This window comes from Hemitrygon akajei, chromosome 3 (assembly GCF_048418815.1).
Source record: "Hemitrygon akajei chromosome 3, sHemAka1.3, whole genome shotgun sequence".
Taxonomy (NCBI): domain Eukaryota; kingdom Metazoa; phylum Chordata; class Chondrichthyes; order Myliobatiformes; family Dasyatidae; genus Hemitrygon; species Hemitrygon akajei.
In genome coordinates, this window is record NC_133126.1 from 54,124,964 (window position 1) to 54,262,480 (window position 137,517).

General features: G+C 40.9%; 1 protein-coding gene across 2 annotated transcripts; it reads right to left on the reverse strand.

Moving 5' to 3' along the window:
• Positions 1–5,295: 5,295 nt before the first annotated feature.
• Positions 5,296–117,207, reverse strand: LOC140725005 (uncharacterized). 2 transcript variants are annotated; one of them, XM_073039923.1, is made up of 8 exons: positions 116,748–117,207; positions 106,244–107,498; positions 93,793–94,059; positions 92,999–93,271; positions 86,735–86,959; positions 28,851–28,882; positions 19,180–19,314; positions 5,296–10,296 (listed from the first exon to the last, which is right to left on the reverse strand). In XM_073039923.1, exons 2-8 carry the CDS (start codon positions 107,442–107,444, stop codon positions 10,228–10,230), a joined length of 2,202 nt encoding a protein of 733 aa, XP_072896024.1. In that variant the 5' UTR covers positions 107,445–107,498; positions 116,748–117,207; the 3' UTR covers positions 5,296–10,227. The 2 variants fall into 2 exon arrangements, with proteins under 2 accessions (XP_072896024.1, XP_072896026.1); XM_073039925.1 differs by having other exon boundaries at positions 86,750–86,959; positions 116,748–117,205.
• Between the last annotated feature and the right edge of the window lie 20,310 nt (positions 117,208–137,517).

Consider the following 137,517-nt stretch of genomic DNA (forward strand, 5'->3'; position numbering starts at 1 on the left):
CAGGTAGTAACTACAAGACTTTACAATGCAGATGACAATTTCTAATTTACCAACAGTAGACATTACAGGTAACAAATGCATTGCACTATCTGGTATATTAAAACAATGTTTATCTAGGGTTCTGAGCTGCCTCATTTTCAAAGCTCATGAGTGACATTGTCATCTGGCTGATCATATCCTTCAGAAAATGATGTTTTTGTTACTTTCTGTACAAGAGTACAAGAATCTTCTAATAATTGCTTCAAAGCATTCAAAATTGATTGAAGCTGACTTTTTACGATTTCAGTAATGCTGCTCCCACAGTCAAACAGGAACTTCACATATAGGCCCCATTTCCTTGTATTTTATTAAAGTCAACCATGTCCACTAAAGCATCAATGTTGGTGGCTGCTGCATCACAGATGTTATGTTCATGGTAACACCATCCTTGCACATGAATTAAGATCCTTTGCACTTCAGCACATCTGCCAACACTGCTGTTGAACCTTGACCTGAGCTCAATGACACTGCACTTCAGGAAGTTTTTGATAAATTGTTTTCCCTGCACATCAAAATTGTCTGAATTCTGAAGGAAGTCTCTGCAGGTTTCATACAAGTTGTCTTCTAGATAACAGGTTGTGTTTACCAGGCATCGAAATACATCACATCCCACATCTGGTGCACTGTGCAGACATGCACTTATTTCACCTGCAGTTAGCTCGTCCAGCCGGTCTTCCCCCGGAGCGGCTGTGGCGAAGCGTCGGCTCTGCCCAAAAAAAATCGCTCATGTTGTCAGCCCGCACAGCAACGAGCAGACAGGACAGGGTGAAAAGTAACAGCAAGACACGGGCATCCATCTTCACAGCAAGGTAACACTTTAGAGAGAGGCAAATATTAAGTACAACTGTGATTTCCCCCTCCCCCAACTTCCAGAGTGCTGTATCAGAGAGAGCTTTGTCACAACCCAGGCACTCACCCACAACCATGAGAGATGGAGGTAACTGGCACAGCGCTCATCTGTACAGCGCTCCTATGACACAGGTGGGTGGCGGGATTCATATCCGTAACCATAACTGTAGCCATATTTTCAGGAGTATTTGTGATAGCAAAATGTCTCACCAATGCTGCAATAGCCGTGATACTTTCTGTTATACTTGTGGCGAGTATACACTGAAATCTCAAAGACTGAGCACGACTCCTCTTAACCCTATGGGTTTAAAATTGGCAACCAAGACAAAGCCTAGGCTCCTCACATTTGTTGTGCAACATGGGCTTAGAACTCAGAAGTCAATTTCTCGATGATATGGCGAGAGCAAAAGGATTGTGTGAGGGACAGCTACTTCTGTCTGACCAGTGTGTCTGGTTTCTCTGCTAAAAATGAGAAATTTATTGAATACACCAATTTCCTTTCAGCCATGAGACGTGTGCCGCATGACGATAGGCTTCCGGTATCAAAGCCACCAGCGACACGATGCACGAGCCAGGAATGGAAAACAACACTGGTACTGATACAGATTTTGAACCCTTTATGTCGAGTGAGTCTCATCTGATAACTCAGTGTGAGTAAATGAGCTGGTCAGAGATGTTGGTTTGTCAAAGACAAAAGCAAAATTACTGAGTTCAAGACTGCAAGAATGGAATCCGCTGTCACCAAGCACGAACATTTCGTGAAGTATTTCAATATTTGAGACGGATGTTTCCCAGAATAACTGATGACAAGATTAAGGAATGCATTTGGTCCACAAATCAAAGATGGTCATCAATGACAGGCAATTCAAAGAACTTCTTGTGTGACTGGAGAAAATCTCATGGAAGGCATTCAAGGATGTTGTTGAAAATTTTCTTGGCAATTACAGAGCACCAAACTATGTGCATCTGGTTGACAATACGCTTCAAGCCTACAAAACCATGAAGTGTAACATGTCACTAAACACTCATTTTCTGCATTCCCATTTAGACTTCTTCCCTGCAAATCTTGGCACTATCAATGATGAGCGTGTTGAAAAGTTTCACCGGGACATTGCTGTCATGGAGAAATGGAATCAGGGCAACTGGAATCCATCAACACTGACTGATTATTGTTGGACACTTAAGTGAGAAGCCTTAGACACTGAGTACAAATGAAAATCATCAACAAAACATTTATAGGTTAGTTGAACTATTGCAAAGTGTGAACACCAATATGCAATTAAATGTCTAATATTCAATAAAAGGTTATTTCTTGTTTCTCCAAATTCCTACATGGAACAAGTGGTCTGAAATTATATTTGGTGTTCAGCTTGAAGCAGTCTATCCTCAACACAAAAATATTCTGAGGAAGCAACCTGTTTGAAAAAATTTGTTGTCCAGTGTTATTAGTAGATAGGACAATGAGTTAGTGTGGTTAGAAACTTCATAATCCAAAATAAATTATAAGTGAATGTTAAAAACAAAATAGAATGCCGTTAAGATTAAGGCTAATAATGTCATAATCTGATGCTGACAAAAATTATATCGAATATCCAATAGCCTTTTCTCTTGATCGACTTGAAAAATAGGGTTAACTCAGTGGGTTGCTGGGTGGTGGCGCTCATTAGGCCAGAAGAGCCTGTTCCACACTGTATCTCTAAATAAAATAAAAATACAATAAGCTTTACAACAATCAAAATTGATTTTGTTTGAATTATATCACCAAATGATCTTCAAAATGGGACAAAATGATTATACTTACTACAAACCAAAAATAACATCTATGAAGAATTCAAGATTTTTGTATTTGAACAAATGCTACTGACACTGGAAATCTGAATAAAAACAGGAAGGTACTCTTCAATTACCTTACTTACCTAACAAAGAAACTTAAAAATTAGCTGAACACAGGTCGTGCTTGATGCACTATCAATAACTCCAAAAGACTGGAAGTAGAGTAAATACTGAAAGGCTTTTATTAGCAGTAAAACGGAGCACGTCCATGCTGGATGACTGAGGGAGGAGCAGAGACACAATCACCTTTATCCAGGGGTCTGTGGGAGGAGCCACAGGAGCAGTCAGCAGAGGGGCGTGTCCAGACAGATATACATGATTTACCACAATGCTCGAACTTGATTAAGCTTGATGAGGGTAAAGCAGTGGACATTATCTACGTGGACTTTAGTAAAGCATTTGATCAATCCCTCATAAGGTCATAAGACCAAAAGATATAAGAGCAGAATCAGGCCTTTCAGCCCATTGAGTCTGCTCCATTATTCCATCATGGCTGATTTATTATCCCTCTCAACCCCATTCTCCTGCCTTCTTCCTGTAACTTTTGATGCCCTGATTAACCAAGAACTTATCATCCTCTGCCTTAAATATACTCAATGACTTGACCTCCATAGCTATCTTTGGCAATGAATTCCACAGATTCACCACCTTCTGGCAAAAGAAATTCTTCCTCATCTCTGTTCTAAAGTAATGTCCTTCTATTCTGAAGCCGTGGTCTCTGGTTCTAGACTCCCTCACAATAGAAAACATCCTCTCCACATCAGCTTTATTTAGACCTTTAAACATGTGCTAAGTTTCAACAGTATTCCCCCTTCATGTTTCTAAACACTAGCAAATACAGGCCCAGAGCCATCAAACTCTCCTCATCTGTTAACCTAGTGGGGAGTCTTGCACATCAAAACAACAATTTTACAACATACACATACTCATGGTAGGTTGATTCAGAAGATAAAGATGCATACAATCCGGGGTGATTTGCAAGTTTGGATTTAAAATTAGCTTGCCAATAGAATACACAGAGTAGGGGTGGAAAGGTTATTATTCCAGTTGGAGGTAAACACCATAACAAATTGAAAGGATTTTTTGTTGTATTAATTATTCATTTCCAAATCTGAAGATGCTGTTATAGTTCGTGTAAGAGGTATGTTTATTTTTGAAGATAATTCAAAAGGTTTTGCTGATCATTACAAAATGCTAGCACTTTGGTAAGTCGATTTTAGACAATTCCTTTCCTGAAACAAATGTAAATTGATAGCTGAATAAAACTTGCCCTGAAACCAAAATCTATCAATATTCAGCACACCAAAAGGGAAAGGGAGTAATCAGAGAAGATGAATATCATTTACTTCTCTAAATTTCTGCCAAATCAAGAAAACATCTGTTTCGCTGTAACAGCCCAAAGATTTCATTCATGTTTTCCAGGGAAAGGAATTTGCCACCTTACTTTCCTACCACATCCTTAAAATTGGTTTTGTAGGTTGGTCAGTCAAAGGTCAGTAAATATTAGTCATGATGCTTTGGTGAATGGCAGAATCTGGGAAGAATTGATGGGAATGAGACCAGTGCAAAATGAGTGCTTGATGGCTTTTTAAAAAAAAAATTGGATAGGTATATGGACAGGATAGGAATGGAGGGTTATGGGCTGAGTGCAGATCGGTGGGACTAGGTGAGAGTAAGCATTCAGCACGGACTAGAAGGGCTGAGATGGCCTGTTTCCGCGTTGTAATTGTTATATGGTTATATGGCTGGTATGGGCTTGGCAGGCTGAAGGTCTCATTCCGTACGATCTGTGATTCCTACCTGATTTCTCATGTGTGTGATCAGCTTTGACAGACATATTAGCAACAATATCTCCACCACAATCACCATCAGCACAGGTACACTACAAGGCTGTGTGCTTAACCCCCTGCTCTACTCACTTTATATAACGTTGAGGCTAATACAACTCCAATGCCTTATTTAAGTTTCCTGACGATACCACTGTTGTCGGCCAAATCAAAGTTGACAATGAATTGGCATATAGGAGAGAGATTGAAAATCTGCCTGAATGGGCCACAACAACAACCTCTTGCTCAATGTCAGCAAGACCAAAGAGCTGATTATTGACTGCAGGAGAAAGAAACGGAGTTCCATGATCTAGTCCTCATTAGAAGATCAGAGGTGGAGAGCGTCTGTAACTTCAAATTCCTTGGCATTATTACATCAGAGGATCTGGCCTGGGCCAGCATGTATAATTAATAATTAATTGTTTTTTTTTGTATTTGCACAGTTCGTCTTTTTTTGCACATTGGTTGTTTGTCAGTCTTTTTTGGTGTGTAGTTTTTAATTGATTCTGTTGTATTTCTTTGTTCTATTGTGAATGCCCAGAAGAAAATGAATCTCAGGGTAATATATAGTGACATATACATAGTTTGATAATAAAGTTACTGAGAACTTTGACATTGGGGACAGCAGCTTTGGTCAATAAGTCATATTTTACCACCATTGCCCACAAGTCAAGAATAAAACAAAATTAGATTTGTTAGAAGTTTACTGGGGCACCAAAATATGATGGACATTGAATAATAGAGAAAATTAGAGAGCATCGTTATTTTATTACATTTTAATAAAATAAGCTGTCACATTCCACAATTACATTAATAACTGTTCTGGCTATAACTCAAACAGTTTAAATACACAGGGAATTTCATTCCACAATCATTGTTCATAAGAAGTGATATGGTTTGCAAAGGCAGGGCATGGGCATTTATTACATCAGCTGCATAATGTGCCCCAACTTTATGCTGGAATTCACTGCAACTACTAATTCATTCACTCATTGAAGGAAGGCAATAGCTTTTCCCAACCAGGGCACATGATACTGAACCAAATTACATACTACTCAAAATTTGTTGTTTGTAAACTATGAATGAATAGTGACCCCTTTTCTTCAAAACAGACCTTATCTAGTGGCTATCTAGCAGGCATGTAAAAAAAATGGCCCTACAATCAAATTCCCAATTAAGAGGAAAAATGAAACTCCATTCAACATCTTCACATCTTTGTCCTATCCTGTCACACTTGAGGTTACAATAAAACTATGACCAGAATTTTCCTTGTATCTGTTCTTAATAGGACCTCAATTTATAAGATATGCCAGGTAAACTCCATTTGCATGCATTAACTATTTTTTCTGTGGAAGTATATACAAAGGTGAAAACAATTTGCTTTTGTGTCTGGAGGAGAAAGTGTCCTCTCTGACAACTCTGCAGACACTATTATCAAATCCTGCAGTTTCATGATATCTCTGTGATATCCAAATGTTGCCCTCAATCCCTATGATCCCAATCTGTTCATCTATCTGTCTGTAGTATCTGGCTTTCTAATCCTTCTGAAAATCCATCTGCCTTCACCAATGACCCTTCCAACCTCTCAGTCTGCTTTATCAGACAGACTGGCAGCCTGGAGGAATTGCTCTTGGAAGAAAAATCTTAGATCAAGTCCTGCATATCCCTGAGGGTTCCTTATAACTGCAGAGAGTAGTGAAGTTCTGCAACTCACTAACTGAAAGAGTGGCAGTGATCAAGAAGAGCTGTAAACTACAAAGTTATAAGCTAAGAATGAAATGTCTGTATCATTATGACTGAAATATAATTCCATATTTGATTTCCTCCACACTGATTAGGTTGAAGCCTTAAGCCAGTGCTATGATCAGTAATGCTACTGAACTGTGTTCAAGCACAGTGGACATCTGTTAAATTTCACTTTCATCTCTAATTTAATTAAATTTCAAAAGAAAAGGTGAATGTGAGCTGCCGTGTCCGATGCACCAGATTATGCATTTAGCAACACAGCACTGTTTTCACAACTATCATCAACCATTATCCCACCCTCTTCTTGCATATAGTGAGAAAAAATACCCAGCTGGAATGGTACCTCCTGGTGGAACTTGGGGAAGAAGAGAGATAGGAATCTTTGTGAAGGAGGCCCAGCAAGTGACTAAGGATGGGGAAAAACACAACACTGAACCCAGATATCTTACTGAAAAGGAGAAAATCTCACAGCAAAAGGCCATGCTCTCCCTCTTAAGTATACATTATTACCAACTTACTATTAATCAAAACATTTGAATTGAAACCGTTGAACAATCAAGCTTCTGAAAAATTGTATTTCCTTCAAATTCTTGATTGGAGATCAGTGAATCACTTGAAATTGAAATTACAATCACAAATGTGCTCTCTCTGTCTGAAGTTCAACTGCCAATCATGAATGACTTTATTAAAATATAACATTGTCTCTGAAGCCTTAAATACTCCAGGAAAGTGAATAGTAGATATTTTATAAACATAACTACCCCCTCCCACGTCTTCCTCCAATCTGCACTCTGACCTTTTTCCTCTTCTCATCTGCCTATCACTTTCCCCGGGTCCTCTCCTCCTTCCCTTTCTCCTATGGTCCACTCTCCTCTCTTATCAGATTCCTTCTTATCCAGTCCTTGACCTTTCCCACTCACCTGGCTTCACCTATCACCTCCGGCTGGCTTTTTTCTCGTGCCCCCACCTTTTATTCTGGTTGTCCCCCTTCCTTTACAGTTCTGAAGAAGGGTCGCAGCCCGAAATGTCAACTGTTCATTCATTTCCGTAGATGTTACCTGACCCACTGAGTTCCTCCAGCATTTTGTGTGTGTTGCTATGGATTTCCAGCATCCGCACACTTTCTCATATTTATAAATATAACATTGCCTCGCACACGCCTCAAATACTACTGGAAAGTGAGTAGTAAATATTGTGAAGGTTTTCTAAATTTAGGGTTCACATAAGTGCTGTGTAATTCAGGAGAGCATTCGCAACGCCTGCTTTGTAAGATAAATGAGCTGAGATGACATTTGACAACTAAGCATTTTCAGCAAGAAAAATATCTCTTGCTTTGTTTTTTTTCAAAGAACCAAACTGCGAACTTCAGCAAGCAGTACTTCAACAGCTGAGAGGTATGTTCAAATGAGATTTAATATTTTATTTTAAACGTATGTGCTGGTGTTCAATTGCACTTTTGATTTTACTAGTGGCTGTGAAACAAAAAAAAATCAAAGTAAAAAAGCTGAAATGATAGTTGGGAATTCTCAGTAGGTTAGGCAACGTCTGTGGAAACAGGGCTAAACTTTCAGGTCAAAGACTCTTCATTAGAATTGGGAAAAGGTGAAAGTGGGTTCATTTTAAATATCAGAGAGGGTGGAAGATGGATCAATGGAAAAGGAGAATATTTTTGTTATGGTGTGAAATGAATGAAGAATCAATGTTTCGAGCCAAGACCCATCTTCAGGACCAGTCTCGGCCCGAAACACTGACTGTTTATTCATTTCCACAGATGCCTGACCTCCTGAGTTCCTCCAGTATTTTGTGTGTGTCACTCTGGACTTTAAGCATTTGCAGATTTTCTCATGTTTGTAATTAAGGTCATCCAGTTAATGGGATATTTAGAGAAAAAGAGAGAACTTCAACAAAGGAGCATGTCATGTATGAAATGAAAAGAGGTAGAAAGAAAGAACAGAAACAAAGCATTGTAGAAGTTGTGAAATGCAGAGCCGAGGAACATGCTCAGCAGGTCAGTTCTGCAATTGGAGAATGAGTGACCGAGTGAATGTCACGGATTGACTGGCAAGTTCTGAAAGCAAATTATATGAAGTAGAATCTGGACCACAGTTTGCATATGGTTCTCCAGTATTGAAGAGACCACATTGTGAACATGGAATGTAGTACCTCAGATTGGACAAGGTGCAGGAGAATTACTGCTTCACCAGAAAAGACTGGGTCTCTGTATGGTGGAAAGGAAGAGATGAAGGGACAGGTGTGGAAGCTGTGTGGGAACATGAGTGAGGAGTGGCTGTTGGGACCAGAATAACAGAGCAGGAATAGCTAACTGTCTCATCAAAATGTTGCCAGGGGAGGGGATGGGGAGATATGTTTGGTGATGGAAACTTGACGCTAGCAGAAATTGTGAAGGATGATTTGTTGAATGTTGAGACTGTAGGCTGGAAATTGAAGACCAGGGGAGCGATTCTAACTCTGTCCAGAAGAGATGGTCGGGTCAGAGGTATGGGAGATGGATGAGATGTAGCTAGGATCTCTATCAGCTCTGGTAGGGGGAAAGCAGTGGTTTATCAAAAAGGAAAAGATCTCAAAGCAAATATAGCAGTGAGGAGAGAACAGGGAGAATGGAATGAAGCCCTACAATAGGAGGGGTGAGAAGAAGAATAGTCTAGTTAGCTGTGCGTATGTAGGCTGGTGTTTATCATTGGCCTGTCCCTGATATGATGATAGAGAAATCAGAAAGGGAAGGAAAGAATCATATGTATCATGTTAAGATGAAATCACGGTGAAAAATGGCAGTAAAGTAATGAAATGTTTGAGTTCTACCCGAATACAGGAAATCACACAAGTGCCTTTGATATTCCAGTTGTGTGTAAGAGAACACAAAAGAAATAAAACAAAAATCTGTTCCACATAAAGTCTAGCCAAGCTTGAGTCCATCGCAGTGTCCAAAACTACACCTTACATTTGGAAGAATCGAGCAGAATTGATAGAATAGCTGTTCAACAAGTATGAAACAAAATATTAACACAATGCCAGATGGAAAATGACAATCTAGGCCTATGGTATAAATATAATACTCATTTTTTCTAATAAGCCAAGCTATATGTGTTAAGTATTATATAACTTATATTTAATAATTAAGTAACCTGTTATTTCTGATATTTCCACTAAATAGGGCTGTTAGTTATGCAATGAATCACACTGAAACTTAGTTCTCCTAAATTTGAGAATATTGTAGTCTGAGAAAGATGAACAGTGAGACATGGCCTTATTTACAACAACTCCAGGAATCTGTGGCCTTGTTCATGGATTTAACAGTGCAGTGAAACTAAAGGAGAAGAATAAACAATAATTAAATGTGTTACTAATTCATGAACTACTTGACAAAGGCTGTTTAAAGTCATCATTTTACTAGAAATCTGTCCTTGTTCAGTTACTTCAATACACCAATGCTCCGGCATGTTGTTGTTCTGCTTTCAAATTCGTTCCACTGACTTCAGTGGAACCAGTTCTGGATGCAAAGTACAGTGTATTTGCCTGACTTCATAGTTCCCTACTAACCAAGGTTGAAATACCCAGCATGTGCCTCTCATCTCCAAAAGCATGTACGGAATTTAAATAACAAAATATAAAAACTGCAGTTTTGAAATTACAGCAACCAAGCAATTATTAGATATAACAACATCAACACGGAACATTTGGTTATGTCAGTTCTTCAGAATAAATCTATAGTGAACTCCAAGGGGGGCTGTTGCTGTGAAACAAGTATCTAATAAACAAGGCTTTACAGTATATCACAAATAATTTCGGCAATCTTAATTATTTTTCAACATTTAAAAGAAAACAGAAAGCTAGTAGCACGTAGTAGTGACATCCTGCACCTCCAATTCCAGTGCAGCTTCATGTAGTTGTGTAATATCGAAGATTCATTTCATACTTAAAATTCATCTTCCGAACTGTCGGCTAGTAGCATCACATGGTCTTGCATGCTGGTGAAATCTCTCGGCTGCAATTTCAAACAAAGACAGTAATAGTTCTTTGAGTTACTATATCTGTATGATATTTGCATCTTACAAGAATTTATAGTTAAAACAGCAGCATTTATGTCGACAGTATTGGGAGAGGCACAATGATACAGCTATTAGACCCGCTGCCTCTCAGTTCCAGTAACCCAGGTTCAATACTGACCTCTGCTGCTGTCTGTGTGGAGATTGCATGCTCTCCATGTGACTGCATGTGTTCCAGTTTCTTCTCACATGCTAAACACACCTCATAATACCGATAATCCGGAGCAGGAGATCGCAGAGCGAGTTGGAGATGGTCTCTCGTGGATTTTACGGGCCAGGTTTTAAAAGCAACCAGTACTTTTGGGACTTGTCTGTGGAGTGGGAGATCGCAGAATGGGTTTGCAGGGTACCTAATGGTATCCCTGATGAGTCAATCAGCAGAAAGTGCACCCAAATTCAATTTCAATTCCTTACTGACAAGATCAAGGAACAAGATCAGGAGCTGGAGGTACTCAGGGCCGTGCAGAAGGGTGAAAACCTCAGAGGTGAGATTTTTACCAAGGTGGTCACACCCAGAGTGCAGGCTTCAGAGAGTAGGTGGGTGACCACCAGGAGAAGTAAGGGTTGTAGGCACTCAGTGTAGAGTTACCCTGTGACCATATCCCTCATCAACAAATATACCCCTTCGAATACCACTGGGGGGGGGATGACCTATCGGGTACAGCAGCTGCCAGGCCAGGGACACTTTGGCTGGTTGTAAGGCTCAGTAGAGAAGGTTAAAATCAGGTAGAGGATTAGGAGTCTTAATAGTTGGGGGGGGGGGGGGCGCGAACAAGAGATTCGGTGACCGAGAAAGAGAAGCCAGGATGTTGTGTTGCCTCCTGGGTGTTAAGATCAAGGATGTCTCAGAGTGATTGTAAAATATTCCCAATTAGGGAGGGTGAGCAAACAGAGGTCATGGTGCACATTGGCACCAATGATATGGGTAGAAAGATGGAAGAGATCCCGCTCAGTGAGTATGGGGAGTTAGGGAAGAGGGTGAAGAGCAGGATCTTCAAGGTGGTAATCACTGGTTTACACCAAGAGTCACGTGTTAGTCAGGGCAGGAATAGGATGACAATACAGATGAACGAGTGGCTGAGGAACAGATGCGTGAAGCAGGGTTTCAAGTTCTTGGATAATTTAAACTTTTTCTGGGGCAGGGGTAACTTGTACAAGAGGGACGAGTTGCGGTAATCTGGAGGGAAAACAATATCCTGGCTGAGAGGATCACTAATGCTACTCGGGAGGGTTTAAATTAGTTTAGCAGCGGGATGGGAACCAGAATACAAGGTCAGAAAGTGGAGGGGTGAAGAGAAAGGTAGTTATCAGAGCTATTAAAAAAACATACAGGAGCAAAGCAGTAGTGCTCAGAGTATTATGGGTAAAGGTGATGAACTTAGAACATGGAACTATGATGTTGTGGCCATTATGGAGACTTGGTTGAAAGAGGGATAAAAATGGATGCTTACTGTCCCAGCATTTCAATGTTTTAGAAAATATAGAGGAGGAGGTAAAAGTGGTGGGGATGTTGTACCACTAATCAGAGACAATATCCCAGCTGCACTCAGAAAGGATGGAATGGAAGGCTCATCCACATGGGTAGAATTTAAAAATAGGAAGAGTGCAATCACTCCAATGGGATTGTACTACAGTCCGTCCCCCGTCCCCCCCCCCAATAGCCACCGGGACATTGTAGAATGAATATGCAGGCAGATTAAGAAAAGATGTGTAAACAAAAGGTTGCTGATGTGTGGGACTTCAACTTCCCCAATATAAACTGGTACCTTCTTAGTGCAAGAGGTCTAGGTAGGGCATCCAGGAAGGTTTTTTAAATCAATATGTAGATAGTCCAACAAGAGGACGAGCTGTACTGGAGTTGGTGTTGTGTAAGGAGCTTGGTCAGGTGACCGACATTTCAGTGGATGAACAGTTAGGGGACAGTGACCACAGCTCCTTCAGTTTTAAGATAGCTATAGATAAGGATAAATATGGACCTTGCAGGAGAGTATTAAATTGGAGCAGTGCAAATGATGAGAGCATTAGGCAGGAACTAGGGAAAGATCACTGGGAACAGCTGTTTTTGGGCAAGTCCACATCCAAGATGTGGAAGGTGTTTAAAGACATAGAGTACAAAATGGGTACGTCCTAGTAAGAAGGAAGGACAATGATAGCAAGGTAAGAGAATCTTGGATGTCAAAGGAGATAATGAGATTAGTCAAGAAGAAAAAGAAGTATGCAAATCTTAGGAAGCTAGGATCAAATAGAACCCCAGAGGATTATGAGGAAGCCAGAAAAGAACTCAAAAAGGGAATTAGGAAAGCAAGGAGGGGGCTGAGCAAAGTCTTTGGCAAGTAGGATGAAAGACATCCCCAAGGCATTCCATCTATACATCAAGAGCAAGAGAATAACCAGGGAGAGGGTAGGACCACTCATAAATAAATGGGTGAACATTTGCTTGGATGTGGAGGACATGGGTGAGGTCCTCAATAAGAAACTTACATCATTATTTAACAAGGAGAGGGACGTGGAGGATAGGGAGATCAGTGTTGAGCATATTGATATGCTAGGGCATGTTGAGGTAAGGGAGGAAATTGTGTTGGATCACTCAAGTTTTTTGACGAGGTGCAAGGGTGATTGATGAAGGCACAGCTGTGGATGTTGTCTACATGGATCTTAGTAAAGCATTTGACAAGGTCCCTCATGAGAGGCTCAACCAGAAGATTAAGATGCATGGGATCCATAGTGAACTGGCTGTTTGGATTCAGAACTGGCTTGCCCATGGAAGACAGAGAGTGGTGGTCAAAGGGACTTATTTTAGATGGAGGTCTGTGATTAGTGGTCTTTCACAGGGACTGTGACTTCTGCTGATTATGATGTATATAAATTACCTGAATGAAAATGTAGATGGATGGTTTAGTAAGTGTATGGATGATACTAAGATAGCATAGAAGACTGGCAAAGAATACAATGGGATATAGGTAATTGCAGATATGGGCGGAGAAATGTCAGGTGGAGTTTAACCCGGCCAAATGTGAAGTATGGCCAAATGCAAAGAGACAGTACATAGTTAAGGACAGTTAAGATCATAGTTAAGATCCTTAACAGTGTTGATGAGGACTGTGATCTTAGGGTCCAAGTTCATAGCTCCCTAAAAGTCACTACAGAGGTCAATAGGGTAGTTGGCTTTATTAGTCAAAGTATTGAGTCAGGAAGTTAGGTTGCAGCTTTATAAAACTCTAGTTAGGCCACATCTGGAGTATTGCATACAGTTCTGGTCAAAGGATCCCAAAGCTTTGGAGAGGGTGCAGTTAAAATGGCGCCAAGTGGCTGCCTCTTCGAGTTCATCAGTGAAAAACAGTTTAATTCATCTCTTTAATATCTCAGTTTTTTCCCTTATCAAGGTGATTGGGGTTCCATCTAAGTCCTGATCTGTAAGTGGCATTCAAACTGCGTTTTTTTAATGGTGGATGAGTTCCCATTCCTGGAGCACGCTGGGTGACCATTTTTCGACATTCTCCAGGCGCAGCTTGGCAGATGGCGCATCTGGTGTGCAGTCCTGTGGACGACTGATTCCTGGCCGGTGTTGCCAACTGAGGTGTTGTGGGAGAACGAACATCAGGATTTTGCTGCGGTGGAGGCATGGAAAAGTGACACGGCAGACTGTAATATCATAACAGTGACTGTCAGTCTCCCCTTTCACTGTGAAAATGGGTGATACATCTCTGTGTGCCTTGTTAGTGAGAGGGAGAGAGAGAGCACAAGCGAGCCTGTGACATGTCAAACTGTCAGGGAGACAATAGTTTTTTTGCAATGTTTGTCAGCTAATTACCATAAAGCAAGGTCGGACAAAAAACAATGCCGTGAATGATCAGTTAATCTGGTTTGTTATTTCAATCATTTTTGGCAAAATATTAAAACTCTTCATAACTTCTTTGATTATCATCATGACCCCACACAGTTAGGGGCCAGATTAAATATGCATCCCTCAATAAAAATAATTAGGAAGACACATGATTACCCTTCCAAAAGCTCACCGTCATCATCATGCACTGTGTCATGATTGGCCGATCATGGTCTTGACCATGATTGTTCTTGGAAATTTTTTCTACAGTAGTTTGCCTTCTTCTGGGCAGTGCCTTTACAAGACAGGTAACCCGGGCCATTACCAATACTCTTCAGAGATTATTTGCATGGAGTCAGTGGTCGCATACTTGTGATCCATATCCATATCTATGGATTGTGCAGTAATTTAAGATCAACACCTTTTGGAAGTGTGGCGGGGTGGTCTCTACCAAAGGTGGTGCAAGACACTCCTTCCCTCCACTAGCCTGCAAATCACCCTTGGGAAAGGGGTAGCACCTGTTTATCTTGATCAGGGTCAAACAAAGCCATGGGAGCAAGTGATGGATGGTCATATGAGCAGCTGGTGCATATCACAAGTCCTCGGTATGCGACCACTGACTCTAGGCAAACAATCTCTGAAGAACATTGAATTGTTACATTTCTCCAATTATGCTGACTTAATTACAGTTTTAAAAAATAAGCTTTCATTACATAATAAAACACTTAATTGTCCTTAAGTTTAACTCGGCAAACCTAAGTTTTAACTACAACAATAGTGGCGTGCTATAACATAATCATCAAGCCTCTGTACCTTGGGACAGACACAATCACTTCCCCTCTCTCTATTGTTTAACTTTGGCAATGGTTCCCGGTTACCACATCAGCACAAGCAACATCCTGTTTGACTAGTTAATAACCCTTTCTAATCCTACCCCCACGACAGCAAGACAAAGCAAAAGAACATCTTCCCAGTGAGATGAAGTACTACTGAAGGATAATAATTACTGGAATGAATGAAAGACAATCAAGAAGAGAACACAAAGGTACAATGTGATGAACTCTATCTTCTTGCAGCAGTAATGCTCTGAGTAGCTTTTTTTTATCCATTTGAAATGAACAAGTTCCTTAGTTTAACACTTCAGCTGAAAGGTGGCTCCTCTGACTCTGCAGCACTGCTTTGGTAAAACACCAAATTATCAGCCTAGATTGGAGCCAGATCTTTCTGACAACTGCCAGGGTTTCCACCTGCTCTTAGATGTGGTAACCGGGAACCAAAGTTCAACAATAGAGAGATGGGAAACGACCGTGTCTGTCCCAAAGTACAGAGGCTTGATGATTATGTTATAGCACGCCACCATTGATGTGGTTAAAACTGTGTGTAACCCTGTAGCATCTGGCAACCCTGTGATATCTGTCTTAGAGGCTGACATCAGAACATCTTTCAAGAGGGTGAACCCTTGCAAGGCCTTTAGCGGTTGAATACAACTGAATGGCTTGTTAGGCCACTTCACAGGGCGCTTAAGAGTCAACTGCGTTGCTGTGAGTCTGGAGTCACATATAGGCCAGACCAGGTAAGGACGACAGGATTCCTCCCCTAAAGGACGTGAGTGACCCAGATGGGTTTTTACAACAATCGACATGGTGGGATTTGAACTCATGTCCCCAGCATATAGCTGGGTCTCTGCATTACTGATCCAGTGCTAATTACCACTACACCAAATCTCCCCCAAGGCATTAGTAGGGGACTGAAAATCTGTGCAAACCAGCTTCCGGGAGTGTTCAAGGACATCTTCAATCTCTCCCTGCTGCAGTTGGAGGTTCCCACCTGCTTGAAAAGGGCAATACTCATACCAAGAAGAGCAGGGTGAGCTGCCTCAACAACAATTGCCCAGTTGCACTCACATCTACTGTGATGAAGTGCTTTGAGGGGTTAATTATGGCCAGGATCAACTACAATCTGCCTATCAGCACAATGCAATCTCACTGGCTCTTCACTCGGCCTTGGATCACCTGGACAATAGCAATACCTATGTCTGGCTGCTGTTTACTGATTACAACACAGTGTTCAACACCATTGTACCCTCAGTACTAATCAACAAGCTCCAAAACTTGGGCCTCTATACCTCTCTCTGCAACTGGATCCTTGACTTCCTCATTGGGCATATCAGAAATAACATCTCCTCACCGTCGCAACTCAAGAATGTGTGCTTAGCCTACTTCTCTGCTCTCTCCACGCCCATGACAGTGTGGATAGGCACTTCTCAAACGCTATCTATAGATTTGCCTATGACACAACTATTCTGGACAGAATTTCAGATGGTGATGAGGAAGTGTACAGAAATGAAATAGGTCAACTAAATGAGTGGTGTCCCAAGAACAACCTTGTGAGTCCAAAGAATTTGTTTGTAGACTTCAGGAAGGGGAAGTCGAGGGAACACACACCAGTCCTCAGGGATCAGCAGTGGAAAGAGTGTGCAGTTTCAAGTTCCTGGGTGTCAACATGTCTGAAGATCTATCATGTGCGCAAAATAATGATGAAATTACTAAGAAGGAATAGCAGTGGCTATATTTCGTTAGGAGTTTGAGGAGATTTGGTTTGTCACCAAAGACTTGCAAATTTCTACTGATGTACCGTGGAGAGTATTCTAACCTGCTGCATCACCATTTGGTATGGGGGTAAGAGGCACTGCAAAGGATCAGAAAAATCTGCAGTAAGTTGAAAACTCAGCCAGCTCCATCATAGGCACAAGCCTCCCCAACATAAAGGGCATCTTCAAAATGCAATGCCTCAAAAAGGCAGCATCTATCATTAAGGATCCCCATCACACAGGACTGCCCTCTTCTCATTGCTGCCATCAAGGAGCAGATACAGGGGCCTGAAGACACACAAGCAAAATTTTAGAAACAGCTTCTTCCCCTTTGCCATCAGATTTCTGAATGGACAATGAACACATGAAGGCTACCTCAATATTTTTTTTCTTTTTTGCTCTCTCATTGCACTACTTATTTAATTTAATTATATATAAAATACATACATACACAAACACACACACATATATAATTAAGCTAAATTTTATATATATGTGTGTATGTGTTTATTTATTTACTTATTTATTGTAATTTAATTTTTTTAAATTATATGCAGTATTGTTGCCACAAAATAACAAATTACATGACATATGCCTGTGATATTAAACCTGATTCGGATTCTGAATAAATGACACAACCCTCAAGAATGTTGAAATTCATGCCAATTGTTTCCTAAAATTGTCAACACAAATAGATAGGGTGGTAGGCTTTGGAGTGAGTAAAAAAAAGGTTCACCAGTTTGTTGCCCAGATTAGGGAGTATTAACTACAAGGAGAGGCTAGACAAACCTGGGGTGTTCTCTCTGGAGCACCAGATGCTGAGGGGTGACCTGCGAGAAGTATATGAAATGATGACAGTTACAACTAGGTGCCTGGAATACACTGCCAGGGGAAATCATGGAAACAGATATGATAGCAACATCAAAGAGGCATTTAGACAGACACATGAACATGAAGAGAATGGGGGTGTGGGGAGGAGGGGGGAATATAGTCATGTGCAGGTAGATGGCATTAGTTTCTCTTGGTATCAAGGTTGGCACAGATGGACCAAAGGGCCTGTTCTAGTGCTGTGCTGTCCTATGTTTTATGTTCTATGTTTAATGTAGCAATGAAGAAGTCAGCTTTTCTGAAGTTAATGGCATTCATTGAGATCTGCCTTTTATATCTTGAAACAGGTTAGACCCTATTGATTTAAATGGGTTTTAGAGAACTACAGACTAAGAGACAGGAAGGCAAGTATTTGTTTTTAGACAATGTTTTTGAGCTTTTAATATTATTCTTAATTAACTTTAAATTTAGGAACTTTTAAAAATGCTTCACAGCTTTTACAGTCAGCAAGGATGGAGTTAGGAATTACTTTAGGTCAAAGATTATGGGACAGAGTGTCTCAGTGCACCACTAGCTAAGATGGTGCCCCTAGAGTCCTGCAAAACTGCCTTTCCCATCTGTCTCAACAATCTAGAACAGAGCTGACTGACAAGTCAGTTGTTGGTGTTTACAAGTTCAGCAGAGAACTGGAAAAGGAGATGGCAAAGTGATAGAGAAATTGTTACAGGTAGTGTATGATACTTACAGCAGATGAGCTTCAGAGGTTTTATTCCACTTGTGTAATTTGTGGGTGGGAGGGTAGAGATACATCACTACCAAAGGAGCTGTAAGATGCTTCTGCCCTCCAGTAGCCTGCAGGTCACCCCTGGACAAGGTGTAGCACCTGCTTAGACCCCCCCCCCCATCCCCCGATCAAGGTCCCATGAAGTATTGGGAGCAAGTGGTTGATGGTGACGTCTGACACTAGGCAGACAATCACTGTAGAACATTGAACATGACTGGGGTCACCCTTCTTGTAACGACACCACCCAGAAGGAGACAATGGCAAACCACTTCTATAGAAAAATTTGTCAAGAACAATCATGGTCACCTTGATCACTTACATCATACGACACAGCACATCATGATGATGTGTAAATTGCTGTATCAATATGTACTGAGATGAGAATAAGAGGATATCAGCCACCGAGGCAGTGCCTTAGAAATAAGCACAAACTACAGATAGTGTTGGAAGAATCTTAAAACAGAACACAAAAGATGACCCATGAGGGAGAATAAATTGCTCTCAGTATTGAATTGGAGAAAAATTAAAAATTTTATGTGGCTCAAAACAAAAGAGATAAAATGGGAATTTTGCTAAGATCCACGCCAGACCCATTTGTAGTTGGTCTGATTTTCTGCAGAACAACTCAATATTTCTACCATTTGTGATAGAATTTTCGAAATGGAAATGAATGATCCAAATAATAATCAGTGCTCAAATCCAAGTAAGATTGTTGGGGGGGGGGTGGAATCTGAATTATTGCACCATGTAGGTGAATATGCATTATGGATTTACTCCCACCACACCCTAGGATTTACCTTTGTTTCACGCCTTTTAAAAACATTTTTCCTCTTTCGATTCATCACCTTAAGACTATAGAGAGCCCCAAGGATGAAGAGAGCTCCAGCCACACCAACAGCTACAGGCACCAACATCCCTGACATATATCCTGCCTGCAAAACATGTATGATAAAAATTAGTGACAACTTCATCTTAGAAAGAGATACTTCTTCTGATTTACATTCAAATTTTATGAGAAGTATAATATGTCAATTCTCAAAAGCAGATTGGCACATATTTTGTGGGAGAAATAATGATGAACATGTGAAATAAGAGAGAAAGCAGGCAAATGGTCTCCAAGGACACAACACCATTTAATAAGATCAAAGCTGATCTCATCTTTGATCTTTTCTCAGTTGCATTGTCAAATCTGCAAAATGCTTGATTCACTGTTGTCCAAAAGTCTCTGTCACAGGTGTGATTACATTATCACAACTCTCAAAAGTAGACCTCCTTCTTGGCTTTAAAGACCTCCTTCTTGGCTTCTCCTCCTCCTTGGCTTTAAAGAGTTGAAGCCTATTCCTGAGACCATGCCGCATTTGTAGGCTTGCAGTTCAGGGAAACAACTTTACAAACATCTATCCTATCTAGCTCCCTTAGAGTTTTATGTTTCATTCTTCTTCTATGCTCCGGACCGTAAAGGCACATTCTGCTCATATTCAATCCATCTTCATATTTAATAGTAACATACAGTATAACTTAAATAATTTTTTACTATTCCTCATATCAAGGGATAATATCAAATTTTCCCACATTATTTTCCAAATGCTATCTTTCTGTCTTCTCCTCTTACCCTGTGCCGACCCTCTCTCCTAGACTTTGAACATCATCCTCCAACTAACATGACCCTTAATCACAGCCACCGATGGATCACTTTTCCAAAGGATACTTTGTTCCTAAAAAGAATGTATATGTTTTGTGAATTATGAGGTTTGTTGCTCAGTCGTTAATTCGTATCTGACTCCTCGTGACCTCATGGACCATAGGGTCCATAGGATTTTCATGGCAAAGTACAGAAGTAGACTGCCAGGCCTTTCTTCCACACAGATACTGCTGCCCAGGTTGGGTCCTGGCTGGGTTTGAACTCAGAATCACCTGCCTTGAAGTCCAGTACTGATGCCACTACACCACCATTATGAGGTAGCTGGTCCAATATATACCATTACCTAGAGCGGCAGATTTAAAAAATGAATGGGGCTGTTGAGACTTTCTGCAGAGTTTCAGGTTGTTTGGGTTATTAGGCACTTGGCAAGGGCCAATCAAAAGAGATTAGGTTTAAGATAAGTGGCCATAGTGCAAGTGGGAGAGAGTTAGAGTGGGGAATTGAGGCTTTGGCTCAAGAGGTTTTGGCAAGAAGAGACAGAGGCTAGAGTGAGGTTTTTGTCAAGTTTATCCTTTTTCATTATTAGTGCCTAACTAGAATATTGAGAATGAATCCGAGGTCAGTGATGTGCTCCTCATGCAAGATGTGGAAGATCTAGGAGACCTCCTGTCTCTCTGATTACTATATCTGTAAGAAGTACATCTGGTGCAGCTCCTTACAGACCATCTTAGCAAACGGGAGCTGGATCTGGATGACCTGTGGTTCATTCGGGATTGAGCGATGTGGATTCAGAATTGGTTTGCCCACAGAAGGCAGAGGGTAATAGTATATGGAGCATATTCTGCTGGGAGTTCCGAAACTAGTTTTGTTCCACAGGGATCTGTTCTGGTATCCCTGCTCTTTGTGATCTTTATAAATGACAGATGAAGAAGCGGAAGGGTGGCTTAGTAAGTTTTCAGATGACACAGAGATTGGTGGTGTTGTGGATAGTGCAGACGGTTGTTGTAGGTTACAACAGGATGCAGAGATGAGCTGAGAAGTGGCAGGTGAAATTCAATCCGGAATAGTGTGAAGTGACATGCACACTTTGGAAAGTCAATCTTGAAAGTAGAATACAAGGTTAATGCCAGGATTCATAGCAGTGTGGAGAAACAGAGGGATCTTGGGGTGCACGTCCTTAGACCCTCAAAGTTACCACACAGGTTGGTAGGATGGTTGAGAAGGCATATGGTGTGTTGGCCTTCATTAGTCAAGGGAATGAGTTCCAGAGCCACAAGGTAATGTTGCAGCTCTATAGAACTCTGCTTAGACCACTCTTGGAACATTGCATTCAGTTCTGGTTCCTCCTTTATAGGAAGGATGTGGAAGCTTTAGAGAGGATGCAGAGGAGACTTACCAGGATTTTGCCTTGATTAAAGAGCACTATGAGAACAGGTTGATCAAGCTAGGGCTTTTCTCTTTGGAGAAAAGGAAGATAAAAGGTAACTTGATCAATGTGTATCAGAGGATAAAAGGCATAGATAAGAGTAGATAGCCAGAGAATTTTTCCCAGGGCAGAAAAGGCTAATATGAGAGGACATCATTGTAAAGTACTTGAAGGAAAGTATAGGAGGAATGTCAAAGATAGGTCTTTCACACCGAGAGTGATAAGTGCAAGCAGCATTCTATGCACCACATCGACGAGATGTTGAATTGCATAGTGGAAGAGAGAATTCAAAAGAAGTGAGCAGGGCAGTTCAGATATTCTGCATGCCATAATTCCTGAGGAAACATTGGATTGTGTATACTTAGCTGCTTGGCAAGGGCCAACAAAAATTTGAGTCCTGGAGAAGGCTCTTGGCCCAAAACATTGACTGTTTATTCATTTCCATAGATGTTGCTTGACCTGCTGAGTTCCTCCAGCACTTTGTGTGCATTGCATCTGCAGGATTTCTCATGTCTACGATCTCCCAACAAGAACTGTTTGATTTAAATGGAGCAGTCATTGTGTGAGTGGGCCGGTGTAACAGCGGGGAGTTCGGATTTTGCCTTATAGAAGCTTCGGTGAGGAGAGGTGAAGGGTGTAGGTAGATTTTTTTCATTTAATTTTTCTTTCTTCATTCTTATTGCAGTTAGAGCAGTGGGGATGCCAGGCGGAATAGTAAAATGCTCTTCTTGCAGGATGTGGAAAGGCAGGGAGACCACCAGTGTCCCTGGCAACTACACCTGCAAGAGGTACAAGAGGGAGCATCTTTCAGACTCTGTGAAGGATCTGGAGCTGGAATTCCAGATCATTTGGGAGGCTGAGGGGTTCATCAACAAGACATAAAGGGAAGTAATTACACACAAAGTTCAGGACAAGGGCTCAGGAGGGGGAAAGGGTATAGGTAGCCAGTACAGAGTACCCCTCTGGCCATTCCCCTCAACAACAGGTATACCACTTCCTAACAAAGGAAAGCCACAACGGTCGTGTCTCTGGCACTGAGTCTGGCTCTGTGGCTCAGAAGGGGAGAGGGGAGAAGAGCAGTGCAGTAGTGATGGGAGATTCCATAGTTAGAGGACCAGACAGGAGATTCTGTGGACATGAAAGAGACACCCAGGTGCTATGTTGCCTCCCAGGTGCCAGGGTCAGAATGGGTATACAGCATTCTTAAGGGGGACAGTGAGCAACCGTAAGTCGTAGTACATATTGGTACCAATGACATAGGTAAGAAAAGAGAGGAGGCTCCAAAGAGAGAATATAGGGAGTTAGGTAGAAAGCTGAAAAGAAGGGCCTCAGAGTAGTAAACTCCAGATTGCTGCCCATGCAATGCACCAGAGAGGGTAAGAATAGGATGATCTAGCAGATGAATGCATGGCTGAGGAATTAGTGCAGGGGATAGGGTTTTAGATTTATGGATCATTAGGATCCATTCAAAAAGAGTGGGTTACACCTTAACCCAAGAAGGAGAGATAGCATTGCCGGCAGGTCTGCTAGGGCTGTTGGAGAGGGTTTAAACTAATTTGGCAGGGGGATGGGAACCGGAGTGATAGGCCTGACGATGGGGCAGTTAGTGCACAGTAGATACAGTGTGTAGTGAGACTGTCAGGAAGGACAGGCTGATGATAGGACAAAAATTCAGTCAGTGGAACGAGTTAACATGTAACACGAGAGCACAATCTAAAAGGACAATGAATACAGGACTGAAGGTGTTATATTTGAATGCACATAGTATACAGATTAAGGTAGATAATCCTATAGCACAATTAGACATTGCCAGATATGACATAGTGGGCGTTCACTGAGTTGTGGCGGGAAGATCATAGTTGGGAGCTTAACATCCAACTTTGTATCAAAAGGACAAGCAGGTAGGAAGAGGGGTGGGTGACTCTGTTGGTTAAAAAAAAGGAATCAAATCCTTAAACAGAGGTGACATAGAATCAGAAGATGTAGAATCCTTGTAGATAGAATACTGCGAGATACTAAATACTAAAGATACTGCGAGAGTAAAAAGACTCTCATAGGAGGTGTATACTGGTATTCGAATTGTAGCTGGAATGTGGGATTCCAATTACGATGGTATATACAGTAGAAAAGGCACGTAAAAAGGTCAATGTTACAATAGTGATGATGGATTTCAATATGCGGGTAGATATGGAAAATCAGATTGGAGCTAGATCCCAAGAAATGGAATTTGTCGAATATCTATAAGATGGTTTTTTAGAGCAGCTTGTGATTGAGCCTACTAAAGGAAAGGCATGGGTGTTGTGTAATGAATCAGATTTGATTAGAGAGCTTAAGATAAAGGAACCCCTCGGAGACAGTGATCATAATGTGATGTAATTTACCCTGCAGTTTGAAAGGAAGAAACTAAAGAAAGATGTATCAGTATTATTGTGGAGAAAAATAAATTACAGAGGCATGAGAGAGGAGCTGGCCAAAGTTGATTACAAGAGGACACTAGCAGGGATGAATGCAGAACAGCAATGGCTGAGTTTCAAAGGGCAAGTCAGAAGGCACAGGGTAAATACATTGCAAGGAAGGAGTATTCTAAAGGGAGAATGACGTAACCGTGCTGACAAAGGAAATCAAAGACTGCATATAATATAGCAAAAATTTGTTGGAAGTTAGAGAATTGGAAATTTTTTAAAAAGCAACAGAAGACAACTGAAAAAGCTATACAGAGAGAAAATATGAAATATGAAGGAAAGCTAGCCAATAATATAAAAGTGGATAACAAAAGTTTCTTCTGCCATACAAAGAGTAAAGCGAGGAGAGAATGGATTTTGGACCACTGGAAAATGATGGTGGACAGGTAGAAATGAGGGGACAAAAATTGGAGGAGGAACTCAATAAGTATATTGCATCAGCCTTCACTGTGGAAGGCACCATCAGTATACCAGAAATTCGAGAGGGTGTTAGGGGGTAGAAATAAGTGCAGTTTTGTAATACTAAGGAGAAGGCACTTGGAAGCTGAAAGATCTGAAGGTTCATAAGTCATCTGGACTGGATGCACTACACCTGAGGGTACTGAAAGAGGTAGCTGAAGAGTTTGTGAAGGGATTAGTAATGATCTTTCAAGAATCACTAAATTCTGGAATGGTTCTGGAGAACTGGAAAATTGCAGTTTAAGAAGGGAGAGAGGCAGAAGAAAGGAAATTATAGGCCAGTTAGCCTGACTTCAGTGATTGGGAAGATGTCAGAGTTCATTATTAAGGATGAGGTATTGGGGTAATTGGAGGCACATAATAAAATATGCCGAAGTCAGCAAGGTTTCCCTAGGGGAAATCTTGCCTGACAAATCTGTTGGAATTCTTTGAGGAAATAACAGACAAAGGTAGATAAAGAAGAGTCTGTGGATGTTGTGTACTTGGACTTTCAGAAGGCCTTTGACATGAGGCTGCTTAAGAAGATAAGAGCACATGGTATTACAGGAAAGATACCATCGTGGGTAGAAGATTGACTGGGTGGCAGGAGAATAAAGGGGGCCTTTACTTGTTGGCCACCGGTGACTAGTGGTGTTCCATGGGCATTAGTGTCCACTTCTTTTCACATTATCATCAATGATTTGGATGATGGAACTGATGGCCTTGTGGCCAAGTTTGCGGATGATGTGAAGAAAAGTGGAGTGGCAGGTAGTGTTGAGGAAGCAGGGAGCCTGCAGAAAGTCTTGAACAGTTTGAGAGAATGGGCGAAGAAGTGGCAGAAGAATATAGTGTAGGGAATTATACGGTCGTGTACTTTGGCAGAACAAAAAGGCGTAGACCAGTGATTCCCAAAGTAGACGATATCACGCCCCAAGGACAGTGTGAGTTTCTAAGGGTGCGATAAAGATAAAGGGGGCAGGGGAGGGGGCGTTCAGTAGGAAGAGGGGCATAGCTGAGAGATTACTGGCTTATTGTAGGAAATTAATTACTTATTATAAGCATTTGATCCTCAGTACATCATAATGGATTACAATGATCATGTGGTCACATCATCTCTTGCAAACCCACTGTTCTCTTAGATTTTGCTCAAAGCATGTTATAGTTGTTGAAAAGCAATGTGACAATTTTGTATTTAGCATATCATGAGTAATCTGGATTGAAGAGGTTGTGCTATTTCCAGGCATCTTAAGTGACAACACTCTGATAAAGCAAGCAAGAACTTGGCTTATTTTCAATCACTTTGTGAAAACTTTCAGAAATGAAAAGCACTTCACGTGAAATGTCTGAGACTGTGGAAGACATATTATGCAACATACATTTGACAGCAGAATTTGTTCTGCAGGTGTATGAGTCAGCTTTGCCAGACAATGAATTTTTGCTCATGGTTATGTTTGATTCATGAAAGATGAAAGCATGGGGCAAGAGTTTTCATTTGCATGGACTAGAAACAGATACGAAGGGGTAGTCCATATTTTGGGTTGTTGAGCAATTTTGCAAAGAGGAGGACAGTCCGCTCACTAACATTCGTGCTGGTGTAACAGATGAGGCACCATGGACAGCACTGTGGGGTTATTATTTTCTTGCAAAAAGCTGTATCTTATCATCCACCGTATAATTCACAGACAATATCTTGTCACAAAAAAAACTAAGTGGTCAGCTGTGCACATCATTAAATACTGTTATCACAGCGGTAAATAAAATCAAGTCCCATACTCTGAGTTCCTGATTATTTCGAGAGCTTTGTACTGAGAATGACTTGCTTTGGAACACCTGCTGTTGCCCACAGAGATCAGATGGTTCTCAAAAGGAAACTGCCTGAGACACTTTTATGCAATTTTTGAAATTGTAATAAAATTCTTTGAACACTCAAATGCTTTATTCAGTAATCAACTCAAGAATATTAAGCACAATGTTGCTTATTTATCAGAATTATTCGCAAAGTTTAATGAAATCAATATTCAATTGCAAGGAAATAATGTGAACCTTATTAAAGTCAAATTTGTCATCTCCACTTTCTTTCCAAGTTAACCCTATTTGACTTTTGTGATCTTCTCCAGTTTCCGAGCCTCTCTGAGTTGGAAAAGAAAGAAAGAATACCAGATGATAATCTTCAAGTATACTGTGTCCATCTGGGTGATCTAAATAAGGACATGTCAAAGAGATTTCAGGATCTCCTCTCGATCCAGATTCCGGAATGGGTAACAAATCCGTTACTGAACACTTGTAATGGGGAATTAACAGGAAGACAGGAGGAAGAGCTAATCTTACAAAACAGCTTTGAGCTGAAACCAAAGTTCAGTAAGTCATTATCAAGACTTATTGTTGCAAAAAGAAATCTCTGAATGCTGTTCTGCACTGTGGAAAAAGATCAAGATGTTCTTTATTGCCTTTCCAACATCATATTTACTGGCATGTGGTTTCAGTGTAGTTGCCCAACCTCTTTCAAAGCAAAAAAAAAAATTGCGAATTACTGAAGGTAGAGATCTGAAACACCTTCTGACATTCATCCTGATGTTGAGAAGCAGCACTCACTGCACTAAAACCATCCATTCCATTGGATTGTGAAAAAGCAATGAAGTAGTATATGGTTAGACCACTAATGTACAGTCTAAAATTGTTCTACCCTAATTAAATAAAGAAATAATTTTATTTATAGCTTTAAATAGATTTGAATAAATTTTGCAATCATTTGTCATTGCTTTGAATTTGCAGTTTCTATTCTCTTTCACTGTGCATCTATATCAGAATTCTTTATGGTTTTTAGCTAATATCCTGAAAGGGTGAGGGAGATGCTGGGGTGTGGTCTCAGAGCCAAGGGGGGTGGTAACCCAGTAAAGCTTGGGTTATGTTGACAATTAGGTCACTTATGTTGACAATTTTCTAAATGGGGAGAAAATTCAAAAATCAGCTGTGCAAAGAGACTTGGAAGTCCTCCTGCAGGATTTCCTAAGGGTTAACTTGCAGGTTGAGTCGATGGTAAGGAAGGCAAATGCAGTGCAGTGTTTGTTTGGAGAGGGCTAGAATATGGAAGCAAGGATGTAAGGCTGAGGCTTCAGAAGGCACTGGTCAGAATGTACTTGGAGTATTGTGAGCAGTCTTGAGCGCCTTATCTGAGAAAAGATGTGCTGGCATTGGAGACAGTCCAGAGGAGGTTCACAACAATTATTCCAGAAATGAAGGGGTTAACGTATGGAGAGGAGCATTTGATGGTTCTGACTCTGTACTCACTGGAGTTTAGAAGAATGCGGGGGGGGGGGGGGGGATCTCATTGAAACCTATCAAATATTGAAAGGCCAAGACAGACTGGATATAAAGAGGATGTTTCCTATTGTGAGGGAGTCTAGAATCAGGGGGCATAGCCTCAGAACAGAGGAATGTCCATTTAAAACAGAGATGAGAAGGAATTTCTTCAGTCAGAGGATGGTCATTCTGTGGAATTCATTGCCACAGACAGTTATGGCACCAAGTTCTTGATTAGTCAACTGTTTATGGGATGGCAAGTTAATGGAGTTGAGAGGGATTATTAATCAGCCATGATGAAATAGTGGACAAACACGAGGAAATCTGCAGATGCTGGAAATTCAAGCAACACACACAAAATGCTGGTGAAACACAGCAGGCCAGGCAGCATCTATAGGGAGAAGCAATGTCAATGTTTCGGGCCGAGACCCTTCGTCAGGACCTGCTGGAATAGTGGATCAGACTCAATGGGCTGAATGGCCTAATTCTTCCCCTATGTCTTATGGTCTAATGGATTGTGCTGTCAAGGATGGTGGTAGAAGCAGATATAGTAGGGACATTTTAAAGACTCTTATAAAGGGATATGGGTGAAAGAAAAATGGAGGGCTTGTGGGAGGGACGGGTGTGATTAATCTCAGAGTAGGTTAAAAGTTTGGCACAACATTGTGGGACGAAGGGCCTGTCCTGTGCTGTAATGTTCTATGTTTCCTGTTCTATGTACCTACCAAACATTGTTGCCTCTCATGCCTATTGGTCACCTCTACTTTCACAATACCAATGGAATGTGAAATTCTTGTATTGTATAATCACTCTTCCCCAGCAAATTCTTCACTATGTAATAACTGATTAATCTATTCTCTTAACACGTTAAAATTGGCTGCTCCATGACTAAATCCATGGGAAGGCGACGCAATTGAATGTGGTAATCAGAAAGCTTTAGGATATCAACACTTTGGCATGAGATTCCATACAGAAGAGTATGAATTTTCAGCACATGCCCAACAGGTGCACAGCAAAATGATACTGCACTTTGGAGCACATGTATCTGATCGGAAGTGAATTAAGGACTGCTATACGGCAAATTGCAATGCTGAAAAAAAGATTGATTTGAACAAAGCAGCCTCAAATAGAGCATAATAAAGTAGGAAACACTTTGGTATTGAATCAAAACGCAGAACATGTCTGTCCAATACTACTTACTTTATTTTTGATTTTCTCTAGCCAGCTTCTAACTGCAAAAAGATAGAAGAAAATACTTGTGTTAGAAAGAAGAAGTAATCTTTTGATACAAACATGAAATAATTTAATTGAGCCAAACCTTACTAAATAATTAATTAAATACACCACTATGTCATAGAAGTGAAGCAGATGTAGCAAGACCAATGGCAAAATATTAATCCTGGCAAATAGATACTGTTGTTTGCATTCAATTATGAGTTCTATGAAGTCAAATCTGTCAGTTGTCCTGTGTAGACTACCACTTTCTAGTAAAAAGTGTCTTGCAATCTGCATTTCTAATCCAATAGAATTACAGGTAGATTCCAGTCTCATCTAATAAATCAAATCATGGAATTTAATGCAATATATAAGTAGTCAAATTTATTCTTTTTCAATTTCTTACCCCACTGAAGCAACAATTAGATTTCCAACAAAGCCAATTCACGCTATTCTAAACAGGTTTCAGATTCGAAGTTGCTCATTTATTTGTCCATATGTAAAGTCTGGAAATATCAGGGACATAATGCTTCCCTTAATCATTGGCAGGAGATTGATATGGGAATAATTAGAATCTAATGCATGTGTAGGAAATCTGATGGACAATTTAGGTCTAATGGTGATGGTATTCAAGTGCTAAATTCAACAGCAGTAAAGTGTTAGGAAATATTCTATTACCTTATTGCAATACTCTCCACAATGAAAATGGTTATTACAATGGGAATAATTACAAAGCAAAATGATACATTTCAATAGCATTGCCTGCTGTGCTGAACTTTCAGCTCCTGAACAGAGATACGATAACTGTGATTTCATTTATAATAATGGTTCTAGGTACGGTTTTCAATTGGTCTTGTGCACACTAAGCACGAATAATAAGGCATCAGAAACAACTATCTTTAATGAGCCCATAAAAAGCTCTGCTGCCAGATTTACAACATGAATATTTTTCACCATCTGTACCAGTGAACATTGGCACTGAGTTCATAATCACCAAAGGGTTCCATAAGGATGGAGTTATAACATGTGCCGTTTCAAGGATACAGAATAGATTAAATATTAATTTTATTAGCACCATCATTTCTTTGTTTCATCAGAAAATAATTTACCCTGTAGGCACACGGTTATAATGTTAATGTGCATAAGATTCTAGAACAAAATTAGTATGTCATTATAGTGACATCATTTCAGATCAGGAGAGACAACTGATTTTGAGGATTTCCAGAATCTTATGTGTTTATGATTTCAAGGGTGATCTATCATGAGGAGAGAGAACCCTCTGTTTCAAAGAACAGGAGATCAAGCAGAAACCCACAAAAAACAGGCTGGATGCAGGGAAAGATGTTTCCCCTTGTTGTGCAATCACATTCTCTGGATATGGCCTAAGACAGTTGGTTTGAGATGAGGAAAAACTTCTTTACTTCAGGCTAGTGAACTTGTGGAATTTTTCACTGCAGAGGTTGTGGGGGCCAAGTTGTGAAATATATTTGACATTGTGGTAGATCCTTTTCTAGATACAAAATTTCAAAGGTTATATAATGTATCAGGTGTATTGTATTGAGATAGAGCATTAGCAATAGTTATATGAAATGATGGAGATGACCTGAAGGATGATTGGCCTTTGCCTGCTCTTGATTTTAGGTGTTGGTTCTGGACACAAAACATTAGATGTTCTACCATTGATGCTGCCCTCATCCACATCTCCTCCATTTCCCAGACAACCATGCTCACCCCATCTTCCAGCACCTTGACAGGGATAGAGTTCCTCTACTTCTTTACATTATCACCCATGAGCCTCTGCACCCAACCCATCAATCTCCACAACTTCTGCCACCTTCAATGAGATCCTACTACCAAACACATCTTTAACCTCTCCGCCCCCCCCCCCCACTCTGCGGCTTTTGCAGAGATCGCTCCTGCCGTGATTTCTGTGATCATTCATCCCTCCCCATTAACCTCCCTCTTGACACTTATCCTGCAAGTGAGAGAAATGTTACATCTGTTTATTCACCTCCTCCATCACCTCCATTCTAGGCCCAATCAGTGTTTCCAGGTGAGGTAACACCTGAAAATCTGTTTGGGTCCTCTATTGTATCCAGTGCTCCCAATACAGCTCTCTCTACATTGATGAGACCTGACGTAATTTGGGGACCATTTTGTTGAGCACCTCTGCTCCACCAAAAGCAGAATTTCCCGGTAACCAAACATTTTAATTCTTATCTGTCATGGGTGGAGGAGTAACACCTCATATTCCACCTGCGTAGCCTCTAACCTGATAGCATGAGCAACAATTTCTCCTTCCAGTATTTTTTTTCTGTTTTTGTCCTCTTCTCCTCCCCCTTCCTTCTTCTATTCATCACTCTGGCTTCTTACCTCTTCTCCTCACCTGCCCATCACCTCCCCTCGATGCCCCTCCTCCTACCCTTTATCCCATGGTCCACTCTCCTCTCCTATCAGATTCCTTCTTCTCCAGTCCTTACCTATCCCACCCACATGACTTCACCTATCACCTTCTAGCTTGTCCTCCTTCCCCTCCCTGCACCTTTTAATTCTGGCATCTTTCCCCCCTTCCTTTCCAATCCCGATGAAGGGTCTCAGCTTGAAGTGTCGACTCTATTCCTCTCCATAGATGCTACCCAACTGCTGAATTCCTCCAGCATTTTGTGTGTGTCGCATCAGATGTTGCTTGTCATTTGTCAGTCAAGATTCAGCTTAAAAAAAACAGAAAATGCTCTCTTTCCTAATCTTAACTGAATCGGTATTACTGTTTACCCAACAAAAGTGTTGTCTAATTGTAATCATTCTGGGAACTACCATGGCATAAACGGCACATGAATAGATCATTTGACCCAACTAATCTGCACTGATATTTATACCCCAACTAAAGTCAACAAATCAGACAGCATCTATAAGAGATAAACAGTTAACATTTCAGATCTGAGATCTTTTATCACAAAATCAAATGCATTTAGACTCAGCTTCTCACTTTACAACATACTGTACACCTCAGACTGACGATCTGAAATGCACTGGTGGCAAAACACCCAATAACAACCTTCAGAAAGGAAGGAGATAAACAGCTGAAAGGATTATATCCAGGACTAAAGAGTAAAAAGGTAATGAAACTAACTGGACAGCCGTTTCAAAAAACACAACATATTGACTTGCTGTCTTCTACACTGCTTCATTTATGTTGAATGTTGCCACCATGTGCAGCTTTCTGGTATGAATGGTAGTAGGGGTGTCAGGAACAAAGATTCAGATACCCAACTAAAATATTTTATAGGATTTTTAATATTCTGTTGTAATTGACCAAATATACATCTGGATTCCCTGAAATTATTCATTCCAGTGGGAAAGATTTTACAGGCAACTTCTACTCTTATTTCTTAGTTTTTATAAACTATAGTTGAAAATATTCCAAATCATTGAGTGAGTATGATGTCTTTAAGGAATATAAAACCATATAGATACCTACCCAATAAACAGAAATAATGGCTGCTAAATATTGTATTTAATAACCATTTACTTATATGACTAGCTCTTCCATATAATATTTCCCAGTGCTCGTCCCTTGACCTCACAAAAAAATTTAAGATTGAAGACTCAAGATTGTATATTGTCACCCATCAGTACACGAGAGTAAAGGAAAATGAAATGATTGTTACTCCGGATCTAGTACAGCCTCAAAAAATACAAGCATAAAGAACATGATTTAAAAAAAGAAAAGTACAATAAATATAAATATTTTAAAAATCATATGAAACAAAACGTACAAGTAACTGTTAGACTGTAGCCTTATATACATAAGATTAGCTCATATATATAGACTGTATGTACATAAAGTGACACTAAGTGCAGGAGTATCTGTACACAAGATGACTGAGAGGAAATGATACAGCAACTCTGAGCAAGAGCAACTCTTGTAGGTAGCAGCCAGACATATGATAACACAGTAGAACAGTGACTATGGCCAAGTGGTTAAGGCGTTCGTCTAGTTATCTGAAGTTTGCTAGTTCAAGTCTTGGCTGAGGCTGTATGTGTGTGTCCTTGAGCAAGGCCCTTAACCACACATTGCTCTGCGATGGCACCAGTGCTAAGCTGTATGGGTCCTAATGTCCTTCCCTTGGACAACATTGGTGGTGTGGAGAGGGGAGACTTGTAGCTTTGGCAACTGCCGGTCTTCCATTAAAAGAACCTTGCCCAGGCTTGTGCCCTGAAAACTTTCCAAGGTGCAAATCCATGGTCTATCAAGACTAACGGAGGCCTACATCATCGTCAGTTTCAAAAAATAAATTCAAATTCAAATTTTAAAAAATATTCCTAACTTTCTAATACTAACTCTTTGGCCATGAGGGGTGTGCATTTTAAAAATATGAGAATCTCCTTTGGTCGTGGCCCATCAGGAGCAAACTTTGTGCCTTCACTTGCATTCCCTGTCTAATTATTTTTAGTTAGGTTTATCTGCACATTTGTTACAAGCTTCCAGGGAGGACTTGCACTCTTGGGAGATACCCAGCAGCAGAAGGGAAAGTGAGTAAATATTACCAGCACAGGTACCTACTACGGAAGAATATTGTTAATGCCTTCTGAAACAGCAAAAGAGAAAAGGGGGGACTATATTTTTAAACACAATACTTATTCAATTTCACCACAACAAATAATAGTCCTGTTTCGCCTTTAAAATGTAAAGCATCCCTCCCACAAATCAAGTAAAACAAATTATGAATTACCTTGCAATAAACTAATGCATTGATTTAAATTGCAGCATTAATTAATGAGGCTGTATTGGCATCTCTGTTACACTACAAGAAATGGGCAATTATATGCATGTAATAGTGACTGAGAAAGAGGGAGCTGTCAAAAATGAATGGCATAAAGATCTTCAGCAAAAATAACCAGAACATCAGATAAATGAGCCAGTATAACAAGATGTACCAAAAAAGAGTAGTGTCTTGTGGACATCATTCTTATTTCCGCCTCCATCTCCATCCTTTAAGAATCATGGCTCTACAAGCACCAAACAGAACTGTAGGATCAATGCCTCAAAGTGTTGCTAGCACTGTACTCTGCTGAGAAAAAAATATCACCTCCCTGAAAGGGTTCAAATCCAATCCACTTAATGCAAAGTTTTCTTATATGGACAGTCATCATGGATTCACCCATTGACAAAGGTAATGCAGAGGCAATTACAACAAATGGGATTTTGTGGCTTCTGTTCAAATAAAACACATTCTGAGCATTGTGCAAGGCGCTAGCCAAGGCAATAGTTAATGCTTTCCCACCTGTAACCACCAATATTTATTTGACATTTAGTTAATGTGCTGCTCATGATTAACTTAAGGCTTTAACTTAACTTAACTTTACTATAGTCTTTCTTCCACCTCTCCTTCCCCTCTATAGTCCAATTTATATAAATCTGCTGAATCGTGGTTTTCAGATCCATATTAAGTGAAATTGATTTTCACTTGGCTTAATTTCCAAAGCGCTTATCCATCATTAAATGCTCCTGACTGGTTAAATACTGTGCTAAATCCCATAATAAACTGAGTCTTTCCCTCAGATGCTCTGACAAACCCAGCATTATTGACATATTTACTGTGTGTCTATTTGAGGTAACTAAGACAAGTAGGTGCCTTTAAACCACCAGTATGATCAGGTCAACTAAGATATAATTTGTGGTATCAGAAAAATATAATACATGTCTTGCACAGTAACGTACTGAGGTGCATAAGGTCATTGGAAATGTTTGGGAAATGCAGGATCAAATTTTAGAACATATTGGAATTAGCTCACAGGAAAGCCAGAAGTAATAGCAGCACGGCTCTGCCTGGCTTTTCAACACGGCCTCATCTGAATTGGTGCTGGCTTCCCCACTAGTAAGCATGAGGGGGTATTGAATTGAATTAACTTTATTTCATACATCCTTCACATATATGAAGAGTAAAAATCTTTACGTTACGACTCTATCTAAAAGTGCAATGTGCAATTTATAGTAATTTGTAATAAATAGTATGTACAACAAGATAGTCAATATAACATAGAAATACAATTGTATCAGTGTGAATTAAGCAGTCTGATGGCCTGGTGGAAGAAGCTGTCCCAGAACCTGTTGGTCCTGGCTTTTATGCTGTGGTACCGTTTCCCAGGTGGTGGCAGCTGGAAGAGTTTGTGGTTGGGATGACTGGCATCCTTTGGGCCCTTTTTACACACCTGTCTTTGTAAATGTCCTGAATAGTGAGAAGTTCACATCTACAGATGCACCCGGCTGTCCGCACCACTCTCTGCAGAGCCTCGCGATTGAGGGAAGTACAGTCCCCATACCAGGCAGTGACGCAGCCAGTCAGGATGCTCTCAATTGAGCCCCTGTAGAAAGTTATTAGGATTTGGGGGCCCACACCAAACTTCTTCAACCTTCTGAGGTGAAAGAGGTTCTGTTGTGTTCAGACCACGTGGGATCCTCAGTGATGTTTACACTGAGGAACTTAAAAGTTGTTCACCCTCTCAACCCCAGATCCATTGGTGTCAATAGGGGTTAGCCTGTCTCCATTCCTTCTGTAGTCCACAACTAGTTCCTTTGTTTTTGTGCCATTGAGGGAGAGGTTGTTTTCTTGACACCATTGTTTTTAATGGGACACTCTAAACACACAATTTGATTAGAGTTCAGAACACAATAGAAACAATTGCAGAATGTCTCCTCGCATGTGATGCCAGGTTTGTAAGGGGATATAGGGAGATATTCCTCAATATACACATGTCAGACAGACAGACAGACATACTTTATTGATCCCGAGGGAAATTGGGTTTTGTTACAGCCGCACCAACCAAGAATAGTGAAGAAATATAGCAATATAAAACCATAAATAATTAAAGAATAAGTTAATCATGTCAAGTGGAAATAAGTCCAGGACCAGCCTATTGGCACAGGGTGTCTGACACTCCGAGGGAGGAGTTGTAAAGTTTGATGGCCACAGGTAGGAATGACTTCCTATGACGCTCAGTGTTACATCTCAGTGGAATGAGTCTCTGGCTGAATGTACTCCTGTGCCTAACCAGTACATTATGGAGCGGATGGGAGTCATTGTCAAAAATGGCATGCAACTTGGACAGCATTCTCTTTTCAGACACCACTGTCAGAGAGTCCAGTTCCACCCCCACAACATCACTGGCCTTACGAATAAGTTTGTTGATTCTGTTGGTGTCTGCTACCCTCAGCCTGCTGCCCCAGCACACAACAGCAAACATGATAGCACTGGCCACCACAGCCTCTTAGAACATCCTCAGCATTGTCCGGCAGATGTTAAAAGACCTCAGTCTCCTCAGGAAATAGCGACGGGTCTGACCCTTCTTGTAGACAGCCTCAGTGTTCTTTGACCAGTACAGTTTATTGTCCATTCGTATCCCCAGGTATTTGTAATCCTCCACTCTGTCCACACTGACCCCTTGGATGGAAACAGGGGTCACCGGTGCCTTAGCCCTCCTCAGGTCCACCACCAGCTCCTTAGTCTTTTTCACATTAAGCTGCAGATGATTCTGCTCGCACCATGTGACAAAGTTTCCCACCATAGCCCTGTACTCCGCCTCATCTCCCTTGCTGATGCATCCAACTATGCCATCACAGCACACTCTGAAGAAGACCTTCAAAATATCCTGAATGTCTTTGCCAAGACATATAGAGCCCTAGATCTTGTTTTGAATATAAAAAAGACGCAAGTCCTATATCAGCCATTTATCCAAAAGTTGACGATATCGCCTTTGAAAATGTAGACCACTTATCCTACTTTGGCAGCATTCTCTTCTTAAAAGCAGACATTGACTCAGAGATTAACTGCTACCTGAGTAGTATGAAAGGATTCTGTGCAAGATTAAGGAAAAGAGTTTCTTTGGGATAATAAAAGACCAAGAAATAGTAAATGTCATTTACAAAAGTTGAAAAAGGATGGAGGTCTCGCTTTGCCTAATCTAAGAATGTATTATTGGGCTGTTAATTTGCGATATATGTCCTTTTGGTTATATTCGGGTGATAGGAATGATCAGCCAATTTGGGTAGACCTGGAACTGAGAGCTGTGAAACAGTTTTATTTAATTTTGTTATTAGGAGTTGCTCTACCAATACAATTAGCTAAAGTTGCTAATTTAAACCTATATCCTGTGGTTAAGCACTCTTTACAAATTTGGCTCCAGTTCCGCAATTTTTTTAATCTTAAAAAATTTAAACTTTGTAGTATAATTTATCGTAATTACTTTTTTAAACTTTCCTGGAGTGATCTAATTTTTTTTACTTTGGAAAAATAAAGGTATTAATTCTTTTTTGTTTTTATTTAAAGAAGGCAGATTGATGTCTTTTGAACAATTATTCGATAAATATTCTCTCTCATATTCACACTTTTTACAATACCTTCAAGTTAGACATTTTTTACAAAAATATTTAAGTAATTTTCCTCACATATTGGAGGCTAACTTGTTAGATACTATTATGAATATGAACCTTTGCTGAAAGGTTCTATCAGAAGAATTTATAATTTATTATTACAATGGGATAAGCGTCCTTTACTTAAGATTAAACAGGATTGGGAGAAGGAACTCAATTTGACTTTTATATGGGAGGATTGGACGCGGATTCTGAAACTGGTTAACTTCTTCAATCTGTGCTAGTCATTCACTGATTCAATTTAAAATTGTACATCATTACCATTTGATGAAGGAGAGACTTTCTAAAATATTTCCCAATGTTGACAAGTATTGTGATAGATGTAAAACTAAGATAGCTACACTGACACATATGTTCTGGTCATGTTCTATATTAAAACAGTTTTGGAAGTCAGTCTTTTCGACAATTTCTAAAGCACTCAGAATCAACTTAAAACCTAATAAATTGACTGTGCTTTTTGGAATAATTCCTCAAAATATTCATGGTATTTCTGTGTCTGACCAACATGTTCTTGTGTTTGTTACATTGATAGCTAGGAGGGCCATCTTGTTGAAATGGAAGGATATATCAGCTCCTACTTTGTCACAATGGTTCTCTCAGGTGATGCTGTGTCTTAGCTTGGAGAAAATTAGAAGTCGAACCTGTGAACCTTTATTTGATTTTGAGAAAAGATGGGGTTCATTTGCTCGTTATTATCATTTCAGTTAACTGATAGATTTCCTCCACGATCTAAGTGTAAATTTTTTTCTGATATATCTTTCTTTCTTGTTGGCGGTTTGATGTTTATTTTTAGAAGCTTTCTAAAAATGACGCATGGCTGCGGGGTTGTACCCCCAATGGGGTTCTTTTTTTCTCTCACCTTTCTTGCTTAGTAGGGTTTTGTTTTATTCACAAAAATTTTCAATCTTTAAGATAATTTCTTTTTTTTTGAGGCATTGTAAGTGTTGTTACTTCAATGTACCTGTGTTATTTTTGAATAACAACAATAAAAAGATTTGAAAAGAAAGGAAAAGAGTTTCTGAAGACAGCGATCTACTGGTCCAAACAAAACTTTTGTTCTATAGAGCAGTCATCCTTTCCACATTACTGAAGAGAGCTGAATCGGACCACCTGCAATAGACACATGAAAGCCCTGGAACAATACCACCAAAGATTTTGAGGATCTTCTGGAAGGACAGACAGCATATTGGAGGAGGCTAAAGTGAACAGCATTTCCACCATGATAAAGCAACACCATCTCTAATGCATAGGTCATGTCATTCAGATGTCTAACTCGCATCTCCCCAAACAGATCCGTTAATCCCAGTTGAAAGAAGGTCAGTGAGCCCCTGGTGGGCAAAGGAAGTGCTTCAAAGATAACATCAAAATCAATCTGAAGAGATTCAACATCACATCTAAAAACTGGGTAGACGTTGCACTCAATAGATGCACTTGGAGGAAATCTGTATAAGAGGGATCTGCACTACATGAGAGTGACCTCTGCTGTGCCACAGAGGACAAGCAGCAGCTGGGAAAGGACCGATTGAACAAGTACTAACCACAGCTACCACTTGCTCATGTGCACAATGCACCGGAATATGAGGATCCCAGATCGGCCTCTACAGCCACCTGCGAACAACCCCTTAGGAGAACATCTCACTCAACTGGAGCGATCGCACTACTACTAATACTGATACTCTCCTACACATAGAAAGACGAAACCTGTTGGCACAGAAAGGCAGAAATGACTGAAGGTTGTACAACAACCCAACTTTAGATTCAATGCAGAAAGTAGTTTTGTGGGATCCACAGGACAGGGAATGCTAGCACGGCAGGATTCATTCTAATGTGTGCAATATCCCAACTCTAACACTCAACTTTACTCCAACCTATCACTCCTCATAAAAAACTACCTTGAAGGTACACCCAACCATGCAGGTCAGAAGACCTCCTCACATCCCCAGAAGCTCTATTCACTCTCATATAATGCTTCTCCCATATAACTATATCAACAAATGTTCATCATTTGTCAGAGCCTGAGGATGATGGAATCCAAAACAACTCTCAAATCAGCTGGTCAGGCAGCATCTGCAGAGGGAGATGGACAGTCTATATTTTGGGCCAAAGTCCTTCATCTGGACTGCCAGATGAAGGGTCTCAACCTGAAACATCAACTGTCCATTGCCTCCATAGATGCTGCCTAACCTGCCACATTCCTCTGGTGTTTTGTGTGTGTTACTCATCACACATCATCCAACACAAACCATTACTCTCACCTATCCATCTTTTCTTGCTCACACTGCCAATACACCTGAATTGCTTAGGATTTCTTGCATCTCTAAGGAGACTTGGTTGCCATGAGACAACAAATTTCACATCATATGCCAGTGATAATAAATCTGATTCTGATCCATATTATTTTGATGTTGGATGTCAATTTTCCTGAAGAGGCAACAGCTAGAAATACCCCAGCCATCAGTAGCTCCATAAAAAGAGATTCATCTTATGTAACTATGCAAGCTGCAACAGATTGGAAGCCCTTAACCATGAGGTGGCCAGATTTATCGATATGGAACAAGGCTGTGTAGGTACGGGGACATGTGTTTCCCAATTCAGGATTCGTTTATTTATCATGCGTACATCAAAGACACAGTGAAGTACCTCGTGCCTTAACAACCAACGCACTCAAAGGAGTTTTGGAGGCAGCCCACAAATGTCACCACACATTCCAGTGCCCACAATGACACAGCATGCCCACTCTTAACTGCAACTCTTCATAAACCACCAGGAGAGAAACACCAGAAAAGAATATGGATATTTTGCAGACAATATTAATATGAGGAACACAACTGATGTGGTTAACTTTGTAAGCCATTACCAGTTTCAGAGAGAAAGCAATTTCCATGCTGGTTATTCCTGTTGCAGAATACAGGTGCCATGTCAAAAAGGGTGAAAGTATTAGTCAATTAATTTGCTGTTGTTACTGCTGTAACAAACTAGAGTGTTCCCTTCACTACAAACCTGCAACCCCTAACTTTCCACCCCCACACTCCCAATGGTGTGGCCCAGCCCCATCAAGGCTTCATGATAGTGTGTAGAAACCAGCAGGAGCAGTGGATTACAATACACGTTAGGAACAGGACATGGGGATCACTGAGGCACCAAAGGACAGTTCTCCATTAATCTGAATTTCCAGGAATACTTCAAAGTGTTACAGATGTTTGAGAGGTATCAGATTGTGACAGCATGTTTCACTTGTTTTTGATATCTCCACTTTATTGTGTCAGAGCTGACATTTTTATTTTACAAGCCCCACCTGCAACTTCATTCTTATTCTCAGGATACAAGGCTGGCTATTTCATGCTTTTTGCAAAAACAAACACAGAAGTCAGGGGAGGGACAGAAAGCGTGGGGCTGAGCCCACCAGTTATTCACAACATTCAGCGTCAGATGGGAGGTGCTAGCAATCAATGTAATGTTAGTGTCTGTGGCCACTGGAGATGGGGAGGCAAATTCTTATGGCTACCTGGTGACTCTGTCCAAGACGCTGCTACAACTCCAGGATTCTCTCACCTCGGCATGCAATGGACCTCGCCGATACTTCATCCTCCACCGGATCCACGCTGTCAATCTCCAGTTCTTCACCTTCCTCACATCCGGCAAGGATTGGAAGATCGCTCGTCTGCAGAGTGCAGAATCCACCCGTGGCCCTGGATGCCCCTGCACAACCATCCCTTCAGCTGCCTGCTCAGACCTCGATACCATCACAGACCCACAGATTATGAATCTCTCCGAACCAACCCCTGGCCCTGGCACCTCCGTATTGGTGACACTAACACCGGTTCCAACAATCCCAAGCAGATTTAGAACCCGTATTCCACTGCTATCAATGCCAGTTCCAACAACCCCAGACACCTTCAAACTGCTAATTACACAGCCTCTACCTCTGACTCAAGCCTGGACCTTGATCGGCTGCTCGTCCAGGCCAAGACTTTATGCACTGCCGCTGGAACCACAGCCTCCCTTTTCCCCCACCACCGTTCTGCAATCCCGTGTCTCTCAGGCCCCACCGTCAGCTCTCGGGTGTACAGAGCCTCCATCTTCCTCTCACCCCACCTCCTCTGAACACTCTAGCCCTCCCCTCTCCTCCGACACCACCAATTCTCTTCCACCTCTGATCCTAGCTCTCATCTGTGCTGGGTCTTCACAATTCCCTCTGACCTTGCCCTCCCTGAAGCAGAACATTTTGTCCTCATTTAGGGCCTCACCTTTGTCTCCCTGCACCCGCACATCAGTGAGTTCCGCGTCCGCCATGACGCTGAGCTCTTCTTCCGCCACCTCTGTCTGCATGCCTACTTCTTTGGTAAGGAGTTTCCAGCCCGCAATGATGCCCCTTTCTCCCGTCTTCAACCCTCCTCCTCTTCCTGGACACCCCGCTCTGAACTTCTGCCTGATCACTAATTCCCAATGAGACATCAACCATCTCGACTTTAACACTCCTCTCTCCAATTCTAACCTCACTCCTGAACGCGCAGCTCTCCACTCTCTCTACACTAATCCTAACCTCACCCTCAAGCCCGCAGATAAGTGGGGTGCTGTAGTAGTCTAGTAGACTGACCTCTACCTTGCTGAGACCAGAGGGCAAATCTCAGACATCTCCTCTTACTTACCCCTTGAACAAGACCCCACTAAGGAAGAGCAGGCTATTGTCTCCCACACCATCATCGACTTTATTGACCCTGGGGATCTCCCTCATGGTTCCCTTACCCTGCACGTCCCATTCCTACCTCCTACCCAAGATCCATAAAACTGACTGTCCAGGTAGACTCATTGTTTCTGCTTGCTCCTGCCCCACTGAACTAATATCTGCATACATCAACTCTGTTTTATCCTCTCTGGTTCAGTTGCTTCCTGCCTACATCAGTAACACTTCACACGCTCTTGTTCTTTCCAATGACTTTAAGTTCCCTGGCCCCGATTGTCTCATTTTCATTATGGATGTCCAGTCCCCACACACCTCCACCGCCCCATCAGGAGGGCCTTAAAGATCTTTGCTTCTTTCTGGACAACACACCCAACCAGTTCCCCTACACCACCACTCTCCTTCATCTGCCAGAACTGGTTGCCCTCAATAATTTCTCCTTTGGCTCTTACCACTTCCTTCAAACCAAAGTCCATGGGTCCCAGCTGTGCCTGACTTTTCATCAGCTACATGGAACAGTCCATGTTCCAAGCCTACACCAGCATTACTCCCCAACTCTTCCTACACGACATTGATGACCACATTGGTGCTGCTTCTTGCACCCATGCTGAGCTTGACGATTTCTTCAACTTTGCCTCCAACTTCCATCTTGCCCTCAAGTTTGCTTGGTCCATTTCTCTCTCTCCCCTTTCTCGCTCTCTCTGCCTCCATCCCTGGAGACAGTCTATCTACCGATATCTTTTATTAACCCCACTGACTCTCACCTTTATCTGGACTATACCTCTTCCCATCCTGTCCTTGTAAAAATGCCATCTCTTTCTCTCAGTTCCTCCAGCTCTGCAGCAGCTGTTCCCAGGATGAGGCTTTTCATTCCAAAGCAACTGAGAAGACCTCCTTCTTCAAAGGGCTTCCCTTCCTCCATCATCTATGCTGCCCTCACCCACATCTCTTCCACTTCGCACACATCTGCCCTCACCCCATCTTCCCAGCAGGGATAGGGTGCCTCTGCTCCTCACCTACCATCCCACTAGCCTCTGCATCCAGCACATAATTCTCCATGATTTCTGCCATCTCCAGCGGGATCCCAGCACATCTTTTCCTCACCCCACCCCCACATGTTCTGCTTTCCGCAGGGATCACTCCCTATGCAACTCCCTTGTCCACTCATCCCTCCCCACTGATCTCCCTCTTGGCCCTAACGTAACACTCCACAGCCCCATCAACTGAGGTTCAATTCCCGCTGCTGTCTACAAGGAGTCTGTACATTATCCCTGTGACTGAGTAGGTTTCCTCCAGGTGCTCTGGTTTCCTCCCACGACCCAAAGAGTAGTGAAGATTAGTAACTTGTAGGCAAGCTATGTTGCTGCTGGAAGCATTGCGGCACTTGCTGGCTGCCCAGATCACGTATTCAGACTGTGTTGGTTGTTGACGCAAAGGATGCATTTCACTGTACATTTAGATATTTTGATGTAGATGTGACAAAAAAAGGCTAATCATGCTGTTAGTTTGATAGTGCTAATTCAGTTGATTCCCCCAAGCACGAGAGCGGTGCTGACTGTTCAGAGTATTCTTGTCTGAAGATGCGTCACTGTAAGATTCAAGAAGAGCATGTAGCTTGAAAATTACATTGAAACCAAGGACAGAAAATCTGTTATTGAACAAACTTGATCAAGGCAAATGATCCAGGGTCATGTGCTCAAATACCATCATTAGAGAATCCTGAAATAAAAAGGGTAGCATCATTTATCATGGCCAGAAACCTACTGGATTAATGCAAAAACCCATCTTGCTTATTAATGTAACACACACAAAATGCAGGAGGAACTCAGCAAGTCAGATAGGTTCTACAGAGTGGAATACGGTCGACATATCAAGCCGAGACCCTTCATCAGGACTAGAAGGGATTCTCCCTTCCTTTCCAGACCTGATGAAAGGTCTTGACCTAAACATCAGCTCTTTATTGATACTGCCTGACCTGCTGAGTTCCTCCAGCATGTTGTGCCTGTTGCTCTGGATTTCCAGCATATGCAGAATCTCTTGCATTATTATTGCTTATTAGTGTTCTTTAGAGAAGAAAATATAACATTTTGACTTGGTCTGGACTATCCAAGATATAAACGTCAATTTTTACTCCCCCTTAAAATGGCCTTAGGAAACTATGGAATGGGCAATAAATGCCAGTCTTAGTAGCATTAAAAAAAAGTTTAGGCAGGTTTTTGAGTTTTCTTCCAAGTGCTAAACACATCCCAAACAAAGAAGAGAAGATGGTGAAGACAGAAGCTGTTGGATGTTCTTGGCTCTGTACTTATGGAGAGGAATAAACAGTTGACATTTTAGGCCAAAATGTCATCAACCCGGAAAGGAAGGGGGAAGATGCCAGAATAAGAAGGTGGGGGAGGAGAAGGAGTACAAACTTGGTAAAGCCAGGTGAGGGGGAAGGTGGGTGGGAGGGGGGAATTAAGTGAGAAACTGGAGATGATTAGAAGAAACGGTAACCAGCTGAAGAAGAAGGAATCTGATAGGAGGAGGGAATGGGCCATGGGAAAAAAGGAAGGAGATTTACTGTAAGATTTGAGCCACCTGCCTTTATATCTGCTAAAGCCACAAAAGTTCTAGCAAAGGTAGAGATTTATAATTATGCAGCAAGTTGCAAAGGAATATTATAAATTTAAATTTATTTGTCTAATGAACATGCATCGTGCTCCCATGTTTACTCTGTGACCTTCACACAAGCAAGGGATTTCACTGCACCCTGGTGTAGTAAATTGATCTGAAATCCGAATGCTGATCTAATGGATCGGAAGTTTAAAGTGTATATCAGATTCACAAATCTCCAAACTATGGTGTCCGTGCCAAAGTTGTCAAAGAAAACTCCAAAGTTTACAAAGCAACTTTTGAGCATAAAGACTAAACTTGAATCAATGAATGATACTTGGCAGTTGTGGCAGATCTTGGATACTATCACCTCTTAGAAAGTGAAATCTTTTGTCACGTAGGTGACAAAAGGGCTTTGCTTCCAGGTGAGCTCAATGCCTTTTACCTTGACCATCAGAATATGGAGGAATCTTCACAAACTCCCACAGCCCCTGATGACCCTACGATTTCAGTTTCTGAGGCCAACGTGAGAGCCTCCTTCAGGAGGGTGAACCTACAGAAAGCATCTGGCCCAGAGGGGGTACCTGGCCAAGTACTAAAGACCTGTGTTGATCAGCTGGCTGAAGTGTTCACCAATATCTTTAACCTCTCACTTCAGCTCACTAAGGTACCCACCTGCTTCGAGCAGCCTCCAATCAAAATGGTGCCTAAAGAGAACATGCTAACCTGTCTCAATGACTATCATCCAGTAGCACATAACCACTGTGATAAAGTGTTTTGAGAGATTGATGATGAAACACATCAACTCCTGCCTGAGATGTGACTTGGATCCATTCCAGTTTGCCTACCAGCACAATAGGTCCACAGCAGATGCCGTTTCATTGGCTCTTCACTCAGCCCTGGAACATCTGGACAGCAAAGGTGTATACATCAGGATGGTCTTTATCAACTACAGCTCAGCATTCAGTGTTGTCATCCCTTCAAAACTAATCAATAAACTTCAAGACCTTGGCCTCAATGTTTCCTTGTCCTCACTTGCAGATCCCAGTCAGTTCAAATCGGTGCAACATCTCCTCCACAATCCCCATCAGCACAGGTGCGCCACGTGGCTCTGTGCTTAGCCCTCTGCTCTGCACTTATGACTGGGTGGGTAAGCACAACTCCAATGCCATATTTAAGTTTGCTGACGAGTCCACTGTCGTTGGCCAAATCAAAGGCGGTGACAGATTAGTATATAGGAGGGAGACTGAAAATCTGGCTGAGTGGAATCACAATAACAACCTCTCTCTCAATGTCAGCAAGACCAAGGAGCTGATCATTGACTTTGGAAGGAAAAAACTGGAGGTCTGTGAGCCAGTCCTCATCAGGGGATCAGAGGTGGAGAGGGTCAGCAACTTTAAATTCCTCAGTGTTATCATTTCAGAGGACCTATCCTGGGCCCAGCTTTTAAGTGCTATTACAAAGAAAGCACAGCAGCACCTCTACTTCCTTAGAAGTTTGGAAAGATTCTGCATGACATCTAAAACTTTGACAAACTTCTATAGGTAGAGAGTATATTGAATGGTTGCATCACAGCCTGGTATAGAAACACCAATGCCCTTGAATGGCCCAGTCCATCACAGGTAAAGTCCTCCCACCACTGAGCGAGCACATCTACATGGAGCACTGTTGCAGAAAAGCAGCATCCACTATCAAGGGCCTCTGCCACCCAGGTCATACTCTCTTCTTGCTGCTGCCATTCGGAAGAGGGGTACAGGAGCCTCAGGACTCACACCACCAGGTTCAGGAACAGTTAATTACCCTCAACCATCAGATTCTTGATAACTTATCTCAACTTCATTTGCCCCATCACTGAACTGTTCCCATACCTATGGATTCACTTTCAAGGGCTCTTCATCTCATGTTCTTGATATGTATTGTTTATTTATTATTAGTATTTAGTTAATCTTTTGTATTTGCACAATATGTTGATTTCTGCACTTTGATAGTTGGTCCACCTTTCAGTGCAGTCTTTCAGTGATTCTATTATGGTTGCTGGATATACTGAATACAAGATAGGGTTGTATAGACATCTATGTACTTTGTACTCTGAGTGAAGCTTTTCACACAATCATTTAGAAGGTAGATGAATGGTGTTCACATTTACTGGCATGCTTCCTGTCATGTCCCTATTGCTGCCGTTGTAAACGGGTTTTCACCTTGCATATTCAGGTAATAGGAACCCTGGGTAAATTGTGAACCAACAGCTTTATTGCAAATGCCATGTTAATATTGCTGTAAATTACCATTTTATCACTGAAATCAACAACCCATCTCTCTCACAGGGATTTCTCTCATGCGAGCTTATTCACGTCTGCTGCTTGCCTGGTTTTAATTCCCCTCCTGCTGGTACCCCATGCACAGCTAATAGAATTCAGCTTAAAATAAACTCTCTCACACAGCAGATCAGCTACCTGGGACTAACTCAGACAGATTTTTTTGAAACATTGACCTTATTTAATCAGTGGTCGTGTTATACCATTTCGCTTCCAATCTTACCTCCGAGGGCTGACTACCTCTAATAGTCTGTCCTGGTCCCACCACGTAGACACCACAGCTCTAATTGCTCAGGAGACTGAAGAAATTTGGCATGTCCCCATCAACCCTTGCCAATTTTTATCGATGCACCATAGAAAACATTCTATCTGGTACATAACAGCTTGGTTTAGCAACTGCACTGCACGTGACTGCAGGAAACTTCGGGAAGTTGCGGACACAAGTCAGCACATCATGGAAATCAGCTCCCCTCCATGGACTCTGTCTATACTTCTTGATGCCTCAGTAAAGCAGCCAACATTATCAAAGATCTCATCCACCCCAGGCATTCTCTCTTCCAACATCCACCTCCGATCAGGCAGAGGATCCAAAAGTTTGAAAGCACATACCACCAGGTTCAAGGGCAGCTTCTACCCACTGTTTTAAGGCTATTAAATGGCTCCCCAGTACAAGATGGCCTCCTGACACCACAATCCACCTTGTTACGATCTTACGATATTGTTTAACTGCACTGCACTTTCTCTGTGGCTGTTACACTTCATTTTACATTGTGATTGTTTTACCCTGAACTACCCCAAAGCGGTGTAATGATTTGATCTGTACAAACAGTATGCAAGACAAGCTTTACACTGTAGCTTGGTACATGTTACAATAATGAACCAATTCCAATTCTAATCTTACTCTAGCTAAAAGACTGAAAAACTCAACCGGCTGACAGCTCACAGAACCACATATTGGCCTCATCATTTATACAAAGCGTACACTGGTGGGGTTGTGGAAGTGTCAGCCTCCCAAAAATAATAGATTTTTGTTCTATAAATATAACCTGAGCTTACCAGAATCTCAGTTGACTGCAAGTAGCCTTCCCACCTTTATCCGTGTATAAATTAACATGAGCAGGCATGTAATTATTGCTTCACTTAATGTACTTGGGGGAGGTGGAACTGTCACTTAAACTGAATTCTCCTTAGATTTGAGATTTGCTTTCTCCAGCATGAGTTTTCTGATGTGGGAACCTGATATTATATCAAAGGGATAATGGAGTTACAGTTCAGGTCAGTATTTAAACTTGTGATTACTGCAGCCCAATTAAATCTATTTTATTTCAGTTTCCTTCCGGAAAATTTTTGGCATAGAGTTCTTGCTTCAGTGTAGTATTTTACAAACTCAAAGCTTACAAGCTGAGATGAATTCAATGTGTTTGACAGCACTTCAAAAGCAAAAGGCTTCCACATACACATCAGTGATAACATGCTGTGGCGAGGCTGGCAAATGAACTCGAGGGAGGTACAAAACGCCCCTGTGCCTGCCCTCGAGTTCCTCTGACTCTTACAGTTTTCCATTTCAATGATTTATCCAATTCCCTCTGAAGGTTATTACTGACTCATCTTCCACCCCATTCTTAAGCAATGTATTCCAGACAGTATCAGGTACCCGCATTTAAAAAGAACCTTCTGCTGTATCCTTCTTTCAACAGACTCCTCACCGTCTCCTTATTGACTCTGTCACCACACTCACAATTTAACCTTACTTATTCTATCAAACCCTTAATGCTTTAGAAATGTCAAATCACCATGTCTATGCCAAAGACAATAACTGTTTCTCGAGTCCCTCCATGTAAATGCAGTTATTTAAATTGGGTAACATTTTAGTAACTCTCCATGCATTCTTCAAGTTCCCAAACCTGACACCCAGAGTCTGCTAGAATCATTCAGTTCTCAGCACTTTACAAAGGGTTAGCACAACTTTCGTGCTTTTATACTTAATGGCTCCAGTAAACATTCAAGAGTTGAGAATCTACATTGCATTATAATTTACATGAAAACTAAAAATTATTCTATTGAAAAAGGCTTCCTAGAAACTGAACTGGAGAAGCAACATGCCAGTTTTTAATGAGTGAATGCACATAAAAGTTTTTTATCCTCATATCTGGCTATGACACCCCCCCCAGTCTCCCCCCCCCCCCATTAAGGATATTGCACCAATACTATCTACAATTCTCGCCAGCACCAGTGCCATGTTACCAACATAATTCTCACATCTCATCAATGTGCATAATGTATTTTTCTGACCTACTGATAGAAATTGGCGATGACATTAGTTTTTCAATAACTGTAAATCAAAGATCAATCAATGCAGGAGGTCAGGAACCATCCATTATTTAATGGTTCCCTACTTGGGCATCCATTTTGTCGTTGCTAACTTCACCTTTCATTAATATACATCTGCTGCAGTCTAGAATCCTAATGTTCATTCTGCAGTGGCCCAGTTGTGCAGGGGCTTGATCAGGCTGTTCACAATAGTGTATGTTGGAGGGGAGTGGGAGGGTGGCATCACACACACCACTGTGTCATTTAACCATTTCACCCCAGTCCTCTGGAATTTCCTCCCCATCCCCAACCACCCCCCCCCCCCCCACAAACACACACTTTCTTCATTTTCTCTGTTGTTCTCATTGCAATTGTAGCCTGAGTAACTGCTATGGTAACTACACCAAGCATGAATGTAAAAGTTCGGTTCTAACTCTTATAAGTGAGAATACAACATAATAGCACTTTTTTCATATGAAGATATTTTTTGGTGCGACCAAACAGTCCTTCCAAATGAGGCAACACTCCGCCTGTGAGCCAATGAGGTCATCTACTGTATCTGGTGCTCCTGGTGCGGCCTCCTGCAACTCAATGAGACCCAATGTAGATTGGGGGACCACTTCGCCAAGCACCTATGCACTGTCTGCCAGAAAAAAAAGGATTTCCCAGTGGACACCCATTTCAATTCTACTACCCATTCCCATTTCGACATGTCAGTCCATGGCCTCCTCTACTGCCAAGGTGAGGCCACACTCAGGTTGAAGGAGCAACACTTTATATTCCATCTGGGTACCCTCCAACCTGATGGCATGAACATTCATTTTTCGAACTTCTGGTAATTGCCCCCCTTCACCATTCCCCCATTCTTGTTTCCCTCTCTCACCTTATCTCCTTGCCTGACCATCACGACACTCTGGTGCTCCTCCCCCTTCCCTTTCTTCCACGGTATTCTGCTTTCTCCTATCAGATTGCCGCTTATCCAACGCTTTATCTCTTCCGCCAGTCAATTTCCCGGCTCTTTAATTCCCCTCTGCTACCACCTTGTACTTCTTCTTCCCTCCCCCCACCTTCTTATCTGACTCTCTTCCAGTCCTGTTGAAGGGTCTCAACCCAAAATGTCGACTGTTTATTCTTTACAATAGATGCTACCTGGCCTGGTGTGTGTGTGTGTGTGTGTGTGTGTGTGTGTGTGTGTGTGTGTGTGTGTGTGTGTGTGTGTGTGTGTGTGTGTGTGTGTGTGTGTGTGTGTGTGTGTGTGTGTGTGTGTGTGTGTGTGTGTGTGTGTGTGTGTGTGTGTGTGTGTGTGTGTGTGTGTGTGAGAGAGACATTTTTTTGGTGGTCTGCAATTTGGCATCCAGACAAAATACAGCATCTATTTTGTTAACCTAAAGTGAAAGACCAAAGTGGGTTCAAATATTACCATTAAAAATAAGATTAATTAATTTGTTACTGTTTTTACACAATTCTTGTTTCCTGTTACAAACGGACGGCACTCAGCAGCCTGGGAGGAAAACCAGTTCTAATCGACCAGAATGAAGTGCTTTCTTCCTGGGATCTACAACGATCTGCTGCAATATGAATTTGGAAGCAGTTCAGTATGGGCATGAAGCCCCAAAACCGTCTCACATTACACTGCAGCCTGCTGGAATCTTACCAAATTACCAAGTGTCGTCAAAAATGTGGTGAAAACCTGCATAAAGAAAACTTTTCCCTGCATCTTTGCGGGCTTTGCATAACCTGATAATACACAAAGTGTGACACACTGATAGACTGGTGTTCCATTCTCTTTCGGTGAACATGAAATCCACAATAAAAATTCCTGAAAACAGACAAAATGTGGGCATGGATTGCACATTTGAAGGACCTGGTTTATACTATTCACTGACTGTGGCAAAAACTTATATTTACATCAATATTTTAGCGTGTCATTATCTCTGGACACCGCACAAAGGGGTTGTCAGTCTCCCCTGTGAGCATCTCCAGTGACAGCTGCAGCATATACAACTGGGCTAATCAAGACAAGATAGTCTTCCAATTGGTCACTGTTCACAGAGACATTTAAAGACAATTCATAAAGCATAATAATGTACTACATGTAAATAAGAACACTTTGAATTGAAAACTCAAAGGCAAGGAGAAAATAAGTAGATCACCAAATGTTTTAAGCAACCCATATAACTAATGTGAAACAGAGAGACCAGATGCAAAGTGAATCCGGTTCCTCATAACACTGCTCCATCATTGGATTCAGGGATGAGTCCAATAATGCAGCTGGATGTTGGACCTGGCCTCCTTATCACCTCTGATTTTCCTAGGTAGCCAGCAGCTGTCTACAGAACCACCTACAAGAGATGGATATGAAGCAACACACACAAAATGCTGGAGGAACCCAGCAGGCCAGGCATCAGCTATGAAAAGGAGTAAGCAGTCGACGTTCAGGCCAAGACCCTTCATCAGCCTGAAATGTCAACTGTTTACTCTTTTCCATAGATGCTGCCTAGCCTGCTGAGTTCCTCCAGCATTTTGTGTATGTTGCTTTGGATTTCCAGCATCTGCAGATTTTCTTGTGTTAGAGATGGATATGATCTAGCCCATACAGAAAAAATATTTGAAGTGTCAACGAAGTCGTACTTCATAAAAAAGGAGGGTAGCTCTGGTCGTATCTCAATGTTGGGATATCACTGTAGAAGTTCTTCCTTAGCACAAACAACTGCCAACTATCACATGGCCAAAAATGAAATGTTTGACTATGTTTGGTAGTATTCGATTTTATTTACAACTGCTCAGTGCATGAAGATGCCCATGTTTGAATATGGCAAGACTTAGTTAAATAAGTCTTGCCATATTCCAGCATGGGCTGATACACAACTAGTTAGATTTGTTCCGCAAAGGCTATGACCCCCTCTAACAAGAGGGATCGCCTATGTTTGACATTCAATGGCTTTACCATCACTAAGTACAACCACTCCCCCCCCCCCCCCCCCACCACATCAACATCCAAAGAGACTAATTTTAACAGGACCAACCACACAAATACAGTAGCAACAAGAGCATGTCAGAGGCTGAGGAGTATTTCATTGGAGACTGATGCCTCCAGGTATCACATAGCCATCTCCAATCACAAGGCACAAATCAGAAAGTCTACCTGCCTGGATAGGTACAGTCCAACAACCCTCAAGAAGCTTGGCATCACCTAAGACAAAGCAGCCAACTTGATTGGCACCTCATCCCCATCACAAACATTTCATCCCTCTCCATTGATACACTGTGACAGCTGTGTATACCATCTAGAAAATGCACTGCAGTTACCTTCCCAGGCTACTCTGATGGCACCTCCAAGAATAGCCGCAAGCATCACCACAGATAGGGGCAGCAGATGTGTGGGAACATCTCCCCTGCTGGTTGTCCTTCATGTTGGCACACCTTCCTGATTTAGAGACATATTGACACTGCTTCGTTGTTGCTAGGTCTAAAGCTCCCAAACGGTGGGAGTCATGAGCACCTTCAGCAGAGGAGTTCTAGATTTGGTTCTAGAAGGTGATTCCCCACCATCTTCAGAACAGCTGTTGGGCAATCAATACTGGCCACATGACTGACACCAAGATCTGCAGACATACGGACTTCTTTAAAAACGTAGCGATCTAACTGAAAGATGTTTCTGCAAGCCTGGTTTATCCAAAGGAAGCTTGTTAGTTGGCCTCAATTAGCAACATACTGAATTATTCTGCAATCAGCATTCATTAAAGTTTGCATTTTTATTATCTGTTCACTGTTAATGAGCCATTATGTTTAATTATACCATTTACCAGCAAACAGCTAAATGCTGAAGGTTAATGTTTTAGCTTTTCTTCAGTACAGCTAAGATTAACCATTTGGAAAAAGAAATCATTTGTTTTTGACACATTAATACAAAGCCAGATGTGCATGTGCATTAATGGGCCTGTCTCATCTAATCCTCCACAATCACCATAGCTAATCGCCAACTCACACCAGAATGGTACCCTGCAGCCCCTCCATACTGCCCCTATACATCATTGCCTTCACTGTCATCGCCTCTGGTCCAAATCCCCTTGACTCGCATACCAGAGGAATATCGCTGGTGACAAAGTGATCACAGACCATTTGGTACTAAAATTACCGGTACTTGGAAATTGGAGGATATTGGACAATTGGAGGATGATCTCTAGCTCACAAGTAAGTTAAAGTTAAGTCTGTCCCGAACCTTATAGGTTCATCAGGCCGGTGCTCATGCCAGTTTCCATGGTGTGAAGCAACTGAGAGTACGAGACTCCCCCTCAGATAGAACACCAGTCCTACGCGAGGTTAACCCCCAGCATTTTGCCGGTACCCATTTTCAGCTGGAGCAATGTGTGGTTAAGTGCCTTGCTCAAGGACACAACACGCCACCTGGAGCTTGAACTCACGACCTTCAGATTGCTAGTCCAACACCTTAACCACTTGGCCACACACCACAGCTCGCAAGGGTCCAATAACCAATATAGGTGAGGGAGTAGGGAGCTTTGCCTGTCAGCCCTAAGTTCCCCCATCACAACCCTCACCTCCCCATCCTATGTGACTTAAAAAAGGTTATCTCAGAATTGGAGGGGTCTTCAGTGGAAAGATTACAGATTCAGAGAAAATGACACAACACAGAGACAGGCTCTTCAGCCTAACCCATCGTCACGGTTGGGCCAATACCAAAGTTAGTCCCAATTATCTGCATTTGGCTCATGATTTTCTACACCTTTCATATCCACGAACCTGTCTATACATCTTTTAACTGTTGTAGCTGTTCCAATCTCTACCACTTCTTCCGGTAGCTCATTCAATATAGGTGTAGAGGTGTAGATTGACTGGATAACCAGAGACTTTTTCCTAGGCAGAAATGGCTAATACAAGGGGGCATAACTTTAGTGTGACAGAAGGAAAGTACGGGAGAACGTCAGAGATAAATTCCTTACATAGAGACTGGTGGGAGTGTGAAATGCCCTGCCAGTGTTGGTGGTAGGTAGGGTCAGGGCATTTAATAAACTGTTTGACAGGCACTTGAATGATAGAAAAATGGAGGGCTATATAGGAAGGAAGGGTTAGATTGATCTCAGAGTAGGTTAGAAGATCAGCACAACATTGTGAACCGAAGGGCCTGTACTGTGCTGTAATGTTCATGTGGTTTCCTTAAAATCTTCCCCCTCTCTACACTCAGTGACCACTTCATTAGGTACTTCCTGATACTTCATGATCTTCTGCTGCTGTAGTCCTTCCACTCCAAGGCTCAATGTGTTCTGCATTCAGAGATGCTCTTCTGTACACCGTTGTTGTAACGTGTGGGTATTTGAGTTACTGTCGTCTCCATGTCAGCTTGAAACAGTCTGGCCATTCTCCTCAGATCCCTCTCATTAACAAGCTATTTTCACCCACAGAACTGCTATTCACTGGATGTTTTCTTTTTTTTTGCTTTTTTGCACCATTCTCTGTAAACTCTAGAGACTGTTGTGTGTGAAATTCCCAGATCAGCATTTTGTGAGTTACTCAAACCCAGCATTCTCTCTATAACGCAAGCCCTCCAGTCCAGGCGACCTCCTTGTGAATCTTTTCTGCCCCTATCCCAGCTTAATAACATCCTTCCTATAGTATAGTGACTAGAACTGCACTCAATATTCCAGGTGTACAACATCTCTTCAACATCTAATACAGCATCCTTTTAATATAATGTAATATGACAACCTTTTTTACCTGTGTCACCACTTTCAGAGAACTATGTACGTGTACTCCCAAGTCTCTCTGGTCTACATTCCACAAGGTCTTGTCACTCATTGTCTGTGTCCTGCCTGGGTTAGCTTCACAAAATGCATCCCTTCACCCTCGTCTGAGTTAAATTCCATCTGCCATTCCTTTGCCTACTTTCCCAGTTGATCTACAAAAGATCCCATCAACTCTAATTCCACAACCTATGGACTCAAATTCAAGAACTCTACAACTCATGTTCTCAGTGTTATTTATTTACTTTTTTATTATTTTCATTTGCACAGTTTGTCTTCTTTTGCACACTGTTTGTTTGTCTGTCTTTGTGTGTACCTTTTATTGTATTTGTTCTATTGTGAATGCCTCCAAGAAAATTAATCTCAAGGTAGTTACACATACTTTGATAAAAAATTTACTTTGAACTTTGTTGTAACTTTAGACAGCCTTCTTCACTGCCAACACACCACCAGTTTTGGTGTCACCCAGACTTCTGATTATGGTACCTACCTTCTCATCCAAACCACTGACAAACAGGGAAAGGATCCAGCACCGATCTCCCTGGCATACTACTTGTCACAGGCCTCCAATCTGAATAACAACCTTGCACTACCTCACTCCGACTCCTACCAGCAAGTCAGTTTTGTATCTAATTGGGTAGGTCACCCTGGATCCCATGTGATCTCACTTTCCAGACCAGCTTACCACTGCAGTACCTGAATAATTGCAGCCTACCAACCTGGAAAAGACCCGTTTCTTCCAACTCATTGCTTTTGCTCTACTAAACAATTATCAGCCCACAGTCCAAAATATCACACCCATTCCACCTGCTCCAATCTTGGTACCTTATCCAGAACATTTTGAAATCAAACTGCAGAATATGCCAAGTTTCCCTTGTCAACTCTACCATTCAATAAAGTCTTTGTCCCACCAATGCTTTCCTGCTGATTCCCCTCATCCCTCCATTCCCTTCAAATGTCTGTCAGTCTCCACCTTTTGTTTATTCAATGACTCCACTTGATTGAGAATCCTCAGAGAAGAAATTACACTCATTTTTATCTTCAAGGCTGTCTCCTTATTCTAAAGTCTGCCCCTGGTTACAAGGGGTGATTGATAAGTACATGGCCTAAGGTAGAAGGAGTCAGTTTTAGAAAATCTAGCACATTTATTTTTCAACATAGTCCCCTCCTACATTTACACACTTAGTCCAGCGGTCATGGAGCATAACTCATCTCCTTCTATGTTTGGCCACGAACTTATCAATCACCGATGAGTTATTAACTTCAAACTTTCTGTATAATCATTCAAAGAGATGATCTGTATGTGAATGTAACGAGAGCTGTATAACTCATCTCCTTCTACCTTGGGCCACAAACTTATCAATCACCCATCTGTGGACACTTTCTGGAGGTCCAAGATCCATATGCTTCGCGACCACTAGACTAAGTGTGTAAATGCAGGAGGGGACTATGTTGAAAAATAAATGTGCTAGGTTTTCTAAAATTGACTCCTTCTACCTTAGCCCACGAACTTATCACTCACCCCTCGTATAAATATTCAGATTAGAGGAAGCATTGTCTCAGCATTTCTCCGCCCTCAGAAACTTGTCTGGTTCAGTAAGATTACCTTTATCTCTTCTAAAGTTAAGAATAGCCACAATCTGCTCAACTCCACTTCAAACAACATCCCTGTCATTCTGCAATCAAACCAGTGAACCTCTGCACATCTTTCCTTAAATAAAGAAGACCAGAACTAAACACGTGGCATCCAGTGTGCTCTGGCTCATATGGCATCGAGTTGCCCCAGAGCTTCCCTACTTTCACACTCCATGCTTCTCACCATAGGAGGGGCGGTCCTGAGGAAGCATTGCACAGTGGGAGGGGTCATACTTAGGGAGTGTCACACATTGGGAGGGGCAGTACTGTGAGAGTACCGCATTGCAGGAGAGGCCTACTGAGGGAGTGTCACACTGTGGAAGGGACGATGAGTGAGTGCTAACTATGGGATATAATGACTCTAATGATCAATAAGAAAGTTCGAAAAACATTCAAAGCACAAAAACTTTCAGGAAGAGTTTATACTTCCAGTGTATTTTATATTTATATATTGTCAGGTGTGAAGTTACTTAATGGGCTCCGCAGAGCACAAAGCAAATTAACTCAAAACAATCACAATTTAATCTCCAGTCAAGCATTCTTGCATCTTCCATTAAAGTTAAATCAATGCTTCAATATTGCATTCAATTATTTTGTAGTTATATATCTGATTTTGCTAATTTTATGCATTTTAAAAATTGTTACACTAGCAACGAACCATCATGTTTAATTATAACACTTTGCCAACAAACAACTAAATGTTTGAAAGTTAATAATTTTGCTTTAGTGCAACATTGGTAAGATCAGCCAGCTGGAAAAAGCCATTTAGTTTCTTTTGGACTATGAAATGGGCTCTTGAGCATCAATTGTCCACATGTAATCATGCATTTAACTCATTAATAAGAAGTATAAAAAGTACTAATATAATTAATAATGATTTTATGAGATCTCACAATGTCAAAAAGTGCCTATTTTTCAAAAATAATCTCAGGTGGCAATGGGGAGGCATACAGGAGAGTGATTGATTTATTGGCTGGTTGAGTGGCATCACAACTACAACCTTGCACTCAATTACAGGAATTGTTTGTGGCCTTCAAAGGGGAAATGTGGAGAACACACACCAGTCCTCATTACAAGGTCAGCAGTGGAAAGGGTGAGCAACTTCAAGTTCCTGGGCATCAGCATGTCAGAGGATTTATCTGGGGTCCAACATATTGATGCAAACATGAAGAAGGGATGACAGCAGCTCTACGTTGTTAGGAGTTTGAGAAGATTGGGTATGTCATCAAAAACTCTCACTAATTTCTATAGATGTACACTGGAGAGCATTCTGACAGGCTGCATCTCGGGCTACAATGAAGCCTCCAGTGTACAGGATCACAAGAGGCTGCAGAGGGTTGGAAACTCAAGCCAGTTCTTTCCTGGGCACAATCCTCACCACCATCAAGGACACTGTCAAGAGGCAGAGCCTCAAAAACAGGAGCGTCCATCATGAAAAAGCCTCACCATTTAGGACAGGCCCTCTTCCCACTACTATATATAGGAAGGAGGCACAGGAGCCTGAAGACTCAACAATTTAGGAACTGTGTTTTCCTGTCTGCCATCAGACTCATGAATGGTCCATGAACATATGAATACTATGTAATTATTCCTTTTTTTTACATTACTGTATTTATTATTTTGTAATTTATAGATTTTTATGTCTTTGCAGTGTTCTGCTGCCACAAGACAATAAATTTCATGTTATATGTCACTGGTAATAAATCTGATTCCGATTCTATCAAGAACAGTTGTTGGAAAACCTTCAGATGCTTATTTAGTTCGAAGAGAATTGGCTACTGTCAACTTTCTCAAAGTATTTACAGAAACCCATTGTGAATCCACACGGTATAAACCATTTCATTACTTGAACAGTGTAAGGGACCAAACACAGTGAAATCTCCAGCAGACAACACCACTTCTGGTATGATGGCAGACAGATGCTCAGAGGAACTCCTGTAGTAATACCCTGCATCCAAAAACCACAATCCTCCTCCTCTGTGCAAGGTAAATGAATGAATTTCTCCTTAATTCCCAATCTACCAATGCTTTTTGATGGCACACTTCATGAAATCTTGCACTGATGTTGAGGGCAGTCTTGTTCAATCTTTAGAATAAAGCTTTTACGTCAAGTTTGTCCATGACTGTAAGAGACACAGCGCTGGTAAAATTCAAACAAGTTAGTGATGACAGTGTAGATGGAAAGGATTCATATGGAGACTGGGGTTTGCGTTCAGAACAAATAATTAACAGGGGAGTTAGTCAGTCTGGAACAAGTACTCTCCGATTCAAAATTTTATTCAAATTCTTATACTATTTCTTACCCATGTTTCCGCCCACTATCTCTGGCCTGCGTGCACTCTGTGCATACGTAGAGTGAGGTAAGCCTTTCATCATGTCAAGCTTCAGGACTCACTTTCTATGTAAATTGTGTGCAGTTCTGGTTTTACCTAATAAGTACAATGGCAAGCTTCCATCCTGGAGTTTTATGAAGGTGTTGCTAGGCCAGTAGCCAAGCATGAGTTCACTCTAGTTCATTATAGCTGACAGTTTGTGGCTTGGGCCAGTTCAGCCTGTTACAAACTTTTACTGCCTGTTACCAGCCCTATAGAGTTCACTTTATCTCACTACTACATGTTCACCCCCTGATCTCTCTCTGATGTACTACGGAACCAGGAATTCACTATCCCTGTTATGAATTTACTATGCCCTACTACGACAGCATTGTCAATAAAATACTCCAGCACATGCTCATGTTTGCCAGTACATTGATGAGGTGATAACCAGCTGGTTTGGATTTTTCCTGCTATTTGTCATATTTGGGTATTTGCTACATTGGTGGGTAAATGCTTTCACTCGATAAGCCAAAGTTTTCAAACTCAGCACCTCATCTCAGATTTTGTCATATCCAGACCCTAAACGTTGCCATCTCAGCCCTACCTTGAAATTTTTCACATGGTGTATGCCTTAGGCCACCATTCAGTGCTCTGAATTTATGTTGGTTCTCAGCACTTTCATCAATCATACATCTCTAATAATTTCCCTATAACCTGTTCTCTCTCATGGCCATCGACTCCCCTCAATTCACCTGCCAGAGGTTTACAGTAACTAATTAATATGCTAACATCACCCGGGAGGAACTGAAGATGGGCAGCTTTGGTGATGGGAATGTCGGAAGCCATGCGCTCGACATTTCTGGTTGAAGGTGATTATAGATGATTTAGTCCTGACTTTTACATTCAGATGCTGAGCTCCAGTAACTGAGAATACCATGAACTTGTCTTTGAGTGTGTCTTAATTTTTGCATTTTTACAGTATTTTTTCACTTTCTAGTAGAATTTGATATATGATTTATATTGTATGTGTGTTGTCTATACCAATGCACCAGTGATGTTGCTACACACACATTTTACTGTACTTAGCACATGACAGTAAGCTCAATTGACTTGACTTGAAGTTAGGAATTTTAAAAGAACTTCATCAAGTTTTCAATCAATTGTCCAGAACTAGGACAGAAGAGCTTGAGCATATCTGCTAGTTGTTGTAGGGTGTTTCTTCTGCTGTTCAGTATCCATTTTGGCCTGTGGCATAGCCGTATTACGTTGGCAGTTCATTTCAGATACACTGGTCAGTGTTCTACACCAAAGAAAACCAACCAAGAATAGTCAAGTGAATCAATTATATTGGTGGAGCGAGAGATAAGATAGATGGTTGCACACTATGGTGGAACACAAACCTTCTGATATTTATGGATCAGACAGTCTCACAGATATCCAGTTCTAAGCTGCCAGTTCAGTTCCAAATCTTTCCCATTTACCACAAGCATACTGCCATGCAACACAGCGGATGGGAGATACGATTTTGTCTCTCTCCTAGCATGTCATAAAGTATCTATGCCAGATACATTGGGGAGAATGGTAGATTTCTCTCATCTCCTGCCATAGGTCCAGACTGGCATTTGGCTCCCTCAGGGATGAGCCAGCCTGATTGGTGGTGATGTTATGATGATGGACACTGCAGAATCCACTGAGACTTCATTGGAACTTTGGCTGGCTCAGTGGCAATTGCTGTTCAACAGGGAATACTGATGGAAGAAATCCATTTTTGATCATGCTGTAAAAGTTAATGGGATGATGCTGAGGACAACCAGAGTTGTGCCTTTCCAAATGAATCCCACTTTACTGTCTCTCCTGGAAGATCTACCCTGTAAGTGGCCAGGACATACACATGGGTAATGATGAAAAATGGCAGACAGAAGGGGACAATTCTGAAAGTATGATTACATGAAACTGTTGCCTGACTTATCTGTGAATAGCTCTCTTGGTTTGATCTAAGTAGCTAGAACATCAGTGATTCAAATAGAGGGTAGTTTTGATATCCACATGCAATGACACGTGACCATCCAGCTTCACTGCACTTTGATTCCAATTTGAGCTTTACATGGAAGAGTGGCCACAAAGACTACCAAAGCCAAGGAATAAAGGGTCTCAAACATAAGGATAATATATAATTCCAGGCACTTGGAACATTACCAGTTAGTACACAAATAGAATTGCATTCATTCATTTTTCTAATCCAGGATTCTACTGAATGAGCCATTCACTTTATAAGCAAATAAGAAATGTCCACCCGAGAAATAGTTAATATGATTAATTTGTACTAACCTGAATTAAATTTCTCCTCCGTTTTTAAGGGATATCTGCAAAACACTTCTACATATTCCCAAAATCTAATGATTGTGGGTATAAAACCCATTCTATGATAATACAAAATTGCATCTTGTGTAAGTGGAACATTCTACCAGAAGCAAAACTACTTTCTTGAGGTTAGGACTAAAGTCCATTTCTAAAACTGATTATTTCAACAACTCCGATGGAAGTCTGATACTGCATGAGACATTAATTTCTTTGATCAATTTTAGAAACCTTCAGTATAAAGGAGATATACTCCTGGAAGAGAATGACGGGCAGAAGCCGAGGAGACAGTCACTGAAATCAGATGCCACTAGCTGTTTAGCATTATTACAAGTGACAAAGCTGAAGCAGAAGTATCTTGGTTTATCTTAGGCTAAATTGTAAATTAAAGGTTTTGTTACCTATGTTCCCAAATTTGTTGTTAAGACAACAACATAAAACAGACTTCACAATTAGCTTCATTATAAATGTAACCTTCTGTTATGTTTATATGAGATTGGCAGCTATTAATTTTTGAAGATTCTAACAAGCTAAGAACAGAAAATAAAAGATGTTTATAGTACAGTCTAATTTAAAGCCAGGACTGATTAGTTTGATCAAATCTACAAACGTTTGTACATAGAGAACTAACTCATGCACACAAAGAGGTATAAAAAGTAACCAACTGGTTATAAGGGTACAGAGTAACAATTAGATTCACAGTTGTGTTATTTTCCATTTAGGATGTTATACATATTATCCTGTTTGACATTTGTGATAACTTTGGTGAACACTTTGATTGAGGTCTGATAGAACATGTGATTACATTTGATTAAAGGAGCTAGGTTTTGTGAATTTATAAAAATAATTGTTGATCAGAGACTACTACTTGTTGATTTTGACTTTTAGCTAGCCCTATTTCCTGATGTTTGAACCAGCTATACGCCCCGATTTGTCTAACGTGTGTAGCAGAGCAGATGACTTATTGATGTCAGCCATAAATGGGATATCAGTTTGTTCTGTCTTGCCTATGAAATCAGACCAAGAATAAAATTTTAAATAGTGTGTTTCACAGTACCACTATTCATTTCACTGCTTTACACTGGTGATGTTTTTGAGTTGTGAGTGTCATGAATTGTGAAGGCTTAAACACATGGCAAGAACATATCAGTATCACCCCTGAATTTGGATAAGCTTCAAGTTTCATTATTCCCTGCTTTCTCAGTCTTACCACACCATGTATAACTTTTCTTTGGTCAATTGTTAAGGCTTGTAGCATGATGATTGTAGGCAATGATTTACCATGTTACAATCTGTTCTTGGAGCAGATAAGAAATCCTGAAGCAGCACAGATAATTGCACCAAATCCAATCACCAGCCCCACCTCATCGTATAGTAAATAGATAGAATTAAATTGTCTTATAAGGGTGTCCTTTAGCTTATTCACTAATACCTCTTTAATATTTCTGGATGCACTGAGAAGTAACACTTTCTCCAGTGCTGCATTAATATAACACAGAGTTCAGCAGATTATTCATATTAGTGACTGGACAATGTACATATTTGGTTGTTGGTCTACATTTGGCAAAACGTGTGGCTTTTAGAATTGCATTTATGCTACGTGCCTTTAATCTGTAAAGATATTTCAAAACTCTTCAGAGGCACATTATAGAAGAAAGAGGCAACTGACCCTTCAGAAGTTTCCAAACAAACATTGTGTAATTTCATAACGAACAAAAATCTAAATTTATCAATCCATGAAATAGACATTCCGAGAGAGCACAGGCATTCCTTAGGATGAAGAAAAACAGCACTGATCTTGAAGACTCAAGGCTCATCTGTGGTTAACAGAATTTCCCCCCACTAACATTGACCTAGCAATGACAGCCTGTCCATTACAAGTAGGTAATACAGAGGCCACTTTGGAACAGGTCAACTCTCGTCTATGCTCACTAGGTTGCAATCAAACTTAAGCCTGAACTACTTTTGACTTTCCTTTCTTGGTTTATTTCTTTTTGAGGATATGGTTATATGTTATAGGATAATGTTTTAAGTCCATAAGTATATTATTTAGTGAAAGGGATTTGCACCATGTAATAGGAGCAATTTAAAATTTAGTTTTACATTTTCAACATCTAAGCAGTAACAACTGGCAATAAAATGTATTGCTAGAAAAGCAAAACTAATACTTTTCACACTTAAGGGTCTCCGCCCAAAACATCTGATCTTTATTCCTTTTCATAGATACTGCCTGACCTGCTGACTTCCTCCAGCATTTTGTGTGTTACTCTAGACTAACAGCATCTGCAGAATCCCTTGTGTATAGAATTGAGTGAACTGTTCTTTTAATCTGTTAAGCCTTTGTAGTTAATTTTCTATAGAGTTCTAATCATCCCCATACACTCAACAATTCAAGTGTCAGATTCAGATACAATTATATATTTTTTTAATTTTCAGAAATCCTTAGCATTCATTTGTGGAATGTCATATGCAAATGCTGACTTCTGCATAAAATAAATCAGTGTAAGAGGATAATACATAAAATATGATGCAACTATATTAGAACTAGCAACACACACAAAATGCTGGTGGAACACAGCAGGCCAGGCAGCATCTATAGGGAGAAGCGCTGTCGACATTTCGGGCCAAGACCCTTCGTCAGTCCTGACAAAGGGTCTCGGCCCGAAACGTTGACAGCGCTTCTCCCTATAGATGCTGCCTGGCCTGCTGTGTTCCACCGGCATTTTGTGTGTGTTGTTGTTTGAACTTCCAGCATCTGCAGATTTCCTCGTGTTTGCATATTAGAACTAAAGTTGTTTGTGTTAACGATTTATAGTCTTGTTTGCAAATCGCATCTATGTGTATTGCATTTTTAAACAAATGCTGAGTCAAGATTGAAGAGTTTTTCGGGTGATTTAGAGTGAATAATGTTTCAGAAAAAAATCTTATGAATTATGTTCCTTTAATCAGTACAGGGATTGTTCAGCAGTAGCGTGTAACTTACAAATCAAATCTTAAATTATGTAGTGTACTGCAACAGATTGCAGATTTATTTTCACTCATTTGCCACCCTGCACAATGGATCAAAGTAATCCCCATTAAATTTGAAATTTCTATCAACAGCAGCACACACTTACTGAGTAAATTACATAATCAGCTGCAAAACCACAAGGTAGCTTTGAAACTCATTCATGATTTTCCACTTTCAATTCAATATAAGGATGAAGCTATAAACTATTGTTAGCTTTTCTTAAATACAAATCAGGGACTTGGTGCCTATTTCATACAGCCGTCTATTGCTTGGCTATAAGGTAACTGTTGTTGGGAGCACTGCAGAATGCAAAACCTTAAAAGAATGACTAAAGCTTTTTTTAAAAAAAAAACAGAGAGCCTTTTTCCTCCATTGCTACTTTCAGAATTACTTGAATTTCCAGTCCATTATTTTTTGAATCAAATGCACTTATATGCATTTGTATTAAGCACAAATATGGGTACAGTCGAGCAATACAAAAATCAATTCTTTAAGTGAATATTTTCAGGAATATGGTCAGACAAGTCACAGTTAAGATACTTAATAATATTTTTTCTAGCATGCTCATTAATTTTAGCAAAACCAATAAAACTAACTTTTCTATAATTCATGTATTGATTCTGTATATTCTCCAATCCCAACCTGAAAAATAATCTATTGGCAATAAGAACGTCTTTGTAATAAAGGAACCTGGAATCATGCTGGGAAGAGTCAAATTCATTTGTTTAAATTATGACCAATGGTACAAAACAGATAACATCAAATATTACCCACTTGCACCAAAAACTGCTTCACCTTTCCACTCACTGTGAAGGAAATGAAAGTCAGGACAGGATCCTCATTGGGCAATTTTACATTTCCCATACTTAAAATTTCCATATCTACTTGATAGCCAGTTAAAATATAGGAACAGACTTGCATGCTGTTTTGAAACAGACACACAACAGTCCTGCCCAACACACATATTCAAAGAAATTGATCCCGCTCTGAAATTTAAACCCAACATCTTAACTCAAGTATGTCAGCAACTGAAACATCTCTAAAGAGGCTGCGAACACTTCTTCAATCTTGATGAATAGGTGAGTAAAATTAAAAATCAGAAGCTTGGAATTCGATTCCTTTTTTCCTCTATACAAAGGATCAAACTTTTAAAGAACAATTTAGAGAGTCCAAGCTACAGACTAGAATTGCCCTACCTCCACACTCTTCTGTGTTCCATTTACAACCCTACAAATATTAATATCTCATTAATAACTCATATGACAGACACAAGCTTGGTCAAAATTGAACTGAATATCTCAGAAGTTAGCAGCCAGCCCGTGGAATTACAATGCTTGTGCCTCAATTGGATCACAGTCACTTATTTTATTGGTGTAATTATATTTTGAATGGTCTCTAAATTGCGATCCATCTGAAAGTTGGAAGAAGTGGATCTCCAGCTGTAAGAAGCATTTCTGACTCAATTTCTACACATTGTCTGAATTTATTAATGACTTAAATTCATTAACTACATGGTGGAAAACTACAAAGCATTGTTTTGACAATAAACTCTCTTTATGGATGGTTTACCCATGAACATTGACAGAAGGACATAAGGCAGGAGCAGTAATGGGTCATTCAGTTCCTTACATTTCCACTCCCATTCAGTACCACTTTCGTTACTGACCCAAATCCTTCAATTCCCTTAATACCTACCCTCCATCTTCTATATCCACAATGCGTTAAGCATCTGAACTCCAATGATTTGGGTGAAGAAATTTATTTTCAATGCTATCCTGAATGGGTGGACTTTTATTCTGAGACATTAATTGCTAATATGAGCATCAATCCAGGGACGACACCAACAATACATCAAGCCCTGTAAGAATTTTGTCTAACTGATGTTACGTTCCCCAGTAACCGGGTAATTTACCAGCAAAGATAGATGGGTCAGCTGAGCCTGGTGCTACTATTTTCAAACGTTTTATTCATAAAGGGGCACAAACGTATGGTTAATACAAAACATTCAGATCATATACATCGTCAAAACTCAATCTAAAGCATAGGTGCAGTAATAATCAATCAAAAATTAGCTCTATCGTTGTCTAGGGGTTAAACGATTTGTCCAATTGAAATATAAAAGTCTCACCAGTTCATGGAGGCTTTTTGCCTCTTGAGGGACCGCTGCGTGTTCACGGGTTGGAAAGAGAAAATAAACTTGCCAGCCTTCTGGACTCAAAGCTTGAGATCGAGAACGGGAGTTCCTCGTTGTTAGTCCGAACTCCTCTTCGGGGATATTAGCCACTCGATTCCCTAGCTAGGGGATCCGAATCACACGTGGCTTCCGAGCAGCTTCCCGTTATTACGAGAGGAATGAGAGATGGTGTCCGTCTAGTGTGTCGCTGGAGTACCGCCTCCAGCAGTCTCCTTTTTATCATGGCTGGCAGATTTGTAAATGTCAATCAAGGTAGGGTGAGGCCATCCCCACACCACATTGCCCGAGGGTGTCCATGTCCCTGATATCTGGCACGTACTATAGAGTTGCAATTCACACAGGTGCCTCTAAGAACAATGGTCAACTCCGTGGCATTGTCTCTCATTTCCTGGGTCCAAGACCCGAATTAATAGCGATCTTGCGATTCTCTTGAAGGAGGGGGCTGAGGTCATGACACTGATTATTCCAAACTCGAGTAAAGGTTCAAAATCTGTCAGCTTAAACCCATCTGGCCATTCTCCTCTGACCTCTCTCATTAAAAAGGCATTTTCTTCACAGAACTGCTGCTCACTGGATATTTTTTATTTTGTTTTGCTTCATTCTCTGTAAACTCCAGAGACTGTTGTGTGTGAAGATCCCAAGAGATCAGCAGTTTCTGAGATACTCAAACCACCCCGTCTGGCACCAACAATCATTCTATGGTCATAAAGACTTAGATCACATTTTTTCCCCATTCTGATGTTTGGTCTGAATAACAACTAAATTTCTTGACCATGTCTGCATGCTTTTATGCATTGAATTGCTGCCACATGATTGGCTGATTAGATATTTGCATTAGCAAGTGGGTTTACAGGTGCACCTAATAAAGTGGCCATTGAGTGTACATCCAGCTCCTGGCCTTCACGTGTGGGTTACTTTCTAAGCCCAGTGAAACCATTACTACTGACAGGAGAAGGGGTAAAGGCAGGTTACTGGCACCTTAAAACCATTCACTTTGGGCAGATGGGACACGTCAGCCATGGTTGGCATCTCATCTAGGAGAAGGAAGCTCTGAATTCGAACTTCTGCTGCCTTGCGGCTATACCCACTCACGGTGGGGGCTTCACGAGAAAACCCCAAGGGAAAAACCTGGAGGTGGAATCCATAAGGTGGTGCCACGTTGGGCTCAACTCTGACTGGCAACTCCTGATACACTGCTGGCACCAGACTGTATTGGTTTCTGCTGTTCCTTTGGGTTGATCATTTGCATGGGGAGAGGGAGCTTGCTACATGGGCACCAGCTTGCTCTCCTTATTGTACTGCCCAGGCTTGCATACCTAGACAGCTGGGATACAACTCCATGGTCGACCCTGACTGACGGAGGCCTCACTGATTGTATGTTGGAGAGCTTCGTTACTTCCTAGCTATCATTCATTGATGGTTAATATTTGACAATACATTATTATCATTGGTAACAATGTTGTCTGAGATATCAAGTGGAAATAAATGTAGATGGAAAACAAAATGTAACTTGGAATGATTTTTGGTAGAATTATCACGTCATATAAAGAATAATTCAAATTACTAAATGTATTAAAAGATCTATTATGATAACCCAAGAATACATTTCATAATTAATAGTTACTTTTTTAAAAAGATCTTAAAACAGACGTGTGCCATAAACATGAATGCTTCCTAATCTAGCATTTTAAAAATCCCCGCCCCACTCTAATTTTGACTCTGCACTTCAGAAGATAAGCAGAACTTGAAACTTACAGAGTTTCATAACTTTGGTCAGTGAGGGAGAGAGGGATGATGTGAAGACTAGTTGTGAAATGAATCTTAAATCAACATTAAATATTGCAGGGAACAAAAATGCAAATGATTCTGTACAAGTCTTTGACAAAATTCCAGGATCTTTTGTGCTAAATTAACAGAGTCAACACAAATGCCATTGATATAATCGAATGCAGAAATTCAGCTTCAGAACTTTGTTTTTAATTTATGACTTGCAATTAATAATTCTTGCTTATAGTTATCTTTGTCTTGTATTTCATTTACCAATAAAATCATTATTATTTCATTTATGCTGCAATAGTGCTTTGCAATATTAATGTACTCCCTTGAGACAACAAAAACAAACTCCAAAAGAAAATCTAGAAAAGCAGTTATAAAAAGATAACTTATAGGTTTTATTTTTCCCATTGCATATTTGAAATTCTTGCACAATGAAAACCTGGTCCCAGGGCAGAACTGTATCACTAGCTGTAATATTAAAGAGGCAATAAGATGTTTTATTTTACATACACACACCATTTATTAGTCTAGTCCATTCAAATAAACAGGACCAAACATGAAAAGAGAACCTTCACAAGTGTGTTTACTAAAGCAGATATTTGCTTGGAATTTGCTGAAGGAAATGGAGGCTTATAAGAACACATTATTTCATCAATCTGCAAAGGATTTGGCAACTTATGGCAAGGAAAAGATACTCTGTCAAACGCACAGGTTCCTGTAATACCATTGACTCATAATTTGTTAAGCAGCCTCATGTGTGGCACTTTGTCAAAGGCCTTCTGAAAATCCAAGTACGCATCAACTGATTCTCTTTTGTCTATCCTGCGTGATATTTCTCCAAAGAATTCCGACAGATTTATCAGGCAAAGTTTTCCCTTAAGGAAACCATGCTGACTATGGCCAATTTTATCATGTTCCTCCAAGTACCCTGACACCTCATCCTTGACAATCAACTCCAACATCTTCCCAGCCACTGAAGTCAGACTAACTGGCCTATAGTTTTCTTTCTTCTGCTTCTCTTCTTTCTTGAAGAGTGGAGTAACATTTGGAATTATACAGTCTTCTGGAACCACACCAGAATCTAGTGATTCTTGAAAGATCATTACTAATACCTCCACAATCTTTTCAGTCACCTCTTTCAGAACCCTGGGGTGTACATCATCTGGTCCATGTGACTTATCTACCTTCACATCTTTCAGGTTCCCAATAACTTTGTCCCTATTAATGGTAACTTCATACACTTCTGCCCGCTGACCCACCCAAACTTCCAGCATACAGCTAATGTCTTCCATAGTAAAGACTGATGTAAAATATCTATTCAGTTCTTCTGCCATTTCCTTCTCCCCCATTACTACCTTTCCAGCATCATTTTCTAGCTATCTGATATCTACTCTCACCTCTTTTTACATTTTATGTATCTGAAGAAACTTTCCATCCTAATATTATTGGCTAGTTTACTTTCGGATTCCATCTTTATATTCTTAGTAACTTTTTCTGTTCACTTTTGTTGGTTTGTAAAAGCTTCCCAATCTTCTAACTTACCACTAATTTTTGCTCTAGTATATCCCTTCTCTTTGACTTTTATGTTGACTTTGACTTCTCTTGTTAGCCATGGTTATGTCATCTTACCTTTAGAATATTCCATCCTCTTTTGATATGTATAAATCCTGTGTCTTCCAAATTTCTTTCAGAAATTCCAGCCATTGCTGCCCTGCCAGTGTTCTTTTCCAATCAAATCTGACCAACTCCTCTCTCATGCCTCTGTAATTCTCTTTACTCCACTGTAATACTGATAGATTGGTCCTTAGCTTCTCCTTCTCAAATTTCAAGGTGAATTCAATCATATTGTGATCACTTTCCCTTAAGGATTCTTTTACCTTAAGCTCTCTAATCAATTCTGGTTCATTGCATAATACCTAATCCAGAATTGCTAATCTCCTAACGGTCTCAACCATGCTCTAAAAAGCCATCTTGTGGGCATTCTAGAAACTCCCGCTCTTGGCATCCAGCCAACAATCTGATTTTTCCAATCTACCTGCACATTGAAATCCCCCAATACTATTGTAACATTATCATTTTAGCATGCATTTTCCATCTCCCATTGTAATTTGTAGACCACATCCTAACTATTGTTTGGGGGTCAGTATACAACTCCCATCAGGGTCTTTTTCCCCTTGCAATTCCTCAGCTCTACCCACAATGATTCAACACCTTTTGATTCTATGTCACCTCTTTCTAATGATTTGATTTCATTTTTAAGAACCCATGGTATTACAGGAATGATACTAGCATGGAGAGAGCACTGGCTGATTGGCAGGAGACAAAGAGTGGGAATAAAGGAAGCCTTTTCTGGTTGGCTGCCAGTGACTAGTGGTGTTCCACAGGGGTCCATGTTGGAACCACTTCTTTTCACATTATATGTCAATGATTTGGATGACAATTGATGTCTTTGTGACCAAGTTGGTGGACAATATGAAGATAAGTGGAGTTTTGAGGAAGTAGAGAGGCTACAGAAGGACTTAGACAGATTAGGAAAATAGGCAAAGAATTAGCAGATGGAATGCAGTGTCAGGAAGTGTATGGTCATGCACTTTGGTAGAAGAAATAGAAGTGTAGATTATTGTCTAAACGGAGAGAAAATTCAAAAATCAGAGATGCAAAGGAACTCGGGAGTTCTTCTGCAGGATTCCCTAAAGATTAATTTGTAGGTTGAGTCGTTGGTGAGGAAGGCAAATGCAATGTTAGCATTCATTTTGAGAGGATTAGAATATAAAAACAAGGATGTAATGTTGAGGCTTTATAAAGCACTGGTGAGACCTTACTTAGAGTATTGTGAGCAGTTTTGGGCCCCTTAACTCAGAAAGGATGTGCTAACGTTGGAGAAGGTTCAAAGGAGGTTCACGAAAATGATTCTGGGATTGAAATGCTTGTCATATGAGAAGCGTTTGATGGCTCTGGGCCTCTACTCTTTGGAATTCAGAAGAATGAAGGATGACCTCATTGAAACCTACCATATATTGAAAGGCCTCAACAGAGTGGATGTGGAGAGGATGTTTTCTGTGGTGTGGGAGTCTAAGACCAGAGGACACAGCCTCAGAATAGAGGGACATCCTTTTAGAATGGAGATGAGGAGGAATTTCTTTAGCCAGACAGTGGTGAATCTATGGAATTTGTTGCCACATGCATCTATGGAGGCCAAGTCATTGGGTATCTTTAAGGCAGAGGTTGATAGATTCTTGATTAGTCATGGCATGAAGAGAAACAGTGAAAAGGTAGGAGATTGGGTCTGAGAGGAACAATGGATCAGCCATGATAAAATGGCGAAGCAGACCTGACAGGTCAAATGGCCTAATTCTGCTCTTATATCTTATGGCCTTAGTACATGAGAACAACACCTATGCTTTCTGTGTAAATACCAGTGGGGGAAACTCAGCTCATGGGTAATAAGGTACACTTTGAATAGCATCTAGAATGAACTTACTTTGTTTTTGGTTATTAAAAAAGAAACACTTTATTATGAGACATTTAGGTTAATAAGATCTCACAAAGGTTACATACAAAACCATTAACCTCAGGAAATGCATACCACTTTCTAACAAAGAACCTGCCTACTGTATACCATGTTAGCCAAAATAATGACCACTATGAAGTTATTCCAGTAAACAGTCATAAACAATAACTCTGTTCAGAATAATATAATTACCGGGAGCTAATAATATTAGCTCATTCGAATTATATTATACCTCCATGGGCTCACACTCAATGTCAGGAAGACCAAGGAGCTGATTATTGACTATAGGAGGAAACCAGAGGTCCATGAGCCAGTCCTCAATGGGGAACAGAGATGGAGAGCTCTACTTTCTTAGAAGTTTGTGAAGATTCAGTATGTCATCTAAAATTTTGACCAATTTCTATAGATGTGCAGTGGAAAGTATATTGAGTGGTTGCATTATGGCCTGGCATGGAAAAGTCTGCAAAAAGTAGTGGATACAGCCCAGTCCATCATGGTTAAGCCCTCCCCACTATTTAGTACAGCTACATGGAGTGCTGTCACAGGAAAGCAGCATCAATCATCAAGGGCCCCCGGCATTCAGGCAATGCTCTCTTCTCGCTGCTGCCATCATGAGGAGGTACAGGAGCCTCAGGACCCACACCACAGGTTCAGGAACAGTTATTACCCCTCAACCATCACCTGCCATCAACCCTGTATTCTGCCTTGAAGTTCAATCTTCCAGAGTGAATCACTTCACACTTTTCCCGACTGAACTCCATCTGCCACTTCTCAGGCCAACTCTTCATCCTGTAAAATGTCCTGTTGTAATCTACGACAATTTTCTACACTATCCACAACATCACTAACCTTTCTGTTATCTGCAATTCAATTGAATTGTAGGAATGTTCAGTAACATTCAAAGATATTTACAGAACTTATGTAATTTTATATCATATTTTAGTATTGAGTTATAATCAATTTCAGAATTTCTTCATGTTACCTAAAAGGCCAAACATTAAGTTCATGTATAAAATTGGAAGGCAAATGAACCAATAGTACTGCACCCGTGGAATGGCACTGCTCAATTTTAACTTTGTATCATAAATTCTTTCATATACTTAGGAACAGAACATTATTTACAAGCAGATTTTCTGCATCAAATCTTTCTCTTTGCTTCCCCTCATCTTTCATTCTATATCATGATCTAAGTCCAGACATAATTGCATTTGAGTGACCTGATCCCAAGTCATTAATAATTGAAAGATGAAATGTTGTCAACATTTGACACCATTAAAAAATATCGTTAGATTTATGGAGTCATATTCAACTTTTGCATTTGGGCTGGAGTAGGTCAATCAACAAGATGATGGCTGATCCAATCTTCGATTCAACAACATTGTCTCAGCGCCTACCCTTCAGAATCTTACATGTTCAAAAGGTGAACTCTTCCATAACTCAACAGACCAGGCAGCATTTAAAGAGGTAAATTAAATAGAAATCTTGATGGTTGTTTGTGCTGATAAAAATAACTCACAATTCTTTAAAACAGCTTTTAAACTTATATTAGCTTCTTTGACTGGCCGCTTTGCAAATATATTATTTTGGAATTTTAAGTGTACTTTTGGCTACTACTTAAAATATATTATTGTTAGCGCCCTCCAGTGGTTCCTCTAAGGACCAGCAGTTCTGCTGCTTGCTGACTATTTCTAGTGTTGTTCCTAAAACAGGCATCAGTATCTAGAACTTCAGCCTTTAACAGGGATAAGCATGCTATTCATTGATGTAAATTGAATGACTGTTGGAGGCAAAGGTTAACACCTTGATGTTAATAGCACCGTCAATCAGAATAAATTTCTGGTTTCAGAACACTTATCAAAAATTTGTTAATGACATGGCCTCTTTTAGGTAGCTGGCAAAGGCACTCCAGAATGGGATGAAGAACTACTTGAATTTCTGGAGTCTTTCACAAAGTCAGAATGTGCCAAAGTTCTTCAAAACAAATTAACCACTTCTTTCTTGAGTGTTGTAATTGATTCGCTTTACAATATAAATGTGGAGGTTGTTTAGAGAGTAATTGCATGAGGGTTTGGATATGTTTGTCCCACTGAGGCACAGAAAATGTGGTAGAATGAAAGAGGCGTGGTTGACAGGAGAGGCGGAACATTATGTCAAGAGGAAGAAAGAAGCATATTTAAGGTTTATAAAGCAAAGATCAGACAGGGCTCTTGAAAGTTATAAAGGTAGCCAGCAAAGAGCTTAATCAAGAAGGGGCTTAGGACAGCCAGAAGGGAACATGAAAAGGCGTTGGCAAGTAGGATTAGGGAAAGCCCCAATGTGTTCTACACATACATGAAGAACAGGAGATGATTAGAGTGAGGGTAGGACCAACTGGGGATAAAAGAGGAAACATATGGCTGGAGTTGGAGGAGGTAGGGGAGATACTTAACAAATACTTTGCTTCAATGTTCACCAGTAAGGGAGACCTTGACAAATGTGAGATCAGCATAGAACTGGCTTAGTTAAGAAAGAGGCAGTGTTGGAACTTCTGAAAAACATTCGGATAGATAAGTACCCAGAGCCAGACAGGATAAACCCCAGCCTGCTACAGGAAACGAGGGAAGAGATTGATGCACTGTTGGCAATGATCTTTGCACCCTCACTGGCCACTGGAGATGGGAGGGTGACAAATCATGTTCCTCTGGTTCAAGAGAAGGTATTAGTGATAATCCTGGGAACAATAGACAAATGCATCTTATATCAGTAGTGGGCAAACAATGCAAACAATTGGAGAGGATTCTTAAGAGACAGGATTTAAGAGCAGTTGAGCAAGCATTGTCTGATTTGAGATAGTCTGCATGACTGTAAGGGCTGATTTTGCCTCATGAGTCTGATTGACCTTTTCATAGAAATAACAAAACAAATTAATGAAGGTAGAACGGTGTATATGGATTTTAGTAAGGCATTCGATAAAGTTCCCCACAGTACACTCATTCAAGAGTCAGGAGGCATGAGATGTAGAACATAAAACAGTACAGCATAGGAACAGGCCCTTCAGCCCACAGTGCAGCCAAACCAATTAAATGGCTAGCTAATCTAATCCCTTTTGCCTATATAATGTCCATGTCCTTCCATTTCCCTCACATTCGTTACCTATCTAAACATCTCTTAACAGCCCCTAATGTATCTGCCTCTACCATCACCCCAGGCTGCACATTCCAGGCACCCACCACTCTCTGTGTAAAAACTTGCCCCTCACAGGGTCTTGCCCTTAGCAGTGTACTGTGTCTTTACATTTGACCTACAAGGTGTAACACTTCACATTTGCCCAGGTTAAGTTCCATTTGCCAATTCTCCGCCCATATCTGCAACTGGTCTATATCCCATTGTAATGTTTGCCAGTCTTCTATATTATCCATAAGACCATCAATCTTTGCACTCATCAACATTTTCATCCAGATCATTTATATACATCACAAACAGCAGAGTTTTCAGTAAAGATCCCCGTGGAACACCACTAATCACAGATCTCCAGCTAGAATACTGCAAGTCCTTTCAATCACCACTCTGTCTCAATGGGCAAGCTGGTTCTGAATCCAAACAGCCAATTCACCATTGATCAAATGCATCTTCTGGATGAACCTCCCATGAGGGACCTTATCAAATGCCTTACTAAAATCCATGTAGACAACATTCATAGCTCAACCTTCATCAATCACCCTCAAAACCTCAAAAAAAAACTCAATCAAATTAGTAACACAGGACTTGCCCCATACAACGCCATGCTGGTTCTCACTAATTAGAACATGATTTTCCTAATGCTCATAAATTCTACCTCTAAGAATTATCTCCAAAAGCATCCCTACAACTGACATGAGACTCACCAGTTTATGGTTTCCAAGATTATCCCCAGTTCCCTTATTGAACAATGGAATAAAATTAGCTACTCACCAGTCCTCAGGGACCTCACCTGTGGCTAAAGAGGGCACAAAGATATTGGTCAAGGCCCCAGCAGTCTCTTTGCGTGCTTCTCTCAATAACCTAGGATATATCCCATCAGGCCCTGGGAACCTATCTGCCTTAATGCTCTTTAAAAGACCCAAAACTATCTCCTCCTTTACTTAACATATTAATACTCTCATCACTGATCTCCATATCCTCCACATCCTTCTCCTTGGTAAATATTGACATAAAGTACTCATTAAGGATCTCAGCCACAATCTTCACTTCCAAGCAAATGTTTATCCTTTAATGTTGAGTTGTCCCACCCTCTCTCTTGTTGTCCTCTTGCTCCTGATGCATGTATAGAATGCCTTGGGATCTCTTTCATCCTGCTGGCCAAGGACTTTTCATGGCCTCTCCTGGCTTTCCTAATTCCCTTCGTGAGTTGTTTTCTGAACTCTCCAGTGCTCTGCTTGATTCTAGCTTCTGAAGCTTTACATTCTTCTCCTTTTTCTTCTTGACTAAATTCATCAACTCTCTTGACATCCAAATTTCTATTACTTTTCCATTCTTGTCCTTCCTTCTGACTGGACTATACCTGCCCTGTACTCTGTGCAGTTGGTCTTTAAACACCCTCTGCATGTCAGATGTGGACTTGCCCAAAAACAGATGATCCAAATTAACTCTCCCGGTTTCCTGCCAAACTCTCTTATAATTTACCCTGCTCCAGTTCATTACTCTCCTGCAATGTCCTTATAGAAGATAGATAGATAGATAGATAGATAGATAGATAGATAGATAGATAGATAGATAGATAGATAGATAGATAGATAGATAGATAGATAGATAGATAGATAGATAGATAGATAGATAGATAGATAGATAGATAGATAGATAGATAGATAGATAGATAGATAGATAGATAGATAGATAGATAGATAGATAGATAGATAGATACTTTATTCATCCCCATGGGGAAATTCAACTTTTTTTTCCAATGTCCCATAGCAAAACTACTTACATACAATACTTAACTCAGTAAAAAAATATGAAATGCATCTAAATCACTATCTCAAAAAGCATTAATAATAGCTTTTAAAAAGTTCTTAAGTCCTGGCGGTAGAATTGTAAAGCCTAATGGCATTGGGGAGTATTGACCTCTTCATCCTGTCTGAGGAGCATTGCATCGATAGTAACCTGTCACTGAAACTGCTTCTCTGTCTCTGGATGGTGCTATGTAGAGGATGTTCAGAGTTATCCATAATTGACCGTAGCCTACTCAGCGCCCTTCGCTCAGCTACCGATGTTAAACTCTCCAGTACTTTGACCACGACAGAGCCCGCCTTCCTTACCAGCTTATTAAGACGTGAGGCGTCCCTCTTCTTAATGCTTCCTCCCCAACACGCCACCACAAAGAAGAGGGCGCTCTCCACAACTGACCTATAGAACATCTTCAGCATCTCACTACAGACATTGAATGACGCCAACCTTCTTAGGAAGTACAGTCGACTCTGTGCCTTCCTGCACAAGGCATCTGTGTTGGCAGTCCAGTCTAGCTTCTCGTCTAACTGTACTCCCAGATACTTGTAGGTCTTAACCTGCTCCACACTATAATCTATATCACTATAATCACACTAATCTATAGTTACCTTAAAACTTAAGGAGTTGTGCTCACTGTTCCCTAACTTCATCAACTACAAGGTCAGTCACCTGGCCAGGCTCATTACTCAACACCAAATCCAGTACAGCAACCCCTCTTGTTGGACTATCTACATACTGATTTAAGAAATCCTCCCCGATGCTCCTAACAAATTTTGTCCCATCTAATCCTTTTGCACCCAGAAGGTCTGAGTTTATATTAGGGAAGTTGAAGTCTCCTCTGACAATAACCCTATTGTTTTTACATCTTTCCTTAATCTGCCTGCATATCCCTTCCTCAATGTCCTGTGGTCTATTGATGTGTCTGTAGTACAATCCCTTAAGAGTGATTGCACCCTTCCTATTTTTGAGTTCTGCCCTTATAGACTCAATGGAAGAGTCTTCCATTACGTCCCCTCCAAATGCAGCAGTGATATTGTTCCTGATTAGTAGTACAATTCCTTCACCCCTCCACCACCTACTTGTTATGTCCCTCTTTGTTTTTTCTAAAACATCATAACTCTAGATCATTAAGCACCCCTTGCTGTCCCTCTCTCAACCAAGTCTCTATAATGGCCACAAGGTCATAGTTCCATGTTCCGATCCAAGCTCTAAGTTCATCACCTTTACCCATAATACTCCTGGCACTAAAATACACACACTTCTAACTATCCATCACATTGAATCTATTACTTTGCTCCTGCCTGTTTTTACTGGCCCTGACATCTACCTTCCTCTGCATCCCTCCTCATTCTGACCTGGCGCTTTGGTTCCCATCCCCCTGCCAAACTAGTTTAAACCCTCCCAAGTAGCAGTAGTGAACCTCCCAGCTAGGGTATTAGCTATTCCAGTTTAGGTGCAACCCATCCCTCTTGTACAGGTCAGCCCTGCTCCAGAAGAGGTTCCAATGATCCAAGAACCTGAAACCCTGCCCCCTGCACCTGTTCTTCAGCCACTCATTCATCTGTACGATCATTTTATTCCTGCCCTGACTAGCACATGGCACTGGGATTACTACTTTGGAGGTCCTCCTTTCAACCTCTTTCCTAACTCCCTACAGTCACTGCGTAGGACCTCTTCTCTCTTTCCACCAATGACAATGATGCCAAAACGAACCATGACCTCTGGCTGCTCACCCTCCTCCTTGAGATTATGCAGCCACTCTAGGACATCCTAGACCATAGCACCTGGGAGGCAACATGTCAGCCTGGCGTCTTTTCCTCAGCCACAGAATCTCCTGTCTGCCTCCCTAACTATTGAGTCTCCTATCACTATCACTTTGCCTGGCTTCCCCTTTTCCTGCTGAGGCTCAGAGCTGGCCACAGTTCCACTGGCCTAGACACTGCTGCTGTGTCCTGTTAGGTCATTTCCCTACCACCACCCCCCAGCAGTATTCAAAGAAAAATCCAGGGAAATTGCTTCATGGATGCTGAATTGGTTGCCCAAAGAAGGCAGAGTGCAAGTTGTAGATAGAGTGTACTCTACCAGGAGGAATGTGGCTAGTGTATTCTGCAGGGATCTGTTCTGGCACCCTAGCCCCAGCTCTTCGTGATTTTCATAGATGACTTCGGTGAGGAAGTGGAAGGCTGTGTTAGAAAGGTTGAAGATGACATGATGGTTGGTGTTGTTTCATATCGTTTAGAAGGTTGTTAGAGGTTACAGTGGGACATAGACAAGATGCAGAGACAGGCTGAGAAGTGGATTTCAATCCGGAGTGGTGTGATATGAGACACTTTGGAAGGTCAACCCAGATGGCAGAATAAAGGGTTAGTGGCAGAATTCTTAGCATGTGGAGGAACAGAGGGATTGTGGGGTCCAAGTCCCTAAATCCCTCAAAGATGCCATGCAAGGTAGTAAGATGTTTAAAGTGGTATATAGCACGTTAGCCTTTATTAGTCAGAACTCTTTTTTGAGTTCAAGAGCCGCAAGGTAATGATACAGACCTCGAAAACTCTGCTTGGAGTATTATGTTCAATTTTGCTTACCTCATTATAAGAAAGACGTGGAAGCTTTAGAGGAGATTTACCAGGATGTTGCCTGGATGAGACGCCATGTCTTATGAAGCAAAGGCTGATTGAACTAGGGCTTTTCGCTTTTGAAGAAAAGGAAGATGAGAGGAGACTTGAGAGTTGAATAGGATGTTGAGGCATAGAAAGCATGGACAACCAGCACCTTTAATTCAGTGTGCCAATTGCTAATACAAAAGGACAAACTTTTAAGGACTCCTGATGAAGGGTTTCGGCCCGAAACATCATCACTACCTCCTCCCATAGATGCTGTCTGGCCTGCTGAGTTCTGCCAGCATTTTGTGTTTTTATTAAACTTTTAATGTAATTGTTGGAAGTTGGGGGTGGGGGGGGGGAGAGATGTCAGACGTAGTTTTTTTTTTTTACACAGCAAGTGGTAGGTGCATGGAATGCACTGCCAGGGGTGATGGTAGGGTCAGATATACTGGGGATATTTAAAAAGCCCTTAGACACCTGGGTGAAAGGGCTACGTGGGAGGGAAGGGTTAGATGATCTTGGAGTAGATCAAGAGGTTGGCACAAAATGGAGCAGCCAAAGGGCCTGTACTATGTACCTTCTATGACAACAAATTTTGTGCAGCAAAATTCCACAGCAAAAGCATAAATTAACCTACAGTGAAGGAGGAGATGCTGAAGGTTTGTGAGTCAGGGGTGAAAGGATTGGAAAACATTGGTGCTGCCTTTGAGACAGTGTTGAAAGGAAGCAATATTAGGAAACAGCTTGTTCTGGTTTTTGTGGGGTAATAAAGCAAACTGCCCATTCTCCCTGAAGGGTGTAGTTACCAGCAAAACCAAGGCCACCAGCTTCATCACCACTGTCTCACTGGTTCTGCTGTGCTGAGCCTGCCTGTAGATTGAACGGAAGACATCGTTGTTTCTCTTGCCTTTAATCTTCAGGTGGTAGGGAGAGGAACAGTTGCTGAGTAAGGCTTTAGTTTCCAGCAAATTACTCGGCCCTGTTTCTCACTAATATGCATGTTGTATAAACCATGTCATTTTAAATGAAATTATGATAATGGGTTCATGTTGGAATGCTGAATCCGAATGTTTTGCTCATTTAAAACTCGTTTGGGTATTTGGAGGTCTGGAAGGCGAAGCCTGGTCTCTGGAGACTGAAGGCCCAGAGGCCTGTCCTGGGATTCAAGGACTGTCCTTGTGGGAGGGAAGTGGAAGAAAGGGACTTGCTTTACTCTTGTTGTTTTGCTGTGTTCTCCATGGTTCTGCCGAGCACCGTGGGCACACAGATAGTGTGGCGACACCAGTGGGCTGCCTCCAGTATGCCCAAAGGTTGCATTGGTTGTTAATGCAAACAACACATTTCATTGTATGTTTTGATTACATGTGATAAATAAATTAATCTGAATCTGTGCCTAATAATCTGTGTTGATGATGTTTGAGTATAAATACTGGCAGAGGAGTAGAAAGAATAGACCTGTTCTATAATAGAGTGCCATGCACTCACATCAAAAATGGAATGTCTCTGACAGTGTGGCACTCCTTTTATAATGGCTTTTCTGTACTCAAACTTCTGGAATGAGGCTTGACTTTTTTTTTACTTAAACAGCAGCTAAGGGAATCCGAATGTTTTGGCATGAATAGTTGGCCCTGAAGTTTACACCCATTTCTTGCATGAAAGAAATAAGTACAGTAATTTCATCCCAAATGAGTCCCCTGCTGATGGTTTATTACTTAAATTAAAAACAAGTTATGAGAACACAGGTAAATCTCTGGATGATATAGGACTGTGTAACTATGCAGTATCTGTCAACAAGTTAATAGCCTCAGGAAAAAGAAATCTGGAATTGAACTGATTTACAGTTCCCTATAAATTATTGACCTAACTCCCTCCGTTTTTTCAAACATGACTGCCCTGGAGGTAACAGTTTGGAATTCTTATTTTATAATAATAATTTGGTAAGATTCCCCACAATGGATGTGTGAATATCCATGATTTGTCAGAAAAGCTAGTAAAAGGTTTCTGTTCTCGCTATTCTTTTGCACGATTTACCTATAATTTATAGTAATTTATTTTTATGTCTTGCCCTGTATTGCTGCCACAAAACAGCACATCTCATGGCACATGTCAGTGAAAGTAAACATAATTCTGATTCTGATTCATTGTAAGATTTTGCAATGGGTAGTCACTAATTGTGCGGGCCAAATTAATGACATGAATGGTCACAAAGATGTCAATTTGTAACTATGTTTATATACATTATAGTGGCAAATTTGTGCAGCCACATTAGTAACCAAATATAGTTACATAGTTACTGTCTATTACAGGGGAATGAGGAAACATAAAGTGCAACTGAATTCAGCAAGAGATCCAGCTAACTACATCACTGATTAACATCTGCTTTTATATCTTTCATTACACCTTTTATGCTGCAGACAAGAATATTCAAACCTTCTGATAACTTCTTTGTTAATGTCGAGCTGGCAAGAGAATTTCAATGTCAGACTGCAAAACAATATGTCACTGTGATAAAAAGGGATTAATTTGATGGCCAACATAAACCTGCCACAAATTCTTTCTCGTCCAAGTGATCAACAGCTTGAGCTGGTGCCTGGAAGCTATGGAGTGTCTGATCCTGCGTCCTCAGGGGGATTGTCCTCCTAGGACATGCTTTCTGTGATGAATTAATGGGGGAAAGAGATGCAAGGAATGTTGCCCAGGAGACAAGAGCAAAAAGCAGCAGTAGCAACTCTACCACTCACTGACGTTCTGTCTTGATGGTTCCAGAAAAGATGGTGAATATTTAATCTCATTCAGCTCAGCACAATTGAAATGCGTGTGAGGACTTTAGCTGGTCTTTGATTGTATAATTTGGCATTTAAATAGAAGTACGTAAATGTACCATCACGATTAATAAAACTAACGTGGAAGGAGCTCAGAGAGGACCCCACCACATGGGAAGTCTTTGATAGTTCTGTACTTTGTGTGAAATCGGTGGCCCAGGGTAACATATTTCAGAATTAATGATTCATCCAGATTTTTAGCACAAGTACAGGCATGTATGGGATTGGAATTGACATTGTGAGGTCACCCAACTGTTTGTTTCCGTTCAGAATCAGAGTCAGGTTTATTGTCATTGACACTGGCTGTGAAATACGTTGTTCTGTTGCAGTGCTGGCATAACAAGTTACTATGTTGCAATCAATCAAAAACAAACAAATAGTGCAAATGAGGAATAGGAAGTGATTCATGGGGTTATGCATTCACGGGCCATTCAGGAATCTCATGGCAGAGGGGATGAAGCTGTTTCTGAAACGTTGAGTGTTTCAGGATACTTAACAGAAGAATTGATTTTTTTCTTAATTGTTACACTAGCCATGGGTTTTCTAGATTTAGGTGTGGAGTCAGAATCATAGAGCACTACAGCACAGAAACAGACCCTCTGCCCATCTAGTAGGCTAAGTCCTAACCTATTCAACTTTCCTTATCACTCAAGTCTTGTCGACAACCTTGTAGATTTCCTCTGAACTTCTTCAATCTTAATGATATCTTTCCCCTAGGTAGGTGGCCAGAACTGCACACAATATTCCAAATTTGGTCTCATCAGCATCTTCTTCAGCTTCAAAATAACATCCCAACTCCAGTACTCAATAATTTGATTCTTGAAGGCCAACGTGTCAAAAGCTCTCTTAATTACACTATCTATCTTTGACACCACTTTCAAAAACTTATAGATCAGTATTCCCAGAACCTGTGTTCTACCACTCTCCTCAGTGCCCTACTGTTCACTGTGAATGTCCTATCCTGGTTTGTCCTCCCAAAGTTCAACATCTTAAACTTATCTGCATCACATTTTGTCTGCCAGTTTTAAGTCCATCGTTCCAGTTGGCCCAGATTGCACTGCAAGATTTGATAGCCTTCCTCTCTGTTCACTATGCTCCCAACTTGCTGTCATCTCTAGATTTGTTGATCCAGTTTACCACATTATTTTCCAAATCTCTAATATAGACAACAAACAACAACAGTCCAAGCACCGCTCCCTGTGGCAACCATCTACTACTACTCTCTACCTTCTCCCTCTAAGACAATATTGAATCCAATTTACTATTTCATCCTGAATGTAAAGTGGCTGAACTTTCCGGACCAGCACACCACGTGGAATTTTGTGAAAGGTTGTTAAAGTCATGTAGACAACATCCACTGCTTTTATTTCATAAACTTTCCTGGTAACCTGCTCTGTAAACTCTCTAAGATTGGTTGGACATGACCTACCATGCACTAAGCCGTGTTGACTGTCCCTAATCAGGCCCTGTCTATCCAAATACTGATACATTCTGTCCCTTAAAATACGCCCAACTTATAAAAATTCACAGAAGGTTCCCATTTTGGCAGGTCTGTCTATGTTGGTTACAGAATAAACCTTCTGCATCCTATTCTCCTGTCTCAGAGCAGAACCTCCATTCTTTTTCAGCCTTTTCAAGTATTGAGGCCTGGATAAACCATTTACCCTTATTTTCTGTCCAAAAATAGAGTCCTTAACCCAAGACAGCAATGACCACCAATGAGTTCTGATGAACTGTAAAAAATGTCAATCGCTACTAGAATTCTCAATTATGTTCTATCGTCTGCATGTTAGTTTCTATTATGCTGATGCTTAGCCATTGTGTCAAAGTGAATTAGATGTACTGCACTGTGAATTATGATCTCAGTGATCTAGATGTCCTATTAGATGAAGTGCAGTGCTTTAAACAAACTTATGACATAGGATTTCATACCTTGTTTACCTATATTGATGTGGGCAGAACTGATTATCTTGGCTTTGAGCTTGTAACTTCTTCAGTTAAACAGCCTTCATACAAAGAGTTCATACTTAACGTCTTCTGGAGATCTGTCTGCATTGCTGAAATTATATGTCTCACCTTTTAAGGTTCAAAGGTTCATTTATTATCAAAGTATACAACTCTGAAATTCTTCCTCTCTGGACAGCCACAAAACCAAGAAAGAAAAGAACGGCAGCACAGTCATCAACGTCCAAAATCCCCCCTCCCAGCGCTGTGGTGAACTAGATATACCTGTCTGACTGCTCCTGTGGCTCCTCCCACAGACCCTGCTGCTCTCCCTCATTTTCCCCAGGATGTAGTGCTGTTTATTCTTCCAGTCAATAAAAGCCGATATCTCACTTCCTAAGTCTCAGCGTGAGTTATTGATGGTGCATCAATTTTATTGACTGGAAGAATAAACAGCACTACATCCTGGGGAAAATGAGGGAGAGCAGCAGGGTCTGTGGGAGGAGCCACAGGAGCAGTCAGACAGGTATATCTAGTTCACCACATTCCAGCGCAAAACAAACGAAGGAAAATGGAACAGGCACATCAACCCCACCCCCCCAACACCCAAACCCCCTCCCCCACACACAAAAAAACAAGAAAGATCAAGTGAAAAACACAGAATATAAAATAAACTATAAGACTGAGAAAAGGGCGTAATCCAAGTCCATGTCCAGAATGCAGAAAACCTGGGTAACATTCTGCAGGCACAGCAGCAGCCTCTCCCCTCTCTGGCACAGAGCAATCCCCCAGCGATCAAACAGCAGTCTCCCCTCTCTGGCACAGAGCAATCCCCCAGCGATCAAACAGCAGTCTCCCCTCTCTGGCACAGAGCAATCCCCCAGCGATCAAACAGCAGTCTCCCCTCTCCAGCAGCAGAACAATCCCATCGATGATCAAAAGGCAGTCTCCCATGTCCCATAGCAGAGCGATCTCCCAGCGATCCAAAAGCAGTCTCCCCTCTCTGGTGGCAGAGCGATCCCCCAGCGATCCAAAAGCAGTCTCCCCTCTCTGGTGGCAGAGCGATCCCCCAGCGATCCAAAAGCAGTCTCCCCTCTCTGGTAGCAGAGTGATCCCCCAGTGATCCAAAAGCAGTCTCCCCTCTCTGGTGGCAGAGTGATCCCCCAGCGATCCAAAAGCAGTCTCCCCTCTTTGGTGGCAGAGTGATCCCCCAGCGATCCAAAAGCAGTCTCCCCTCTCTGGTGGCAGAGTGATCCCCCAGTGATCCAAAAGCAGTCTCCCCTCTTTGGTGGCAGAGTGATCCCCCAGTGATCCAAAAGCAGTCTCCCCTCTCTGGTGGCAGAGTGATCCCCCAGTGATCCAAAAGCAGTCTCCCCCTCTTTGGTAGCAGAGTGATCCCCCAGCGATCCAAAAGCAGTCTCCCCTCTCTGGTGGCAGAGTGATCCCCCAGCGATCCAAAAGCAGTCTCCCCTCTCTGGTAGCAGAGTGATCCCCCAGCGATCCAAAAGCAGTCTCCCCTCTCTGGTGGCAGAGTGATCCCCCAGTGATCCAAAAGCAGTCTCCCCTCTTTGGTAGCAGAGTGATCCCCCAGCGATCCAAAAGCAGTCTCCCCTCTCTGGTGGCAGAGTGATCCCCCAGCAATCAAACAGCAGGCAGCCAGCGCTCACCTTTTGCATTCGCCTTGATGTTTCAAACTCCCTTGTCACTTTAATCGGTGCATAATGGAAGCTTCAATCGGTGAAATGGAGTCGACAATCGGCTTGTGCCCCATCCTGCAGCCTTCTCACATGTGCTCGCTGCCTCTGTCTCCCAGAATCCTCTCAGACTACAGAGTGCTGAAACACCCAAACGATCTCCAAACTGCAAATCGCAGGCTCCAACAGTTCCAGAATCACATTCAAGATGAAAAACAAATGTAAAAGGTGCAACTTTTCAAAATGATGCATCACTTTATTTGCCTCCAAACTATATACGTGCACGTGATTGTGTGCATGTGTACAAGTCATAACCATTCTTCAAAGTTGCTTCAAGGTGCAGACTCCAACGTCCAAAACCTAGAAGTGCATTTCTTTCAGCTTTCCATTCATTACAGCATGGCCTCTCAAGTCATGATTGATTACTGTACAATACTCGAATTGCCTCCCAGCAGAAATAACAATTGTACACTTGGATTCAGACTACAAAACACAAGCACAGATATTGTAATGTAGAGGTAGGTCCAACCATAGAATGTGACAACCACAATGTAGGTGTCCTCAAATAAGTCATGTTACCGTAAAGTTTCAATCTTTTTGCCTATTCCCACTACTTACCCATAAAAATTGAAGGCAGTCAATTTCTTCCTATCAACATAACATTAAAATAGAAGGTACCAAATAGATCAAAATACCTCATTATGCACTATATTAGTGCATGACCTAAAAAATGGTACAGGCCCATGCCATCCAAACTCACATGATTTTGTAGATTAAAATGGTCAAATCAATATTCATTTAGATTTAAATTACACTTTTTTAATGTTCTGTATATCTTCTGTATGTCAGGAAATGCATTGTAATTGCCTGCTGTTCAACTGCAGATCATCAGCCTGCTGTAAAATGTTTAGTAATAGCATTTGAATAGCTACTCACAATAAAGTTATATTTTCTTACCAAGAATGTTAGTACCTTGGTCATGCTGGTTCCATTCGAAGGAATCCGGAAGTCGATATGACATCTCCATCATTTTGGTCAAGTTTTTGTTGCCCCTTATGGAACCTCCAGGTGTTATATACGACAGTGAAGGTACCTCGGTATCATAATCCATACTGTCCTCATCTATATCAATGTCTTCATCTTCATCCTCATCATCTTCCTCATCTTCATTATCGTCTTCCTCTACAAAATGGATAAAGAAATGTAAAAGGCAATTCAACCAGCATTGAAGCATTATTTAAAATGGATGTGAACTGGTACTTTCAGAGTAAAATCCTTTTTTAAATGAGCATTAAATCTCAACTTTTTTATCCATATCTTCTATGATTATTATCCAACTACAGCCCATGTGACAAATATCAGGGCCAGTATGTCAATTTTTCCCCAGATATTACACCTAATAAAACTACAGTGCATTTGATCAGTTATACTCATAAGATCATGGACTACAAGACATTTAGAAGCATAATTAAGTCCTGCCTTCTGCTTGTAACCCTTAACAATCAAGAACTTCCCAATTTCTGCCTTAAATATACCCAGTTACTTGGCCTCCACAGCTTTCTTTGGCAATGAATTCCACAGGTTCACCAACCACTGGCTGAAGAAATTCCTCCTCATGTCAGTTTTAAGGTTGCATTGCCTTATTCTGAGGCTATGTCCTTAGATTCTGGACTCTCCTACTAATAGAATCATCCTTTCCACATCCACTCTAACCAGGCCTTTTGATGAGATCCCCCTCATTATTCCGAACCCCACTGTGTACAGGTCCAGAGTCACCAAACGCTCTTCACATGTTAAGCCTTTCAATCTAGGATCATTGTTGTGAACCTCCTCTGGGCTAGCACATCAACTGTAGTGATGATTAAGATTTTGCAAGTTGATTCATGGTGGTTTGCGAATTAGGCTTCTGTACCACAAGCCCAATGGTAACTGTGAAAAGATGGCATGGCCGGGATGATGGGGATCTTTGATGATGGATGTTGCCTTCTTGACGCAGTGCCTCCTGTCAACACTGCTGAGTGAGGGGAGGATTATGCCCGTGGTGTATTGGGCAGAGTCCACTGGTCTCTGCAGCTTCTTACATTCCTGCATCTTCAGATTGCCACACCAGACCATGATGCAACTGGTCAGGATACTTTCAACAGTACATCTGTGTAAATCTGCTAGAGTGTTTGGTGACAAGCTGAACCTCCCTAACCAACTAAAAAATTAGTGATGCTGGTGAGTTTGCCTCATAATTGCACGGGTCCAGGACAGTTCATCCAATATGTTAACACCTAGGAATGTAAAGCTGCTGACTCTCTGCACCATCCATCCCTTAAAGTAGACAAGCACATGTTCATCCTCCTTCCCCTTCCTGGATAAAGACCAACTCTGTAGTTTTGATGACATTGAGATTTTGATGTCATTTTGATGACATTATGATTGCTGTTCAGCACCATTCCACAGGTTAATCATGATCTGAAGTCAGTGTCTTTGCTGAGACATTTATACTCTGCCTCCAAAATGCATTTCATTGATTGAACTTGGAGCATGGTGGAACTGTGACGTTGTGGTCGTAACAGAGACTTGGTTGAGAGAGGGTCAGGAATGGATGCTTAATAAGGGTTTTGGTGTTTTAGAAAAGGAGGTAAAAAGGAGAGAGTTGGCCTATTATTCAAGGAGAGCACCACAGCTGGCCTCAGAGGGGACATAATAGACAACTCATCAACAGAGTCTGTATGGGTGAAGCCCAAAAATAAAAGTGCAATCCCTCTGATAGGATTATACTACAACCTTCCAATAACCACTGGGACACTGAGGAACAGATATGCAGACAGATTAGGGAAAAGTATCGTTGTTGTAGTAGGTGACTTCAACTTCCCTAACGTAGACTGGGTTATGCAGGGCAGAATTTGTTAGGTGAATCTAGGAGGATTTAATAAATCAATATGTAAATAGTCCAACAAGACGAGGGGCAAACTGGGCTAGGTGTTGGGTAATGAGCCTAGCCAGGATACTGACTACTTGCGGCTCTGAAAACTTGTGCAAACAACTGATGGGGGGTATTCCAGGACATTTTCAACCTCTCACTGCTATGGTTGGAAGTTCCCATAGCTTCAAAAAGGCACCAATTATACCAAATGCGGATTGGTGATAATACCTCCTCCTCACTGACAATCGACACTGGCGCACCTCAGGGGAGTGTGCTTAGCCCACTGATCTATACCCATGATTGTGTGGCTAGGTATAGCTCAAACACCATCTATAAATTTGCTGATGATCAAATCATTGTTGGTAGAGATGAGAGAGCATACAGGAGCAAGATGTACCAGCTAGTTGAGTGGTGTTGCAGCAACAACCTTGCATTCAGTGTCAGTAAGACAAAAGAGCTAATTGCTAGGAAATACTAGGCACTGCATTGAATTTCAAAACCATAAGACTGAAAAGTAGTTTGATTCGAATAAGAGCAAGGTTTATGGAAAGAACGACAATGGGCAAGAAAATGTTTTAATTAGTGTGGCAAAAGGAAAAATATATTAACAAACAAGGGGAAATGACAGAAAGAAAATGAAGAACCATTTTCTTATAAAGCTATCATAATGAACAGGAATAGAAAGATAGTGAGATACATAAACAGGACTCTGCTGAGGAAATGGTAAAGCCTTTAGTGGAGACGGGGATAAAAGGAAAAAAATATTATTTTAAAATGTCAATGGCAATAAAAATAAGATAATGAGACCAGAACTGGTCACCACAAAGATAGGTGAGGCAGGAATGAAGCGAAACAGCATAGAAAGCATGAAGAGGCAACATAATATCCTAAATGCCCAAGTGGAAGAACAAAAAAAATGAGGAATTCATTTAAACAGAGTAGCAGAAAACAAAATGGAGAATGTTTCCACTTTTACTCTTCATTTTATTTTTGTTGCTTTAGTATGATTACCCTATACATTCTAATTCCATAATGTTAATTTAAAAGGCAATCAGTTAGTGCATTTAGCAATCTACTGAAGTATAAATTAAAACCCAACCTGAACCAGAGCAGAGCCCAAAGACACACAATCCTTCAGAAGCCTGACTCAAACTGACACAAATTCCAGTTCACTCAGCCTCAAGTAGCATACCAAGGCTGCAGAGCGAAGAGCTGTCACTGGGGCTCAGAGCTTCGTAGATTCACTAGCTTCCGAAGGACTTTGCTCCGGGCATTGAATTTGGGGCCTTTCCTTGCACATAACTGCCTGGCTCAGGGCCTGCCCCTGCCTCAGCTCCCATATTCTCTCCTGATTCACCACAGTACAGAGCACCCACTCCACAATAAATCATGTGCATTGTTTTCCTGCAGTGAACAACAGAGAATTTGTTTATTGATAACACCGCGTGGCTTCATCTGATCCCGAACTACGCACTGTAGCTGGACTTGGGTAGGGTAGCCAGGCTCTAGAGTAATTATCTCCTTTGTTCTTTTGTTTGTAATGGTAAATGTTTCTAGAATTTTGTAACTCACCAAAGCATTTGAGAAACAGTTGAAGATTATTTCGAATTCCCAATCTCAAAATAAATGGTATGCAGTCATAAAGTAAGGGTATTAGAGGATCGAGAAGAGAAGAAAGACATTAATAGAGAGAGATGTATCTTTAGAATTCTGCAGCCAGAAGATTACACAGGGCCACTCTTTGCTTACATTCAAAATAGTGATCAATGTTTCCTGAATACTGGTGCAATCAAGGGGTAGGGGACAGGGCAGGAAAATGCTACATTGATTAAAAACCAGATGGTGTGGTGAGGATATTTGAAGGGATGTGGTCTATTCTTGCTCCTCATTCTTATGCTCTTCACCAAGTGTTTTCCACCCCGCCAACCTCTCCTGCCCCTCCAGCTTTGAAGATTGTTGTGTGTAAACAATTCACAGTGCTAGAAGCAGGATTATCTCTGGTCATCACTGACTAGGCTCCAAGTGGTTCCCATTCAGGCCCTCATTTATTTACCTCAGAGTAGAGATTTGTTTGGAGACCTGGTCAACAAAATCAATGATGTTGAGGTTGAGGTCAAGTTCCTAGGAGTAAATATCACCAATAGATTGCCCTGGTCCAGCCACAGTGATACCAAGAAAGCTCACCAGTGAAATACCAAGAAAGATACCAAGTGCCAAGAAAGCTCACCAGTGCCTCAACTTCCTCAGGAGTCCAAAGAAATTTGGCTTGTCACCATCAACGCACACCATGGTTTATCAATGCACCATAGAAAGCATCCTATTTGGATGCATCAAGGCTTGGTATGGCCATTAATACACACATGAACACAAGAAATTACACTGAATTGTGGACAGAGCTCAGCTCATCAGGGAAACCAGCCTGTCCGCCATGCCCATACTTCTGTCAATACTGCCCAGCCTGTCCGCCATGCCCATACTTCTGTCAATACTGCCCAGCCTGTCACACTGCCTCAGGAAAGCAGAGGCTCCATAATCAAAGGCTCCACACTCCCTGGACCTTCTCTCGTCTCCCCTCTTCCTTCAGGCATGTACCATTAGGTTCAAGGACAGTTTGTACTGGCTGTTATAAGATCATTAAATAGATCCCTAGTACCAGGGCAGTGACTAGTGGGATATCGCAAGGCTCAGTGCTGGGACCCCAGTTGTTTACAATATATATTAATGATTTAGACGAGGGAATTAAATGCAGCATCTCCAAGTTTGTGGATGACACAAAGCTGGGTGGCGGTGTTAGCTGTGAGGAGGATGCTAAGAGGATGCAGGGTGACTTGGATAGGTTAGGTGAGTGGGCAAATTCATGGCAGATGCAATTTAATGTGGATAAATGTAAGGTTATCCACTTTGGTTGCAAGAACAGGAAAACAGATTATTATCTGAACGGTGGCTGATTAGGAAAAGGGGAGATGCAACAAGACCTGGGTGTCATTGTACACCAGTCATTGAAGGTGGGCATGCAGGTACAGCAGGCGGTGAAAAAGGCAAATGGTATGTTGGCATTCATAGCAAAAGGATTTGAGTACAGGAGCAGGGAGGTTCTACTGCAGTTGTACAAGGCCTTGGTGAGACCGCACCTAGAGTATTGTGTGCAGTTTTGGTCCCCTAATCTGAGGAAAGACATTCTTGCCATAGAGGGAGTACAAAGAAGGTTCACCAGATTGATTCCTAGGATGGCAGGGCTTTCATATGAAGAAAGACTGGATCGACTAGGCTTATACCCACTGGAATTTAGAAGATTGAGGGGGTATCTTATTGAAACGTATAACATTCTAAAGGGATTGGACAGGCTAGATTGTTTCCGATGTTGGGGAAGTCCAGAACAAGGGGTCACAGTTTAAGGATAAAGGGGAAACCTTTTAGGACCGAGATGAGGAGAAACTTCTTCACACAGAGAGTGGTGAATCTGTGGAATTCTCTGCCACAGGAAACAGTTGAGGCCGGTTCATTGGCTATATTTAAGAGGAAGTTAGATATGGCCCTTGTGGCTAAAGGGATCGGGGGTATGGAGAGAAAGCAGGTACAGGGTTCTGAGTTGGATGATCAGCCATGGTCATACTGAATGGCGGTGCAGGCTCGAAGGGCCGAAGGGCCTACTCCTGCACCTATTTTCTGTGTTTCTATATTTCTATGATAAGACGGACTGCTAACCTCACAATCTATCTCATTATGTCCTTGCACTTTATTATTTACTTGTACTGCACTTTCTCTGTAGATGTCACGCTCTATTCTGCATTGTTCTTGTGTATTAGCTCAATGCACTGACCTGTATGAAATGTATGTAAGCAAAGCTTCTCACTATATCTCGGTACAGGTGACATTAATAAACCAATTCCCATTCCAAAATCAGTGATTGGTGCCTCAGAATCCAGGATGTACAAGGACAGAGATGACAGAAGAGTAGATAGAAGGAGACTGTGAGTTGGAGAGCTCCAAGAAAATGGCTAGATGATAATAATAATAATAATAAAGAGACAAACAAAAAACAATTGACAAGACATGAAAAGCATATGAAACTAATGGTTTGATGGATTACAGGATGATACAAATCCATTTTGATTCAGGGAATTAACTATGAATGAAACAGGACAAGTGGCAACAGTTGAATTGGCGAACCAGTCAGCTCATAGACTTATAAGATGCTGGAAAAGAAAAAATGAACGTATAAAGTGGAACAAAATTCAGAATGTGCAGCTAAGGTTTGCATGTATGGTAAAGTTAAACCCATCCATTGGCAAAGTTAGTTATCATACCTTCTGACTCTGCTGTGTCCAGCATGTATGTTGCTGGTTCTGAGTGTCTTATAGATGGTGATGTAGTTACTCCTGAATTTGATAGAATGTTATCTCTTAATACAGGTGGTGGTGAAATTGAAGATGTAGTTATCATTACTCCCATTGGTTTTGTGACAGATGTTAGCAATGTTGCATGACTTGTTTCAATGCTTGATCCAGCTGTAGTGGCAGATATATTTTCTCTCAAATCTACTGATTCCTGTTGCAGTAATGCGGTTGCACTTGCCCCTGCTATAAATACAAAATAACTTGTTTTGATATCACAATATAAATTAGCATGACATTAGACAAGGTAATAACAAACAAATTACCAATGAATTATAAATATATTGAATTAAAATGGTCAATGTATCAGGCATAATGAAATTCCAGGCAGGTTTATTATAACTGAAGATTAAGCAATACAGTTTGTACAATATACACAACTATGCAGGTTGACTATGTACCAAACTGTAGTGAGTGCATTGATTTGGGCACACTAAATTAAGGCATGAAGCACATTAGAGTAAATAGTTCACAGGGAAGAACTAATAGACTGGAGAGTAAAATTCTTAATTTTCATAATTACTCTATTCTTAAATTTAAACAGAACATTATTCCAACTGCTGAAAAGACATTTTGATTATATTTTATTAATCAGCACATAATCCTTTGTATTCTGCCTGATTGAATATATGTTCATGTTTTCAATATTTTAAACTATTATTCCCTCAATTGATGCTACAAGTACTGCATCATGAAAATATTTGTACCTTCTGATTCAAGTTCCTCTTCTGAGTTTGATGGTGGAACAGTGACTCCCACAGATGGCCCAGATGTTGTTAGGATTAACTGCAATGTTTTATCTGTAGAATCAGAAGCTCCTGCAGAAGTTTTCTTAGCTTTTCTTGATATGGTTTGCAGTGCAGTGGTTCCTGCTGTAATTGCCTGGGTTATCTTTGTACCTGGTGTTACAGCATGCTGCAGCATCAGTTCTGCAGGAGTTATAGATGGCATTTCTTTTGTCGAGTCTGTGGTTACTGTTATGATAAAAGAAAATCATTCTATCTGAAATGGCTTAACATAAAATTTATGTTCAAAATACATAAAGCCTTACACTATCTCGGAAAACCTGGCCTCAAAACCACATTCCAAATGAAATGTGCAAAAATAACAAATTGAGAGAGATTATTCCACAAATTTGTTAATAAAAATTTTACAAATATAGGCAAATAAGATAGCCTCCAAGAAGCTTTCAGAAACTTGTACACAATATAGTAATTTCCTTTTTCTATTGCAATTTAGTGAGTATTGCAAACAGTCCCCAAGTGTGCAGTGTAAAAGCAGCACTACATAGATAAAAAAAAAGCTCTTCACTCCCAAGCCTTGCAAAGAATAAAGAACATTACAACTACGGACAGAACACACACCACTGAAGAAAGTATTTTTAAATGCTCATTGCTATGCAAAGATCGACAGAAACAACATTTATACTGCAATTTTCTACTTATTGCCACATGGATCTCTGGTGGCTTCACAGAAACCTGCATCTGAAGCACAGTAGAAGGCAGCATGTTATAGTTTAGAAATTCAATTCCATCACATGATTGAAAACTGGCTTCCCCCAGTCAAAATGAGTCTCATTCCATCACTCAGGTAATTCAGTCAGGAGTTTCTTGGCATATGTCACCCTAAATGTCATGGTGTAATTTCCACCAGTTGTATGTGAGATGATTGACATTAGTACCCATGAAGCAAGCTGGACACACATTAATTCAGGAAACACAATTAAAATATATACTGTATATACACACTATAGAACAGGTACAAACTGGTTAAAAGAAAGGTACCTGCAAGTGCCTCGGGGAAAAAAATGAATAATTTAAGTCGTTCCCCACAAGGAGAAGTGGTTTGGGCATTTGTAACTGGGGCTGCCATTTTGTTCCCCACTGTCTGTCATCTAATTGACATTATTTTCCATGGATGCTTGATCGGAGTAATAAATAAAGCTGAAACTAACACTGCAAGATTGTCAGGGAGACATTCTATTTGCCAGTAATAAATAGTGCAAGCACTGCAGTGATTCAAAGATATGAATGAAATTAAGAACATAAAAGACATGTTGTAATCCCCAAAGGAATGAAAGGATGTGAAATTAAAAGGCGGTGCACAGAGGGCACAAAGATTAGAGATACTAAACACAACCAAAGGAATAATCAGAGAGATTGTTAGATACTTGACAATGAAAAATTAATTCTCATTTAAAGCTCAGATTTCTGTTGAACTTGCTGCAGTAAAATACTTAATTTCAATGGTGATTGCAAACTCAAAAAAGGACTGTAATTAATGAAAAAAAAAATGTCTCAGTGCACCTTAAAAACAATGTATGCTGAAGGGCCGGTTCTGTGCTCTGAGAATTGGATCAAAGAAAACCAAGTTCAAGTTTATCATCATCGACATACATACCAAGAATATAAATTTCATGAAAATTAGCTTTTTGAGGCAGTACCACAGTGCATGACAAATGTACAGTAAGTTAACATAAATTAACAAACTATACAAATGTCACAGAACAAGTTTAGCACAATGACATTAGCACACATTGAAAGGGAGAAATAAAAGAAGTATAATCTGACATAGATTAAGTTAAATTAGCTACTGAAGGTGATTACATAAACTGGTCAATAAGCCAACGCTTTTTGGAAACTATGCATTAAGGGGAACCAATGGCAGCATTAAGTCATTGTTTAAATCAGAATGCAGCAGCACGGATAGCTACATCTCTCGGTCTTTCGCATCAAATGGAATGTCCTCCAGGAAGGACAGGAGAGCCTATTAACATGGTGTCATGAAAACAACCTTTCCTTCAACGTCAGCAAAGCTAAAGAGCACTGACTTCAGGAGGGGGAGGGGGAAAGTCTACATTTCCTGCCTACATCAACAGAGATCAGGAGAGTGGATAGCTTCCAATTCCTAAAAATGAACAGCACCAACAGTACATCTTGGTGTAACCCTGTTGATGCCATGGCCAAGAAACCTCACTAGTGCCTCTATTTCCTCAGGAGGCTAAGAAATTCGGGATGTCCACGCCACAATCAACCCTCACCAATTTTTATTGAAAGCAGAGTGTTGTGGGCACAGCTCAGCACATCATAGAAACCAGTCTCTCTTCCACGGACTCTGTTCACAATTCTCACTGCCTTCTCACCCACCCTAGACATTCTCTTTTCTTCCCTCCTTCCATTGGACAGAAGATACATAAGCCTGAGAGTACATACCACTGGCCTCAAGGACAGCTTCTACCCAGGGATTACTGCTGAATTCCCTAGTACAATAAGATGGACCCTTGACCTCAATCTACCTTACACTTTACCAGTTACCCACACTGCATTCTCAGTAACACATTATTTTGCACTGTTATTGTTTTTCTTTGTACTACCTCAGTGCACTGTTGTAAAGGGTTGATCTGTATGAAGAGTATACAAGATAGGTTTTTCCACTATATTTCGATGGATGTGTAAATAATAAACCAATTTATCTGCTTCTTGTGCTCCTACTGGTCTCAGTAAGTTTTTTTTTTATTTTGCTGCCAGTTTCCAATCTGCTTTTTCTTTTACATGGACCATCTCTGACTCTTCCTTTACCTTCCCTTTATGGATTTCTCTGTCATACTATCTCTGGGGATAGGTATTATGAGCCTGCAGACTTCCACAGCAATCTCAAAGTTCAGTACTGATTTCGACCCTATAAGGAATCCATTCCATTTTCCCAGTTCCTCTAAATTGGTTGTTACTGCTCATTTTTCCTTAACCATGGTTTTTAAGAGCCCTCAACCAAGTCTTGTGTATTTCCTTCATTTCTACCTTCTCTTGCCCAGAGCAAGAATAGGGTTCCTCTGATCCTCACGTTCCACCCAACCATTCTCTGCATTCACCAATCATCCATTATAATATACAAAAACTTCACTAAACTCTACCACTACATCTTCCCCTGCAGCATTCTAAAGGGTCTGTTCTGCTGCTGAATCACTGGTCCATTATTTCATCTCCACCAACCATACCCCTTCTTACAGGGCTTTCCCATGCAACTTCAGGAGATAAAATAATGTGTTTTTTTGTAAACCTCATCTCCTCCCACCAACCGGGGCCCAATCAGTCCTTCCAGATGAAGCAGTAACTTAGTTGCACTTCTCTGCTCATAAAATGGTCTCTGCAGCAGAGAAAACAAACACAGATCGAACGATCGTCTTGCACCTCCGTTTAGTCTGTGGGGACAACTCTGAGCTTCCAGTGGCCTATCACTGTAACTTTCCATTCCAGTCTCATTTTGACTTACCAGTGTATGGTACCGTACCAATGAGCCTCAACCCAAATTTGAATAACAAGAGGTCATCTTCCATCTGTACATGTTGCAACTTTCAACAAATTTAATATTTTCAGATAACTCACGTTTCTTCTTTATGTCGGTAACTGACCAATTCTGCTGTATGGTTATCCATCTGTGCAAAATTAACTGAGTTTCTCCTTCACTGCCTGATGTGCTTGCCATTTCCTGAATTCCCCTTCTTGGTCATCAGGCTTCAGCAGTTGCTCCTACCCACCTTTATTTGTTTATTTCTCTCTCTGCCCTCATTATTCTATTACCTAGACAGTCTGTAAACATTGTAATGGCCTGGGTATTTTTTTTCTCTCTCTCCATAGGCCTCATCATATCAGAAGTAAACTTCTATGCATTATCCTCCCCTGTATTAAAACTAATTTGCTTTTCCTCCACTTTCTAAGTTCATCAAGAGAGGGATGAATAATTGAAGTGGGAACAATTGCTCGTCTTTCTACAGATGTTGTTCGACCTGCAGATGGTTTCCAGTAAATTTCCTGTAATTGCGGCTTTTGAGATTTTCAGTTAATAAACCTAAGCCTCTGTGAGGTTTAAATCCACACCCATTAGCTATTCATAATCCACTTGTTACTGGAGGGCCAACATCTCTTCATTAATAAATCTAGTGGTTCTTAAGAGCCTGCAAACAAGTCTTGTCTATGGCAGGTAGGGGAATAAACAATTAAGTAAAATGGAAAGCCAGTGTTTTTATGCAAATATTCTACAATCATTTCAATTGCTTCACAAGTAACTAGGCTCTTGGAAGCAAGAAATGTTTATTTCCTCCACTTATGCCTTGCTTCCTTTGACATGAATGAGAGAATAGAATTTGTTGCCAGTTGTGTGAAACTACTAATTAGAGATCCCCCCTCCCCACCATGCCTGCATTTACTGTCGCAACTCAGGGGTCAGAATTTGAAAGTTGCCTTCATGTTCAGGTTAGGCAGTGAAGTCTAAATGGTGACATATTTCGGAAGGTTGGATTCAGAGATCTGCCCTGGAGTGCCCTAATAGGCTTTCACAGAAAGCAAAGTTGAGGTGGGAACTTTGTTTTCTGTCAAAGCTGCCACTGATTTTTAGAGCTTTGAAATGCTGCTAAGATCATGAATAACTTTTTTAACAAGTTATTTAAAGCAGTTAAACAAAAACAGCTAAATCAATTCAAGAAAAAATACTTTTTTAAAAACATTACTTCTAGTCTAAGAATCCCTATTAAAATCAACAGTGTTTCAGATCTTGACCCTTGCATGTCTGGTGCAGGATCTGAGATTTGGTTCTCCAGCAAAATATCAGGGACTAATCATAAAACTGGGCCCTGCCACTGGAGGCTATGAGGAATCCAAAGGCAGAACTCAATGCTGTTCAATCCCTAAATCTGTCTCTAATTCCCAAACTCACTGCATACGGGCATAATGATATAATTCAGTTTAAACAGTTCTGAAATGACAGTGCAAGATTCAACCAACAAGACAATCAAGTCCTAATGGTGTGCAAAATCTCAATGTATGCTGTACTACTTCTTCAGTTTACTTACTTTAAGTATTTTCATTATCACTTTGTATTCACACAAGAACCACTTTACTTATTTATCACACTAAGTTTAAAAGGATGGCATTAACAGCCAAATACCCATACTGGCTAGTTTTTCCCTCTTGTTCTTTAATTTTTGTCCCTTTCAATTACTTATCTAACTCTTTTTTAAAACATATCTGCTCCAACAACTCTATTAGTTTCTACATTTCTACTCCTCACAACTCACTGTACAAAATAGTATTTTCTCTAATTGCTGAATCTCTACTTTAAATGGTCCTCTTGATTCTGATCCAACCACAATTTACTTCATCAATGTTGATCAGGATCTAGTGCTTTCCTAGCATATGTGACAAATAAACTCTTCTCAGGCTTCCAACCAGGTACAGGTACTGGTATAACCGATGTTTCGATGATCAACTCTGCCATCTTCATCAGGGATGATGCCTGGGCATATCTGGTCTGGTGGTATTTACACCCTCATAGCCCCCATTGATCAGTTTTAGCTTTTAAAAATGCATAATTTATTAGACTAGAATGTTAGCATTCATTTAGCGCTCAAGAGTGAGAATTTGTAGAATGTCTAAGGGATGGCTTTTTAGAACAGCTTGTTGTTGAGCCCACTAGGGGATCAGTTGTGCTGAATTGGGTGTTGTGCAATGATCTGGAGGTGATAAGAGAGCTTAACGTTAAGGAACCCTTAGGGAATAGTGATCACAATATGATTGAGTTCACTTTGAAATCTGAGAAGGAGAAACTAAAATCCAATGTGTTGGTATTTCAGTGGAATAAAGGAAATTACAATGGCCTGAGAGGGGAACTGGCCAAAGTAGACTGGAAAGGGACACTAGCAACGACAGCAGAGCAGCAATGGCTGGAGTTTCTGCAAAAAAATGAGGGAAGTACAAGACAGATATATTCCAAATAAGAAGAATTTTTTGAATGGAACAAGGACACTACCGTGGCTGACAAGTGAAGTCAGAGCCAAAGTAAAATCAAAAGAAAGGACATACAAGAAAACCAAAGCTAGTGGGAAGATAGAGGATTGAGAAGCTTTTAAAAAGTTGCAGAAGGAAACTAAGAAGGTCATTAGGAAGGAAAAGATGAATTAGGAAAGAAAGCTGGCAACTAATATCAAAGAAGATACTAAAAGCTTTTGTAAGTATATGAAGGGTAATAGAAAGTTGAGGGTAGATATAGGACCAATAGAAAATGATGCTGGAGATATCTTAATGAGAGACACAGGGATGACAGAGGAACTGAATGCGTATTTTGCATCAGTCTTCACAGTAGAAGACATCTGCAGTATACCGGACATTCAAGAGTGTCAAGAAAGTGAAGTATGTGCAGTGAAAATTACAACTGAGAAGTTGCTCAGGAAGCTTAATGGTCTGAGGGTGAATAAATCTCCTGGACCTGATGGAATGCACCCTCAGGGTCTGAAGGAAATAGTTGGAGAGATTGCGGAGTCATTAACAATGGCATTGTTCCGGATGACTGGAAAATTGCAAATGTTACTCTGCTATTTAAGAAGGGTGGGAGGCAGCAGAAAGGAAACTATAGACCTGTTAGCCTGACATCAGTGGTTGGGAAGTTGTTGGAATCGATTGTTAGGGATGAGATTACAGAGTACCTGGAGGCACATGACAAGATAAACCAAAGCCAGCATGATTTCCTTAAAGGAAAATCCTGCCTGACAAACCTACTGCAATTTTTGAGGATATTACAAGCAGAGTAGACAAAGGAGATGCAGTAGATATGGTGTATTTGGATTTTCAGAAGGCCTTTGACAAGGTGCTGCACATGAAGCTGCCTAGCAAGATAAGGGCCTGTGGAATTACAGAGAAATTACTAGCATGGGTGGAACATTGGCTGATTGGCAGAAAACAGATTGTGGGATTGAAGGGATCCTATTCTGGCTGGCTGCCAATTACCAGTGGAGTTCCACAGGGGTCTGCACCTTGGTGGAAGAAATAAATTGGAAAAAAAATATTTGGATGGGGAGAGAATTCAAAAAGCAGAGATGCAAAGGGACTTGAGAATCCTTGTGCAGGATACCCTAAAGGTTAACCTCCAGGTTGAGTCGGTGGTGAGGAAGGTGATTGCAATGGTGGCATTCATTTCTAGAGGTATAGACTACAAGAGCAGGGATGTGGTGTTGAGGCTCTATAAGGCATTCGTGAGACCACACTTGGAGTATTGTGTGCAGTTTTCGGCTCCTTACTGACATTGGAGAGGGTTCAGAGAAGGTTCACGAGAATGATTCCAGGAATGAAAGGGTTACTGTATGAGGAATGCCTGGCAGCTCTTCGGCTGTATTCCTTCGAGTTCGGGAGGATGAGGGGGGATCTCATAGAAACATTCAGAATGTTAAAAGGCCTGGACAGATTAAATATGGCAAAGTTATTTCCCATGGTAGGAGAGTCAAGGACAAGAGGGCACAACTTCAGGATTGAAGGACATCCCTTTAGAACAGAGAAATTACTTTAGTCAGAGGGTAGTAAATCTGTGGAATTTGTTGCCATGAGCAGCTGTGGAGGCCAAGTCATTGGGTGTATTTAAGGCAGAGATAGATAGGTTCTATGCTAGTCATTCACTGATTCAATTTAAAATGGTACATTGTTACCATCTGACGAAGGAGAGACTTTCTAAAATATTTCCCAATGTTGACAAGTATTGTGATAGATGTAAAACTGAAATAGCTACACTGACACATATGTTCTGGTCATGTTCTATATTAAAACAGTTTTGGAAGTCAGTCTTTTTGACAATTTCCAAAGCACTCAGAATCAACTTACAACCTGATAAATTGACTGTGTTTTTTGAAATGATTCCTCAAAACATCCGTGGTATTTCTGCGTCTGACCGACATGTTATTGCATTTGTTACATTGATAGCTAGGAGGGCCATCTTGTTGAAATGGAAGGATATATCAGCTCCTACTTTGTCACAATGGTTCTCTCAAGTAATGCTGTGTCTTAGCTTGGAGAAAATTAGAAGTCAAACCTTTGAACCTTTATTTGATTTTGAGAAGAGATGGGGCTCATTTGCTCGTTATTATCATTTCAGTTAACTGATAGATTTCCTCCACGATCTAAGTGCACATTTTTTTGATATATCATTCTTTTTTGTTGGCAGCTTGATGTTTATTTTTAGAAGCTTTCTGTATGACGCATGGCTCCAGGGTTGTACCCTCAATGGGTTTCTTTTTTTTCTCACTTTTCTTGCTTAGAAGGTTTTTAAGTTATCTTTAAGATAATTTCTTTATTTTTGAGGCATTGTAAGTGTTGTTACTTCGATGTACCTGTGTTGTTTTTGAATAATAATAATAATAATAATAATAATAATAAAAAGATTTGAAAAGAAAGGTTCTTGATTAGCCAGGGCATCAAAGGATATGGGGAGAATGCAGGGGAGTGGGGATGACTGGAAGAATTGGATCAGCCTATGATTGAATGGCGGAACAGACTTGATGGGCCAAGTGGCCTAATTCTGCTCCTATATTTTATGGTTTTATGTTTAAAGACTACACACTACTTTCCTCTGACATACGATTTACTACTTGGAACAGAACAAAATATAGATTTTTAATCCCATTTAACTCATTGGTACTCTGTGAAATCTAGAAAACTTTAAATCTCTTTGCTGGAAAAAGGTATATATTTGATACAATAGGAGTAAATAAGTTTCCCCTCATGCTCCCCTTAAACTTTTCACCTTTTACCCTTAACCCATGACCTCTGGTTGTAGTCCCACACAACCTCAGTGAAAAAAGTCCGCTTGCATTTACCATATTTATTCCCCTCATAATTTTTGTGTATCTCTATCAAATTTTCCCTCAATATTCTACTTTCCAAGGAATAAAGTCCTAACCTATTCAATCTTTCCTCAAAATCAGGTCCTCCAAACCCAGCAACATCCTCATAAATTTTCTCTGTACTCTTTCAAACTTATTTACATCTTTCCTGTAGGTAGGTGACCAAAACTGCACACAATACTCCAAATTAGGCCTCACCAATGTCTTATATAACTTCAACATAACATCCCAACTCCTGAACTCAATACTTTGGTTTATGAAGGCCAATGTGCCAAAACCTTTCTTTATGACCCTATCTATCTGTGGTGTCACTTTCAACAAATTATGGACCTGTATTCCCAAACCCTTTATTCTACCACACTCTTCAGTGCCCTACCATTCACTGTGTAAGACTTACCCTGGTTGGTCCTACCGAAGTGCAATACCCTGAACAATACTTTGCACTTATCTACATTAAATTCCATCTGTCATTTTTCAGCTCTTTTTCTCAGCTGGTCCAGATCCCGCTGCAAGCCATTACAGTCTTCCTCATTGTCCACTGCACCCCCAGTTTGGTGACATCCAATGTGCTGATCCAGTTAACCACATTATCATCCAGATCATTGACAGACAGACAGACATACTTTATTGATCCTGAGGGAAATTGGGTTTCGTTACAGTCACACCAACCAAGAATAGTGTAGAAATATAGCAATAGAAAACCATAAATAATTAAATAATAATAAGTAAATTATTCCAAGTGGAAATAAGTCCAAAACCAGCCTATTAGCTCAGGGTGTCTGACACTCCGAGAGAGGAGTTGTGAAGTTTGATGGCCACAGGCAGGACTTCCTGTGATGCTCAGTGTTGCACCTCGGTGGAAAGAGTCTCTGGCTGAACGTACTCCTGTGCCTAACCAGTACATTATGGAGTGGATGGGAGACATTGTCCAAGATGGCATGCAACTTGGACAACATCCTCTTTTCAGACACCACCGTCAGAGAGTCCAGTTCCACCCCCACAACATCACTGGCCTTATGAATGAGTTTGTTGATTCTGTTGGTGTCTGCTACCCTCAGCCTGCTGCCCCAGCACACTACAGCAAACATGATAGCACTGGCCACCACAGCCTCGTAGAACATCCTCAGCATCATCCGGCAGATGTTAAAGGACCTCAGTCTCCTCAGGAAGTAGAGACGGCTCTGACCCTTCTTGTAGACAATCTCAGTGTTCTTTGACCAGTCCAGTTTATTGTCCATTCGTATCTCCAGGTATTTGTAATCCTCTACCATGTCCACACTGACCCCTTGGATGGAAACAGGGGTCACCGGTGCCTTTGTCCTCCTCAGGTCCACCACCAGCTCCTTAGTCTTTTTCACATTAAGCTGCAGATGATTCTGCTCACACCATGTGACAAAGTTTCCCACCGTAGCCCTGTACTCCGCCTCATCTCCCTTGCTGATGCATCCAACTATGGCAGAGTCATCAGAAAACTTCTGAAGATGGCAAGACTCTGTGCAGTAGTTGAAGTCCGAGGTGTAGATGGTGAAGAGAAAGGGAGACAGGACAGTCCCCTGTGGAGCCCCAGTGCTGTTGACCACTCTGTCTGACACACAGTGTTGCAAGCACACGTACTGTGGTCTGCCAGTCAGGTAATCAATAATCCATGACACCAGGGAAGCATCCACCTGCATCACTGTCAGCTTCTCACCCAGCAGAGCAGGGCGGATGGTGTTGAAAGCACTGGAGAAGTCAAAGAGCATGACTCTCACAGTGCTCGTCAGCTTGTCCAGGTGGGCGTAGACACGGTTCAGCAGGTAGACGATGGCATCCTCAACTCCTAGTCAGGGCTGGTAGGTGAACTGGAGGGGGTCTAAATGTGGCCTAACCATAGGCTGGAGCTGCTCCAGAACAAGTCTCTGCAGGGTCTTCATGATGTGGGAGGTCAATGCCACCGGTCTGTAGTCATTGGAGCCACAGGGGCGCGGCGTCTTCGGTACAGGGATGAGGCAGAATGTCTTCCACAGCACAGGAACCCTCTGGAGACTCAGGCTCAGGATATGGATGACAAACAACAATAGACCCACCACTGACCCCTGTGGCACTCCACTAGTCATGGGCCCCCAGTCAGAGAGGCAACCATCTACTACCAGTCTGGCTTCTCCCACAAAGCCAATGTCTAATCCCATTTACTACCTCATCTTGAATGCTGAACAACTGAACCTTCTTGAACAATCTCCCATGCAGGACTTTGTCAAATGCCTTGCTAAAGTCTGTTTAGACAACATCCAATGCCTTGCCTTCATCAACTTTGCTAGTAACTTCCTTGAAAAGCTCTGTAAGATTGATTAGGCATGACCTACCGCACACAAAGCCATGCTGTGTATCCCTAATCAGTCCATGTCTGTCCAAATGCTTATATATCCAGTCCCTTAAGAATATCTTCCAATAATTTTCCCACTACTGATGTCAGACTCATCGGCTGATAATTTCCTGGTTTATTTTTAGAGCCTTTCTTAATCAGCAGAATATTACTGGCTATCCTCCAACCCTCTGGTACCTCACCTGCCACTAAGGATGACTTAAATATCTCTGCTAGTGCCCTGACAATTTCTGCGCTTGACTCATGCAGGGAGCGAGGGAACATTTTGTCAGCCCCTGGGGATTTATCCACCCTGATTTGCCTCAAGAGAGCAAACACCTCCTCCTCTGTAATCTATACAGGGTCCATAAAGTTGAATCCACTTTGCTTCCCATCTGTAGACTCTGTCTGTCTCCTGAGCAAATACAGATGCAAAAAATAGTTTGGAGATCTCCATCTCTTTTGGCTCCACACATAGGGTACTATTCTGATCTTCCAGAGGACCAATTTTGCAATCCTTTTGCTCTTAACATATCTGTAGAATCCCTTAGGATTCTCCTTCACCTTGTCTGTAAGGGAAACTTCATACCTTCTTTTAGCCCTCCTGATTTCTTTCTTAAAGTGTTCTCTTGCATTTCGTATACTCCATAAGCACCTCATTTGTTCCTACCTACCTATACCTGCTACAAACTTCTTTTTTTCTTAACAGAGCCTCAATATCTCATAAATTGTCCCTCGTCTATAGGCAAGTGCTGGAAATTAAGGGGAGAGTAGAAGGGAATTTGTTCAGGATGTGTGTAGCAATAAGCAAGGTTAGTGTAAATAGGTGATTAATGGCTGGCACAAGCTCAGTTCGGCACAGCTTGATGAATGATCCTGCTCTTTTTGAACACTACAACCAAAGATATACCTCCACTACTATTATAAACCTTAGTCCCATGCTGCATTAAAAAATATTTTGAATTACATTAACAGATCACTTTCATTTAACTGCCTAATTCTCAACCCATATTTCAATAGCAAAAGTTACTTTCTATTCTGCTTTATTTAAAATTTACGCTTGAAATGCACCTTCTCAAAAACCTTTCCAAAGTACATGTTCAAAATTAACGTATACAAGATTTCCATCACCAAACTCATAATACAGGTATACTTGTACCTTCTGAAACTGGTTTCTCAGACAGAGGAGCTGTTGGCAAAGCAGATTTGACGCCAGGAATCCCATTTGTTACTGCCAATCTTTCGCTCAATCCTTTATCTATTTGTTTTGTTGTTCCAATTATAGCTGCAGTACTGGTTACTAGTATTGTTTGAGCAGTCTCTGTAGAAACTGATGCAACCGTCTCCGTAATGGCAGCCTCCTTGATTGCTGTTGTGACTCTAGGTGTGGTGGTCACCTGAAATGCATTTGGAGCCTTGCTGTCTGTTACTGCACTCCCTGTAGTTGCCATGATCTCATTCATTTCTTTGCCAGCATTTGGACTATTTCCTTTCCAACTGGAGGAGGTACCCACTGACTCATTAATTACTGTTGCTGTGACTTCTTCATCTTTTATATTTCCCACATTTGTAAATTCTGAAAAGTTTAACATTTCTGAAGTCAATACTTCGACATTTTTTTGTGAGGTACTTACAGTTTGTATTGTTTGACTGGTAAGAGGCAATGCTGTGGTGTCATGACTATTCAGCATAAAGTTCTCACCGGAGTCAGCTGTTGCTGTTGCCTCTTCACTACTTCCATTTTTAGTCATCGAACTGAACAGAGTTGAAATTGACATTTGTCCATTGCTCTTCATGCTTCCAGATTTTTCCTCGCTATGGGTGGTTGTATCATTCTGTACAACTTCTGTTGTTGTTTGAACATCACTGAAGTCAACAGCCTGATTAGGAGTGGAGTTTGTAATTAAATCCTTTTGTTTAGTCTGCAGGTTTTGGTTAATTTGTTCATCTTTTACTGTTATTTTCAACGGTTTCTGAAATGGCACCACTGTTGTTGGTGTAAGTAAAATATCCAGGCTGGATACAGTGATTACATTTTCGTTTCCGGTTTTACTAGTTTGCTGTACTGCTTCTGCAGCAACAGTACTGGTATTTAATCCTGCAGTAGCAGTTTCTAAAGAGCTTAAATTATTACTAGAAGCAGTGGAATTTAGTATTTCTCCATTTATCACTGTGTTGCTCATCACTATGTCTCTGTTCTCATTGTGGTTTTTAATGTCTTCTAGCTTTGCAGTAGAACCCTCAAACAATTGTATGTTTCTTCTGTGCTGTTTGCGAATAACAGAGCACCTTAACTCCGGTATGCAAATTAGCATGGCCAAGGTAACCACACAAGTGTAAAAATCTGTTGATCTCATCATTACCAGGTGTTTTAAAGTTAAGAAATCAACTTGACGAAATCTATCCACAGGAACCTGAAAGAAAAATAGATCAGTATTATTTCTGAAACATTTCTAGAATACCAGAATATATAAAAAAAAATTTCCAGATGCAACACAATTTTATCCTAGCTGTCACAGAGCCACGTAGTGATAGGAAGATGCAGCTCCACAAGGTACGAAAAGAAGTTTTTATGCATGAAGAAAATCCAAATTTCCATTTACAACTAGAATTAAAGTTACGTACAGCACACCAAAACTCCTGCCAATGACAAATGTAGAAATTTCATCCCAGGAAATGAATATTATTCATAATTTCAATTTGAAGCCGAATTTCCTGACTACAGTTCTTGTAAAAGTTGAAGAAAAAAAGTCAGGAAAAGACAAGATCCGCGGAAGATCTCTGGAAGAATGTGAAATTGAAGCTACGTCCACACTAGACTGGATAATTTTGAAAATGCCGGTTTTGGGTAAAAACGATAGGCGTCCACACCTGGCAGTTTTTAAAAATACCTCCGTCCACATTAAAACAGATATTTGGGTGAATCTCCTCCTACTGGGCATGCGCAGGACACATCTACAGAAAACAAGCGACATGTTTGGTGTCAAATTTCGCCGTGAAAGACTTGTTGCGCATTTGTCCAGTTACAAACTACAAAAACTTAAAAGGAAATTGCCAAATGACAGACAGCTGTTGGCTCTCACGTAGGAGGACTTAAAACTGAAAAAACAAATACTGGAGCGTATGGAGGCACCCTACAGGGAGTTCACGGACAGTATGACCCGGCTGACGACGAACATTGAAAAACTGACTAACTCTGTTGCAGAGGGATTTGCAATGATGAGGAATATGATGGCTCCCCCCCAATTACTTTTCACTGCCACAATACCAGCCTCACAGCTACTACAATAGCTACACATACGGACACACAGACCCCCGGGTGGCCTCACCAACATCTTCCCCACTCCCACAGAGGGGTCACCCTGGAAACATTTCCTACAGCCATAGTCTCTTCACCAATGAAAGGGACAACAGCTACAACTAAATGAAATAAGACTTGTTACTGGGCAAAAGTGAAATTTGCTATTACTTCATTTGTTTGCCTTTACTTTTGCCATGTCTTTCTGTATTATTTGGCTGTATTTAACATGTGCAATAAAACAAGTTACTGGGCAAAAGTGATTTTATTTTTACCCGAGTAAAAGTGAAACTTACAATTTTCCTTTTTTGGCCTTAACATTTTCACATTTATGCCAAACATAAGCTACTACTTAAAAATGAAATTTTGGAAGTAGTGACAATTGCATCTATTGAATGTTTGCACAAGCAATACATTAATAAAGCACCTTGTTAAGTGTATAAACATGTCTGCATCAGTGTTATCTTGTATTTCCATACAATGTTACATTAGGCTGTTACACATCTATTGTCAGAGAAGTACTTGCATAAATAGGTAAACCACCTTCATACAAGTAAGGACAGAAAACAGGGCAAAGTGAGTATACTTATTTATTCAGTAAGTTATGGGTCAAAGTATTTGGTGAATACATTTCTAACTCTTCTGGCTTCAGTCTCATTGCCGTCTGTTCTGAAATTGTTAGGTTGCATGGGGGAGGGGGTTGAAATTTTCTGTCATACTGCAAAGCTGCAGTAACATTCTCCTCAGGGACAGTCTCCTGAAGCCATCCGCTATTGTTGTTGTGGTGTTGGAGGTTGCATTCAAGAAAACAATGAAATGCCGCGCTGCTGCCACCATCTGTTCTGGAACCTCATGACAGCGTTTTTAAAAAGCTCCGGTTAGCCCGTACACACTACACCGCCCAATTGCTGTTTTCAGATTTATACACTCTGGAGAGCATTTTAGAAAATGTCCGTTCTCAGGGGAGGAAAATGCCGTTTCAGTGTGGACGGAGGGTCAAAACGAAGAGAAAAAGCTTCAGTTATGGATTTATCCAGTCTAGTGTGGACGTAGCCTATGTTTGTATTCACAGTAGTTACAGACCCAACCTACCAATGAGAAATATAGTGTTTAGTGAACTTGGCTCAAATCTCACCTTATCTTTCTGGGGCTTCACTAATGGAACAATACCCAGACAGGCCTACACAGTGACCTATTCCAGATCACCAGTGTAATGGGATCAACTGTGGATATTTTTGGAGATGATAAAATGTGCCAATATCAGCAAAAATTTATATATTCGAGGCCTCTGGGGTAAAAAGGCTAAGCCTTCACTAACATTCTAGATGCGGTCTGACCAGGATTCTTTTTTGTAACAAAATAGAATCAAATCTTACAGCAATAAATGCTTCTCAAGTATATGCTGAATATTCATATAGACTTTTACTTCATGCAAGGCCATCAGATCAAATAGTACTCCATCTTCTGAAGTTCTCTACAGTTTTCCATTTGCCATCTGCTTGTCAATTCTTAGCCTGCCTATAAACCCTACAAAATCTCTTTGCATCCTCCCACAGCTGGCTTCTAATTATCCAAATTTGACTAAAACAAAGAGGATATTTCAGCAATGACCTTAAAAGAACATGTTGACTTGGGAACCAAATATAATTTTACATCCAATATTGATACTTCCTGAATTCTCATGCAGCTGGCAAAGATATCAAAGATCATTTAGCACTTTTTTTAAAAAATGTGAAATAAGTATAAAAAGATACATTTGATTTAGTTACACTTTATTCTGTGCCCTGCTATTGTTTTAGCTTATACTACTTTGATGCACTGTTGTAATGAATGGATCTTTACGAATACTACAGTATGTAAGACAAGTCTTTCACGGTAGCTCAGTACACATGATAATAATAAGTCAATTTACCATTTTAACCACAATGCATTGGTAGGCTGATTATCAGCAGGAATCTAAAGATCTGGCACTTCGTGTGATGGTGAGTACAGTCATTAGATCTACTTTTGCTGTTTTTACTTTAATAATTTAGCCTTAAAACATATAATTACAGCAAAAGACATGTTACTTAACAAGACAAGAAGATGGCAATAGGTTGATATTAAAAAAAACTTATGCATGGAATACTAGACTGTGATGTACAGTAATTTGCTGAGCAATTCTCATATAACTAACATATTCATGCAACCTCATGGATGCCAGATGTCTGGCAGTACACTGTATCTCAATTATCTTGGCTGTTTTACCCTGTATACTGGTAAGGGGTGGAATTAATAAGAGGCATAGAAAATATTTATTCTTCTTAGCTATAAGCAATCAATACAAGAAAGCATGTTGGACAAGCAATCTAACAGCATGCAGACATCGCGGAAGCAAGGAGCAGTACAGAGCGTAGGAGTTCGGTGTCAGCTTGTACGGTTGTTTGCTCAGAGATGGGCGTGAAGAGGTCCACATTTCCACTGCTCATGATTCAGCCAACTACTGCATCACGTCTTCAGAGCAATGCCGTACACCCCAGCCTCAGCGCCCTTTCTTCCATCACAGGTTAAAAGTGAGATGTTCACTGCTGACAGCACAATCTTCAATTTAATTTATAACTCCATAGCAATTAAACAGCAAGATTGAGTCAATAATTTGGCACAGGCTTATAAACAACAAGAAATATTTGTGCTACGAAGGTGTCAGAAAATGATAATCACAGAGTGTCTAACCAGCTGCTATTGTTATTCAGTACATCGCCGAGCCTCCTGCCGTCAACATCTTGGTGATCACAGTGACAACACAGGTCACACCAATATAACATTAAAAGCAACGTTCTTCATTAGTAAAGGGGAGATAGAGATGAGCAGGGATTTGAAGTCAGATACACAAATTAGTGGAAGTATCTATGCAGTACAGCAAACAATTAGGAAAAAAAGGGAGATGATGGGTCTTTATTGAAAGAGCATCTGAATTCAAAAGGAGGGACATTTTTCTGTGGATATATAGGCATATGGTGAGCACTTCTACGAATATTATGTTTTGGTCTGACATCCTTACCCAAGGAATGATATGTTTGCAATAGTGGATTGTAATTAATGTCCACCAAGATGAACCCAAGGATGGAGTGTGTCATATGATAGAAATTAATCAGATTAGGCCTATAGACACCTCAATATAGAAAAATCGAAGGTTATGTCACTGAAATGTGCAAAACTCTTATTGAGTTTGGCGGAGATTTCTCAGGGTAAGTCAGTCTTTCAGCATTGAGATGTTCTTCACTCAGAGAATGATGATTCAGAAATCTCTACCACAGGACTGTGGAGGGTCAGTTGCCAAGTATAATCAATGCAGAGTTTGACAGGAAAATGGTATGGAGGTAAAAGATTAACATGAACTTGATGGATGGTGGGACCAACACAAGTGGTTTAAAGGCATATTCCTGCTGTTGTTCCTTATGTAGAGAAGGGTTTTTTTACACAATTGGAAAAGGACATTAGAAGAACATTGAAAAGAAATTTGAGAACCAAAGAAGGGATCTTGAAATCAACCCATTGGCAGTATAAGAAATCAATAAGCTTTACAACGTATGTATTTATATGATGCAAGCACCAAAGTCTTAAGGATTTTAATTATGTAAACTTTGTGAAAGTTGGAGCTTAGAATCAGAACCAGGTTTAATACCGCTGGCAAATGCTGTGAAATTTGTTGTTACGTGGCAGCGGTACAATGCAATACATAATAATAAAAAAATGTGAATTACAGTAAGTGCATATAAAATAGTTAAATTAAATAAACAGTGCAAAAAGAGAAAAAAAGTAGTAAGGTAGTGTTCATGGGTTCAATGTCCATTCAGAAATCTTCAGAAAAAGCTATTCCTGAATCATTGAGTGTGTACCTTCAGGCTTCTGTACCTCCTCCCTGATGGTAGCAATGAGAAGAGAGCACATCATAGGTGATGGGGGTCCCTAATGGTGGATACCTTCTTTTAGAGGCATTGCTTCTTGAAAGTGTCCTGGATGCTGGGGAGGCTAATGTCCATGATGGCACTGACTGAATTCACAACTCTCCACAGTTTATTTCGAACCTGTGAAATTCACCTCCCCATACCAGACGGTGACGTAGCCAGTTAGAATGCTCTCCATGGTACATCTGAAGAAATTTGCGAGTGTCTTTGGTGACATACCAAATCTCCTCAAACTCCTATTAAAATATGGTTGCTGCCATGCCTTCTTTGTTACTGCATTAATATGCTGGGCTCAGGATAGATCCTCAGAGATCCTGACATCCAGGAACTTGAAATTGCTCACTTTTTCCCCTTCTGATCCCTCGATGAGGACTGATGTGTGTTGCCTTGTCTTCCCTTTCCTGAAGTCAACAATCAATTCGTTGGGCTTACTGAAGTTGAGAGCAAGGTTGTTACTGCAACATCACTCAACCAGCTGATCTGTCTCACTCCTGTACACCTTCTCGTCACCATCTGAAATTCTGCCGACAATAGTTGTGTTATCAGCAAATTTATAGACAGCATTTGAGCTGTGCCTGGCCACACAGTCATGGGTGTAGAGAGAGAAGAGCAGTGGGCTAAACACACGTTCCTGAGGTGCGCCAGTCTTGATCATCAGCAAGGTGGAAATATTATTTCCAATCCGCACAGACTGTGGTCTTCTGGTAAGGAAGTCAAGGATGCAGAGGGAGATCCAAAGGCCCAGATTTTGGATTTGTTTTTAATCAGAACGGTAGGAATATTGTATTAAACTCTGAGCTATAGTCAATGAATGGCAGCCTGATGCAAGTATTAGTATTTTCCATATTGAGATCACTTCCACTGTAGACCTATTGTGGCAAAAGTCAAAAGGTCCAGATCCTTGCTGAGTCAGGAGTTGATTCTAACCATAACCAACCTCTCGAAGCACTTCATCACTGTAGATGTGGGTGCTACTGGACGATAATCATTAAGGCAGCTCACCTTGCTATTCTTGAGGACTGATAGGATTGTTGTCCTTTTGAAGCAGGTAGGAACTTCTGACTTGGCAATGAGAGATTGAAAACGTCTTTAAACACACAATCAGTTGGCACAGGTTTTCAGAGCCCTACAAGGTACACCATCAGGCCCTGTCACCCTGTGAGGGTTCACCCTCTTGAAAGACATTCTGATGTTGGCCTGAGGTCAGCCGGGTCTGCAGGGATCCTCATAGCTGTAGTTTTATTCTCCCTTTCAAAGTGTGCATAAAAGGCATGGAGCTCATCTGGGAGTGAAGCATCACTGCCATTCATGATGTTAGGTTTCGCTTTGTAGGAAGTAATGGCCTGTAAACCCTGCCAGATATGATCTCTATCTGGTTCCATTCCGCCTCTAACCTCAGTCGGAATTGTTCTGTTGCTCTTGAGATAGCCCTCCGTAAGTCGTACTCGGCCTTCTTGTATAGTCCTGGATCACCAGACTCGAATGCCACAGATTTAGCCCTCAGCAGACTACATATCTCCTGGTTCAACCACAGTTTTTGATTCAGGTATGTATGGTACGTGCTCATAGGCAGACATTCATCCACACAGGTTTTAATGAAGTCAGTGACAACGGTCATTCATTCATACTCCAAGTTGAATCCCTGAATACTGTCCAGTCCACAACTCAAAGCACACCTCCACCTCTACTCATGCTGCTGTTTTCAGCCTATACTCAGCAAGTAGAGGTACAGCCAGGTGATCAGACTTTCCAAAGTGTGGGCGTAAGATGTCACGGTAAGCACTCTTGATGGTGATATAACAGTGGTCCATTGTGTTGGTTCCTCTGGTTCCACAAGTGATATAGTGGTGATAATTATTTTGAGTCTTTTCAAGATGGCCTGGTTAGAATCTCCCAAAATGACAGGGAAAGTATCAAGGTGTGCTGTTTCATGCTTGTTGATTATGTTGCTCAGTTTGTCTAGAGCCTGCTTGACACAGGCCTGAGGTGGAATATACACCACTACCAAGATGATGACTGAAAACTCCCATGGCAAACAAAATGGATGACATCTGATCAGTGGATGTTCCAGGTCAGGTGAGCAGGACAAGGACAGAATTGTCACGTTGTACACCACAAGGAGTTGATCATAAAGCTTACTCCACCTCCTCTACCTTTGAAAGACTCAGCAATCCTATCTTGGTGTTGAATCGTGAAGCCAGCATGTTGTATCACTGCATCCAGAATAGCGATGATAACTAAGATTCCACGAAACAAAAACGCAACAATCTTACTCCGAGGTCTTGAAAACGTTGAGGAAAAATAATTGATCACATCAATACCTAAACATATAAGAAATATCTCAAACGAACATAAGCAAGCAAAGCTTTGTAAATGGAAGGAAACAGTGGTTGAAATAAGAAGACCAGAAGGAGAAGGATAAGGTGGTCTGTTTTAACACTGAGTAAATCTATTAATAATGCGATGATTGCAGTCCAAAGTAAGCAATCTGATTACCACGTGGAGCAGAGAGACAACACACAAGCAGGGGGTGCTTACATAACAAGTTTCTCACTGAGGCTTCCGCCTACACTTAGTTCCTGATTTTATCTGCATTAAAGGGAGACATTCAATCAAGCAACAAGTACTTGTAGGGTTCGAAGGACAATCGACAAATGCTTATTGTTTCACTTTTGCTAATCATTGCAGTGGTCTCCTTCATTCGTTTTCTGAAGGAGAATATTGCAAAGTACACGTGAATCTGAAGGAGTGTCTTTAAACTACTGAAAGCAGCAATGAGAAATGATTGTTTAGCCCATTATTTTGTCCTATGGTCAACGTTCTCTGCAGTTTTTTACTTTGTCTATGATTATTAATTTGTTTTTGAAAACTTCAACCAAGATTGTAAGCAGTGCTCTTTTCTTCTGCATTGCTTTGTCTACCTAAATCTAAAGCTGATGGACTATTTAAATTCCTCCTCTTTTGAGAGGTAGCAGGATCTGATAAGTGACTAGTCCTGATGAAAGGTCTTGGCCCAAGAAGTCAGCTGTTTTATTCCCCTCCATATATGCTGCTGAGATCCTCCAGCACTTTGTGTGCATTGCTCAATGATTGACAAGACTCCTTATAAACTTTGTTTTAAATTTGAAAACTGAACTTTGAAGCAATTGCAATATAATTACAAAGCTAAATTGTTGTGTTTTGGGAAAATGGTGGCAATGCTGCACAGCTCCTTTTTTGAAAGAGTTAAAAAGCATCTTCGATATCATTACTCCTTTTGGCACCAAATTTCGGAGTATATGATCCTGTGATTTAGTTTTTTTTCCACAAAGTTATTCACCAAGATCAAACCTCCACCCACACACTTTTATTTACTTGAAATTAATTAAGTGGTGAACACATAGAAACTAACCATGTGTCAAAATAGGGATGAAAGGAGACAAAACTACTGAAATTTTAACAATTTTAAATTGCTAATATTTCTAGACATTTGAATTAAAATAAAATGTAACTCTGGAATAAATAACAAACTCTGGAATGAAAAGCCATCAAGCACCTTTTTAAAAAAACGTTTGAGGAGAATGTCAATTCTCTTGGGAAAGAAACCATGAATATTGACAATCAATTGGAAGTGAATGAGAAAATCAAAGGCACAAAAACATGTCTTCTACAGGCTCGTCATTCAGGAAGCAAAATTAAATGCAAAAAGTTGTCATTATGTGTTAAGAATAAACTGGTACTAAAGCAAAACAATAAAGTTATCACAATGAATTTCGGAAGTTCATCTAAAAATTATAAATAAATAATACCAACAATAGAATGCCACATGAATACTTTTCTGTTATTGTGGAAAATATTTAATGTATTTCAGCTAAGGGTAAGGATGTGTCCAGGGGATAGAGACGGAAATCTAGCCTTTATCAGTCTGCACTAGAGGCTGCTCATTTCAGAAGGTTACATAGTCTTTGTGCAATTCTATTTGGCATATGCAATAAGAACAGCAGGAAAATGCTGCTGGTAAACATGGCACATAGCATGCCGAGCATCTAACACATGCCCATTGCAAGGATACCGTCCTAGGTAACTGAACGTAACGGGCAGAGGTAACGTTTCAGAATTGAAACTATTATTTACATTAACCCCCCCAATTACTAATGCGAAAGAAAGCCGAGTTGTTGATAGGAATCAGACGCCAGGGTTACATTTCATTTAAGAATTTGAAGCTTTTGTACGAGGAACAAAAATCTTCCATTGACTATGGAATATTTATTTCCGTCAAAATCGTGGGTACGAGATTTCTATTATTATCCGAATTTATTCAGATGACGTTTTTTTTGTCATTCGATGCATGTATTTTAGCAACACTGAAGATGTATCCATTTCTGATGAAAAAAATAATCAAATAATAAGCCGGAGAGATAAATCAAATCTCCACTTACCGCTTTCCAGAGGAGACTGTTCCGGTCTCGTTTACATTCTTTATTTCCCTGTGAATTCTTTCAGTTTATCTGTTTTGTCTTCGGTATGGTGCGCTCGGAATGATGCACAGCCCTCGTCACTGGATCGGCTCTTGTCGTGCGTTTGAATGGAGCAGTACACGCCCGGTTCCAGCGCCCGCAACCACCCAGGCTGGGAGCGCGGTGCTAACCTCGCCCCTTCATTAACGCACTGCAATGGCTGGCAATATTTCAACATTAACTTCGAATAACATTATTCCGCTATGGCAAAACAAACTGCTCAAAGTCAACGTCCCTTCGATTATATAGCAGGGAGTCAAATCAACGATAACATTGGCTGTTCATAAAGGCGCAGTCTGGCAATTTGCTGCAGCGATTTCCTGATCTCGCGGTGGAGTTTGATGAAAACTTGGGATAAAGGTGAGAGACACAGCGCTGAAATTACTGATGCGGAATATCCGCTTATTCCAGATGACAGAGCACAAAGTCATTGAAGGAGACTGTGACCTCCAGCCATCCGTGGTTTCACAATTACCCAGGAATGATACCCATGCATTGAAAGGGGTTGAGGATGGGGCAGAACTGAGCACGGGTGAAGAAAGTCGGCCCAAAAATCATGGTTTATCTTCCCACATAAACTTTCTGCCCCATTCTTCTTCCCTCCTCGTCTCCCGTGTCACACCAGGAGCAGAAAAGTGCAGGGCTCTCTTTCTCGTTTCCTAGACTTTTCTAGTCTGAACATCTAGAAGTGATTGCTCCAGGGATAACGATCACGAGAAAAGCAAGAAACTGGAAGGGTCGTCATCGACTACTAGGTTTCAAATTTTATTACCAAGTGAACAATATGAAATTGGTGAACACAGGCAATTCTGCAGATGCTAGAAATCTTGAGCGCACATTGGATCTTAAGATATAGGTCTTAAATCACATTACAAAAGTGTTAGCTTCTCTGTCCCAATATGAAATTGGTAATCTGTTTTAAATATAGACCTTTTATCATTTCCAATAACATTAATGAAATGGAAAATGTGGGAAAGTGTAAATTGGGTAACTCACTATAACCTGGTTTGCAGAGTTTTAAAATGATTACTATTTGTAAATGTATGTAATAAATGACATATTAACTGTCTTGTTCAATGCAAGATACACTATTCCATTTAAAGCATGATGCTAGCTTTCCTTTCCTTAAGCAAAGATAATGAATGTTTATGACGAAAACGGGATGACTATTCTGGACTGGGCTGACTTGTTTAGACTGCCGCTGAGTCCACCTGCAGGGTTACTGAAGATGTCACAAGGCTTGACATACTCTACTGGTTTCGTCTGCCGATGTCTCAGAAATTCCTCACACTCATCAAAATGGTTGGCCGCAAAGCTACCAGTAGCAGCTGGAGCTGTGCTGAGTCTCCCATCGGGTCTTGAAGCCCGCGGCCGCGGCAGTCAAACGGATAAGTCAGAGTGGAGATGCCTGCCAGCCGCTTGATTGACTTCAGTGAAGGCAAAGTGGTTTCGTTGCAGCAGAATACCATGCCCAGGCCACGGGAATACTTAGCATCATCTGCTAACCTGATCAATTTTCAACCAACGGGACCCCTGCAGGTAAAAACATTGTCACAAAACATTGCAAAGTGTCTCAAAGTCTGCAAAATGCTCTGAACACAACTTCTGTTAATAGCCTTTAAACACATCTTTCCGTAAATGTGCATCTTAATTCATATCACATAAATGTTAATTTCTCTGTAGGCTTGAACCGTTGCATTTGCCTAGAACAGAGCTCAAAGACTTACCTTCCCCAGGATGATGTGTTCCACTGCAATGAAGCATGCAGCAGCACCCATAGGTCTGACAAAGAATGGCAAGATTGCTGCTGTAGCCTGTCCACTTCAAGGTTGGACATGTTGTGCATTCAGAGATGCTCTTCTGCACAACTCCACTGCCATAACTCGTGGTTATTTGAGTTACTGTTGCCTTCCTGTCAGCTGAAAGTAAAGTCTGATGTAGCAGCATTTCAGCAGAGTAAGGGAAATTACAGTGGTTTGAGGGAGGAGTTGTCCGAAGTAAATTGGAAGGAGCTGCTGGCAGGGAGGTCAGCAGAGCAGCAATGGTGTGCGTTTCTGGGAAAAATGAGGAAGGTGCAGTTCATCTGTATTCCAAAAATGAAATACTCAAATGATAAAATAGTACAACCATGGCTGACAAGGGAAGTCAAAGCTATTGTAAAAGCAAATGAAAGGGCATACAACAAAGCAAAAGTTAGTGGGAAGATAGAGGATTGGGAAGTTTTTAAACAACCTACAGAGAGCAACTAAAAAAAGTATTAGGAGGGAAAAGATGAAATATGAAAGCAAGCTAGCAAATCATATCAAAGTGGGTATTAAAATTTTTTTCAAGTATGTTAAAAATAAAAGAGAAATGAGAGTGGATATAGGACTGCTAGAAAATGAGGCAGGAGAAATAATAATGGTGGTCAAGGAGATGGCTGATGAACTAAAATAGTATTTCGCATCGGTCTTCACTATGGAAGACACTAGCAGTATGCCTGATGTTGTAGTGTGTGAAGGAAGAGAAGTGGGTGCAGTTACTGTTACAAGAGAGAAGGTGCTCAAAAAGCTGAAAGACCTAAAGGTACAAAAGTCACCCAGACCAGAGGAATTGCACCCTAGGGTTCTGAAAGAGGCAGCGCTAGAGATTGTGGTGGCATTAGTAATGATCTTTCAAAAATCATTGGACTCTGGCATGGTGCCAGAGGACTGGAAAATTGCAAACATTACACCACTCTTTAAGAAAGGAGGAAGGCAGCAGAAAGGAAATTATAGACCAGTTAGCCTGACCTCAGTGGTTGGGAAGATGTCAGAGTCAATTGTTAAGGATGAGATGATGGAGTACTTGGTGACACAGGACAAGATAGTACAAAGTCAGCATGGTTTCCTTTTTCCACTGAGGCTAGGGGACAAAAAAACTAGAGGCCATGGGTTAAGGGTGAAAAGGGAAAAGTTTAAAGGGAACATTGGGGGGAACTTCTTCACACTGAGAGTGGTGGGAGTGTGGAATGAGCTGCCAGATGAAGTGGTAAATGCAGGCTCACTTTTAACATTTAAGAAAAACTTGGACAGGTACATGGATGAGAGGTGTATGGAGGGATATGGGCCAGGTGCAGGTCAGTGGGACTAGGCAGAAAAATGGTTCGTCAAGAGCCCATGGTATTACAGGGGAGTTACTAATATGGTTAGAGCTTTGGCTGATTGGTAGGAGGCAGTGAGTGGGAATAAAAGAATCCTTTTCTGGTTGGCTGCCAGTGACTAGTGGTGTTCCGCAGGGATCAGTGTTGGGATCACTTCTTCTTATGCTGTATATAAATGATTTAGATGATGGAATAAATGGCTTTGTTTCCAAGTTTGCAGATGATATGAAGACTGGTGGAGGGGCAGGTAGTGTTGAGGAAACAGGTAGGATGCAGGATGCAGAAGGGCTTAGACAGATTAGGAGAATGGGTAAGAAGGTGGCAAATGAAATACAATGTTGGAAAATGCATAGCCATGTACTTTGCATGTTGAAATAAATGTATGGAATGTTTTCTAAATGGGGAGAAAATCCAGGAATCTGAGATGCAGAGGGACTTGGGAGTCCTTGTGCAGAACACCCTGAAGGTTCACTTGCAGGCTGAGTCGGTGGTGAGGAAGGCAAGTACCATGTTAGCATTCATTTCAAGAGATCTAGAATACAAGAGCAAGAACGTGACGCTGAGGTTTTATAAGGCACTGGTGAGGCCTCACCTTGAGTATTTTCACAGTTTTGGGCTCTTCATCTTAGAAAAGATGTGCTGGCATTGGAGGGAGTCCAGAGGAGGTTTACAAGGATGACTCCAGAAATGAAAGGGTTATCCTACGAGGAACATTTGATGGTTCTGGGTCTGTACTCACTGGAATTCGGAAAGATAAGGGGGGATCTCACTGAAACTTTTTGAATGCTGAAAGGCCTAGACAGAGCTGATGTGGGAAGGATGTTTCCCATGGTGGAGAGGGATAGAGCCTCAGGATAGAGGGGCACCCTTTCAAAACAGAGATGCAGACAAATTTCTTTAGCCAAAGGGTGGTGAATTTGTGGAATTTGTTGCCACGTGCAGCTGCGGAGGCCAGTTTGTTGGGTGTATTTAAGACAGAGTTCTTGATGGGACATGGCATCAAAGGTGACGGGGGAAGGCCAGGAACTGGGGTTGAGGAGGAGATAGAAAAGAAGGGTCAGCCGTGATTGAAGACTCGATGGGCCAGATGGCCTAATTCTGCTCCTTTGTCTTATGGTCTACTCCACTGTTGTAACGCGTGGTTATTGAGTTACTGTCGCCTTCCTGTCAGCTTGAACTGGTCTGGCATTCTCCTCCAGTCTCTTTCATTAACAAGGCATTTTTGCCCACAAAACTGCCACTTAATGAATTTTTTTGCACCATTCTCTGTATCTCTAGAGACTGTCAAGTGGGAAAATCCCAGGAGATCAGCATTTTCTGAGATACCCAAACCATCCCATCTGGCATCAACAATCATTCCATGGTTAAAGTCACTTAGATCACATCCCTTTCCATTTGTAATGTTTGGTCTGAACAACAAATGAACCAGCCATGTGATTGGCTGCTTAGATACTTACATTCACAAGCAGGTGCAGAGGTGTACCTAATAAAGTGGCCACTGAGTGTAGAACACAACATGAAACCATTTGACTACTCATGCATGTTACAAATTTGTAAATGAGGCATAACAATGTGTAATTCAGAAATAGTTTTAATAAACTAGTCAACAACTTCAGAAATTATTGTTTACAATGCAAATTCTACTGCATCAACAAGTTGGGAGAAAATGTAAGAAGCAGATATGAAATTAAAAGGAAACAACCAATGAAGATACAAAACAAGATTGATTTGATACATTGAGTAAGTGTGGAAATAGCAAGAACAAAATGTGTGCAAACATAATATAAGCAAGAATAGATGGAAATATATTCAAGATACAATCTATAAAGTATTGAGTTTCTCCAGCATTTTGTGTGTGTTACTCTGGATTTCCAGCATCTGCAGAACCTCTTGTGTTCTTGAAAAATATTGTTGTATTCACTCTTTACATATTGTGTTGTAAGAACTACATGTCAGAACCACAAATATCAAAGGCTAACTGAAGTTAATTTTCATGATTGTTCCCATAAACTATATAACCATTCTGTAATTCATTACTTGTCTTGCGATTAAAGTTCATTCCACACAAAATCCTACTCACTGCCCGTTACACCACAGGCATTTAGGGCAGCACTGAATGTCCTCCATCTCCGTCTGCCCATACAGTTGCACGCAGGTATAGAAGGGTTCTTCATGCTGTTTCTGCAACAATATTTTTTAACTACTTGGTATTGCTAGTCCTAAGCTGAACCCCCGAACCTGGAGGACCAGTGGACCACTCTTAGCCTCTATCCTTTGATTTGTTTGGCATGGGTGACCCTACCAGGAGCCAAAGCACAAGCCCCCGACTCCAGCCAACATAACTCTCCAGGTCATTGAGGCACGCAAGCCTCCAAACCCTCCAACAAAGTTGTGATCCCCTTGGAGGACACACCAAACCTACCCATCTCTTAAATCTCAGCTCGACTCAGTTATTTACCTCTTACAGAGAAGCTCATGGGTTCAAGCCATGTTACAGAAACGAGAACCTAATTAAAGCTGGCTATTTAAGTGTGCATCTGAGCAGCAACTGTGTTGTCAATTGTACAATTTTTTTGATTATGATGACAAAATGAATCTTTCATTTTCAGACAGTTCCTTTAGCTTTTCTGTCTTCATCTTAACAAATAATCATGCAGTAGAGCTCATCAACCAACCACTTTCTTTTGCTTGCATATTTGCTTATTGAAGATAGAATGTAAAACCTTAAATTACATGTAAAGGTTTTGAATGACTTTTCATAACATTTTTGTTATTCTGCAAAAAAAAACAGGCAACACACAATGAACAGTATTGCAAGGGAGCAGACCCTTCTGTTTATCATGTTGTGCCAGATCAAGTAAACTAGTAATTAAATTCCTGACTAAACTAGTCTCTTCAGCCTACACAATGTCCATATTGTCCATTCCCATTCATATGCATATTTAAGAGCCCCTTAAATGCCTCTGTTGTGCTTGCCTCTGGCCCCATGGCTGACAGCACATTCCAGGCATCTGCCACTCTCTGTGTAAAAACACTTGCCCCACAAATCTTCTTTGAACTTAACCACCTCTCAACTTAAATCCATGCCCTCTAGTATTAGACATTTCGATCCTGAGGAAAAAAGTTACTCTACTTATGCCTCTCACAATCTTATAAACCTCTACCAGAGAAAACAACCCAAATTTACCCAACTTCTCCTGAATTCACATGCCCTTTAATCCAGGAAGAATCTGGTAAACCTCTTCAAAGCCCCCACATCCTTCTGGCAACTATGAATGAAATACACTTGATGCAGCCTGACTAGAGTTTTATAAAGCTTTAAATAACTTCCTGAATATTGGACTCAATTCCACAATTAATAAAAGCAAGCATACCATCTGTCCTTTTTACCACACTATCAATCTGGGTAGCCACTTACAGGAAGCTATACACTTGGACCTCAAGATCTCTCTGTATATCAACACTGTTAAGGGTCTTGTCATTAATAGTATACTACCCTTTTGCATTTGATATCCCAAAGCACAACACCACACATTTGGCTAGACTAATCTCCATATGCCTTTTCTCCACCCATATCTGCAAATCCAAAGTACATTTATCATCAAAGTATGTGTGCAGTATACATTCCTGAGATTTGTCTTCCCAGACAACCACAAAACAAAGAAAACCATGGAAACCATTCAAAGAAAAAATTCATCAACTCCCCCCCCATATGCAAAAAAAATCGCACAAATGGTAACAGAAACATCAACCCCTGCACAAAAAAACATGCAAATGGCAACAAGGACATCAACCTCCCCCCACACAAAAAAATCGTGCAAATGGCAACAAGATCATCAACCTCCCCCCATGCAAAAAAAAACAACTCGCACATATGGCAGCAAAAACATCAACACTCCCCCCCCCCCCACCCACCGACACAACACTGCCACTGCCTTTATTTCAAAATTCCCTGGTATATTACAATGTTCCACACTGAATTCATTATCACCCATGATCTTAATCTTTATAAATACTGATGCAAAGTACTCATTTAGAACCTCACCCACATCCTCTGCCTCCAATGACCCTCCAGTGGTCCTTCCCTCTCCCCAGTTATTCTCATGCTCTTGATATATGTGTGTAGAATGCCCTAGGATTCTCTGTCATCCTATTTGCTAAGGACTTTTCATGGACCCTCCAAATTCCCTTCTTGAGTTCTTTCCAGTTTCTTTATAATCCTCAAGAGCTCTACTTGATTTTAGCTTCTCAAACTTTACTTGTGCTTCCTTTTTCCTTCTTGACTAAATTTACTGCCTCTCTTGACATCCAAGGTTCTCTTACCTTGCCATCCACGTCCTTTCTTCTTACTGGACCATTCCTGTCCTGTACACTGTGCAGTTGGTCTTTAGAAACCCTTCATGTGTCAGATGTGGACTTGCCTCAAAAATAACTGTTCCCAATTATCTCTCCCTGGTACTTGACTAATACTCTTGTAATTGTTCTCAAACCGGAAGATCAGTCACCTGGCCAGGCTCATTACCCAACCCCTCATCCAGAATGGCTTCTCGTGTTGAATTATCTACATGCCAATCTAAGAAACCCTCCTGGATGCACTGTTGTTTTTCACATCTTTCCCTACTCTGTCTATACATTTGTTCCTCGATGTCCTGGTGGCTACTTAAGGGGGTCTGTAGTATAATCCCATCAGAGTGACTGTACTTTCCTTATTTTTGAGTTTTATCCATTATACCTTTGTGAAGTGCACCTGTGATATTGTCCCTGTTTAATAGTGCAGTCCCTTCCCTGCTTTTATCTCCCTCTCCACCTTTCTGAAATGTTGAAACCCTGGGACCTCAAATATCCATTCCCGTCCCTCTCTCAACCAAGTCTCTGTAGTGGCCACAACATCATAGTTTCAGATACTGATCTATGCTCTAAGTTCACCACCTTTCCCCTGATTCTCCTCCCATTAAAATAACCACACTTCAACCCACACATCCCATCATGTCTATTACATTGCCCCTGCCTGTTCTTCTTCAAAAACTTTCCAGTCATTATATCCACCTTCGTCTCGATCTCTCCACTTTCTGACCAGGTGCTCTGCCTCCCATTCCTCTGCCAAACTATTTTACTATACTGACAATGCACTAGAGAAACTCCTAGCTAGGGTATTGGTTTCCCTCCGGTTAGGTGCAGTCTGTCCCTCTTGTACAGGTTGCCCCTGCTTCAGAAGAGGTTCCAATGGTCCAAGAATCTGAAACCCTGCCCCCTACACCAGTTCCTCGGCTACACATTCATCTGTTCTGTGATTCTATTCCAGTCCTGACTGGAACATGGCACTGGAAGTAATTCAGAAATTATTTCCTTCTAAGACCTGCTTTAAACTCTCTTTCCTACATCCCTGTACTCACTATGAAGGATTGTCTCTCCCTTTCTACCTATGCTGGTGCCAATATGCACCACAACCTCTGGCTACTCAACCTTCCCCTTGAGAACGTACTGCAGTTTCTCTGAGACACCTTGACCTGGGCACCAGGGAGGCAACACACTATCCTAGTGTTTTTACCGTGGCCTCAGAACCCCCTCTCTGTCCCCCTAACTGTTGAATGTCATAACTATTGCTCTGCCTGTCTTTACTCTTCCCTCTTGAACCTCAGAGCCAGGCATAGAACTACTGTGCCCCAATTTAACTGAATTAAATCTGTAGGTAGTAGCTTTTCTCACATGATTTATAAGATGATATTGAAGGTAATTAATAGGACCCCAGAAATGGCAAGTAATCACCATTCTTTGTCAATGATTGCTGAGAACTCGCAAACCACAAACATCTCATTACTGTACTCCATTCAGAGTGGTTGATACACCTCATCTTTTGCAGTTGTGTCTTGTTGAACCTGCTTATTATTTGCTAGGTTTGTATACTTCCGCCCGTTTAGTGCAATTATTCTAATTGTTTCAGTAACCATGAAGGCAACACATCTCTTTAATAATTGTAATGGTTCATACAGTGATCAAATTCAATACTTTCACCAGTTTTACACATTCGCATAGATAACCAAGAAGAAATGACCAAGGAAGTAAAGCATTTATGTAATCGAAAAACTCTGCTTTTCCTCCTACTGCTCTACTACGAATGCACAAAGTTGTTCAAGAACACACACAGTATATAAGGAAGGTAGATATGAGTATTGACACATACCTAACAATATCCAAAATCACAAATCCTTCCCATGGCAAGCACAGCGGTACTGCCTTACTTAGTAGTGAGAGGAGTAACAACAGAAAGGCTTGCCAAGCTATGACATGGAGGCTCCCCCCATGGTTCCACAACAACGTTTTTAATCACCTATGTACTTACTAGTCAAAATTCTATTACTGTACCCCCATTTGGATTCTCTACGATAGTTAGCTATAGTAGTTAGCCACTTAAGTACTGGTGACTGCTCTAAACTAACTAGGCTAAGCAGTACACTGGGAATTTGCCCTTCCTGTTGCAACTTATACATTGGCAAAAAGAGCCAGGGCAATGTAGCAGAAGACTAAAAAAGTGTTGTTGTAATGACACGTGGCCTTGCTTGATTTCAGTCTGCAGTAATATTGGGAACTTGGTGAGCCCATTGGTGAATTCATGGTTTGCACGCTATGACAAAAGTAGATGCAAGACGGGGAGTATTTTCAGTGGACAGACTCATTTGCGAAGGATGCTGTATAATCCCTCTGAATTGATTCAGCTAAAGGCTACTGATTGGTCCAAAAAAAACATTATTATTTCTTGGTGTACTGTCCCTAAATTTGAACAGTGGTGAAGATCACTGATGACACAATGATGTCCATTGTGTCGCCCACTGAATGGAATCCACCCTGCTCTTTGGAGACCAGCTCTTCAGCCGCTGGGACAAGGCACTGAGGGGGGATTTTAGTGATGACTTTCCTTTTTGCAGATAGCAAGGAGACTCTTCTGAGGCTATCAGAGTTGGACCTGCCTCATTCCTTAAAGATGTCCATCATTATAGTGTCCCTGAGGTCTACCGCATGTTGGAGTTTGAATTGTAAAACAGTTTCTTAAGTTCTTCCCCACCATGTTTTAGATCATCAGCAGGTATAAATCTTCTCCCGGGACAGGGAGAGTCAAAGAGCATGATGTCAGGTCCTTAAATCCATCGTGTGCAGGCTGGCTTTGTGGCTTCTTTCCATACTTTTCTCATCTCTCAGCACTTGGAGCACAGCCTGCTATGCCACACCAGTTCAAGTACTCAGCTAAATATTTGTTAAAAAGCTGTGAGAGTGGCTGCCTTCACCATCCTCTCAAGGCAGCACATTCCAGATTTCAAACACCCTCGAAGTGAAAAAAATTCTTCTTTACATCCCCTCTAAATCTCCTGCTCATTTGCCTTAAAACTATGCCCTCTGGCTATAAAAGCATTTGCTAAAGGGGTAAGTTTCTCACTACCTAACCTGTCCATTATGCTCCCAAATTATGTAAACCTCAGTCAGATTCCCCTTCAATCTACTTTATCTAAGGAAAACAAACCCAGCCAATGCAGTTTCTTTACATAGCTTTCTTATAATCATGTAATGGCATGGTTTAACTCAACTACTCTTCTTCAATAAAGGTACCAAATTTGCTGTCCTTCTGTCACCCAGCACCTCTTCTGTTTCCAGGGAAACTTTCAAAATCTCCTGTTACGCCCCAGCAGTCCCCTGCCTTGCCTTCCAAAGTAGCCTGGGAAATACTGCATCAGACTTTGGGGTATATCCACTTTGATGACTGAGAGAACATCCAATATCTCTTCTTTTTCAGTGATAATTTGTTCTAGAATTCCCCTTTCCATCTTCAATGTCCTTCTCCAGAGAGAATATTTATCTTAGACTTCATCTAGGCCCTCATACACAGACTCTCCTTGGGTAACTAATAGGCCATATTCTTTCGCTGGTTACCCTCTTGCCTTTAATAATCATAAAAGGCTTTGAGATTTTCCTCCATTTTGTCCACCTGTGCTATTTTGAGCCTCCGTTTGCCGAAAATTGACCTTTCTCAGGCATCCAGCTTCCTACATGAGCAGCCTCACGAGATTTTCTATGCCTCTGTGGAGCCTCTCCTGCTTTCATTTCTTTATACCTGCTATATTCTTCCATTTATCCAAACCTTGATAACCCTGACATCCACAATTCCTTGTTCTTGTTCTTCCTACCTTCTACCATTTTGGGATCACCATGGCCCTGCATTTCAGGCTCTAATTTCCAGTCTATCGTCGTCTTCCACTATAATAGAATGGCCATTTATCTCTGTAGTGCTCTCCCAATTCCTACACTTTCCCAGCCAACTTCCCAAAAATATCATCATATGTCTAGTGGCGCTATTTATATACAGTCTTAAAAGATTTCCACGACATACTTTAGAAAATCTGCTTTATGTCAGCCCTTCACACTGAGGTGATCACAGTTAACATTAGAGAAGCTGAAATCTTCTACTGTCCTTACCCCATTATTTTTACACTTTTCTGAGATTTCTAGAGTCATAGAGTCTCAGATCGATACAGTACAGATACAGTCCCTTTGGTCCATCGAGTCTATGCCAACCATGGTGTCCCGCCACATAATCCCAATTTCCAGGATTCAGCCTATATTGTTCTAAGCCTTGTCCTTCCATATACCCTCCCTCAGTGCCTCTTAAATGATACTATTGTACCTGCCTCAACCATTTCCTCTGGCAGCTCATTCCATATAGTCCCCACCCTCTGCATGAAAATGTTACCCCTCAAGTCCCTTTCAATTCTTCCCCTCTCACCCTAAACCTACACCCCCTAGTTTTGGACTCCCCTACCTTGGGGAAAGGACCATCCACCTTATCGATACACATTACTTTAGATAGATGGATAGATAGATAGATACTTTATTCATCCCCATGGGGAAATTCAACTTTTTTCCAATGTCCCATACACTTGTTGTAGCAAAACTAATTACATACAATACTTAACTCAGTAAAAAATATGATATACATCTAAATCACTATCTCAAAAAGCATTAATAATAGCTTTTTAAAAGTTCTTAAGTCCTGGCAGTAGAATTGTAAAGCCTAATGGCATTGGGGAGTATTGACCTCTTCATCCTTTCTGAGGAGCATTGCATCGATAGTAACCTGTCGCTGAAACTGCTTCTCTGTCTCTGGATGGTGCTATGTAGAGGATGTTCAGAGTTATCCATAATTGACCGTAGCCTACTCAGCGCCCTTCGCTCAGCTACCGATGTTAAACTCTCCAGTACTTTGCCCACGACAGAGCCCGCCTTCCTTACCAGCTTATTAAGACGTGAGGCGTCCCTCTTCTTAATGCTTCCTCACCAACATACCACCACAAAGAAGAGGGCGCTCTCCACAACTGACCTATAGAACATCTTCAGCATCTCACTACAGACATTGAATGACTTTAAACACTTTTGTAATATCTCTCCTACAATAGGCTAATAAAACCTGTACACAGTACTCCAAGTACAGTCTCACCAATGTCCCAAGTTCTATACTCAATGCCCTGACTAACGAAAGCCAACATGCCAAAAGTCTTCCTCACCAAAAGTATTTCTACCCGGGCTGTAATATTGCTGTGGCATTTGTACATATAGTCAGACCCACCATAAAGATACTCCGAGCGCCCTCCAGTGGGCGGAATACCCTATTAACATTTATGGAAAAATAAAGTTCTGTGGATTTTGCTTCTAAGCTCTTTATTTTCAGTACACATAACAGTTATATTGACACAGTTAGCTTCCATGTCATTTCCGAAATAAGATCCTTAAAATCTGAAGGTAAAAGGCCTTCCTTAATCAGTTCCTTGTTTACATATGTGGGGAAATCACAGAGTCATACACCACAGAAACAAGCCCATCGTTTCACCTGGTCCCATCCTAGCTCGTTCCACTTGCCAGCATTTGGCCCATAACCTTCTAAACCTTTCTGTTCTATGTACATGTCCAACTGTCTTTTTAAAGTTGCTATTGTATGCCTTCTGTAACTACTTCCACTTAATTGACAATAAATTGCACTGGTCAAAGAACACTGAGGCTGTCTACAAGAAGGGTCAGAGCCGTCTCTACTTCCTGAGGAGACTGAGGTCCTCTAACATCTGCCAGATGATGCTGAGGATGTTCTACGAGTCTACAGTGGCCAGTGCTATCATGTTTGCTGTTGTGTGCTGGGGCAGCAGGCTGAGGGTAACAGACACCAACAGAATCAACAAACTCATTCGTAAGGCCAGTGATGTTGTGGGGGTGGAACTGGACTCTCTGATGGTGGTGTCTGAAAAGAGGATGTTGTCCAAATTGCATGCCATCTTGGACAATGTCTCCCATCCACTCCATAACGTACTGGTTAGGCACAGGAGTTCATTCAGCCAGAGACTCATTCCACTGAGATGCAACACTGAGTGTCATAGGTAGTCATTCCTGCCTGTGGCCACCAAACTTTACAACTCCTCCCTCGGAGTGTCAGACACCCTGAGCCAATAGGCTGGTCCTGGACTTATTTCCACTTGGCATAATTTACTTATTATTATTTAATTATTTACAGTTTTATATTTCTACACTATTCTTGGTTGGTGCGACTGTAACGAAAACCAATTTCCCTCAGGATCAATAAAGTATGTCTGTCTGTCCTCTGGCAGCTTATTCCATGTACAGTACACTCCATCCTTTCTTAATAAAAGTTGCCCCTCAACTCCCTATTAAATGTTTCCCCTCTCACCTTCAACCTCTACCAAGCTCTTGATTCCCCGAACCTGGAACAAGATGACCTCTTAGTCTCCCATGTTGCAAGGAAAAATGTTCTAGCCTGTCTAACCTCTCCTTATAAATCAGTCCCTTGAATCCTGGCAAAATTCTTGTAAATCTTTTCTGCACTCTTTCCAGTTAAATACCACACTTCCAAAGCAGAGTGTCCCAAAATGGAACACAATAATCCAAGTTGTACCAGTGTCGTGTACAACCACACCACAACCTCCCAACTTCCGTACTCAATGCCCATGATGCCCTCAAGTGGTGTGCCTACACAGGTGGGTACAGTTAAGTTGCTGTAAATGGCTAAACATTTGCTAAAGTAGAAGATAAAATGAAGAAAAAAAGATTTAGTCAGCCTTTGCAAAAAAAAAGCATTTGTTATCAAAAGAATAACAATAGAAGTAAGAATAGCTATCTTGGATAGAAAATTTCAAATATTCATCATCCTCTGTACAAAATTTATTTCTCATACTTTCTGAATACAAACGACGAGTCAGCTTACAGAGAGGAGGTGCAGCGGCTAACGGACTGGTGCAGAGTCAACAACCTGTCTCTGAATATGAACAAAAGAGATGGTTGTCGACTTCAGGAGGGCACGGAGTGACCACTCCCCGCTGAACATTGATGGCTCCTCGGTAGTGATCGTTAAGAGCACTAAATTTCTTGGGGTTTTCACCTGGCGGAGAATCTCACCTGGTCCCTCAACACCAGCTCCATAGCAAAGAAAGCCCAGCAGTGTCTCTACTTTCTGCGAAGGCTGAGGAAAGTCCATCTTCCACCCCTCATCCTCATCACATTCTACAGAGTTTGCATTGAGAGCATCCTGACTCACTGCCTGGTTCAGAAATTGCACTATCTCGGATCGCGAGACCCTGCAGCGGATAGTGAGGTCAACCGAAAAGATCATCAGGGTCTCTCTTCCCGCCATTACAGACATTTACACTACGCGCTGCATCCGCAAAGCAAACAGCATTATGAAGGACCCCACGCACCCCTCATACAAACTCTTCTCCCTCCTGCCGTCTGGGAAAAGGCACCAGAGCATTCGGGCTCTCACGACCAGTGTGTAACAGTTTCTTCCCCCAAGCCATCAGACTCCTCAATACCCAGAGCCTGGACTGACACCAACTTACTGCCCTGTACTGTGCCTACTGTCTTGTTTATTATTTATTGTAATGCCTGCACTGTTTTGTGCACTTTATGCAATCCTGGGTAGGTCTGTAGTCTAGTGTACTTTTTTTCTGTGTTGTTTTTATGTAGTTCAGTGTAGTTTTTGTACTGTTTCATGTAGAACCATGGTCCTGAAAAATGTTCTTGTTTTTACTGTGTACAGTACCAGCAGTATGGTCAAAATGACAATAAAAAATGACTTGATTTGACTTGAATGACTAACACCATTTTGAGGCTTTACACTCTGCATCAACCCCCTGTAAAGTTTCTAAATTCTAGAGACTATACTCAGCTTTATCTCTCCTCCTAGAGCAAATCTTTTATTCATGGGATCAATATGATGAACCTTCTACTCCAGAAATCAATCTGGTGAGGAATCTGCCCCCCCACCTGTACTCCTTCCATTGTATTGACTTCGATCACCTCTATGGGGCTCCCTATGCAAGAATAAATTTGCACAAACAGGGGTTTCAGGGAGGATTTACCAGATTGCTGGTTTGGCAGGTTTAATGCTTGAGGGGAATTTAAACTAATTACTCATCCCAGAAGAATATATTTGTATTTTTTCCAGTGTAATGTAACTTCCTCATCTAAAACGCTTGGCAAGGTATCCAATCTTGGCAGTTCAGCTTTAGCTACCAGCTTAAGTTTTTAAAGAACATTTGGTTGAACTTTTTAGTCTTTTCCTTTCTTCCTGTGTGAACTGCATGCCTCAAATTTTAGAAATATAGAGTTATACAGCACAGAAACAGGCCATTTGGCCTGACTCACTGTTGCTGACCGAGATGTTTTACCAACTTTCATAAGCTTGACACAAGCATCAAACTTCGTTGGAACGACTAACAGAAACGTCATGATTAGTAGATAGTCAGGCAGTCCCTGGGTTACAAACACCAGCTGATGAGCACCTCAACACATGAATAAACTCTCATAAAATTAATAAATTCAGAATTCTGATGTATGTACATATGCTCATTCCCCCAAAAGGCACATCTGGTTCCCTCTCTCGATCCACTTTTAACATTTGTTTTCTCCTATCAGTCTTATGAGCTTTTGTGCCATTCATTACAATACTGTGAGGTATGGTTGCAATATCGAGTGACACTTGTGTATTTTCCAACTTAAGACAAATTCAATTTATGGATATCTCTAAAAACAACTGATTTGTTACCTGGGGCAGCCTGTAAATAATTACTGTAAAATCTGAGCTGCCCACTCTCAGATACGTGATGATGAATGTGCCATCTTTTCTGCTGGACTCAATCAATACCAATTGAAGTACATAAATTGAAGCTTAGGATCAACTGAAGTTAACGAATGAAATTTGACCACATGAGGGAGAAATAGTGACTGAGTTGAAGGTGTATGGAGGGTGTGAAGAATTAACATGTCGTCACCATAAGCCAGTATTTAGAAAAGGATTTACAAATGGTCTTGTGGATAAGAAGAGTTACCCTAGAGGAGGATGAAATTTAAATTACTTTTCTGAGATGAGAATTCAAATGGGATTATTTTAGTAATGGTGTATTGTTACAGATTATCCATACTCAAGGCACATGGCTTTGGAATGAAAAAGTTAAAGCTGATATTGAGAGTTTGATTGGGTTAATCATGGATATTAGGTTTGCCTCTGGTTTTATTATCAACAATAAACTTGATCATTTTAATGATTATTGTTTTATTCAAAAGTCTACATTAAAAACAAAGTTCAAAGTTCAAAATTTCAAAGGAAATGTATGATTAAAGTACATAAATGTCATAATACACTACTCAGAGATTTATTTTCTTACAGGCATACACAGAACAAAAAATACAACAGAATCAATGAACAATTACACATTATGACTGACAAGATGGCTGCTTGGTTATGTGCAAAAGAAGACAAACTGTGCAAATGCAAAAAAAAAGAACAAAGCATAAATAATTAAATAAGTAATACTGAGAACATGAGGTGAAGTGTCTTTGAAAATGAGTCCATGGGTTGTGGAATCACTTCAGTGTTGCAGTGAGTGAAGTTATCCACCCTGGATCCGAAGCCTGATGGGTTGAAGGGTAATAACTGTTCCTGAACCTGGTGGTGAGGGTCAGGAGGAATGGAGATAGGCTAGCCCCTATTGGCATCGATGGATCTGGGGTTGAGAGGGTGGACAGTTTTAAGTTCCTCGGCATAAACATCACTGAGGATCTCACGTGTACACAACAGTGCCTCTTTCACCTCAGACGGTTGAAGAAGTTTGGTGTGGGCCTTCAAATCCTAATAACTTTTTACAGGGGCTCAATTGAGAGCATCCTGACTGGCTGCATCACTGTATAGTATGGGAACTATACTTTCCTCAATTGCAGGACTCTGCAGAGTGGTGCGGACAGCCCAGTGCATCCGTAGATGTGAACTTCCCACCATTCAAGACATTTACAAAGACAGGAGTGTAAAAAGGGCCCAAAGGATCATTGGCGACCTGAGTCACCACAAATTGTTCCAGCTGCTACCATCCAGGAAATGGTACCGCAGCATAAAAGTCAGAACCAACAGGCTCCGGGATAGCTTCTTCCCCCTGACCATCAGACTGCTTAACTCATGATGACACAACTGCATTTCTATGTTATATTGACTATCCTGTTATACATACTATTTGTTATAAATTACTATAAATTGCACATTGTACATTCAGACGCAGATGTAACGTAAAGATTTTTACTCCTCATGTATATGAAGGATGTAAGTAATGAAGTCAATTCAATTCAATCCCGATGTCCAGTAGAGAGATTCTGAATATAAATCATTGCAATATCCTAAATATGCTGCTCCTTTTTAAAATTATATAATGATTTTGCAAATTTTAATCTGGTGCATAAATAAAATCTTATCTATTATTCAACAGTCTGGAATCTTTATCCATCAATATTCAATTGGTATCATTCTCACTTCTGAGCCAAAAAATCTAGAATCAGGTCCCTAGTCCTAGCTTTATGGATGTCTAGACTGGAGTCCTGCTTTACAGATGAAGTAATGAACTAAGGCCTCAACTGTTCACTTGGGTATACAGTAACGACCTCTTGGCAATTTTCCACTTTGTGGGAACTTGCTGTCCACAAATTGGTGGGTAATTTTTATCAACAACTTCACTGTAAATCAATATGGGACATTCCAAAATTGAGTAATATGAATATATGTATGATAAACAAAAAATATTCAATTTACAAAAAAAAGTTTATTTAGACATGACTTAATTAGGAAGAAGTTGTAGCTGCCAGCTGTAGTCTTGAACAGTTTTATAGAAGGCCATGTTTTAAAGATGGAGCCATATCTGTAATATTAAAGGATTATAGATTGCTAAAATCATTAATGATCTTAATGGCCCTGAATTGGGTCCAATTCACAAACTTGCATTTGCAGAGCCTAGCCACTAATCCTAAACTGTCATGGAGATAGAGGCCAAACCAACTCATAATCCATATCTGGGTGACGTCCTCCCAAGACTGAGACTTGACTGTCGACAGTGTCTTTGCTGTTCACTGATATTTTAAAATTAAAGCTAAAGCTGGAGATTAATTTTAAGAATCAATGAAAGAAAATCATATTCTAGCACTTAACTTTTGACTCAGGTTTGATAAACCATTAACGTGAATGGGATTGTGCTTCTTATGCCAACCATCCCAAATGTAAAACTGAGGGCAAATTGCAGGTTATTATCTGTGCTCTGCTCTGGTCTCCGAGGTATCGACAGCAGAGAGAGAAATTGAAAATTGCAATACCGCCACCCCACCTCCAATTTCCACTCTTCACTGCAAAAGCGTGTAAGTGATGAAGAGATAAAAAGAAAATGGAAGGTAACCAGCTGTTACCAAACAACCCTAACCAAAGACATGTAATTCACTCCCATTAAAACTTAGATAGAACTATTGGTTATGTCAGGATTGCTAATAGTCTCCATTTTCCTCAAACAATGGATGAGGGAATAATTTTCTGCCCTTTCTCTACTGCCCTATAGATTATATATCTACATGATTATTTGAATTATCTTCTGCACTAAGACAGCGACTACTTCTGGGCGGCAAAAAACAAATCAATGGAAACTTCTATATGCCTTATTAATAGCACTTTATTAATAATAATCAATGCTAAGGAGGCTAACAATGGAGTGGCTTGGAAAGGGTGGTCAAGGCAAGCAGAGGCAAGTGGTAGAGGAGAGGGAGGTGCAGGCAAGGCATAGCCATGACCAGCAGAGACCAAGTGGTGGGGGAGACACAGGGAAGGTCTGATCTTGGCAAGGAGAGTCGGGGTCAAAGCGGGGTCAGGACAGAGTTGTGCCATCCCTGAGAGCAAGGAAAGTCCTGACATCTGATCGATAAAACACCAGAATTAATTAGAAAGGTCGGGTAAGGGCTAAATCGTGGTGGTAGGGTCCAGATCCCAGAGCTGTCCAAGAGTGAGGAACGACCCAATGCTTGGACACTTTAAGTGCCGGGCCAGATTGAAAAGGCCTTTGTGTGAGGACTGGAGGCAAAGCAAGGGCCAGTTCTACTCACAGTTCTGTAATGTTTACTCAGCTCTCCGCTGAACTACAATGTTGGCTAGTGTGATGCCTGGCTTTGCATCTGTGGTCTTGCAACTTATACTTGGCTTTGTGATGAACTAAGGGAGTTACCTGCGCCAGCTGCAGTGATGCCTGACTTTGTGTCTTTTGTAAAACTCCGGGTACGCAGCTATTTGCTTTCTTTTATTGTTTGCACAAGTTGATTTTTTCTCTCTCTGCATATTGGGTGTTTGATGGTCATTTTTAAAATCGGTTCTTTTGGGGTTTCTTTGTTTTATGCAGCCTGTAATGTCAAGGAAACAGCAAGTCACTTTTATTGTAATTTCAACCATAACTACTGGTACAATACACAGTAAAAATGAAACAACGTTCCTCCAGGACCATGGTGCTACATGAGACAACACAAAACTACATTAGACTTCAGACCTACACGGGACAAAACAGTGCAAGACAGTGCAATAATTAATAAACAAGACAATAGGCACAGTAAAGGGCAAATTACAAAATAAAGAGACAAATTTCAAAGTTGTATAATTATACATACTGTACTTTGATAATAAATGTACTTTGAAAGCCATAACTGGCAATGAGTTTATACATAAACTTGAATTCCAAAATGAACAGGCCTCCGGGATGGCATCTTTCACCAGGCCATCAGATTGATTAACTCACACTGATTTGAGTGTATTTCTATGTTACATTAAATGTTCTATTTATTATAAATTACTATGATTGCACATTGCACATTTAGACAGAGGCGTAACATAAAGATTTTTACTCCTCATGTATGTGAAGGATGTAAGAAATAAAGTCAATAATATTCCATTTCTACCATCCTTAATTACCCATGAAACGTGGTGGCAAGTTGCCTTCTTAAACTGCTGCCTTTCTTTGTGCTGGGCCATGGAGTGTTAGAACACAATGGGTGAGTAGCTGCAGTATATTTTTGTAGATAGTATACACTGCAGTGTATACAGAGAAGGAAACAAACTCACAAGGGATAAGATCAGAGTTTTAGCTTTCCATTCAAGTCGAGTTTATTGGCATATGTGCAAATATGGTGAGGTACAGGGACAATGAAAAATTTGCTTGAAGCAGTATCACAAGCATTTAGGTT

Bases quoted from the DNA above. Each gene is read 5' to 3' on its own strand.
- LOC140725005 (XM_073039923.1), bottom strand. From the start codon at position 107,444: ATGATGAGATCAACAGATTTTTACACTTGTGTGGTTACCTTGGCCATG. The intron at 94,060-106,243 runs GTACAAGTATAC...TTATCATAACAG, and splicing joins TGAGAAACCAGTTTCAGAAG to TAACCACAGACTCGACAAAA. The intron at 28,883-86,734 runs GTAAGAAAATAT...ATCTTTTTGCAG, and splicing joins CCAAGGTACTAACATTCTTG to TTAGAAGCTGGCTAGAGAAA.